Here is a 144,179-nt window from a genome sequence, read left to right as displayed (position 1 = left end):
ATTTTCTCAAAATAGTTCACCCCACTCCATAATTTATAAAAATCCCCCCCACCCCCCCTCCCCTTCTCTATCTATTAAAATTACTCCTTTCCCCTTTATATCTTCCCTTTAGAAACTCCCTTAAAATTTTTCCTTCATAATCTCCCTCACACAACACTCCACCCTCCATGGTCTTATTACTCCGTTTAATTAATTTCATTACACCCCCCCTTCCCCCCCCTTTTTTATAAAGTTGATGTACCCCACCACACTCACCTCAAGATGGTTCACCCAACTCCATAAACTTTAAACCCATCTTTTTTCAATTATGATTCTACATCGAGCTTCTATTTTATTGTGACCCGATTACAAGGGAGGGTGTTTATGACACCTGTCTTTCCAATCAAAGTTAAGCTGGTTCTCACCATGTTTTCTTGTTGGATGGTGGCAGGTAGGCAGATTCCCCTCTTCAATAAAAATGATGCTACCAACAACTTATCAAAGCTCAACTTCTCACATTTCCATTTTTGGGGATGAGCGTTTTTCGAACGAAATCTTCCGAGCGTTTGAGTGAAGGAAAAAAAAAGCTTCCAACTATGTAAAAATATGGCAAAAATAGATGGGAACAAAACATAGTTTCACTTAAAAATATGCACAGTATTATAGCAATGCCCAATTTATACACAAATCTTTACAGTAGGAATATTTGGTAATGGTGAGTAACATAATGGGATGGCTTTTGAAGAAACCCACATGCAGAGTAGACTTCTCTATGAAAATTCTCGTATGATCCTTCTTACAACTTTTACTTAATAGGGGGTGACATTGAAAACCCTCTCTCAACCTAGCCTCATGAAAGGGTTTATCCAAAGAAACCTCATTGAAGTAAGCCATCAAGGTAGTTTCGCCAGCGAAACCCCTTTGAAGTAGTTCTTCTGAGGTAGTTTTGCTAGCGAAACTACCATGGACAACACTTTTAAAAGTCGCATAGCTTTCACATCCAATGTCCAAATATCATTCAGCCACTCAAATTGATTGGAAAACCCCATTTAAGCACATCTATGGCATTATATTTTGAAAAATCTTGCATATATAGTATTAAATATTACATATGTTTTATGAGAGTGATATATAAGCCCAAGTTAATACTTATTTATAGTAATTTAAACTTCTTTAGAAACATATCCATAAATATCTTGTTATTTATTCTATTAAAACACTAGAAAGCTCTTGTCATATTGATATAAATGTATTTAAGAAGTAATTCTATATGTATAATATCATTACATTGAGAGTGATTATGAGGGATGTTTCTTAAAGGAATTATTTTTCAACAGTTTTGTTAGGTAATAACAGGGGTATAAAGGATGTCTATAAAGAAGAAAATTTATGTTATGTAAAGAAAAACACGCTCGAATAAACCTTCTCATAGGTTTTTGCTTGTAAAATTGATGCATCCTCCGTTTTTGGGGAAAAAATGTTCACCCTCTAGTGATGCTACTTCATTCATAGTGGATTTTCCATTTATTTTAAAGTTTGTCATTAAAACATATTCCTACTTTAAATTGTCTTCTCTTCACTATGGAAAGGGGTGTTGTAATGTCTTCTACACACACATGCTTTCCCCTACAACTTTGGATGGTTGCACATAGGACTTTTAAGTCATCAAGGCATTTCTTTGGCTTTTTGACTCTATGATCTAACTTGGTTCTCCTTTTCTCCCTTTTTCCTTTCAGAAACATTCTTGGGATGTCTCACTCAAATCAAAGACCCTCAACAACCCACTTCCTACTCCCTCTTTGGCCTCTCAAGTGGTACTCTCAGGTTTTTCGATTGTGCAGATTGCTCCTTCTAGTTCACATGAGGTACGCACGACTGCTCTTCTCAATAATGGTTTACTTTAAAAGCCTCTCCCATCTCTTCTGGAAAGAATTCCTTTTTCTTTTTCCCCTCCTTAAAATCCAAAAGTCTCCTTTAGAAGACAAAACTCTTCTTGATGAAGTTAACTGGCTTCTTGGCCATGTGTTCATCCTCACTGGTTTAGGTAAGGACTCCCAAACTCCCATCATCCTTTATAAATTTTAGTACATACCTTGACCCTTGACATATTAAACTCCCGTGGATTCCTACCCTCATCCAACCCCCCTTCTACTACTCTTTTGTCCCTTTCTAATACCCTTGACTCTCTTAATCTTCCTTTTAACTTCAATTCTCTCCCCTATCTCATGTGTACCTATAAGGCACACAAGCATAGCTTTTGTTGGCTTACCAATGCTCACAATTGCATCTTCTCCTCACTGATCTCTTAGCTTTAGGGCTCAAAGAGTTAAAAAACATCATCTCCCTAGAGGGAGAAAAATGACATTCACTTATAAAAATTTCCTCAATGTATCCACAAACATGCTTTGGGGTATCGATTCTAACTTGTAGTTCCTCATCAATTTACCCCATGAGATTCACTCCTTATATTATGCTGACATAGCAAATGGCTATGAAGCTATTCCCCACTTTGTCCCATTCAACCTTATGGAATCTCTCACTTACTTTTGCGAACTTGCTTCTAAAGTAGGTTACAAAGGCTTCTGCCTCAAATTTGGTAGTTTCCACCTCACTGAAAGGGATAATGTAAAATCCCTTTACCGCTTTGATACTTTTCTTAGTTACTTCTACTTGATTCATGTGTTATTCAAGCTAGTTCTCATTGCTGGATCCAATCAAAAGGTATCCATGGGCTTCTCTTGTTCACCTCTTTGGTGCCACCTTTACCTGACTTCCTTAGAATTCAAGTTCTTAAAGAAACTAGCATGTCTTGGCCATTCCTACTTTCTCCCTCTCTTTCTTCTTACCTTTAGGTATGTCGATGACATCCTCTTCATCAACAATCCCATCATTACTTAATTTCTTGACCCCTCTAGACCTCTCAATGATGATGAACCACTTACCATCTACCCACTTCACACCATCTCCCTTAAATGTAGCCTAACCTCCTCTTTTATCAGCAACCAAAATCTCATAGAACCCTCTTGCACCTTTCTTAACACTCACATCTCTCTTCCCCCCCTTTTCTTGGAGATTTTTTTTCTACATTTGTTTGAAAGAAAAATCCTCAACTTTCTCACCGTCTCCCTTATCTACTGCCATAGCAACCAACCTTTTTCCTCCTCTTATAAAGTCTGCCTAACTTTGATTCTCCTTATCCTTTACTCATGTTTAGATGAATTTGAAGCCTTTTTTCATATCTCATTACTTATTTACATTTGTAAAGACAACGGCTTCCTCCCCCATAGAATTAAGAAAATTATTCACGACTACATTGCCTCGAACTCCTTTTCGCATCTTAAATTAAACTTACACACACTTGTTTCCCTTTTCGAGTAGACAGTAGGTCATCACACTTGGTGATGACCTACTATCTCACCTTGTGTGATGTACTCTACTAGGGCAAAGGTGGATACACACAAACACACACACTCCCTAATTTTTTATTGTTTTGCTTAAATGTCACTCATTCTTCCTTTTCTCTTTTCTCATCCCCCCAATTTTCTTTTTAATTAAATTTATTTTTTCATTATTCTCCTAAAAAGACTTTTTATCTACCTCAAATTTTCCTTTATTTTCATTTAATTCTTCCTTTATCCTTTCCTTTATTTTTTCTTCTCTCTCTCCTATATCCTTTATGATTGCCTTTTTTCCTTTTTTAAAAGAGAATATTTTTTCTAGTTTTTTCTCTCTTAAAACTCCTTTTAACTTTCTTGTAATTTTTCTAAACCTCTATTTTTTCTAAATTTTTATCTCCTAATTTTTTCCTTCACTAATTTTTTCTTTTTAACGTTTTCTTTTTTCTCCAAAATTTCCTTTTATTTTCCCGATTTTTAAACCTATTATTCAACTTACTTACACTTTCCCACCTTCCTTTGATTTTTCTACTTTTTTAATTCAAAACTTTTATGCTAATCAACCCACCCCCCTCATTCTCACATCCCGACTCTCCCACTACGTCTTCCCCTCCATTTCCCGACCTTTCCACTTTGCCCTGACTTCTCACCTACATAAATACAACCCCTATCACTTCTTCCTATCCATCTATGCATGGACACCCCCCCTTGTCTAACTACTCCTTCGCCTCCCTATTTTGGGACGACTGGCTTCCTACATAGCCTCTGCACTATACAACGTGTAGATCCGATGGTGTGCTATAAAGGCCTCATCCTCCACTGATAGTCCCATTACCCCCTCTGCCTCTGTGCAACTCCCATTCGTGCGGATTGCTGAAGGTTGCGCCCAACCTCTCGCCACGTCCACTCTAGCTCTATGGTGTACTATGGACTCACAGAGTCAAGCCCTCAGACTTTCCCTCGTAGCCCATGAACCCTTGGGATCTCCTCGAAATTAGTTTGCTCGATTGTCCCTTCCTTCAATGCTCTTCTAAAAGCCATTCCTTCCTCTCGGCTTTCGAGCCTTGTCCCATCTTCATCATCTCGAACCATGGACTCACATGTTTTTTATTATTTATTTTTTGCATTTTGTTTTTCTTACCCCCCTCATGCCCCCTTCACTTAATTTCTATCTCCTCCTTCATTTCATTCTCTACACATTAACACCCCCCCAAACCCGACCACTATTTCTATTTCTTCTTAAACAACCCCCACCACTCTTTTCCCTTCCAATTCACACCTTCTAAATTCCCCCTTCCTTCTCTATTTAGTTATATTTGCTATCTTTTCCCTTCCTCTAAATTTTAATCCCCCCTTCTCTACTTATTTATTCTCTTTTCCCTTGGTTTCCTGTCCCCTCCCCCATCTCTCTCTAATTCATAATCCCCCCCCCTTTTTTTCTCTCTCTATCTAGTTAGTCACCCTTACTTCTCCCCTTAGGTTTTTCCTTCATTTCTTTCTCTTTTAAAAAATTCCCTTAAAATTTTCAATTAAATCTCCCACATATAACACTCCTCTTGCTATATTCTTATTATTCATATTCTTATTATACCTCTCCTTCCCTGCTATTCTTACCACATATTGGTTAAACCCACCATTTTCTCAAAATAGTTCACCCTACTCCATAATCTATGAAGATCCCCTCCTTTATCTATTAAAAAGACTCCTTTCCCCTTTATATCTTCCCTTTAAAAACTTCCTTAAAAATTTTCCTTCATAATCTCCCTCACACAACACTCCACCCTCCATGGCCTTATTATTCCATTTAATTAATTTTATTACACCCCTTCTTCCCCCCCCCTTTAATTTTATTACCTCAAGATGGTTCACCCAACTCCATAAACTTTAAACACATCTTCTTTCAATTATAATTCTACATTGAGCTGTTTAAGTTTGTGGTTAACCTTCTATTTTATTGTGACCCGAGAATAAGGGAGGGGTGTTTATGACACTTGTCTTCCCAAAATCAAAGTTAAGGTGGTTCTCACCATGTTTTCTTGTTGGATGGTGGCAGGTAGACAGATTCCCCTCTTCAATAAAAATGATGCTGCCAACCACTTATCAAAGCTCAACTTCTCACATTTCTGTTTTTCATAAAAAAATGTTCACCCTCTAGTGATGCTACTTCATTCATAGTGGATTTTATATTTATTTTAAAGTTTGTCATTAAAACATTTCTCATTCCTACTTTAAATTGCCTTCTCTTCACTATAGAAAGTGGTGTTGTAATGTCTTCTACACACACACACACACACACACACACACATGCGCACGTACATGCGCATGTGCATGCGAACACACACCCACCCACATGCACATATACATCTACACCTACCCAACCACACACCTAGCCACACACACACACACACACACACAAAGTTATGGATAAAATTGACCAAGGTAAAAGGCATAAATATGTGTGTGTGCTTGTATGTGTGGCAATAGTATAATAAAATATGGTGTGCATAGGGCCCAGGGTTGAGGTGGCAGGGCATGTCTATGTGCCATCCTTCCACGCAAGAGGACCCATAGGTGTGTTGTACATAATCCATGGTAGTAATATTATAAAATGTTGAGGTGGCACGATTCCTTCATGTGCCACCTCTCCACCTAGGCGGCCCCATGCCTGCATTTAGTGAAACATGGCCCTAAGACCATGGGAAAGAAATATAAAATAGGTGGAGATGGATATTATATTGGATTATTCCCTCCATGTAAGATAGACCCATGTGGGGGGGGTGTAGATAGTCCAAGAATGCAAGTTAAATAATGGGGAAAGTAGGATGAGGTGGCAAGATTCCTTGTGCCAACCCTCCACTTGTCCTCCTAGAAGTTTGTGTATATAAAATATAGGAAGAAGCCATGGGAGTTTGATACACTATAGGATATGGGGTTGAATTAAGGGGAAAAGGCTTGTAGTGCACTACCCACCAAGCTCACATGGAAGGAACCTCCTCCCACACCATGCATGTGGGGGGGTGGCATTTATTAGGAGAGACCTCCTCTTTTGGCTATAAAAGGAGGGGGCAATTCCTTGATGTGACATGCTCATTCTTGTATAGTCACCATGCTAGTATTTTGATTTTCCCCATCCTTCCTTTCAAATAAAGCATGACTCTTCCTTTGATGTCTCCATCTCTACATCCTTCCTTTTAAATAAAGCATGACTCTCTTCCCTTGACATCTCCATCTCTACATTCCACCATCCTTCCTTTCAAATAAAGCATGACTCTCTTCCCTTGATGTCTCCATCTCTACATTCCACTTCCCACCATGCTAGTATTTTGATTTCCCCCATCCTTCCTTTCAAATAAAGCATGACTCTCTTCCCTTGATGTCTCCATCTCTACATTCCACCTCCCACTATGTATATGCTCCTCTTCCCCCCCCTCTCCCTTCCCCCTTTTGCCATAGTGTCCCTCTTCATTCCCACCCCTCATAATCCCTTTTCCCCTCCCATGTTAATGCTTCTTCCCTCATATTCCCTTTCCCCCATGGCTCTCGAGCGTCACTATGTCTAGCTTCTAGCCTCATGCCTTTATCTCATTTCTAGTTAATAACACACACACACGCGCGCGCCTATGCACGCACACAAAAGCTAGGGTCTTCCTTCTTGTAGAGTTATCATTTGATATTTGCTCATTTCATCTTGGCATAAGAAAAATGGGGGCCTAAGAGATTTAGCACCACCATGAAAGAATAGTTTTAGCAATTCTTGAGTATGTTATATAACAACAAATGGTGATTGTATTATCCTTGACCTCCTCACTCAACTCTTGTAGCTTATTAGGACTTGATGTTGAGAAGACTTGACCAAACTTTAAATTATTATAGGTCATCTTAAGTATTATTTAGATCCAATTTGGCATACCTTTGTATTACATATCCTCTTGCCACATACTTTTGGCCTCTCGCAGATGAGCATTAGACATTAATTTATACTTCAAAGAATTTGGGAGGAGGGATTTAGGGACCCCCCTTGCATACCTTAAATAGTTTTGGTTAATCAATCACTAACTTGCATGACTCTATCTTAACATGGAAAATCTTTATTCCATCATAATGCTTGTGGAGTGGTATCCAAAAAAGTAATATTCTATTGAATTTAGGGGGAATGTACAAATGTTGGTGTAAGATAAACATTAATTGCACTGATGTTTGTTGCATCCCATAGTGAATCCAAAAATGTTAAAATGTTAAAGAATGAAAATCTATCTCAAATTTTCAATTGAAGGTGTAAGGAAAACGCTCAATTGAGCTTATTTTCATTTATTCTAAGTCTAATCAAACATTTTGAAAGAGGAAATATCCATGAGGATGGCTCAATACAATGAGAATGAAATTAGATCAATTGACCAATGGAAAATTGCTCAACTAGACATTCACTCGCATGGCATACCTATTGAGATTCATACATCCAATCAATTGGAGTGTGTTAGTCTATATCAAAGTGATTGGAGGATGTGGATCTGGCATATGGTTTGGATGTAGATGATGGAGATTTGCTAGCCTGCAAAATAGGTGGTACCTTTTGATTTGTGTCGATCACATTATAGCCTTTTATTTACAAGGCTAATAGCTAATCCCATTTTGGTTGTTGATTAAATCTTCTTCTTATGGTTCACTATCTTCTTTGTCCTTCCCTTGTGAGCATCTATCTTAGGCTCATCTCCCTTGAGCGATCTCATCTTGTTTTGTAACATGCCATCTCCTATGCATCTACTTAATGTGGCTAACCACCCATGAAAAGAGGGAGATAAGGCTCTCCTAAGGCATAACTTATCTTGTATAGACCCTTAGAATAACCAATTCTCTTACTTGATCTTCTTGGAGGGCCTACACCCAAGAGGGGAGAGAAGTCAATTAATGAACATAAATCAATCCTGTAGTGCACTGTGATGTGTTTTGTGTTGCCCTATAGGCAAGGTATCATTGAAAAGTTTTGAAGCCAAATGTAATCAACCCATCATTGATTAAGGTGGTTGGTTCAACTTTCATTTGGGGTGGTTGGGTTTCAAGGTAAGCTTGAAGCCAATTTTTTATAACCCATCATTAATTGAGCTAGTTGGTGTCATTCCATCTTATGAAACTCCCACCTCCCATTACCATCACTCTCCATAAATTCCATTACACCCTCTATCTCTTCCCTTTAGGCCAAAAATTCATTCAAGAGACTTCCAACCAGCTCTCTAGAATGGTCATTCCACAATGCCATAAATCTAAGACCCAACAAACCAACCAAAGGCAATTGCTTCTCTATAAAAATTTTCAAATTTATCTCACTTAATGTGAAATGCTACTTATGGAATCTCCAATTGGTTTTTGGTTAAATACATTTGTTGAACATTGATGTGTTCCTGTGATATAGGTTATGTAACTACATATGATGTGTACATCACTAGTATTATTAGACTTGAGATGAAGATAGGACTAAATAGTACTCAATATGCATGCACCACTAATCAAGTTTGATCATTAAATTTGATTAGCCTAGTCAACTAGAATTATACTTGATGCTCACATCATAGGGTAAATTCGTGATATTTGGACATCATAATTATGGACTTTGTTTTTGCATGAGATAGGGTTAACAATGATATGGTTACATGTCCCCTACCTTGTAAAGAGGAAAGTAAGCTTGATGAGGGACCTCCATAGGTAGGCACAAGGAAACATAATCAAATGGTAGGGTTGAGGACCAAAAATGATAATCTAAGCTTGTGTTAACTAGTTGAACCTTGTGGCATGGCCAATTCTTGGGCACTCACTTGCAACATATGTATGATAGCATGAATGAGCATAAAAGACTTGCATGTCATATACATGCATGAGAGGATTATGTAAATACTAAGGCAATGTGATTATTTCAAGTGAATGCACATAATACAGATTTGAAATAAAAAACCAAGAGAGGATCTCTTCCTACCGCTTGTCATTCAGCAATTGAGCTTCATGTGGGGGCAATGCTGAGTCCTTGCTCAATGCCCCTACTGCCTCTATCCCCCTCCCCCTCCCCCCCCCCCTCTTCTCCCCTCTAGTAGCATGTTCTTTGCTGGGGTGGATTTTGCAATTTAGATTTCTTAGTTCGAGATGGTCATTGACTCCAGCCCCAACAAATGTCCTGGCTCCTACAATGGATTGATTAAATCCCAATATCTTGGTTTTGAAGCATGTGCCTTTTTATTGTTATAGACGAGATTCATTCCAACACATGAGCCATAGTGAGTCCTCTCTCCTCTCTCCTCTCTAGCTTGCTACAATGTTCATATCTTGCTCTAGCCTCTCGGGTGGATTCAATGTTCATATCTTAATATTCTCTATTTCTCTAGCCTTGCTCTCATGTGTCCAATGTTGCTCTCTTCCTCTTGCTAATGGCCGTGGGCTACAACAATGAAGGGCATTGCCACTCCCGTCACCATAGTGTCTTAAGGTTTTATAGGGAGCCTTCAATCATCTTACAACTATGTAGGCCAAGGACATCGCCTTCCCCCTTCTTCCTACCCCAATGTGCTTCCTTGAAGATTGAGAATTGGATGAAAAGGGCATTTTCTACATAGGAACCAAGAATGTGTAATGGGGCAGAAGTAGATTATACTGTTTCAATAGGTAACACACACACACACACACACACCTGACCACATGCTAGGTAGGACACTAGGCCCTAGTCTCCAAGGAAGAAAAACCTAAATATTCCACATGATCAACTGGTCATGATAAGAAGAGTTTGTCATGATTGGCATAGTGAAAAGGGTGGGTTCATACCACCTGCCCAGCTAGGAAGAAAGAAAGATTATTGGATGACATTTGGGTGGTGTGGAGTTCACACCACCTAGAGGAAAAGATCTAAAAATAAATTACCCATGCAAACTTGTGATTGGCTGAGTGGAAAGAGGGGCCATTTGCACGGGTTCAATCTTCATTGAAATCACTTCACGGTCTGTGGGTAGCTACTACTCACTCGATGGGTGCCCTTAAGCTATTGCGCAGACTTTTGGCAAACCTAGTCCGAGCTCTTAGTTTTATTCACCCACCTGGGAGGATGACCCTTTGTGCTTGACTTTGAGCATGTGGTGTGGACCGCCCTTAAGATTTGAAATACTACTTCAAAGTAAAAATAGGGCCCCCTAGTTGGTGAAAACTCTTATCAATTAATTAGTTGGTGTGGGGGGAGTAGTATATGATGGCAAAATATATAGGGATAAAGGAGGGAGGGCTTGAATTAAACAAAGGAGGGAGGGGGGAGAGCTTGAATTAAAAAAATGGGGGAGCGGGAGGGGAATTAAAGACGGAGGGACTTGTGAGATTGGGGAGGGGGGACCACTTATGAAGGGCATTAAAGCAGAAACGACTTGTGAGATTGGAGAGGGGGAACCACTTATGAAGGGCATTGAAGAGAAAGGACATCCTAAAGGGCAAGGGGGATGAGAGAGGATATACAATACTATTATAAGAAAAGGGGCACATAATATTAGTATATAGCTTAGAGCCTATGCACATGCGACCAGCAATCCACAGTTGGCTGTGTTGCACTTTTGTTCATGCGGTTTTGGAAGACTATCATTGGTTTGCCCCCAAGTCCTCATTTTGGCACCTTTGTTTTGTGAGGTGTGCCAAACTTCGCATTTGTGTGCCACCCGTTGTTGCTGATTGGAAACAGATGGTCTAGCTAGACATTTTCACCTCCACATGGAGTTTTTTATAGCTATAGGGTGTGCAGACGGGGCTGGAGGAGCAGCCGGTAGTCATCTCCTGTCCCCATACAAAATTGTGTGAATAAAAATTTGAAGAAATCAGCTCCTTGATTAACATTCCATTGCGCAACTGGTGCATAGACTAGCCACGCATCAGTGTGCTAGTGTGCATTGGCCCTTAGTGAGTGATACGGCTCATGTGTAAGAAAAGGAAGATTTTTAGTTTGAATCTTTTCTTGAACGTTTGGGGAAGTCCCTTTGGATATAGTCTATGCATAATATAAATTAAGCCATGGAGAAACATAAATCAAAGCATGAATAAGTTAAGACATAGCTAAACATAGTTTACTTAAGCATAAATAAATCAAGCCATAGATAAACATAGGTTAATTAATCCTCCATGCACCAATACTAATCAATTAATGGGTAAGAATAGGAGAGGTAAAAGGGGTCAACATGACTTTGTGCAACTTGTGCGTGTTTTGGTGGCGCAATGGAGCAATTTTCCAAGGTCCTCGATCAAGAAACTTATGCTCATGTGATTTTGAACAGGGATGACACGAGTGATCGGATGCTATTGTATAGCCCTGCTTTTGCACACTCTGCAGTTGGAGAAGCCTCCATGTGGGGTAGAAATGCTTATTGTTGCTAGTCACCAAGGAATCTTGCATGGGTGCTTGAATCCATATCTTGCCTCTAGTCGTGTAGACTAGGAGCATGTGCACTAGCCCTTAGTGTTAAGTATTGTGTTATCCTTATCCCTAACCTATTATAAGTTGTTATTGGGCATCAAATGGTGTCTTTCTTTAGTACTACCTCAACCACTCTTCCTTTCATTAAAGGAGGGCCATTGGCCACTTTAGAAAGTAGTTGCTTGTCTTTAGTACTACCTCAAGTACTCTTCCTTTCATTAAAAGAGGGCCATAATGGTTTTACAACCTTGTTTCCTAAAGCCCATGGAGAGGGAACAACAAGGAAATAGCTATCTCCCTTTATGCTGTGCAAATGCATCGAGGGAAATTGAGGGGGTTGTCGAGAATAGCACCCCATGATGTAGACCTCATGGTGCTATTTCCGTACCCATGAGAATCATTGATGTGACACTTCTGTACTATTCAAGTGACATTCTTTATAACCCCCTCTCATTTTCTTATGTCATGCACCAAGGGAAAAACATTCAAAATATGCTCTTCGAAGGGAAAAACTTCCAAACAACCATCCGCTTTTTGCTCTCTATAACTTAAGCCGCTAAGGGAAATACCTATTGACCTTGTGTTTCCCAAGATCCTAATAAGTTAGCTCTTTGATTTGACTGGGACAAAACAACAAAGTACCAATCCCTTACGATTCTTGCCCACAATGCATGGTTATTTTGATGGGTAAGGCTTGTGCACGTGGATCTAACATAGATTTCTTAACTATGTTGGTGGTTGTCTAGATCATGACAATGTTGAAGAGATAGGCAAACCTTCGATAGGAAAGGCACTCTAGATATATATAGAGCATTTGCGGGTGAATGGTAGAGAGAGAAAAGAGGGAGATTGACTTCCATGTGAGTAGGTACACCGTATTGCCATGCGATGAGTAGCCCCTCAGGGCCAAGTGATGACAAAGTCATCAATGATGATTGACGGTGAAGGAAGGCATGGGAGAGTCAATCATCATATCTTGGGTGTTTTTTAGTCATATCATACAATGAAAAGGAGAAAACCTCAACAAAACAATGAATGGGTTAGAGCTTCGATGTGTGATGCAGGAGGTGCTATGAGTAATAAATAGACCAAACCATCTAAAGTTTAAACCCCATCCTTAATTTTTTTGCCATCACATACCCACCCCACACTCACCCACTCATGGTCCTATTGAGGGGCATGACTTGGTTAACTCATGCACAACATGCAAACACACACACACACACACACACACTCGACCACATGCTAGGACACTAGGCCCCAGCTTCCAAGGGGAAAAAAAAAAGTACCATCATGATCAACGGCCTAGATTGGGTGACATCCGCGGGGCTTTGATCATGATAAGATGACTTTCTCATGATTGGGACAACGAATAAGGGCGGGTTCATAAGACTTGCATGCCTAGGAAGAAGAAAGATTATTTGATGACGTTCAGGCGGGTGTGGTGTTCACACCACTTGGAGGAAAACATTTAACATGTATGACATCAATGAGTGATTGGTTGAGTGGAAAGAGGTGCCACTTGCACGGGTTCAATCTGCATTGAAATCGTGGGTTCAATCTCCAGTGAAATCATTTTGCGGGCTAGGGGCTGTAGCCAACTACTCACTTGACGAGTGACCTCAAGCTACCAGGCAAGCTTTTTGGCAAACCCAATCAGGGCCCTTAGTGTGATTCATCCACTTGGGAGGGTGCACCTTCATGCGTGCCTGACGTGGAGTGTGTGGGGGGAAAATATTTGAAATACTACTTGAAGAGCTAGAATAAAGGAGTAATAAGAGAGAGTCTCAGTGTTGGTTAAGACAAGTGTGGGAAACGTGGGATAGTTTTTGGCCCTGGAAAGGGACCCATGGAGCTATAGTGAGGTGAGTTTGATTGTTTCATTTTGTGTATAAAAAGTCTCGTTGACCATTTTTTTAAAGTTGTTTAATTAGTGTAAATATGTTTATCTAAGTGTGGTTAGTGTTAATGAATTCTAATGACATTAATATGCCCTAACCTAAAATTTTGGTTTCTTTGTCAGCCAAGGTCCTAAATGACCTTGGCCTCTTCTCTGCTGTCTTCTATCAGCCCCGCCTCTGCTTCGCTTTACAAACATTCTTAGTTGTAAGTGGACAGCCTTTTGATCGTTATATATGAGACTTATCTAGAATTCTCAGTCACTTTTTTGCATTATTTTGTATCTTTTGCTGTTATGAACTGAAATAGTGACCTTCTTCATGACACATACTCTATGTTGAGTTATTTTGTATCTTTTGATGTTATGAACTGAAATAGTGACCTTCTTCATGACACATACTCTATGTTGAGTTATTTAACCGATTTATTGCCTGTCATATTATAGTTCATAAAGTTGTAATACTCCATCTCATAATTGTGCTGTATATTATGGAGCTGTGCTAAGGTTTCTAGGATCCTTCTTTATTTGTTATACATGGAAACAATTTAAGGTTTAGTCAATGTTATGCCAGCCATAATCCCGATAGAGTTTGGTGAGGTTATGGTGTAGTGGGAAACCAGAGGGCTTAATAGTGTTTGCATTAATATGGAGTGCAAGGTTAAGGCCTAAAGGGTAGTAAGGTACTAAGGTCCTATATGGACATCTGGCACTCAAGTGGGCAAGCACTGGGTTCAGGGGAGATTCTAGAGAGAGGCTCCACAAAAGGAAAAAAGGGAGGGAACTCAAAAGTTCATGCACAGATGCAAAGGGGAGTACCATGGAATCATGGGGCTGGATGGAAGAATCATGGATGAGCCCTTTTTGGTGGTGATGTAACAATGGTATCAGAGCAGATCGTTGGATTGGTATCATTGATGAGGAAGGGGTCACATGCTCTGAGAGCTAACAAGGTGGAAAATTGGGAGTTCTACTGCGGGGTAGCCCGGGTGACTGGCATCATAAATTAATGCGAGTCTGAGCGTGTGGGTGTTATCTATATTCTACTGCAATGGTGCAGTAGCAGCTTGAGACGATAGAGAGAGCACAAACATTTGGAGTCTAAAGTTCAAACTCAAGCAAGTTCTATTAGTTGGTCACTCCATGCAATGCTCAAGACTTCTTGAATGGTCATTAGTGAGCCCAGCCTCGTAATGCGAGCTCATACTCATAGCCATTCAAGAGACTAGCTACAGTTTTGCTACGCATGGCACATAAAGCCCCGCAAATCTCTCAAATCTCTCAAAGCTTGCTATTTTCTCAAATTTGTAGGCCGCATAGAGTTCAGGAACCAGAATTGCCAAATCAAAACGTTGCTTTGGTTGAGGCTTGGCAGATACGGAGTTATGGACTGTCACGGATAGTTTTTGCAGTTCGCACGCTTGAGTATATCAGGATACTTCTGCACAGTGAAGCATGAGGTTGTGTGATGATTTGGAGATGGATCATGAAAGCGTCTTTGAATTGAGTCATAACGTAGAGCAACATAGAAACAAAGAGGCCGCCACCACATCATACAAAGGTTAAAAAACCTTTATATATAAAAAAAAAAGCCACGTGATTCAAGGTCATAGACCTTTGCATACCATAGCCTTTTTAACCCCTCTCATCCTCTATATCTCTAAAAAATCCCAAGGCCCATATCATTTTCTTCTACCGAATTCAAAGCAGAAGATTGAAACGAGGAATTTGAGATAGAAGAAAGCGGAAGACGCCAGAATTAAAAGAAGATTTTGGGGATTGAGTTCAAGGAAAGCAATGGTGAGATCAACAATCAAAGAAAAGCGCATCGACTTCAAAGATATATCCAACGCCTCGAACAAATACCAAGGAAGTAGGCATTGCATTTTTCTCTCTGATATAAAGCGTTTTGCTTTATTATTTCTGGAAAGTATGCATTTTAAAAAAATGACAACTCCAGAAAGAGACAAAATGATTAGAGAGGCCGAGGAAAGGGCTAGAAAGGGAAAAGCAATAATTGGAGAGGAAACACATGAGGAGGTACAAATTGAAACTCAAGAGGATAACATGGAAATGGAGGACATAGACTATAGTGATTATGGAATTCCATATACAGAATTCACTAAACTTGAAACTTGAATGCAAAATATAGAAACATAGCTAGGAGTTATCAGTGATACATTGAAAACCCTAGTTGAAGCTATAACCAAGTTAGCTAATTCTCAACCGGTAACTATTACTAAAAAATCACTGATTCCTCCTAATCAATTCCCTTGGAAATAAAGCCTATAAATGGTGGATGAGCCTCAGGGAAATTGATAGAATTCCTAGGTATTTAAACAAGCCTTCCTAAAAGAGTTTTTACTAGAAAATGAATTAAAAAGGGCATGGGAGGCTTGGGATAATTGTATTATGGGTAAAAATACTCTAGTCCAGTACATAGCGAACTATAGGGAGGCAGTCCTTAAGCTAAAGGGAATTGATGAATTCCAAAAAATAAGGGGTTTCATGAGAGGTCTCAAAGACACTTATAAGGTTGAGGTGAAAAGAAATTCTCCTAAAACCTTTGAGGAAGCCATTAAGTATGCCCAAATATATGATGATACAACATGGAAATTTAGAGTTGGAACTTCGGAGCCAAAAGGTTTTGTTCCAAAGTTCAATAAATTTCCCAATTTGAAAAGGAAGGGGCACTTTAAGGAGATTCCCCAAGCACCACCTAAGGAACCTCAAACACAAAATTATCCTCTCTTGAAGAAAGAGGATTATGAAAGGGCAAGGCGCGAAGATCTTTGCTTCAAATGTTTGGGCAAAGACCATGCAATATGGAAAGCAACTAGAAATAGGGATCCAACTAATTGAGAGGCTTTCACTAAGGAGTCGCATGGAAATGCCGACACACCACAAGTTGGTGATAAAGGGGAAAAAATATACTATTGAAGATGGCTACTTGCTCTACAAGGGTAGAGTATGTGTCCTAGATAATTATGACATTAGGTGCCAAATTCTTTTTGAATGTCATGATAGTCTAAGTGCTGGACACCTGGGAATTCAGAAGACATATGTACTTTTGAAAAGACAATTCTTTTGGCCTGGAATAGGTAAGGACATCCAAGATTATGTATTGAAGTGCCAAAAATGCAAGGTCAATAAGGCTAAATGTCTTAAGGTAGGAGGTCTCCTACACCCATTGGAGATTCCATTTGGCAAATGGGAAAGCATCTCCATGGATTTCATTGTGGGATTACCTAGGACACAAAGGGGGCACAACTCAGTGTGGATGTTAAAACTCCAGAATTAGCTAGGCTATTTGTGGAGCATATCTATAGACTGTATGGGCCACCAGCCGGTATTGTTAGTGACTGAGATAGCAAATTTAACAGCCATTTTTGGAGGGCTGTGTTTAAGAGGTTAGAAACTTCATTGAATATGAGCACCACGGGTCATCCACAGAGTGATTGTCAAACTGAAAGGGTCAATCAAATCAGTGAGGATATGCTTCGAGCATATGTAAGTAAACGGTAAACTAATTGGGAACAATATCTACCCATATTAGAATTTGCATATAATAGTGCCAAACATTCAACTACAGGTTTTAGTCCATTCATGATGATGTATGGATTTCAACCAAGATCCCCAATGACAATGGGACTTGAAAAAGAGAAGGTTCAAGCAGCCAAAGATTTTCTTGAAGATATGAATCAAATGCTTAAGTTAGATAAAGATAGCATAAGAAGAGGTTAGGATAGAGCACAAAGTTATGCAAACCCCCACCGTAGAAAGTTGGAGTTTGAAGTGAATGAGAAAGTCTACCTTAAGGTACCTGAATCTTCAGAATCTCTAAAAGATAGGTAAATGTCCGAAGTTGTCTCCTAGGTATTGTGGACCATTCACAATACTGAAGAGGATTGGAGAACTTGCTTACAAATTAGCCTTACCTAAGGGATGTAGAGTACATCAAGTTTTTTATGTCAGTAGGCTAAAAAGAAAATTAGGAGATGATGATAATCTCATTGGAAATGAAGTCCTAGTTGAACTCATTGAACCTGCATCTTTACCACACGAACCAGAAAGAATTTTAGATAAACAAGAAAAAAGAACACGACATACTATATGGCAAGAATGTCTAGTTAAGTGGAAAGATAGATTTGAAGAGAGTTTAACATGGGAAAGGGTAAGGAGTCTCTAGAGGAGGTTTCCCAATTTTGTTTTTGAGGACGTAAACCACTCTTAAGGGGAAGAAAATGTTACGTCAGCCATAATCCCGGTATAGTCTGGTGAGGTTATGGTGAAGTGGGAAACCAGAGGGTTCGACAGTTTTTGCATTAATATGGAGTGCAAAGTTAAGGCCTGAAGGGCAATAAGGTACTAAGGTCCTATATGGACATGTGGCACTCAGGTGGGCTCCAAGTGGCAAGCACTGTGTTCAGGAGAGATTCTAGAGCGAGGCTCCACAAAAGGAAAAAAAGGAGGGAACTCAAGGGGAGTTCACACATGGATGCAAAGGGGAGTAATCTGGAATCGTGGCTGGGTGGAAGAATCATGGATGAGCCCTTTTTGGTGGTGATGTAACAGTCAAACTGTTTTGTAAAGACATTTTCAAGTCGCAAAAAGTAGAATTCCTAAGAAGTTGTTGGTCTTGATTGTGTGATAGGTTGAACCTCAATCAAGAATGGCAGATTAGCACATGGAAAAAGTGAAACCATGGTGATCTAACTATATGGGCTGATGTGATTATTTTTATATTAGTTCTCAATGAATCAAAGATTGTCATGCCCAAAATTAAACAATTTACTTCTTTGTAGATGCAATGCAATGGAGATTTGTATCGGGAGTTTGTTAGATATTTCAAATGACTTCCATTTTATCCTCTTAATTTTGTCCATGTACAAATATGGGGATTTGTATTGAGATTTTGACACATATTTTAAAGAACTGTACTTTCATCCTTAGTTGGACAACTTATAACTGTTTATCCAAAAGATGGTATAGCAAAGCATTGTAATTTGATGCAAAATTGGACAGCTTATAACCGTTCATCCAAACATTGGTATACCTGCCAATCAACATTATGTCACAAGTAAAGGTTGAGAGAAACTCACCTTTATAACTTTTCATTGAATGATCATCATTTTTTTTTGTTCACTAGTTTCTCTACAACTAGTCACTTTACGAATTCTATTTCTTTTTCCTATCTGTTTGTACATTGGAAAGAGTGTAATCTGCTAATTTGATAGAGAAATATGTGGAAAGTGTAATTCAGTTCACATTTGGTCTTTTCTCTGGTGCTGTGATTCATTTCTAAACTTATTTGCTGCTGCTATTTTAGTATATCGTGCATGGCATTCCAAATGCTAATTTAAAATTATCATATTTGTAGGAGTATGTCATCTCTAACTTGCTTCAAGTAATACCAATTTTGAAATCCATATGAATTATTTGATGTGGTGATCCATGGAGAATCTACACTCAGAAAGTAAAGAAGAATTATTATGATTTTTATTAAAGATTACATATTTATGTAATCCTACAAATTTTTGTGTGATTTGTGTTCGTGAATAACACTTTCACAAAATCATGCATGTATGATGAAAAAATCTTGCTACTCCAAAAAAATGGAAAACCGACTAAATACTATTGCTAAAACAAGTATTATCGGTAAAAGTACAAAATGCCACTGGCAACAAGCAAAAAAATCACTGCAAAAAATCATGTTATTGATAGTAATATTAATAATATTGGCCCAAATTTTTGGCACAAATTTTCCCTCTAGTAATATGCCTATGACCAATCGTACTAAAGATATTATCATTGGTATATGTGTTGGGAATCACTCCCTTGTAAAATATTTTGCTTTTTGGAGGGCATTAGCAAGAAACTCTTGTTTGAAAGTTCACGTAAACTTATCTTGCCTCTAGAGTGGTAGCTGTTTACCGAATACCACTAGCTATAATCTAGTTTTTTGGTTCTTGTTGATGTTGTAGTAGGAACAACATTACCCTCTCAAAAGGCCAATTATAAGTTTTTAATGGAATGGTCTTGATGGTTCAAGAGAGACTAGAGTCAGGGAAACCTTAATTCTCTGAATTCAAGAAGGGGCCTTAGACTTAAAAGTTGTTTTTAAATGCATTGGGTCCTATACCTTCTATTTAGGTGGTAATGGAAAACAATATAGGACCTTTACATCCACACATATTAGGATGCCAGAAGACACTATCTTTTAGCAACACGGAAGGGATGCACAAGATGCAAGATGTAAAACAAGAGGTGAGGGATTGAGGTTATATGGAGCTTGTATACAAGGCTCAAGTTGGAGGTGAAAGCATAAAGCTATTAATATCACCATGAGACTTATATAGGATTTACAAAGGTGTTCCACACCATGAGACTTATATCTTTACAAAGGTGTTCCACACTTCATTTCTTAGATAAACTCATGTACATAATTTCCTATATCGATCCTATACTTTTCAAATCTATCTCACTATCGCACATGTCCAATCATTATTTTACACCTCAGTACACTCAAAATACCAAGTCATGAGCTAAAGATAGATTGTATATGTCCAATATAAAGAGGATGAATGATGGCAACACCTAGATGATGGGAAAGACAAAAAGCATAAGAAAGAGGATAAACAAAGCTACAAAGAAATTTGCAAGTTTTGTTAGTCCTTCGAAGTTCAAAAAAGTATCTAGTGCCGGTGGTGGGCTCGCTTTTGCTGGTTGGAATCCACTCGCACTTAGATACTAATTGGAAAATTAGCATTTACATACTATTAGGTGAAGAGTAAGTTAGTTGCATATGACATTGTAGTTAGCTTTGGAGAAATAGATGATTTTCATTCTTGGCATGAAGTATATAAGTTGTAACTTGTTTAGATTCTAGACTTTTTGGAAAGACTTGTCACTTCAGAATAGGTAAAGGGTTTTGTAGTTGCATGGCTTGGGATTTTAGTTTAGTTACATAACTTAAGATTTCAATCTAGATGCATGAAATATAGTAGATATTAACACATGAAATGATTTACTTTTGGAATAGTTTATGTTTGTGTGTATGATTTTCTTACTTTTAGCATATGTATTTATTTATAAGCATGTAATTATAGCTTGTAACTATACCTTTAAAAAAAGTCAATGATCTGGTTAGAGGTTTGCTTAAAGCCGACCTGGAACAACTCGTTCATTGATGAATAATGTTATACCATGTGTCAGATGGAGGTTTGCTTAGGCCGACCTCAAACATCTCGTATGTGGTTAAAATTCATACTATATATTACTAAACTCTACAAACTAGTATTTAAGAATGATGAGAAAATATTTGACTTTGAGCCAGTTCAATGAACAATCTCCAAGAGAAGCCTCGAACCAAAAATGTTGCACTATAAGTAAGGACGCACACACACACACACACACACACACACACACACACACACACATACACACACACACACACATGCACGCACCCATGTACCCACGCACCCCCCACACACACACACACACATGCACGCACGCATGCATGCACGCACCCATGCACCCACGCACACATGCACCCCCCCCCACACACACACACACAAAGTTTACACACAAACTTCCATCGTAAGCATTTTGCAAAACATGCGATAATGCTCATCACGAGTACTTGTACTGGCTTGTATACATTACACTCTTTTACTTTGAAACTTCCCAATGTCCTTCCGCTTATGGCTAGCATACTAAAGCTTGGGGTAGCTTTAAGATTTCTCTTTGGAGGTTTCCTCCTTCCTCATAAGAAGAGATTGACAGGTGGTCTAGTTGGGAGAAAAGCCTCACATCCTCTATGGGTTGCTCATGGAAGGCTTTAAAAAATCTTTTGAATCATAGATTGGAATGGTTAGTCACCTCAAAGAAGCAAAAGGGGATGTAAGTAGAGTGATGCAACCTTACCCTTGGACTGGGTCCTTATAGATGAGAGAAAGAACAAGAGTGTTTGATGCATGGGGACTGTTATAAGGATAAACGTCTTGCTTCTTTGATGTGGTACAGATTGGGATGCCTTGGTATTTGATGTACACTCTTGGGGTAGGTTATCTAGGTCCATGGATGAGGATATTTTCATGGATGCCTATTTTCAATCAATCAGGATTATGGGACACATGGAATAGCCTTTTTAGGCTTGTAGCTCACATTTAGACCCTCATCAAGAGGACATATGCCTATTCTCATTGAATATTCTCCCCAACTTATGGAGGTGTTGCCATCAAGTACTTGTAATGGGATCCTAGGTTACTACCCTCATCCAAGATCTGTGGTATGGGGGACAAGGTCCATATATAATATGCATGGATGTCCTACAAAAGTTTCAAATATAGGTTTTAGAAGGGATCATTCCAATTAGATCACATCTTTACCCTGAGAGCCCTTATAGAGGAGACCAAAATTTTGAAAACATAATGTACTATGACCCTAACCCTATAGATTTTCAAATGGCCTTTGATTCTGTATCATGATCTCAACTCATTTCATGACTTTGGAGGTTTGGATATGGAACATGATATTATAAAGGCAATCATGGCCTTTATGAGAGGATTATAAATAGATTGCATACCGCACAAGGGATTTTAGGACATGCATTCCACCATTGGGGTCGACATGTGCTAGGAGTGGGTAGATACCTACAAAACATCATCTACCTATAGAAGGATGGGTATGACAATCTATGCTATTTTTGATCCTCAACATTGATTTTTTGTAGAAGGTATCCTTATCTAATTGTATAAAATATTAGAAAGAAAATTTCGAGCTAGTTTTTTAGTTTCACAATATTCACAAAACCTAGAATGGTTGTATATATTTTCTTTCAACTTTCATAATAGAATATGTAAATATTGGCAAAACTTTAAAGTTTTTAGCATTAAGTTTCAAATCACCTTTTAAAGGATATGTAAATATTGTGACCAACATGGGACAAAGTACTTTGCTTGAACTAAGTCAGAGTGATTTCTTTAGAAATCCATATCTTTATCTTGATCTTAGGTACCTTGTCACGTTAATGGAGATTTGTATTTGTGCCTCTTTTTGTTGGATATTCTAGATAGCCTCTAGATCCCATTCCACTTGTGGGATCTTCTCCTTGAGGTAGTCAATTTTGTCTTCTTTGAAAGTGCCCATGACTTGGCAACCATCTCTTAATCCCCCGACATGTAGGATCAACTTGTTAACTTCTCTTGCTTCCTATTCTTTCACTTCTTTGTAGAGGTCAACTTTGTTGCTAACAAATGAAGCCATCTCTTGTTTGATTAAACTTACCTGAGTAGTGATAAATTCTTTTATTGTAGCTACTAATAGTTGAGGTGCTGGGAGATGAAGCACATTTGTGCAACACTTCTTGAATCAACCCCTACTCTCCTTTCCTTTCCATATTATTGTTTTTCCTTTCTAGATCTACAATTCTAAGCTCAAGCTCATAAATTTCTACTATAAATAATAAATATGATGATGCGAGTCTATCATGCTCACCATTTTCTTGCGCTATAAATGTGTCTTTGCATATAGGGAGGGCATTTTTGAGAAGATATATAGAGGAGGGTATGAGGCTGTAATGTCCGGGTACATGGGCTTTCTTGGAGAGATCATCGCAAATGTCTTTGTCTTAGGGAACTCTATTAGTGGCTTGTGCAAACAACACGGATCATCAAGCCCTATTGTATCTTGTGAATTGACCATGTACCACCGATCGAATCACTCGATGGCTTCTACTACAAAGGAGAAGAGCAAGAAGGAATAGAAGATGACTAGCTAGATGTTTCTTTGTTTCAAATTGATTGTGTACCCAAATGGTAAGCAAACATAATTGGGGACCACCACCTGAATTGAGACAAGTGGAGGCAAGGAAATTAATTCTAAAAGCTGCCCCCTACCAACTAGTTGCAAGTCATCTATACAAGATGGGCAATGATCAAATTCTCTGAAGATGTGTCATACCACATGAAATTGTCATTCTAATCATAAGAGAAGTTTATGAAGGCATAGTAGGAGGACACTTTGTAGGGGAAGCAATCACAAAAATAATCCTCTTAGTCGGATATTGGTGTCCAACCCTTTAGGAAAATGCTTACGACTATCTCAAATGATGTGATATACGCCAAGAATAATCAAACCCCAGCACAAGGATTTCAACCCCCTAACAATAGTTGAAGGAAGGCATGATTTTACAGAAACCTTAAAGATAAGGAGATTAAGGAAGGTGATCGAGTTTTGATACATGATGCCAAAGTCCATAAGGAAAATTAAATATCTAGGGCAAGGACCTTATAGAGTCAAAAAAATGAATCCCATTGGAGCTGTGCTGCTAGAAACATTGGACAGAGTCCAATTCACCACAACAATCAACGGGAGCTAACTGACAATAATGAAGATTTGGGAGACCCAAGTCTTTCATAACTAACAATAGATTGTATCACAAGTACTCACTGCATATGTACATCTTTGCACATATAGGTAGCTTCAACCAATTTCAACCAAGGCTCAAAGGTGATGACTTAGTCCTAGCTGCCCTATGAATTCCCTAGTAAATTAAGCATATAGGAGGAATTCTTCCCTCACTAGTCATGCATAGAGCACCCACACATTTCGAGCATCATGAATAAATTGCACAAATAAAATCCCTAAGAGATACTTGCTTTGATCTACACATATGACACCTCATCACAAAAAGAGTAAAATGCGCCAGCCACTCACAAAAGAAACATGCATTGTTGGCACATGGCACTCTTACCACATGACACTATTAGCACTGTCAAACTGGGACCTAATTCATGTATAAAATGTTAGAGTAAAGATAGCTCACTAAGCTTGGGAAAGGGCCTACAACACCATCGACAAGTGACATCAAGCCAAAACTCCCAAACCTCAACCTCAATAGCCTTCCCAAATCACCGACCTAAAGAAGGATAGGATCCAAGATCACCAACATAGAGAGTGGCCCCATCTCCTTGGGATGAATGTGTAGTTTACCTTCTAGCTTGGGTGAGATGAAGTTGACATGAGCTCTTGGTTCAAAGAAAATCAAGCGAGTCTAGTATTGAACCTTTGACACAGCTTCGACTTCTCATCATTTTGTTCCTCACCGATAACATCAGGCATCAATCCTACACTAGGTTTAGGCCTCTTCCCTTTTCGCTCACTCTTTTGTTGTTCCTCATCATCATTGGGCTCCTTGTGTTTCTTGTTTGGACAATTAGTGTGGCCTTCCTCTCTGTAGTAAAAGCACTTGTTTTGTTTCATTAGTTCTCCCTTCTCCTCAAAAGTTAATCTCTTGTACTTAGTCTTACTGAACTTGCATTGCTGACCTACAACCTTGGAACACTTGATAGGCTCTCCACCATTCATCATACCATATTTTAGGGCTCAAGATATCTGCAAATGAACAAGAAATGTTACCAACACTCTGAAGGAGAAGCATTAAACTAAGTATTAACATTTTTTCCTTCATCTCCCATCTCCAAATAATCAATGATTGATGTTGCTTGAATACACTAGTATGATTTTTTACATCACCATTCGGAATTTCCACTTCATTGGTCATTGATTTTGGAGATCAAATTTGGAGATTCATTTGTACCACCTCTTTACAAGCTCATCTATCATCTCTTGTAGCCATTTGGACTGAATTTTATTGATATTTCAATAGTTACATGGCTGTAATTTTTCTATTAACATCTTGGTACAAATTTGCCTAATTTTTGGTACATTAGCCCTTTTGAAATTCGGGACTTTTTAAAAATTAGGGTAAATTTATCTCTTACATACACAAGAGATTAGGGGTTTTCCAATTTGGGGAAAAGTGGCCATAATTGAAGCCTTCAAAAAAAAAGAAGAAGCTAATTCGGGTTTTTTACCTAGGTTGATTTTTCAACCTGGCATTAAAGAATTCAAATTTGTAGTTTTAAGAGCTATGGACTAGCGATCACCCTTCACAATTGGTACCAATGGGCTTCATTGACATTAGTTATTGGGGCATCCTTTTGGATAACTACATTCATCAACAACATCATTGAGAGTAGCAATGCACGCACTTGTGTGTAATAGCTATGTAGAGACCAACTCCCTACTTGGGAGACTTATTTATCTAAATATTTATATATTTGTGAGTGAGTCCTCTCACGTGGGTCCCACTAAAATTATTGTATAAAAGGATTCTAAGATATTTTGTGCCCAAATAGGAGTGAATGTGGTGTGATTGAATGATGGTTTCCAATCACTAATTGCAAGATAATTAAGGGGATTTGGCCTCCTTTAAGTGGGAGGTTGGGGTTAAAGGCCACTGTGCCTTTACCATGATTATGTACAATACTCAAACACATTTATATATATGGATGATATAGAAGATTAGGGTGTTCTGCACCCACCAAAACTTGTGTGGCTCTGTTCTGGCTCTCCCTCTCTCTCACCCTCTTCCATTCCACTTCTTTGAGAGCACTCTCACATATAACCTAGAGATGGTGGTAAAACAAGGAAGCCATTGCCAAAAATGCAAAAGGGGGGAATAATATGCCAAAATATTGCCACAAGGACACAAGACATAATATGGACAGAGATGGGATACAATGCAAAGACATATCATGAAAGAAAGATAGTAGAAGCTCAACTTATCCAAGTTGACTCTCTTAGGCTGTTCTAATGGTTGGACAAGGAAGGATTTTCTACTTTTAACCCACAAATTCTTGGCTCTAGAGCATTCAAAGGTGTAGGATTATAGTATGAGGACTGCTCTTTGTAGGATCACTATATGTATAATTTGTGAAGCAATTTAATTTGTAGCTTGTTTGCATTGCCATGTCTCTTTTATTTGCATTTTTAAATGTGCTATGCCTCCATATATGAAATAATTACAAGAACATGGCATGGTAGCAATATCATGATTGAGGTATTACAATATCATGATTGATTGGTAGCAATATCATGATTTGAGGTATTACAATGAATTAAGGGTGACACATGGCACCTTGTCTAGGCTAAGAAGTTCATTATGGAAACATAGATGGAATAATTTCCTCAATCACTATCCAATGCCCATCAATACATGACAATACTCAAGCCACTGATTAGGTAGACTCATCGACATATCTATAGGGTTATCATCTGTATGAACCTTGATAAGCTTTATGCACTTGTCCTCAAGTACTTCCTTGATGAAATGGTACCTGACCTCCATGTGTTTGGTCTTTGCATGAAAGACCGGATTCTATGCTAACTGAATAGCACTCATGGAATCATTATGCAATGTCGGTACACCTTTATGAATCCCCGAATCTCCCACTAGCTGATCAAGCCACGTAGCTTGCTTGTAACCCTCTGTGGCTGCAACATTCTTAGCCTTTGTGGGGTAGACAAAGCAACACACTTCTGTGCACGAGATGACATTGTACCACCTGCAAAGGTGAACACATAACCAGAAGTGGATCTCCTGCTATCCACATGCCATGCATAGTCTAAATCTGTGTACCCAAGTACACACATCTCTCCTTTGCCAAAGTAGATACACATCTCCTTGGTACCCTTCATGTACCTCATGATGCACTTAACTGTCTCCCAATGCCTCTTTCTTGGATTAGCAATATATTGGCTAAAAAACCCAGAGCAAATACAATGTCCGATCTAGTAGCTATCATAGCATACATAAGACTCCTAACCCCGCTGATGTATAAGGAACTTTGGCCATCATGGCTCTCTCCTCATCTGATTTGGGACTATCTGCCTGACTCAGTTTCACATATATAGGCAATGGAATAGTTACTACTATCCTCCTCTAAAGCATCTGAAATGAACTCTTTCTTGGGAACAATAGTACCTTTCTTGACCAGAGAGAGAGAGAGCGAGCAATGTTACAAAACACATTTTTCCCAATTGATTTGAAAGAAATTAATCAAGATCCAATTTGAAAGAAATTAAAGTCCACCTTGAGACCTGAGGTAGGCCACCTGTCATACACCGTAGGTGAGTCATGCTACTCATTATAATAAAGTATAATAATATATTAATATAATAAATAATATTATATATACATATATAAAGTAAATTATCATTTTATTAAGCAAATGCTTCGTCTACGAGATCTTCTCTTCATGGTTCCCTGTTATGACAAGGTCGTCCACATAAAGGACCATGATCATACACCTGCCTCCTTCTCTAAAGATATACAAATTTGCATCAAATGGGCTCCTCCTAAACCTATTTTGTAAAAAGTAGGCATCAATTCGCTGGTACCATGCTCGTGGGGCCTATTTGAGCCCGTAAAGTGCCTTCTTCAGTTTGCAGACTTTACCTACTGAACCGGGGATCTCAAAACCTGATGGTTGTTCCACGTATACCTCCTCCTTGAGATCTCCATTCAGAAAGGCGAATTTCACATCCATCTGAAACACGAGCCAACTTCCCTGGGCAGCTAAAGCCAAAACACTACGAATTGTGGTTAGTCGAGATGTGGGAGCAAAAGTATCTTGATAATCAAAACCATGTACCTATGCAAATATTTTGCCATGAGCTGAGCCTTCTACTTATCCAACATGCCGTCAGAGTATACTTGGTCTTGTACACCCACTTGGTTCCGATTACCTTGCGTTTTGGTGGTCGATCCATAAGGTCCCAAGTGTTGTTCTTCATTATGGAGCCATACTCTGACTGCATAGCCTCCATCCACCTATCATCGCCTTCTACCTCTTCAAGACACTTGGGTTCATCAGCATGGATCACTTCTGTCATCAAAGCATAGTTGACCAAGTGTTCCTACGCCCTTCTTTGCTCCTCTAATCTCTTGGACCAGCGGTGTTCAGATGGTTCCTGCTCAATGGCTGGAGGTTCTCTGCCGTCCAAAAGTTGCTTTACCCACTTCGGGAATGGCCGTTGCCGTTGTGGTTCTGCAGGCTCTTCTTCATCTTCTTTGTCTTGAATCCTCCCAAGCATCATTGGGGGAGTTTGGTCTACTATTGGTGGCGATACTGGATGGATATCCTGGTCCTAGTTGTCTGGGAAGGAAGCATCCTCCTCCGATTGATGCGGCTGTTTTGAGAAGACCACATCATGACTTACAATTACCTTCTTGGTAATAGGGTTATAGAGACGATAACCCTTCGCCTCTTCACTGTAGCTGAAGAAAATACACTTCCAGCTCTTCGGTTCCCATTTGGCCCTGGTAGCATTAGGGACATGCACAAAACAGTCACATCCAAAAACTCTGAAATATGCAGCTAAAGGTTTCTTACCAGAAAAGGCTTGCAGTGGAGTCATCCCATTCACAGCCTTCGTGTAGCTACGATTGAGGATGTAAACTGTAGTATTACATGCTTTAGCCCAAAAAGTCTTTGGCAAATCTTTCCCTTTCATCATACTCCAGCCCATTTCGCAGATGACGCGCATCTTGTGTTCTGCTACTCCATTTTGCTGTGATGTATGTGGTGGGGGTTTCTGCCTCTTGATCACGTGACTTTTGTAGTAACTTTCGAATTCAGTCGATGTGAACTCTCCACCTCTGTCTGATCTCAGCTTCTTCACCTTCCTCCCTGATTCTTTCTCGACCATTACATGCCATTCCTTGAACCTACTAAAAGCCTCGTCTTTCGTCTTCAGGAAGTATATCCATATCCTTCTACTGTAGTCATCGATCAGCGTCATGAAGTAGTAGGAACCACCCAAAGCTTCCGACTCCATCTTTTCGCAAAGGTCCATGTGAACGAGCTCTAGAGGAGCCTTTGCTCTGTTGGCCTCTTTACGAAAGGGCTGCCGATGCTACTTGCCCATCATGCAAGCTTCACATACATAGGGCAGATCTGAAATTTCTGGTAGGTCTGCAATCATTCCACTTTTATGCATCTCCTTCAAAGAACTAAGGTTTAGATGACCAAACCTCTCATGCCACAGCTTAGTGTTCTTCACATCCACTTGAGCACTGAAAGCTAAGAGTTCGTAAATGTTATTGCACCGTGTACCTTTACCAATGACCTTTCCTTGAAGATCCAAGATCTGTGCACCATTCTTATCGAATTGAACTTTGAGGTCCCAATCCGTGATTGTAGAAATGGACAAGTTCCTCTTGATATCTGGCACATAAAGAACATCGGACAACTATTTTACAACTCCATCTAACTTGAGAGCAATTGTACCTTTTCCTTTTGCTGGACATTTTGCATCATTGCCGACTACTACTAGGATGTCATTCCCTACTGGCTGTAGAGAGGTATACCAATCCTTCCGACTGGTCATGTGGCACGATGCACCACTGTCAATGATCCAAGGTTCATCTGCAAGTACATGAACTGCCTCTATGCAAATCTCCTCAATTGCTACGAATAGCTCTATAGGTGTTGCCTGTGTGTTGTTGCTGGACTCTTTCTTTACTCTGTTCTTCACACTGAAATCCTCAAAGTTGAGGGGCAGATTTCAGTTCTGTGTATTCAGTGCCGTAACAAGACGATCGTACTTTGGTGGGAGAATCCGTATGCACCTTCATGCTAGATTCTTGCTGGTGATGGTGATGCCAATCGCAATCATCTGATCGTGCAGATTCTTCTCCCTAGTGGTGAACTTCTCTGTCACTTCAGACTCAGACAACTTCTCGTTCGCGAGTTGAGTCTCTAGATTCTGAATCCGTGTCTGATTCATGGTCTCGTACTGATTTTTCAAGACCATCCATGCCTCCTCTGCTATGGTGACATGTTGAATTAATGCCATTATGGAATCACTAACACTGCAGACAATAGAACACAGCGCATCTGCATTTCTTCTTGTCCACATGAGAATCTCATCCGAAGTTGGTACTATCTGTTGTCCTGCATTGGCTAGATCCGATCTCGCAACCGGCCTCACGTCCACCCCAGTAGCAGTGTCCCAAAGGTCGTATGCCCTTAGGATGGCCTTCATCTTGAACTTCCAGAGTGGATAGTTAGAGTCATCCAACTTTTCGCTTTCACTGAACGGTGGGGTTCACAGTCTTGTGGGCTGGGCCATCTCTCACAATCTACTCGCAAAAACACACTACCAAATCTTCTTGCTAGAGTCCAGGCTCTGATACCATGTAAGAAAATAATACAACATCTGTGCTCAACAGATAATAGGATCTCGTACGCAAGAGAGAAAACAAGATAGTATGGAGAATAAAAAATTTGATTACTGTAGAACTGATACAATAGATGGCGCTGCCTCCCAACCGTGCGCTCTTGTGAAAGAAGCTTCGATGGCATGCTGGAAACAGTAGAAGACGGAGACTGAATGCTAAGGAATTAGGGTTGCTGTAGCTAGTGATGAAATGGACTTCACAGGCTTGCTCTTATATAGCCACCAGTCATAGTCGGTTAGGCCCAATTGGGTGGCCGACCTAGTCCACCCAAAACGGTCGACTGGGGGTCGGTCCCGAAATAGGCCACTGACCATACGATAGAACCGGTGCACAAAACAGAGCAACTAACCTATGGTCCAGAGCCATCCGGAATCATCTGAGGCTCTAAATGGGCCCCGCAACCTGAGAGTGGGTTGCCTCAGGAAATGCTCCGTCTATCCTTAGTGTGGTCAGTCAAGGGATGCCTTCCCGCACTTGCATGTAGCGCATGTAGCCTAGTTGGCGGTGTGCCAACTCTATCTGAAGCCGTCCAGCCATTAGGCCACACATGGCCCCCATCTGGTATCCAAACCAGGACCTACTGGATAACCGAGCTACTCAAATGCCTTCTCCTCATATGGGGGGCTTACAAGTAGAGTTAGCTGGTTCCCGTGTAGTTACACAAGAGTGGAGCATTGATATCTTATAGGATCAGGCGGAGATTTTGCCTAATTTTCTTGAAGGTGTAGCCTTGAGTTGGCATGAGGCCTTGCTAGACTCTACCAAGGAGGATTGGCACCAAGTGGTAGCAGCAATGAAGCAGAGATTTGGGGTAGTGGAGTCGCTAAATGCTTTGATGTTGCAGTTGGACCGATTCTATCAAGGAGAGGGTGAGATGGTCTCTGCGTTGGCAATCCGATATGAAACTTTATGGACAAAGCATGAAAGGGCAGCTTTGCAAACTATGGCATCTGCATCATCGGTCCCTCAAAGTCTCTCAAGGATGGAGCACTTAAAGATGAGCAAATTTATTATGGCTTTGGAGGCTCGTCTTCGCTCAAAAGTAATGAGTAAAGATCCAACAACATACATGGAGGCACTTCGCATTGCGACCAAGAAAGAAGCTTCTCTAAAGATCGAATCCTCTTTTGTGTCTTCAACAGCTTCAACTTCTGAGGTGGAGGTAATGGGCACTCTCAGGTACCAAAGTCCTATGAGTTAGATCATAATATTTCCCAATTGATGGTAGAGTTTGCTTATTTGAAATTGCATTTGGTTAATGCACGACAACCTAGAGCACCAAAGAGTGAAAATAGGCCTCGAGATAAGAGTGGGCTCACTTGCTATGAATGTAATGAAAAAGGTCACTATTGCCCGAGTGTCCTAGATTGAGAAAGAAAGAAGAAAAACAAGTATCCTTGTCAGAAGCTTCTTCAGGGGATGAGGAAAGAGAGGTAATGATGGCTAAACGAGGGCGTGGTAAAGCAAAAGAAGAAGAAGAAAGCAAGGAAGAAGTAGATGAGGAACATTAGGAAGAGGAACACCGTAGTAAGAAAAAGAAGGCATCTAGAAGGAGAATTAGCCAGTCAGACTTTCCTTTAGGACAAGGAATTGGAAGCTATGACTTGTTATCCGACCTTAAAGAAAAGGAAGCTCATATCACCTTTGGTCAATTACTTGCTTTGTCTCCAAAACTACGAAAGAAATGGGGAAAGCTAGCAAGCACAAGAGTGTCAAAGAAGAAAAAGAAGAAAAGTGCCATTCCTGTTGTTCAAAAGGTAGATATAGATGTTGGTGATGATATACCTGTGGTTGATGTGATCATTGATGGTCAAGTGATTTCTAATGTGTACATTGATGGAGGTGCATTGATTAATGTCATGAGTGAGAAGACCATGATAGATGCTGATTTAAAATACTCTAGTACTACCTCTCCTTATCACATCAAATTGGCTGACAACACTTGGGTTAAGACCTTGGGAGTTGTGAAGAATCTAGAAGTGGATGTATATGGAATTTTTGTGCCGACTACATTTCAGGTGATCCCTACCAAGCCAGATGCACGTGCCTATCCATTGATTTTGGGAAGGCCTTGGCTACGCAAGGTGAAGGTTGTTCAAAAGTGATACTAGAGAATTGATTTTATAGGGAAATGATAAGAAGTTGCACTACAACATTAGAAGCCGCAAAAAGAAAGTTGTTAAGGAGGAATCTTCAACATCAGAGAGTTCAATCGATGAAGAAGAAGAGATAGGGTGTAGCTCGGAGGAGTCCAACTCAGAGGGTGAGGTGGAAGGAGTGGCCTTTGGTCTTTGTCTTGGTGCTGATCGGGATGAGTCAGGAAGGAACAAGGTGGTGGTGCAAGAAGATCCTATAGAGACACTTCATGTGGAGGATGTGGAGCACACTAAACGATGCCAATGCAATGAAGAGCTTCTTGGTGATTCTCTTTCAGGTAGTAAGAAGCTCCAGTACTTGGATATGTTAGATGATTTTCCATGTCTCTTTGCAACAAGCTATTCACAGGTTCGACCAGTCTCTCTTGTGGAGCACAAGATTGAGTTGAAGCCAGAAAGTAAGCCAGTTGTGCAATGCTTAAGGCGATTGGGGGTGATCCAAGCTGAGGCACTAAAGAAAGAGGTAACACAACTACTTGAGGTAGGATTCACATTTTTCCTATTGATGATTCAGAATGGATATCTCCTATAGTTGTCACACCAAAGAAAGGAAATAAGTGGCGAGTTTGTGTGGACTTTCGTCCTTTGAATGCATGCCCTAAGAGGGATCATTTTCCTTTGCCATTCCAAGATGAAATACTAGACCAAGTAGCAGGGCATGAGATGTATTCTGTATGTGATGGGTATTCTGGGTACTTTCAAATTCATATTCGGGAGGAAGATCAAAAGAAAACATCATTTGTCACACCTTGGGGAGTTTTTTCTTACAGAGTGATGCCTTTTGGGTTGACCAATGCACCAGCTATATTTCAAAGTTTCATGAGTGATGAAACAAAAGGGTGCCTAAATCCTAGCAAGTGTGATTTGGCTCAAATAAAAGTAGTCTTGTTGGGGCATATTGTGTCTGAAGAAGGCCTACAAATGGATCATAACAAGGTCCAAGCAATCATGGCATTGCCAACAAGTCCTGAGAGTGTCACTGGTGTTCGCAGAATTTTAGGAAAGAGCAAGTATTATCAATGCTTTTGTGATGATTTCATAGAGATAGTGCATCCCATGAACTTGTTGACAAGAAAAGGAGTTTCTTTCCAATGGGGTGTGGAGCAACAAGAGTCTTTCCAGCAACTTAAGGAGGCCATGAGTAAGGGCCCAATATTGAAGCCCCTGATTGGTCTCAAGAATTTTATGTAAATCCAAGTGTATCTTTGCATTCAATTGGTGCTGTATTGCGACAAAAAGGAGAGGTAGGTAGAATGCAACCCATCTATTATGCCAGCCGATAGCTTACAGAGGTGGAAACAAGGTATGAAGAAATGGAGCAGCAAGCTCTCTCTTTGGTATTTTCAGTCAGAAAGTTTCGCTCCTATTTATTACCTCAACCATTTTTCTTCCTTACCTCTCAGTCTGTATTAGCATATCTAGTTCGCAAGCCTAATCCTGGGGGGAGATTTGTAAAATGGTTGTTAGAGAGAGTTCTCTTTCTCTTTTGTCACTGCAAATACCACTAGGTCCACTATGCCAGATTTGCTCACAAGATGGGAGGATCTAGGAGAAGAAAAGAAATGTAAGGAGAACATTAAAGATGAAAGGGATACACCAGCAATAGCTCTTGTTTTGTATTTTGATGGGGCTTTTAGTCCTTCATGCCAACAAGGAGCCGGGGGGATAGTCTTGATGAATTCTGAAGGTCAAGAGGTGTGGGCAAAAGGATAAGAGCTTCTAGGTATCACAACTAACAATGCAACTGAGTATAATGCTTTGATTCTTGGTTTGGAGGGTTGTCTTCAAAGTCAAGTTAAAGAATTGGAAGTAAGAGGAGATTCTCAGCTCATTATGAAGCAAATGCAAGGGCATTACAAGACAAGAAGTCCTCATTTAAAGGAGCTTAATCAAAAGGTTGTGGCACTATGTAGTCAATTTGATTTTTGCAAGTTTGTTCATATAAACAGAAAAGAAAATCAAAGGGCAAATGAGTTGGCTACTCAAGCCATTGTAGTACAAGACTGGGGGGTGGTTTCTTGGGTAGACACTGGATGGCCAAAACTACAAGATGTTTAGCAATATGTGGAAGAAGGCATGTTTCCTCGAGGGTAACTCCATAACAGAAGCATAGATTGGTTACTTTTGGCCACGTTTCCATAAGGATGCATATGAATGTCACCAATGGAACCTATCAGCTTGAGGATATTGACGGCATGGTGATACCTCGATGCACCAATGAGTATTGCCTTAAATTTTTCCATGATCGACCACCTTGAGGGCTAGCAGACCCTCTCTATTACTAAATAGGATCTAATGGGGGGGAAAGATGTAATGCCAAAATTTGATATTTTTAATTTGGCATTGGTATTGCTTTTCTCTATGTTTGATAAGAGTTTGAGTATTAAGTGATAGCCTAGCGGCTCTCACTTATTTTTATTTTCTAAGATATTGTATGGGATTGAGAGGATGAGTGGAATGGATCATTGCAAATACCATAGGTATGAATTATAAATACCTTGGTATGGGGTGAGAGTTATTCGCGTATGGGATATTATGGGGTTTTTAGAAAATAGGAAGAGTGAGTCATATAAAGAGGTGGGATCATGTCCATGTGTTCCAATAATATAAGAGAGGCCACATGCCAAGCATATGGAAGGCATGTGGAGGAGTGTGAAGTCAAGAGGAATCCTTCTAGAATTCCTATGTAGAATAAGGAGGATGTGGACATGTGGAAAAGAGAGGGTCCCTATGGGCTCCATGTGGGGAGACTCTTGACTTTCTCAATATTTGAAGAGTCTTGAGCATCTTGTGATGGGACACATGGCAAGAGTAGCCAAAAAGGACATGGATGGTGACATACGGGCTTATGTGATTGATGGGGACAAGAATCTACAGGCAGCAATTGTAAATGGATGGAGGGTGATAAAATCTCTATAAAAGGAGCCCTCCTCTCCCTTGTTCATCAATCTCTTCCACCATTAGGCCTCATGTTGCTGTAGCTCTAGTCTCCTCAAGCCTCTTCCATGAGCCTTCTCTCCCTCTTGTAGATATTCTCTTATGTAGACTCTTGAGTCCATCTCTCTCTAGTTTATTCTCTCTCTATGAGTAGTCTTGGAACTTTCGCTCCCTCTTGTATGTATGAAACCTCTTCTTCTCCCTTGTGTTTGTAGTGTTTTGAGTTGCATTGGAGTGGATTCTCACTCTATTGGTAATGAGGGTCACTTCAGGTTCTCTCTCTTGAGTGTCTCTTCCCTTTTCTTTCTTTCAAAGCCTTAAAAGTTCTTTCTATTCGGCTGCTCACTGTGCACAGATGGTCCATCTGTTTCCCAAGTAGCCATGCAAACTTCTTTTGCTCTTTTAGGCAAAATATATGAGGGGTGGATCGTTGATGAAGGTGGAGTCTTGAGGGAGCATCCTGTTTAGGCAAAATTAGCATGGGTGGAGGGTAATTTCCATGACAGTTTGACCCCCTATTAGTGTTTTTCTCATAACTTTCTACTCGATAGTCCGATTTTAATGAAATTTATATCAGTGCAAAGCTATCTTTAAGGGCATGTTCATATGTGATCAGATCTTGAATTAGTGAGAGTGCTCTCAACGAAAGCAAGAACGGAAGAAGGAGAGAGAGAGACAAAAAGCCACACGTTTTGGTGGGTGCAGAACCACCCTAATCTTCTTTTTCATTCATTTATATATGTGTTTAAATATTATACATAACCGGGGTAAAGGCACAGTGACCTTTAACCCACACAACCTCCCACTTAAAGGACAATGTGCCTTTAAGGGAGAACAACCAGTGAGCATACTATCCAATGCCCATCAATACACGACAATACTCAAACCGTTGACTAGGTAGACTCTTCGTCAGCATATCTGCAGGGTTATCATCTGTATGAACCTTGACAAGCTCTATGCGCTTGTCCTCAAGTACCTCCCTGATGAAATGGTACCTGACCTCAATGTGTTTGGTCTTTGCATGAAAGACCGGATTCCGTGCTAGCTGAATAGCACTCATGGAATCACTATGCAATGTTGGTACACCTGTATGAATCCCCAAATCTCCCAGTAGCCGATCAAGCCATATAGCCTCCTTGCAACCCTCTGTGGCTGCAAAACATACTCAGCCTCTGTGGTAGACAAAGCAACGCACTTCTGTGCGTGAGACATCCACGACACTGCACCACCTGCAAAGATGAACACATAACCAGAAGTGGATCTCCTACTATCCACATGCCTTGCATAGTCTGAATCTGTGTACCCAAGTACACGCATGTCTCCTTTACCGAAGCAGATGCACATCTCCTTGGTACCCTTCATGTACCTCATGATGCACTTAACTGCCTCCCAATGCCTCTTTCCTAGATTAGCCATATACCGGCTAACAACTCCCACTGCAAATGCAATGTTTGGTCTAGTAGCTATCATAGCATACATAAGACTCCCAACCGCTGATGCATAAGGAACCTTGGCCATCATGGCCCTTTCCTCATCTGATTTGGGACTATCTGTGTGACTCATTTCACATATGGAGGCAATGCTCTCAACGGAAGCAAGAACGGAATAGGGAAAAGCTCAAAAAAATGACTTTTTCTTTGAAAACACTTAACAGGCTCACAAAACCACTTCGCAAAGCTAAAGTGACTTTTCCAAAGGTTCCTCCAAGGTCTCTGCACACTTGGATGCAAGTAAAGTCACCCACAAAGCTTCCCACAGAGCTTCTCCTTCTTCCCATAGAGCTGCTGAGCTTCAAGCATTCATGCATGCTCAGCTAGATCACCTGGGCTCTGATACCAATTGAGAGTGCTCTCAACGGAAGCAAGAACGGAAGAAGGAGAGAGAGAGACAAAAAGCCACACGTTTTGGTGGGTGCAGAACCACCCTAATCTTCTTTTTCATTCATTTATATATGTGTTTGAGTATTGTACGTAACCGGGGTAAAGGCACAGTGACCTTTAACCCCCACAATTAGTTACTGCTGCAAAAAGTTATGAGTCTCTGTGTCTGACAGTTTGTTTTCATGATAGTTTTTACCCCCGTCTAGTAAACTGTCCATAACTTTTGGTTGCTTCTCTGTTTCTTACGAAACATATATCAATGCAAATCTCTCTTTAAGGTGCATGTTTCTATGTGCCTAGATCTTGAATCAAATATTGCTACAAAATGTTATGAGTCTCTGTGTCTGACAGTCTATTTTCATGATAGTTTTTACTCCCTTCCAGTAAATTGTCCATATCTCTTCAAGTGTCTATCGTTTTTCAATGAAACTTATATCAGTGTGAAGCTCATCTCAAGGCACATCTCTTTGTGTGTTTGAATCTTTGGTATCATGTCTCTACTAAAAGTTATAGGCCTCTATGTCTAATGACAATTTGTAGAGTGTTTTGAGCTAAGTGTAAAGGTGTCTATGAAGGAGGTGCAATGTTTCCTCGAAATCTACCCATCCAACCTAATCAGCCCCTTCAAACTCCTTGATATATATTAGTTCATGTCATGTTGAGCCGCAAGATCTTCTTTCAACAACATATCGCTCTTCTCTTTGGCACAGACCGCGGCTCCTTGAGATTATGGCCTCTGCTATCCTTTCCGTCTCCCTAGGCTTGAGTACAACATCACTTGGGATGTTACCATCTTCATTCTCATGTGAGGGAGGAAAGTATGGTGTGGTATCTTGGCATAAAAGCTTCTTTTTAATGTCCCATTCTCAATGTAAATATCTTTGTCAGTCAGTTCGAAAGTAGCAGAAAGTAGCAGGAAGTGAAGAGGTGCGTGAAGTTTATTACCCCCAACTTCATGTCATAGTAGCCATCTCTTTTTATCAGATCCTTCAACATTGACATTTTCAAATCTCCTTCATTTTAGAGCAACATGGTTGTCTTCCCTCATTTCATTTGGATAGACATGAAATGTCTTCTTTAGCTTCAGACTGCAATGCTTGCATGTGCCATGAATGCATTCAATGCGGTGCCACTTAGGTCTCCTTGTGGACAAACTGTTGGCTCCCATAGAGACCTTAGGCTACAAAACCTGCTCTCCCTTATAATACATGATGAGGATCTAGGTGGCTTACAAACTATGCATTCATTGGGGAGACATGGGCATCGATCCCCATGGAGCAATGTCCAACACAACCAGATCTCAAGTCATTCATAGCTCACCAGGCTAGGTCAAATTCTATGTGTGTTTTGCAACAACAAACATTCTTGTCTTTGAGTTTCTTGACGTACCAAGGCTTACAATGCTCAAAGCTCCTCTGCCCAAGTGAAATGTCAGGAATCTAATCCATAAACTTGAGACACAACTCCATTTGTCTGGCTGATCCAACATGCAGGAACAACAGAACAGTGAGCCCTCTTTTAAATGGAACAATAGTACAGTGAGCCCCTTTTTCGCACTACTAAAACAAGACAAAACAAAGTATGCACAAAACACGGTCTAATTAAAGTATATAATGAATCTAAATTGAACTAACCATCTAATAATTGAATTAATCAAGCTACTAGAAGCAAAAAAAATTCAACCACCATGCTAGTTTAGGACAATCACAATTTCAACTATTGAGTTGGTTTTTAGGACAGTCACAATTTCAATCATCGGGGCTGATTTAGGACACGTTTAGGATAATCAACCACCAAGCTGTTTAGGACACATTTAGGACAATCACAATTTCAACTACTGGGCTGGTTTAGAACAATCACAAGTTCAACCATTGGGCTAGTTTAGCCTGACGGTACATATTAGAGAATAACAAGTATATTGCTTTTCATTTCTAAATTTCACAATTTCAATCACTAAATAACTGATGATCAAGGAAATGAAATTTAAGCAATTTAAGTACTAAGAAACATAGTAATTTCAACCACTGAGACCATCAACAACTAATGTCTGTTCAACCACGCTAGTTCAAGACAATCACATAATTGGTGATTGAGATGATGCAGCTATGGTTGCATGATGTTCCAACTACCAAGTTGGTTTAGAAAAATAATAATATATTGCTTTTTTGTTGCGAAATATATTGTTGTTAATTTCTAATAAAGCACGCCACCGGGCTGGTCAACAACTAATGTATGTTCAACCATGTTGGTTTAGGACAGAGCACTCATCTTCACCATGCCTACTAGTGACCCCCCCTCGATGTATTGTGATCCCAATATTATCTGCCTTATCATATAAGGTGATTGTGTTGCACTTACCTGGAGTAGAAATGTTGGCACTAGTGGAGACCCTTTGTTCCCACAATCGAATGGAATCTGAGGCCTCCATATTTTCACAACAGATTACTCTCGACTTATTGGGGGGGCCGTAATCTAAGTCCTAGCAATGTGCATGGTCTCCATCGTCACCTCCTTTAGCTCCCTAAAACATTTTAATGCAACAAGCTAGACTAGTGGAAATATTGAGTTGTACAAATTTCCTCTTGCTTAGACGAGGCTCATAACCACTCAGCAATGGCTGGATGTAATCCTTTGGCCTCTAAGGCTCTCAATGATCTTTTGGCTCACTGGAAGGCACTCAGCAATTATTGAGTTTTTATTATATTTATGTACTCTCTTTTTGTTCAATTTGAAGTTCTCAGTATGCACTGTTGTTAACTTCTATATTTGAATGGTAATTATCACTAGCTATAATCTTTTGGACTTTAAGGCTCTCGACAATTACCTAGTTTTTATAAATGTAAGATCCTCTATTCAATTTTTGCTCGGTATAAGTTAATTTTTATATAACCTGTTATTGGATGTAGATGTACATTGTAGTCTCTTTTGCTCAATTTTCACTCGATAAATTGCACTTTTCCCATCATTTACATTTATGCAACAAGTAGTAAAATACCAGTAAAGTAAGACTACAATTTCCATGGTTTATGACCAAAATAGTGCTAAGATAGCTCCAACGACCCACCATTGTGGTTGTTAGATATCAATTCTCCACTCTCTTGTAACTACGTGGGAACCAGCTAACACACACATACACACACACACACATGTGACTCCCCTAGATGCACACATGCACCATAGAGCAAGCCCTTGATCACACTTATCCCAACCTATAGCCTACCATTGTAGAGATCACATGCGACATACTTGGAGGTGTTTCTATGATGAGGGGTTGATTACTGAGGATGAGTATATCCGGGCTACTGGAGTGCCCTTGTAGGTATTTAAAAGTACTTTAAAAATATTAATGTTGTAAATAAAGATTTGATTTTTCATACATTGATACATGTTGTCCCTCATTTACAAGCTCCTGGGGATATTGAGAAGGAAGAAGGTGATGAAGAAGTCTCTAAGGGTGACTGGAGTGATGATGGGAGCGAGGATGAGGATGCCTCCGATTAGTCATAGAAGTAGTGCTACCTAGCTAGTATTCTTTTTTTGTACTTGAAGCCATAGGTGGCTTGGCTTCATGCTATATGTATATACAAGAACTTTTTGGGCTATGAATTAATATACGCTCCTCTAATTTCTTTGGCATTTAATTTCCTTGTGCAGTGTTTTATCAATGAATGCTTTGTAATGTAAATATTTTGGTGTTGTAATGTTTTATTCGGAATTGTAATCGTCGGCTTGTATATGATCGTATAATAATATATGCACTTCAAATGCTAGTACTTTGTCCCTTGACTCATTTAATAATATATAACAAATTACCAATAGCTATAGACGTGCATGGAATCATGCAAATTAAAATGCTTTTGGTTGTAAGAATTGCATTGCACAATGTAGAAATGGGATTCCTATAGCCACATAGCATTCTTGATTGTTTTTTTAAATTACAGTGCATCTTGCTTTTTCTTTTAATTTTTGCAGAGCATCTAATAGCACGTCTATATGCGTGTCTCTGTTATATAGGCACGCCTTTAGATGTGGGTCTATCGATGTGCTAATAGATGCACCCGTCACTTTTTATTATTATACAAGAAAGAGGATTTTCAAACCATGCAAAGATATTTGATGCATATGATACTTTGCACAAGCCTTGGATTTACTTAGTTTATGACTTGTACAAAGTATGATACCCATTATAGATACACACATGGGCTAGAAGTACAAAGTTGTAACTTTTCATCACATATACATGATGCATCGTGAAAAACAAGGAAATAAGATTTCCAAACCATGCGAAAGATAACCGATGGGTATGGTACTTTGCATAGGCCTTGAAATTAATTATTTTAAGGCATGTGAAAATTATCATATCCATCAGAGATACTTACATAGGCTAGAAGCAGAACGATGCATATTTTTATTAGTCATGCATGATGCATGGTGAAAAACACGAAAATAGGCTTTCCAAGCCATGCAAATGATATTCGATGGGTATGATACTTTGCACAATAGATTAAATTACTTAAATTAAGGTGTGTGCAAAGTATCATACCCATCAGATATACACTCAGCTAGCTAGAAGTACCATACCCCCATCAGACATACACTCACATGCTAGAAGGATGCCAATGCATATTTTTCATCAGTCATGCATGATGTATGGTGAAAAAAGAAGGAAATATGATTTTCAAACCATGAAAATTATATCTGATATGGATGATACTTTGTAATATTAAAATGAATTTACGATGGACATTAACTTGAAGTTATGAAATCATATATATAACCTTATATATATGTATATATGTATACATACATATATATATATATATATATATATACATACATACATACACACATACATATATATATATGTATGTATGTATGTATGTATGTATGTATGTATGTATGTGTGTGTGTGTGTGTGTGTGTGTGTGTGTGTGTGTGTGTGTGTGTGTGTGTGTGTGTGTGTGTGTGTGTGTGTGTGTGTGTGTGTGTGTGTGTGTGTGTGTGTGTGTGTGTGTGTGTGTGTGTGTGTGTGTGTGTGTGTGTGTGTGTGTGTGTGTGTGTGTACACATGTATATATATGTACACACACACACACACACACACACACACACACACACACACATATACACACACACATATATATAAGCATGTATAAACAACCATATATGAAAATACATATAAAACTATTTATACAAGCATACATACAGACATATATACAACCATATATATAACCATTTAGAAGTCAATGTTGAAATCTAAAAGAGTTTATTTGAATTTTCATGATAATTATGATCTGATTAAGTTTAATCCAAGTTACAATGTGATAAACATAAACTAAGGAATTATTTTTTTCAAAGAAAACTAATTAATGATTCTAGTTGTTCGAGGAAGATAGGACCCAGTTTATACATTGAACAATCATCTAGCTATACATTTCTAGCAAGGGAAATTGCCCTACATTGAACATAAAAAGGAAAGAATTGGCAATCATAAAGTTGTCATGATGGCATTTCACCAAGGCCATTATATTAGGTCCTTGCACTCTACATAATGCAAACAAAATTTCCCAAAGAATACATAAATGACTATTAATTCTTGTGGGTAACAAACATTAAAATAAAGTTCAAACATTGCTTTCCAAAATAAATGCTTCTTGTTTGATGTAAAGCTGCCAAATTTAGAGAATATACCATGATATTTCAATTGAAGAATGAAAATTTTATTTACATGAATTATGAAAGTTGAGAGAAAGGAGGGAGGGAGGGGGAACATTCCAGTTTTACCAAAGTTTGATTAAAAATAGGATTGCCTCTCAAATGGATACCCTCAACGGCCATTTTTGCTCCCACTTATCGACCCTACCGCACTTTCCTAGCCCGATTTTGTCTAAACTTTTGTACTGTTATGGATAAAATTGTCTAAGGAAAAATGCATTAATATGTATGTGTGTTTGTATATGTGGCAATAGTATAATAAAATATGGTGTACATAGGGCCCAAGGTTGAGGTGGCAAGGCATGACCATGTGACACCCTTCCATGTAAGAGGACCCATAAGGTGTGTTGTACATAATCCATGATAGTAATATTATAAAATGCAAGGTGGCATGGCTTCTCCATGTGCCACCCCTCCACCTAGAGGCTAGGATGCATTAAGTGAGATATGGCTCAAAGTCCATGGGAGAAGCAATATAAAATGGGTGGAGATGGCTATTATATTGAGTTATTCCCTCCATATGAGATAGGCTCATGTGGGGGAGGTATAGAAGGACAAAGAGAGCTAGTTAAATAATGGGGAAAGTAGGATGAGGTGGCAAGATTCCTTGTGCCAACCCTCCACTTGTCCTCCTAGAGGTTTGAACCTATTATAAAATTGGAAAGAGACCAAGGGAGTATCATAGACTTGAGATATGGGGCTTGATTTATGTGGAAAATTGAGGCAAAGGGTTGTCGCACACAATTGAGAGTGCGTACCCACCTAGCCCACATGGGAGACTTTTCCACACACACCATGCATGTGGGAGGATACATTAATGTGGAGAGACCCCCTCTTTTGGCTATAAAAGGAAGGGGCTATTCCTTGATGAGACACGCTCATTCTTGTAAAGCCACCTAGCTAGTATTTTGATATTTCCCTCTCATCCCTTCTTTCCAATAAAGTATGGATCACTTCCCTTGATGTCTACATCTCAACATTCCTTCTCCTATCATGTTCATGCTTCTCTTCCCCCTCTCCCTTTCCCCTTGTGTCATAGTCTCCCTTTTCCTTCCCTCCCCTTCGAATTCCTTTTTCACCCCTATGTCATCCCTTCGCCCTCATGCTCTCCTCTTCTCTATGGCCTTTGAGCGTCGCTATACTTAGTCTATAGCCTCTGGTCTTGATTACATTCCCGACTAAAAGTTCTGGTGTGGCTGCTGGGATACGAATCTCCACGGCTGGTGGCGAATCTTCTATTTGTACGGGTTACATCAACAAAACGAGGTAGTCGATAGAGCGAGCGAGAAAAAGCGAGCGGGCCCAAAAAAGCGAGCGATCTTTTCCACAATCCCTTATAGAGGTAGCCAACATAGCTCTGTGAAATCCACTATTTGGGAAGAATCTCCAAAATGAAACTTAACCTACTTTCCATATTTGGGAGGGTAAAGCAAGTTGATAATATATTATAATTATCTTGATAATGTAACTTGGACTTGGTAGCATAGGAGAGACTAAAGCAACTAACACTTTTCCAACAACTCAATTCTCATATCCTTTAGTGAGTCTATTGACGATGACTTGCACAATTTATTGATATTTCATAGTCCCTCATATGGCTGCAAGTTGTATATTCATGCCTATGAGTCTCACTATATACGCATGTCAAAAGCTTTTATTGATTTGCTTTCTCTTCATCAAGATCCTAGGTATTCATTTGCCTCATATAAAGTTGCAAACATATCTCACGCCTTTTTTAATGTTTTCATTGTATTTAACTATCCAAGCACAACATCTTGTACATTTTGCTTTCTCAAATGGTAATTGTATTTGTCCTTCCTATCCCATTTAAATTGTGCATGTGAAATACATTGTGTCTATGAAATACATGTTTCTTGTAGTTGACATGATTTGGGTGTCAAATGACTTGTATACAAACCCGAGGTCAAAAAGTGATGTTTTGGACTAACAGCACAAGAAAAGATACAAAATTGATTAGAATTATCTCAATAATGTAACTTCCAATATGTGTCATTAGTAATCAAAATAAAGTGAAGTGTCACTTCAAATTGTGGGATTGCATCACATACACAACAATTCTTCTGCATTCAAAATGGGTTTTATTTTCCTACAATCAAAACATCCACATTGCTTGAAATTATACTTATTAATAACATTAATACCACTTCACCCATATGTGGGAGAACCCAAGTATCATTTGAAAGCATAGGATTGCATAATACATAGAGAAATATTACCACATTACTGTCAGCTCACCCATATGTCAAGAAACCCAAGTGTCATTTGAAAGCATAGGATTTCATAATACATAGAGCAATATTACCATATTCAAAATGGGACTTCTTCTCACAAGTATCACCAAGCTCTCATCAAAATGGTTTTTTAAATCATATTCTACTCCTCTTGGCACTCATCATCAACAAAGTAAATGCGAGCTCGTGACCTATCTGAATGCCTCTCATCGTATCTTCTTTTAGTTGACATGAATCTTGCCATTTCTTCTGCATAGCATGGTAACAAACTACAATCAAACATACATTCAATGAAACCATAGTAAGTCAAAACGTTAAAGACACAATAACAACAATCCAAAAATATCCAAATGTCATCAAAGAAAGATCTAAGTTCAGTACCATACTAATCATCATATGGATTTGTGATGGGGTCCACTCTATCTTCATCCCCATCACCATCATGCTCTGACCTCACCCGTTTCCCGGAATGGTCTGCTACAAGTGGCTCAACAATGGTAGCCATAATACTGCTATCTGAATCAAAAGAAAAACAAGGTCTACCAGTAGCCTGACAAGCACGCATGAGAGGAGCTGTGCCACAACCCATCTCTAAAACCAATCCTCCTGGAACACATAAGAGAGACAAAAGGCACCCAACAAAGTAGCAACATCGCTCAAGTCCACCTCGAGCCATCTGAGAAGACATAGGCACTATTGTCCTCTCACTGAGAGGCACATAGTGAGTCCATAAATCAGATAGCGGATCAATGGAAAGGTTTTGAAATAGTGGAACACTCTCTTCCAAATAAATTGATGGAGTCTTCTTAGCTCTACATACTAGAGCCAACATAGATGACTGCATCTGTGAATCATGCATAGAGAACCACATACCAAAGAATGACCTTAGCCAACAAGTATCATAGCATGAAAGACTACATGTGACCACACATATGGAACAAAAATGAAATATATGATTTTACCATCAAAACCTAGCATGCATACTACATGTAACATGGCATCTATCAATCCCACATAAAGAAACACATTAAAAAGTTCATGAATGTAGCATTACAACACACCATGCATGGAATTGTAGCATACCTTAAGAGTTATACCATGGTATTTACAATATCCATGTGGAAGCTTGTCATGAATGACTACACGTCTGACAACTTCCAAGCCTTGAACAAATGCAAAGCGCTCCATCCACGAAATACAATGTCCTACAATCAAATGACACTATCTCATACAAGAAAAATGGGAATAGAGGACATATAACAACAATAGTGCTAGATATTGAACCTTACCTGCCATAGGACATATAACTGCCAGCCAACCACTATCTGATAATGAAGCTGCTGCAACGGCAAGCCCATAACGCACATGGTCCTCCAATAAGAGGTTCCAAACTGGGATGGGTTCTCTCTCATCAAGTGGAAATCCAGTGGGAAAGTCAACCAATATAAAATCCGCAGCCCACTTAATCTTCTTACCCAACCGCATGTAGTCTCGATCAGGGCTAACTACATTCATGAAAAACTCATGCAAAATAGTATACTTTTCATTTTTCTTGGACTGTGAAAAGTCCATGCCCATGGTTATGTAATCACCCACCATACAAGCATATAATGGAGTGATACCACGAGTCGATAGACTATCTGGTGACTGTGCCTTATGAAATACATAATGTTGTACCAACTTTGTGATAGATTGTGAACCTACATGGAAAATTTTTATCAAACACAACCAAAGGAAATTTTGAAACACCGATAGTAAGAACAAAAATAAACTAGAACCTTACTTGCATGCTCCATTTGATCCTTATCTTGCCTTGGTGGACTAGATGGCTCCTCATCTAAATGGATAGGAAAGAATAACATTAGTATACTATTCCAAACCCTCATCATAAACAACATTAGAAACTCAACATGTATGTATATTTCTTACCTTTCTTTTGAGCTTGTTCTTGTTTTTGTTCTTGTGCTTTTGTTTTTCTAGAGCTTCCCCCCATTTTATCCTTACTTTCTTCAATGTCCTTAGATGAGGCATATTTCTTGTGAAAGTCTCTCTCACGCACCAAGACTTGTCCCTTGGGGAAGTCTATCCACCAAGGACAATTTGCAAGTTCCCATTGAGAGTGATTGTGCATGCCAGGAGGATACATACAAGCAGCATGACCAATTTCCACCCAACTCTTGCACAAATTTGGAATCTCTAAGATCTTTCTCTCTCTTGCCAAATGAGCAAGATACCTACAAATCAACAATCACTAATTATTTGGACCTCCTATATAAAGAAAGGTTCACAAAAAATTTGAGACAAATAAAAATGATTGTCAAGTTCAATGTTGTTATAAGCTTCACAAAACATATAGAAAAGCACCATCATTAAAACTAAAAGGGACCAACCTGTAGACGACCCTGTGAGCAGCCATGTCCAACTCAGAGAGACCGTCTGCTTTCTTTCCTCCCTTACTCTCAATCTTTGAATCCTTTGATCGTAGAGCTAAGAACAAATGCTTTCTTCCTTCTAATTTTATGTCCTCCATGTACTGTTGCATTGTGTAATCTTTTGGTGTCTCTAAAGGAATGCCCATGGTTGTTACAATCCTCAAGTCATCAAGAAATTTCAAAGCCTGGGTCTCTACTTTCTCAAGAAATATCTCTCTATTAATCCATCTACACAAGTGAAAAACATAGTATTCACACAACTAAGACTTATGGCACTTTTATAATATATACAAACACTACAAAATAAGTTTATTTATGAAAGGAACAACTCACCCTCTATACTCCACATCCCCCACAGGCATGAAATACATATCCCTCATTGGTTTAGTAGCCTCCAACAAGGAAAGAAAAATGATTTTTTTCTCCAATCTCAAATCAGACTTTGCTATGAGTTGCAGCTTCTCCAAAGTTACACAAGAGTCCAGACCATCAAATCGCAAGGCAAATAACTTTTCCAACCAGGCCTCACCCAAGCCTGGATCTATGCAATTCAAAACCTATCCAAGCATTGCATGTTAGATGCATAAAATGATTAAAAAATGTAACAACAAGAAGAATTAAACCCTCACCTTTCCCATCCTGTCAGCAATTCTCTTTTGAATTAGGACGCGTTGCTCTCCTTCAGCTTCTGTTCTTTGGTCTATAGGCATCTTTGTGGATATCTTATCAATTGCTTTTTTAAGCTCTGTATTGTACTCAACCTACAAAAAAGATTTCCTTTTATAGAAAGAAAAGGAATGAAAGAGAATAAGCACCAAGAGAAGTGTAGCATTAAACCTGAAAGACCAATCTTGCAAGATAACCTCTTGTCAATGGAAACCAGGGCCTTTTTCCTTTACTCTCATGAGCCCTCCAGTTCTCTATGGATTTCACTTCATTAGGAGACAATGATTTCATAAATATCGTAGGATCACACTCACAAATGTTGTGTGCATTTATAAGTGTGTCTCGGAGGCTAGGTTTGACGATGGCATGCTCATTCATACTACAAGATACATCAAAAGATTAGTTCGTTTGTACAAAATAAAAATAATGAAGGTAAAGAATTATACAAGACAAAATAATGGAAGAAAAAAAGGTATCAAAGTACTTACGAATTCATGCGCTGTAGCCCAGCCAATAGAGCAATCTCACTTATTTTTCTAGGATCAATTATTGTGCAAACCACTCTTATGTGTCGTTTTTTGTTTGTAGGAAAGATATCCTTTATAACACTCATCCAAGCAGTAGTCCTATGATTTCCCTCCCAAACAAAAAACATCCTTCTTGACATAAATTTAAATTCATGACTTGATAGCAAGTCATTCTCAAACTCTTCATCAACATCTCTCCAAGTGGGAGACCACCTCTCCATCATATCATCTGTCAGTACTACCTCCTCTCCATCACTTTTGCAAACGGACACTATGAAAGATCCTTTCTCTGGAAGGTAGCCCTCCACTTGGAATGCGCTTTTTAGTGAAGACACATCATCACGCAGTCCTCGTACTCGTGCATAGGGGATCAACCTACATAATGGAATGCGAGGACAATGATCTGAATCAAGCATCCTGCATTTTCCAATCACATCACCTCCTCCTTCCACTTGCACTTCAGTGTCATCCAATTCAACCTCCTCCAATCTTGGTCCTTCATCTCTTGGAGCAGAGGATGTATCAGGCTCAGAACCTGTTGCACTCCCTGGTTCTTCTGTCCCACCTACTGATGATTGGGCAGGGGGATCTATTTTCTTTCCTCTTGTTGACTTTGGAGGCAGAGCCTCTTGAGGCTTTTTACCTTTCCTTCCAGTCATCCTGAAATGAAATACAAAAAATAACACCTTTTCATACACTGGTGACATATGAAATGAGATTGCAAGACAATGAAAATCTAATCCAAGAGCAAATATAGCATAGCAAACTATAGAAAAAATCTATTGTTCACGGCATATGCTATTCTTCTCCAAAACATTCTATGAAGATCAAGAGTTCAATGTGAGCACAACTGTTAAATTTTTTAAACACTAACCAGAGTCATGTTTAAACTATCATTTTGAACACATGCATTTAGGGTCTTTCATAGAGGACTTTCCTCAATCAAGGAGTTCCTCCTTTAACTTGAGGCATGATTCAAGAATGCAGATTAAAAGCAAAAGCATACAATGTGTTGGCAAAATCAACCTTGTGGTCAAAATAACTTGCAGAATTGAAAGCTACATAGATGACATTTATGTCGACCTTATATCTACTTCACTCTTCCTCTTTGAGATCTTATATCCAAAGAGCATTCATATCTAATAAAAATCTTAAAATGTATAGGTTGAATGCAACTGTGAAAGCACACATTAGTAGTGTGCATTTTAGTGCTATTTCTACCAAAATGGACAGCGCGTCAACACGCTGTCCATTTCGGTGAAAAGGGCATATAAAATGCTACCCTAATACAAGGCCACTATTGAGCAAGACTTGACACAGTAACTCTCGGATTTGGAAGCTAACTTTATTTTCAAGTCAACATGCAGGTCAAGTGTGGTAGCATTCTTGATCCCAACAACCAATCTTATTGTAGTAAGACTGTTGCAAGTGTGGGAGCATGTCAATGTCCTAAACTGTGAAGCTCTTTCTACCAAAATTGACAGCGCGTTGACACCTAAATGCCACCACACTGAAATTCTATTATGAAGCCTAAAAGAGGCCAATTTTGATGCTTGGGATACTGAAATGGACAGCGCGTTGACACGCTGTCCATTTTGGTGTCACAAGCATCAAAATTTCCTTCTTTACTCAAATATGAAGGTGGTACATGAAAGATACAATGGAGGATTTTAGATGTCTTTTTCCATTGAAATGGACTGCGCGTCAAGAGGATTTTAGATGCCTTTTTCCATTGAAATGGACAGCGCGTTGACGCGCTGTCCATTTCAATGGAAAGGGTATCCAAAATGCTCCTACAAAAGCTTAACCCCATGGCTCTTCCAAATGCTTAAGGACTCACTAGAGAAGTCTTGAAAGATTGAAAAATTGGAGGATGAGGATGTGAGGAGAAGAAAGATTCACAAATTCGAAATCAATTTGAGGTGCATGGACAAAAATTGATGAAAGTTTTTCAAGTTTTTGGTATACCCCCAATGCTTTTTAGTATACCTCACTTGACATGATTTTGATCTACTTTCAATGAGAAAGGGCAGCGCGTCAACGCGCTGCCCTTTCTCATGGAAAGTACATCAAAATGGACCCAATGATTTTGATCTACTTTCCATGAGAAAGGGCAGCGCGTTGACGCACTGCCCTTTCTCGTGGAAAGTAGATCAAAAAAAGGATGTGTGTAGCTTGGCTAATTCCCAAAAACAAAAGCGTGGGCGAGGGAGCGTGTACCTTGGCAGACGAGATAGAGAAGATGGGAGTGCACGAGACCTTTCGTGAGGGAGGTGAGTGGAGCGTGGAAGGTGGAGGCCTTCAACGAAAATCTCTGCCAAGGAAACGAGAATGGAAGGTGAGTGGAGCGTGGAAGGTGGAGGCCTTCTGCGAAAATCTCTGCGACCTTCAACGAAAATCTCTGCCAAGGAAACGAGAGAGCCAAGGAGAAGGGAGGAAACGAGAAAGCCAAGGAAACGAGAGAGCCAAGGAGGAAACGAGAGAGCCAAGGAGGAAACAAGAGAAGGCGAAGGAGGTGCTGGAGCTACGTCTGGCGATGGAAGCACGTGGAGGAGTACTGCCGAGCCCTGAAGCACGCTTTGGAGGGGCGCAATCACCGAGAGATGGGCGCCGAGCTGTCATGGGAAGGAGACGAAGGGGCCGGGGTCGAGGAATGTGCGGAGGTAGCGTGCAACCCACCAAGGAGGTAGCGGTGACAGAGGTGAGGAGGAAAGGTGGCGGTGTTGCAGCAAGTGCAGGAGGGAGGAGGAAAGGTGGCGAAGGTGAGTGCAACTGAGTGCGGTGCCGCGAAGCTATGCAGGGAGGAAAGGTGGCGGTGTTGCAGCAAGTGCAGGAGGAGGAAAGGTGGTGAGGGAGGAGGAAAGGTGGCGGTTGACTATGACTGGTGGCTATATAAGAGCAAGCCCGTGAAGCCCATTTCATCACTGGCTATGGTAACCCTGAGTCCTTAGCATCCAGCCTCCGTCCTCTACTATTTCTGGCACGCCATCAAAGCTTCTCTCATAGGAGCGCACGGCTGGGAGGCAGCGCCATCTATTGTATCTATTCTATAGTAATCAAATTTTTGATTCTCCATACTATCTGTTTTCTCTCTTGCATACGAGATCCTGTTATCTGTTGAGCACAGATGTTGTATTATTTTCTTATATACATCTCTATCATCAAGCCATAGAGAGAAAGTTGAGACTAAATATTTACTAAATGGGTTGAGACTCTAGGTCCCATACTAGTCTTGGAATATCTTTGACTTTTGTGATATGATCCAACACTACTTCTCTATCATTAAGCCATAGAGAGAAAGTTGAGACTAAATATTTACTAAATGGGTTGAGACTCCAGGTCCCATACTAGTCTTGGAGGATCAGCAAGTGCAGGAGGGAGGAGGAGGGAAAGGTGGCGAGGGAGAGGGAAAGGTGGCGAGGGAGGAGTGTGAGGGAAGTCGAAGGAGGAGAAGTCGAAGGAGGAGAAGAGATGGCAAAGGAGGGAAGAGAAGGCGAAGGAGGGAAGAGATGGCGAAGGAGGAGAGATGGCGAAGGAGGGAAGAGAAGGCGAAGGAGAAGATGGCGAAGGAAGAGAAGTCGAAGGAGGGAAGAGAAGATGGTGAAGGAGGGAAGAGAAGTCGAAGGAGGAGAATGGCGAGAGATGGCGAAGGAAGAGAAGGCGAGAGACAGCGAAGGAGGAGAATGGCGAAGGAAGAGAAGGCGAAGGAAGAGAGAGAGCGCGCAGTGAATTTGAGACGGCGAGAGACAGCGAGAGACAGCGAGAGAGACAGCAAGAGACGGCGAGAGACAGCGAGAGACAGCGCGAGAGACAGCGAGAGACAGCGCTTCCTCTGGCCTCGCTCAAAGTTACTTATCGCCTCAAAGACATCCTCAACGACAGAAACTTCGCCGATTCTGGGCGTGGCATCGAACTTTTCACGCAATCTTGGATGCCTCATCGTTATCCATGGATCCATGGATATGGCAACAAAGGATCCTCTTCGCCCAAATGGGTTGCGCCGCCTTTGCCTTGGATCTCGAAGGCCATGGTTGTTCCGGTGGCCTCAAGGGCACTCAAGAAGTCACTCAAGAAGCGAGAAGAATTCAAGCACCTTCCCTGTTTTCTGTATGGAGAGTCCATGGATGACGAGGAGGTCGGCAGAGGAGGGGGAAAGAAGAGCAGGGAGGTGGAGGTCAACAAGGAAGTCACGTTCCTCGTGGGCGTAGAGGTCACCGAGGAGAGTATGCGAGGGCGTGTTGCCCAGGGGAGAGTATGCGGGAGGTGTAGCTACCGGCATCGACGCGAAGCAGCTGGGCGACGGAGGGAGTGGCAATGCTCACTTCCACCTCCACGCACAATGCCACGACGCTGAGGAGGCCGCCGATGCACTGTGCAAACGCATCCTGTACAAGTGCCTCTGTCTGAATGAATGAGAAAGTCCCGCCAGATTCCTCCGAGATAGTGTGCATGGTTCCGGCATCGTGGTCAGCTTTGAGTCCGAAGGCATGCACCGGAATGTGGCCATAATGAGTGGCGCCCCGGACAGAGGTGGAGGACGGAGGCGGCCGCATGGTGTACGTATCCTGGCCGTCGGAGAGGAGCATGATGGTGGCGACGGGGTTGTGGTGGCGGCGCTGCTGGAGCACGGCGGCGCCCTTGCAGAGGCCCTCGGCGATGTTGGTGCTGCCCATGCAGGTGAGGGAGTCGAGGAGGAGCGGCGACCGGCGGAGGAGGCGAAGGCGACGACGCTGAGGCGGTCAGAGGAGCCGAGGCTACGGACGACGAGGGCGAGCGCATGTTTGAGGAGGGGCAGTTTGGAGGCCATGCTACCACTCAAGTCCAGGACCGTCACCAAGTCAACAGCGGCGCGCCGTCGGCCACCCAAAATCTCCTCTCCATCGCTGCCTCCTTCCGCCGCCTTCACGTTAATCAGCAACAGGCTATCAGCCTGTTGCTTCATTTCACCGAAGGAGGAGAAGTCGAAGGAGAAGGCGAAGGAGAGAAGGCGAAGGAGGAAGAGATGGCGAAGGAGGAAGAGAAGGCAAAGTCGAGGGTGATGGCCCCGCTTCCATATTTAGCTATTGAGTCAAGGAAGGATTTATTACTAAATCTTGACTATACTTGATTCTGTTCATATTGACAGAAGGTAACGGTTCATATTGATTCTATTCTTAAATATATTCTCTCGTTCAGTTCCTTTCTCATTGATCCAACTAAGCTTTCAGAAGACAATCATATCTCTTACAACAAATTCAACACTTCAGAGCGTCGGAGCAATTCACCTACATCATTCTTACATGACTAGCATTTCATGCATAAATGTATGCATTAATTAACATTCTACCATTAAAGTTACAACGTTCTAGTTTTGTAGGCAAGGACATTAAATTTTTCCTCTTGCCAGATTCGTGTTTGCAAGTTATGGAGCCTTTATTCAAATTACCATCTCTTGAAATGATTACCATTTTCATGGAAAAGAAACGGGATATTATGAACCATGTCATGGAGCCTTTATGAAGATAATTGTGACGGCGTCATCTAACTCGCCACCTTTCAAAGACATAATTTTTTCACGTCTTCTCTTCTTTTGTCATCTCTTCCTTCTATCAACATCTTCTCTTCCGCTTCCATGTCCTCTTCTATCAACCTCTTTTCTTCTATTTCCATCTCTTGTGCTTCCATTTGCTCTTCTGATGCCAGCTCTTCTCTGGCAATGTCATTTTTAATCACACTCTTCTACTGGCTACATCTTCTTTTGTAAATGAAGAGCCGCTACCTATTCTAGAGATCCGTCTTCTTTTGCGCTTGCAAATTGATGAAATTGTTCTCGTAGTGGGTGGCGCCAATCCTTTGGTGTTCATTTGTGCATCTAAAACATGCCTGCATCTGTGTTCATTCGCTTTGGAGAATCAAAAACATTGTCCATTCGTTACGACACTCCTTTATTGGAGGTCTCCCTAGAAGATCTCAAGGAACACTTTCACCTTGCGGATGAGGAGATTAGTCTACATCAAGAAATCGGAGTGGATGACATTGCCATAGTGCTTCCCTTGGTGGACTTGGAGGACGGTCAAAAAGGGTACAAGATCAATGGAAAACAACATTTAACCTTCAGAGTTGAGGTGATAAGAAGGAAAGATTCTCATAGTGACTTTCAAAATGCTGAAGTGAATAGTGTTATTTCACTTATAGAGAAGATGCCTTTGAATAGTTCTTTGCATGTTGCATTAACTTCTGCAGTTAGAGTTGAGAAGGTTGTTGAATTGCCTAAAACTTATGATGGGTATGTTGTCTTTGAACTCCCCCCTTTGCCTGATGGATCTCCAATGTCTGGAATGGAACAAAATGCCGATGGTCATGTATGGGCAAAATATTCAACATGTTCACAAGACTTTTTCAATGGAATTGTAAGGATGAGTAGATGTTCTGGATACTTGAGATGCTGTAACGTTCATTGTCCTTACCTTGAACGAATGGGAGTTCTAAATGATACACAATGGAAGGGAAAGCTTAGGAAGCCACCTATGCCTGGTCCAATTGATCCAACCTTGGGATCAATTGTCTGCAAGCATTGTTTAGAAATCCCAGAGTGTGTTTATCAATGCAGTGCTATCATATATTATTGCTTGCCTCATGAAAGAGCGAAGACGACAAGATGTGCTGTGCATGTTGGGTTCCATGACCATCCTGTTGAGAAAGGAAAAAGTCGTGTGAAGGAATTGCAAGTGGATGATCTTGTTTCAATGCGTGCTAGGCTAAATGCAAATTCATCTTGCAAAAATATTGAGGTCTCAGTTACACAAGACCTTATGATGGATATGTTGCTTGCAAAGGAGGGGGTTGCTATGGAACCTCTAGATTACCAACAATTTGAAGAGGTTTTGGATACAATCACACCAATGACACAAAGGAGAAGGCTTCAGAGAATAGTGCAGAGTGCAAGATGTGATGCTAGAGGAGGAGATGGTGAAATGGATTCAATACTGGGTTTGAAAAAGAGATGCAGATATCCATATGTGCAAAGTATCTTGTTTCCTGGGCAGTTGCAAGATGAACAACAACCACATATTTTCAAAATGTCGACCATTGGTCCAGGATCAGGGGTTGATTTGGTGAATCGAATGCGGCCAGGAGGTAGCCTTGGATCACAATGGGTGCATTTTGACCACGTCCATCGAGTAAAAGGATGGTCAACTATGGGTGCTCATGTGTATGACCCTTACATAAGGGAACTCTTAACAATAGCTATATGTGAATTCAAGGTGGAAGATACCCATGCACAAGTGCAATTCTGGAAGCTTTTGAATAGTCAGATGGAGAAGAATGGTTTTGAACCACCTGAATTCCAAGGATTCATGGCAGATGGAGCAGGAGCAAATTGGCTTGCTATCCGCACAGTTTACAATGGTGGGCCTGAAAATGTAATGGAGGGTAAAGAAAGGACTTGTGGTTTTCACTGGGAGATGAGCATGGTTGAGCATACCAAAAGATGCATTAAGCCACAATTTCAGGAGGAGCATAAGGTTCTATGTAGGAAATGGAGGGAGGCAACAACAACTGCTTCTGCAGACCAATGCAAGAGAACATTGACCTTGTATTGGTCTCCATTGCATGTGAAAGAGGGTGAGTTGCCAGCACTCCACACATGGTTGGCTTGGTGGGATGTTAGAGTCAACCAATGGGGGGGAATGTTTTTGCAGCAAGAGAAAAATTCTGGGTTTGTTCCTACAGTAAATCTTTCAGAGACAAAACACTCTAGCATGAGAGCAGCACATGGGTATGCAAGACACATAACATTGTATGAAGCTTGTGCTGCAAATCTTGCAATGAGTGTCCTTCAGAGTGCTCACTATAATGCCTTTTTGAATGGAAAACACTTGGGTACAGGTCCGAATTTGGATGTTCTACGACAAAGAATACTTGATGGTGGTGGATCTAGTAAAGGAGATAGAAATAGGCTTGTTGATTTGTCACACATTGTGATTGAAGAGGCTGGGTTACACTCTCCAGAGATGGATAGACCGATGACAGAAGCGATAAGTATGAGAAGAAAGAGGAGTTCTACATGTTCAACTGAGGTCCATGCACTTGATAGTCATCGCCCTGAATACATCACTGTCACTACAAAGAGAGTGATTGGAAAAAGACGACAACTTGATTTTTTAAATCCTACAAACCAAGTAGTTTGTAGAGAGGCAAACATTCATGATGCCAATTGGGCAATTAGGAGAACTGAAGCACATAGTGTTGTCACATGCTTTGGTTACTTGACAGAAAGTCGGAGACGGTGTGGGGCAATGATCAATGCGCTTGGTAGAAGTGCAAGCAATGGTGTGCCAGCGCCTTGCTTTAAGGGAAGAAGGCAACATTCCAATGGATTGACAGAACAATTTGTTTGGTTTTGCAATAGTACTGTGACCCATACATGGAAGGTGGATAATTCCATTCAAGGTGTTCCTGGAAACTCTCCAGGTGTGTGGAAGGTTGCATGTGGGACATCAATTACTATGGATGAGAGGGAGACCCTGGTAAGGGCAGGATTTGTATTTGAGACTGATGATACTATTGGTGTCATGAGCTTCCCATCTCGTATGCAAAAAATCAGTACGCCAAGCCATGTGCGCCCATCTTGTCGTGATGGAAAGCTTGTGTCATGGAGAACTAGGTTGAATAAAGAATTCAAAGAAAGGATAAGCAAGGCAGTTGCAGAGAATGGGGAGGTTGTAAGAGAGAGCACTATTATTCCAAATGAGGTGCATCTTTTCCACATTCGTACATCAGGTTCAATTTCCAAGGGGCTAACATACTGTGTCTCAATTTCAGAATTCCCACGTTGTACATGTCTTGATTTCACTCAAAGGGAGATAAGTAAAACTCCTTATATGCCTTGCAAGCACATATACTTTGTGTTCATTGTAGTGCTGGGATTGAGTGATACAGTGCATCAGTTTATGCATCAAGCAGCGTTGACTAAGATTGAGTTGTTTCAAGCACTGGCTAGAAAAAGAAATCCATCTTCCATAGACTAGATGATGTGAAAGACATTCTGTTGTTCTTTGCTGAACATGCGGATTATAGAGGTAGGGATCCTTCTATGTTTTTGTAATCGAAGTAAGGATATACTTCTGCAAGCATTAGAGGCAAGATATGTCAGGCTTTAATGTGAATAGTAGAAGATGCAATAGATGTAATGTGCTTTTTTGCTCTGCATGCCTTCCATTTTTTGGATCAGATGTTTGGAAGATGTACTTCTGCAAACATGGAAGGCATGATATGTACATGTAGAGTATGAGCAGGTTTTGGCTATATTCTACCTGCTCCTATGTTGTTGTCTCTCCATAAGGATTTCATATAATGCATGTGTAGCCTGATATTTGTCTTCATGATGCATGTATGGAATATGTAATCATATAAGCATGGCAGGCATGATATGTAATGTAAAACTTGTGTGCAATGTTAGTTCTTTTTCAAATCTCGTATTCAGTACCACTATGTGTTTGTTTGCCAAATTTATTGTAATGTAAATATATGAGAAGGAAGGAGATGTGCAATTTGAACAATGTGCCCTCTAAGTAGTCTAATGAATCATATATTTTATATACTATTGAATCTCTCTCCATAATGAGTCTAATGTGATAGCATGAGAAGGAAGGAGGGAAGCAATATCATTTTGGGGCATGACTCCTCTCTCCAATGAAATTTGATTAATCATATAGTGGTTCAGGGGCTGCTCGCTTGCATGTTGTTTAATCACGCTCGCTTAATTGGGCTCGCTCGCTTTTCCTTGCTCGCTCTTTGGTAATCCTCCAACAAAACTATACCATCTGTGCTCTTTCTAAGCTACTGCGCGTGCATTTGATTCGTGCGTCTCCTACGCGACAGTTCTCTGGACTGTTGCGGACAGTTTTCTGCGCTTCCGTTCTCTGGACTGCCGCGACTTCTGGTTGCGGACAGTTTTCTGTGCGACAGTTCTCTGGACTGGTCTGGCCGCGGACTATTTTCTGCGCGACAGTTCTCTGGTCGCGGACTGTTTTTTGGACTGCTCTGGTCGCGGACTGTTTTCTGGACTGCTCTAGTCGCGGACTGTTTTCTGGACTGCTCTGGTCGCGGACTGTTTCCTGAGCCCCTGCAAAAGAGTAACAGCAGATCCCGTGCCCCCCCCTTATCTCTTCTTCTCCTTCTCCTTCTCCTTTTCTCCTTCTCCTCTCCTCTCCTCTCTTTTTATTAAAGAGTAGGATTGGAACCCAAGACCTCCCCCTTCACAAAAGAAAGTCTTACCATTGGGCCAACAAGTTGGAAGTGGTAAAAATGTAATGATTTTTGTTCATATATTGAAATCGCGAGAGCTGTAACTCTCTAACCATAAGGAGTTTGCCCTTGTTGTAAAAAGCAAAAATATTTCATTTTATGTTCTCTGTCCACTTCTCTTGCTAGATTGCCAATTTAAAACTTCTCTAAGCCCACTTCACGGATGCACGCCTCACGAGAAGGGTGGACATTTATGTCACTTCTCGACGCGTTTAAGGAATTGGTGCCTGTTCCTTCGCACCTTACGGCTACCAATGCACGAGATGTCTTCCTCGATCTTCATGTCGACCTTCAACGGCTGATTGTCCAGTGCATTATTGATGGTGATGATGGGTGGAATGACACACCGTGGATAATTCAAGGTGACGAACTACTGATACGCTGGGAGGATTTTGACTTTACTTCTACTCATTGTGCGGTGATCGAACTACTTGCTGCTTCAGAGGTAATCAAAACGGTTTCCTTCTTCGAAGGGTGGGATGCTCCCCAAGCTTGGGGAGAGATTTGGCGCATCTGCCTGTTGATTCCTGTGGAAAAGCTCATCCTGAATGGTTTATTTACAATCTCATTACAAAGGTTTCTAGGCCTCGGCTATGGTTGGTAATGTTTTGGCCAAGGAATCCATTTGTACCTAATCAGCCTTTTGTGCCTCATTTCGAGCTTCAAATTGTAATTCTTTTTGGGCTTAAGATAAACTATCAACAAAGAATTGCAAGTTTATTTGGTGCTGAACGTTTGGCTCAAGTGTTGAATTCTCCCCACCCTCTCCTCCTACCTATCTTGGACTACCGAGAAACTTGGGATGTCCGAATTCTAGTCTTGGTGTGATGACATCTTGGATTCTTCAATTTGATGGAGCTTACAAACCTTCGACCAAGGCGGCTGGCGTGGGTGTGAAGCTTACTTCACCAGGTGGTGAGGAGTTTTGTTACAGCAAGTCTTCGCCCGCAAGTACTTGCAATCAAGCTGAGTACTCGGCGCTCATTTTTGGGCTACAAAAGGCACAAGAACATCAGGCCAAGCAATTGGAGGTGCAAGGAGATTCTCAACTAGTGTGTGAACAAGTTAGTGGAAGGTGGAAGGTGCGGAGCGAAGGCTTGGTTCCACGACATCAACAGGCCTTGGAACTTTGCAACCAGTTTGAAGAGGTAAAAATTCAGCATATCCCTCGAGCTCGAAATCTTGTTGCTGATTTCTTGGCACGTGAAGCTTGTATTTCCATCACGCATGACGCGAGTGGAAGCGCCACCCCAACAAAGCCGCAAGCCACGAAGGAGGGTGATCGTTTGTAAGGAATGCAAAGGTTGTGGTCATCATGAAACTAAGTGTTGGGCATACTTGATACGAGTTCACCGACTTCGGCAGACCATCAAGAGGGTTCTCAAGGACATTGCTCAAAAGAAGGATGCCAGACCGCACACCCCTTGAAGAAATAGAATGGCGACTACAAGAACTGGAAGAAGCTGAAGGTGATGTGCAAGCTCTCCAACTGTTGACATTTGTCATGGCATTCTTGTTTGCCTTGATGAACAACCTCATGCGACGCCGCACCTCTAACCCTCACGTGTAATGATCAAAGTGATATCATGAGGATTGGTCCTTTTAAGATTGTCTATGTACTATTCTATGTTGAAGATTCTTCTCGTGTAATATTTCACACTACACCAGTCACACCCTACCCTGCCTATGTGTGCTTTTTGGATGTATCTTCGCCCGATTTTCAGTTCAAGCTTCCTCTTACTATTGTTCGTCCATAGATAAGCCCCTCTTTTCCATCTTCCAAGCATGGCTGACATTCCCGTGTTTTGTGGACAGGTAGAAGAAAATCCAAATGAGTATCTTGTGGCTTTCAAGCGCCGTTGTGTTTCTCTCAACTTTCTTACTGAAGACAGATGGCTATTGGTTCTTCCCACATTTCTAGAAGGTTTGGCTCAAGTGTGGTATGAGAAGCAAGCCGAAGATGTTCGCCAAAGCTGGCCAAGGTTGACAGCAGCAATGATTGAGTATTTCAGCAAAGAAGAGGAGCCGGAGAATGTGTACCTGCAGGTGGCAAATTTGAAGCAGTCAAAAGGTGAGATGGCGTGTCGATATGTGGATCGAGCGGCCGTGCTCCTGGACCGTTTGATTGCCACACAGGATGACAATGCCGGGTTTCGAGCTGGAATGACTCAGCATGTGCTGGGCTACCTTGTAGCAGGAGCGAGTGATGAATTCCGCCTCAAGCTTAAATGGGAGAATCCAGAAACTATGGTGCTAGCACATGAGATTGCTCAGAAATTTGATAAAGTTCAGTCTGACCCCGCTTCAAAGAAGACGATTGTCCCTCCGCATCCCCCTCCATTCCTGCAACAACAACCTGGGGGGTCTAACTCAGGGGCATACCCCCACCCCTCATCAGCCACTGCCTCCACCTCAAATGTATGGTCCTCCCTTAGATGCTTACCCTCAACAAGGTGGATATCCTCATCCTCCGCCTCGAAGATTTCCCCAGCCTCGCCCACGAGCTCCCCTCCTCTCCACTCCCGTGACCCCTCCAACTAAAGAGGCCCCCCCTGCAACAGAACCTGGAGTCAATGACCTAGCCAAGGCCCTGAATGATCTTCGGCTTGAGATGGTGGGCATCAGAAATCAAGCCAACCGCCCTCCAAGAGATCGTGCTAATGTTGTATGCTACGAGTGCCACCAGAAGGGTCATTATTGCACAGAATGCCCCAATATTCCAAGGGTGAATCTTCTAAGTGAGTCGGGCACTGAGGATTCCGATGTGGAGATACTTGATCTCGGGAAAAGAACTCGTGCTACCTCGGACCCCTCTCCAAACCGTGGGCCGGGCTACCCTAGGAAGAAGGTGTCCTTCTCAGAGCCCTCAGATGCTGAGATGGCAGACCCACCAACAGAGAAGACTAAAAGATCTCGCAGGAGTAAGTGGTCACCCTCGGATTTTCCCATGAAAATTGAGGCAAAGGGTTGTCGCACACAATTGAGAGTGCGTACCCACCTAGCCCACATGGGAGACTTTTCCACACACACCATGCATTTGGGAGGATACATTAATGTGGAGAGACCCCCTCTTTTGGCTATAAAAGGAAGGGGCTATTCCTTGATGAGACACACTCATTCTTGTAAAGCCACCTAGCTAGTATTTTGATATTTCCCTCTCATCCCTTCTTTCCAATAAAGTATGGATCACTTCCCTTGATGTCTACATCTCAACATTCCTCCTCCTATCATGTTCATGCTTCTCTTCCCCCTCTCCCTTTCCCCTTGTGTCATAGTCTCCCTTTTCCTTCCCTCCCCTTCTAATTCCTTTTTCACCCCTATGTCATCCCTTCGCCCTCATGCTCTCCTCTTCTCTATGGCCTTTGAGCGTCGCTATACTTAGTCTATAGCCTCTGGTCTTGATTACATTCCCGGCTAAAAGTACCCTTCAATCTTGCTCAATCACATTGTGAACTATGTCATATTGTCATCATGGACTATGTAGGGTTCTCAAGCCATGAAGATAAGATGTCGCTCTAGAGTCCACTGCTATAATACTTGAATATACTGGCTTTCTTAATCTTTGATGTTGATAAAGAATGAATGCTATCATCAGCATGAAGATTATTCTCATCATGGGCTGTTTCAATTGACATCACAAGGCTCAAGTCAGACCTAAGGGCCCTGACTCCTATTGCACTCTTCCAAGTACTAGTTGATCCCCACATGCCCTAGTGATTTTCATACTCTTGAAAAACCTTTTGAGAAAACTCTCTTATTTTGTTTTGAAAAAGCCCAATGATTTTTGTATGGAATTCAAGAGAGATTTTTTTTCCCACATTTATTTCTTGAGCTTGTTTGAAAAATCCATAATGGTTTTAATCACTCCTCCATTCTATAGCTTGTTTCCACGTTTCAATTTTGCATTTTCTAATCTTCTATGGATATGTTTGTCTTCTCTTCGTGGAAATTTAAAGCACTTAGGAATTTTGGTGATTGAAGGCCTTACTTCAAATCCACACAGAACTTCTTCTTAGCATACATTTAACATAGTCGATTTACATTTTCCTATTTGCAAGCAAGACGAAGACTTTATTACTAGAATATTTTCATATCACTTTTACAAATAAAACACCATGTTAATCCCTAGTTGACCATCGTGATCTTTTTGTAGCTTGCCTAGCACCTATCATGAGGTACAAGGAGATTCCATGAAAATGTAGAGAGAGAAGAAATTCATGCTTCCATCTAGCTTATGAAGGTGCATGGCATGCACACATAAATATCACCTAGGAAGTACTACTTAGGCATGAGGGAAATGCATGTGAGCAAGCTAGGGGGAATGCCATCCATGAGCTTGTTACTCGCCAAAGTGAGAATCTAATGGTGAGCAAGCATCCCGCCTTCAATTGGAATAGATTCTAAGAGCTTAGTGCTAGACAAATCCAAAGATGAGATATACAACCTATAAATTTCAAGATTGATCGGTCCTTCTTACACTTTTGTAAAGCTTTGGGTAGAACCATTTTTTATGTTTTTCTTATGACAATAATCTCTACCACATTAGATGAAAAAATGAAAGTCTTGTAGAGAACAAAAGGAGGAGACACTGGGGGCCAAAAGAAATGGAAGTCTTGTAAAGAACTGGAAGGAGTAGTTTTGTTAAGGCTTAAGAAATGATGCCTATGGAAGATGAAGGCATATATCGCTGATATATGGGGTCAATCTTTTCTTGGGTGTAGCCATTTTTGGAGAGTTTTAGGGCATTTTTTGTATATAGGTATGTTGCCGAGCCCATAACTTATGCATTGCTCAATGGAATTTGACAAACTTTGTCTTTAAGTTGTAGTACACATGTCAATCATGGATAGGAGACCAAACAAATATGGAATAAATATTTATAATGAGACTATTAAAGATTTACAATTTCTATCTTACATGTGAAGCATGTATCTTGAAAAGTATAAGATATAATATTTATTCAAAAATATCAAAATTGTGTTCTGCACATACATGCATGGCAAGTAATCATTCAAAAGTACACTAAGTGAGCTTCTCCTCAACCCAAGGATACACCTAATCTAGAACCTTAGATATGGTTTAAGGGGCCTCCAATGTTGTGCTAAACTTATGTAGACCCACTCGAGGGCACACTCTATAACTTTTCCTTGATTTGTTGAAATCCAAACTGGAGTAAAAATTTGGAATTTAAACTAGTGGGACTACTATATCCAGTGATCTTAAACCATCGATAGTTAGTGATAGTGGTATCTAGATTCACCCTACAATGGAAGAATTTGAAAATGTGCAATTTTTGCACGTGCAAAGATCTTATAATAAATCCAACCCTATATACAATTTTGTAATTATGATTCTATTTCCATGTACTTGCTTGCTATATGTCTCATAAGCATGCTAAAGGTCCTTGCATTCCACAATATACAACATCAAATTCAATAGTGTTCCCTTTGGCCTATTTGTATTTTAAATAAATTTGGGCCACATTACACCTGCTTGAGAGTAACAGGTACATGCAATTCTTCTAACGTGTATCATCAGACGAGGAAAATTAGGGTAGCTGAAAATTTTGCTATCCCCATGCACTTTAAAATTATTTCACCTCCAACCCTACAAACGTTTGAATATTAAAGTACATCCTCCACCTACTGCCCTACAAAGTACATTCTCCTCTGATTGCCCTACAACCTAGAGTCAAGTCAATGTGACCCCATTGTTTTGATTTGGCATTATCTTCTTACTCGGGTAAGTTGTCTTCTATGCTTTGCTTACCTCACAAACTATCTGGTCTTTGTTTTGGTGGTGGTTCACTGATCGTCTCCATGGCTTCAATGGAAAGATACAGCTCGTCATGGCTTTCAATCTAGAATGAGATAGAGGCTGTGAGATAGAATGCTGAAAAGCTTGGTCAAGGCATAAGGAACAAGTTGTGAGGCAAGGAAAGAAATGGCACATTATTGAAATGGCGATGGAAGACACTTTTGCAACATTTGCATAGGGATAAACAAAGAGAAGAAAGAAGACTCCTTATAGTGCAGCGTCAAAAAGCAGTTGTAGATGCATGCATTCAATCAATGCCATTAGAGCGAAGAACATGAGCTATGGTCTCACATTTGATGGAAGCATTTGAGGCAAAAACATCAAGCCATTCAAGTGAATACCAATCTTGAGTCATCACAAGCTTTAATATATACCCTAAATTTTGTAGAGTGACAACCCTACCAACACCTCAGGAGATGCACGCCCAAGAGAAATGCTCTCTAACTGCCTACAAAATTGAAAGGGGTGCATAGCTTAGATCGAATAGCTGCAAAGAGGGCAGCATTAGCTATGTTAGTATCCTCTAAAACAAAGGAGAAATGGCTTGGGTGCACAATTTCAAAGTTTTTGTCTATCAGAAGGACCATAGCGTAAGATATAGAGTGGGAGCAATGCAAGGCCATTTGATCTAATAAGGCTTTAGGCTTCAACAAAACACAAGAAAAGGAGAGACAGCCTAAGTGTAAAAGTTATTGATCGAGTGACAATGTTCTAGCACAAGAATATGAGAGTTTCTCCAAATAAGAAGGACATTTGTAAAAAGTGGACAGGATGCAAGTATCACTTGGGATGATCCCGGCACAAACACATCATACACATAATTGATACAACGTAGGTCAGTGGTTGCCTAAACCAGCCCATTGGTTTTTTGTAAATGATTTTTTAAATAGTTTAATTATTTAACTTAATTTCTAAACTGGGATGGCTTGGACATAATGTGATTATCCTGAACCAACCCTGTGGCTGGAACATCATATATCGCTTGAGATTAGTAAGAAAGACCTTTAGTAGTGAATAATTGAGCTTGCCCAAGTACTGTTTCAAAAAGGGTTAAACTTTGTCCATTACAAATAACAAAAGAACTACCAATGATATTTACAAGGGAGATTAGGTTTGATGGACCTTGTGTCAAGTCTCGTCTCGAAAAAATTTCTACCTCCTTTTAAAATTTGCTAACTTATAAAATCGAGATGTATATTATAAACTAGCATTATGTGCACCATAAAAAATACAACTATAGAGCATTCAATTCAACTAATTAAAGGATGCAACAAGCAAGAGCTCTCATGCAATATGAGTTTCTCATTACATGCTCCATAATAGAAAAAAGATATAAAAGATTATATTTAGAACGGCATTATTTGATATCATTGAGGAGTAAAACTCAAGTTTTAAAAGAGGGTTTTACAGCTTGTAAGTTGGTCATATCATAGCAACAAGTGATAACTTGAGCCAAATGTAAGCATAATGTATGTAGGGCTAGTCATATACTACTAGTTTTCTACTGCATCATTGTTTTACCTAGTTGGGAGCCAAAATCCTCGAGTTTAGTTGTGGAGGTGAATGTAGATTTTCCATGTTGCTATATCCTAATATTATATTGTTTTAGAGTATGGGGGGCTCAATTCTATTCAATATTGTATCATGTTGGATTGGGCCCTTCCCCTTTTGTGTTTGAGGATTTTGCCCAAAGTCCACCGAATGCGGAATTTATATGTTTCATAGTCTATAAGGTAGACTGTACCTAAACATTCACTAGATTGATCTCACCCTAGATGTTTTGTGACTCTACCTAGAGTTATTGGAACATCTTCTACATATGGATCTTGCCAGATACTACCTGTGGCTACTTCTTATTTTGTTCCACAGTTTCAGACTCCTTATCAGAAGATATCATTGTATTCCGTCAAGATATAGGTTTATGTCTAAGATCTGTATTACTATTGTAATTGAAGTCTTACATCATTGTAGTAAATTAGAAATATAAACTAAGCATTAGACATGATAAGGGGTGTACCTCATTCACAGTCAACTATTTTCTCTCTAAACCCTACCACCAGTGTGAATATTGAATGATATGTGTGTAAATGCTAATTTCTATGTAATGGCTATTTGAAATTCTAAGTTTAGTAAGCTAATCACACAAAATAGTTCGATGATAGTATAGAATTTCTAGGTTCATTATGCTTGCATAAATGTTTCCACTTGCATCGTGGACATAAGCACTGTTCTGAGCTAAGTATGTCACAAGAAACTTTAGACAACTCTCTATATAGGAAATTGATACAAAACTATAAATTCAAGCATATTTCCTAGATAGAAGGAGGGAATTTATCCTCTTTATCTAGGGAAATTTATTTTCTATTAGCCCACATCATGCTATCTAGAAAATGTGAATTGGATTATAGGCCTTCCATATGGGAAATGAGGTCTATATTTAGGAAACTAGCAAGAATGTATATTTTCCTATGTTGTCATTGTAATTTCTACATAGAAAATGAGTAGTTTGTCTAGGAAACAAACAAGAATATATTGTTCTCCATTAGGAAAACTTTCTAAATATATTGTTCTCCATGTAGGAAACTTTCTAAACTTGCAAAAATGAGCATTAGAAATCGTGTGTGTGTGTGTGTGTGGAAGATTTTACAACACCGCTTTGCATAGTGAAAGACAAAAGAGTGAAGCTAGACAATGAAATATGACTAATTACATTAACAGAAAAGTTTGTACAAGTCAGTGAATCCCTGTTTATAAAGGAAACTAGTAGTAGGCATTTTTGTAGAAATGACTTTGTGGAAACTGTATGAAAGTTGAGCTTGGATAAGTCCTGGCAAGCATCATTTTTATTGAAGAGGGGAGTCTGCTTACCTGCCACCATCCAACAAGAAAACATGGTAAGAACCAGCTTAACTTTAATTAGGAAGACAGGTGTCATCGACAACCCTCCCTTGTTATTGGGATCACAATAAATTAGAAGCTTAGCCATATACTTAGCCAGCACAAAGTAAAATATTACGTGTAAATTATGGGTTTTTCCAAGTGTGGATTGGGTTGAGTGGTCAGGAAAAAAATTGAGTAAAAAAATTCTTTTAATTATATATACAAAAACAAGAGGAATAGGGAGAGAAGAAAGGGGAATTTAAAAATCAAGAAAAGAGAGGATTTTGTAAGGATGAAGTTTGATAAAGTCAATTAAAAAGTAAAGAAGTGAGGGGTGCCAAAAAAAATAACCTAACTGAGAGTTTTTAAAAATAAGTGATAAGGGCTAACTAAATAAAGGGGAGAAGGTCTTTTTAGCTAAAGTAACTATAAGGAGTGATAGAGAATTATTCTAGGGAGAGAGGAGGATGAGAGAGAATTTGGGGGAGGATAAGAAAGAAGGGATAATTGGAAAGAGAGAGAGAGAGAGAGAGAGAGGCAAAAATATGGATAAGAGGGAGGTTTGTGAGTATCCTATAGTATTAAATAAATAAGATAAGGATGGGGGGGAGAAGATAAAAAGGGTTAGAGTCTTAATAAATATATAGTAGAGGGTTAGAATATATAGTAGAGAGTTTAGGATATATAGTAGAGAGGGGGGGGGGCTAGGAGAGTTGGGAAAAGAAAAAAGGGGGGGGAAAGGGAGGAAGGCAGGGAGGGAAAAATATATATATAATTAGAGGGGGGTTTATCAAAGAAGCTGAAAGCTTAGAGAGGGGTGTGGGGATGAAGAATGAATACATCCAAAGAGGAGGGGGGGGGGGGGGGGGGAGGTTTGTGGTTCAAGGAATGTATGTATTAAGGAGAAATAACCTTAGAGAGAGGGAGAGGATAGCCGAAAGCTTAAAAAAGCATTATAAAGTGACACAAGTAAATATGTGAAGAACCTTTGTCCACAGTCGTAGTGCGGAGTAGAAGTTAAGGAGCTTGCTATCGTAGCCGTACATGCGTAGTAGCAATAAGGTCACAAAACATGCAAACTTGTGAAGCAGGGCACTGGGAAGCAATGATAAGAGCAGGGTTGTTATTACAACCGACAGCACAGACTGGCACAAAGAACTGGACTCACAGACTAGAGCAGAGAACCAGAGCTTGGGTTAGACTGCAAAGAGGACAACTCCCTTACTTTCACACATAGGAGGTCATCAGTACAGGGGGACGAGAGCTAACTAGAAGGGAGAGTGGGCGTACTATTTATGGAGGCTGTCAATGCATAAGGGATAGGGAAGCTAGTATTAGACTAGAGGAGGAATGCTTAAATAGGCTAGGGAGTCCTAGTCGGGAAAGGGGGACGAAAGACATAGTCAAGGTTTTTTTGGGGATGGTTAGGGATTATAGCATAACATAAGTTTAGTTAGGGACTTTTTAATTAGAGGGTGTTAGTCAGCTTAGGACTTTTGAATTACTAGGGAGAAAGGTAAGAAAAAGCGAAAAGCAATTTTAAGAGCAATAAGGTATGGATAGAGATAATAGTGATTGAGAGAAAAAGAATCATCTCTTAACTAAATTTCATAGTGGCTAATTAAGAGAGAAAAAAAGAATAAAAAATTAAGTATAGCTAATAAAGATAAGGAACATAGGACATTAGAACATAAGAAAAAGTACACACACGCACACACACACACACACATATATATATATAAACGTATATATACATGATGAAAAAATTACACAAGAAAAACTTAGGAGATAATTAGGGAAGACAATAAGAAATAATTAGATAAATATTTTTAAAGAAAAATTGGTAGCAGTTTTGAGAGTGGAGAGGTACTAATGAAGGGGGTAGGGGGAGAGAGAGAGAGAGAGAGAGAGAGAGAGAGAGAGAGAGAGAGATGGTAGAGAGAGAGTTTTGAGAGCTGAGAGAGAGAAGAAGGGGGTGGGGGGGGAGAGAGAGAGAGAGAGAGACAGAGAGAGAGAGAGATTAGAAGAAACAAGGGAGATTGAGAAAAATACGGAGAAAATTAGAGAGAAATTAAGGGGAGAATAAGGGAGTTTGAGGGAAAAGAAATTAGGGAAATTAAGGGGGGTTGTCGAGGGGCGATCTAATGAGCAAGTGACCAAACCAATGGAGGAATGGTAAGTGTGTGTGTGTGTGTGTATGTGTGTGTGTGTGTGTGTGTGTGTGTGTGTGTGTGTGTGTGTGTGTGTGTGTGTGTGTGTGTGTGTGTGTGTGTGTGTGTGTGTGTGTGTGTGTGTGTGTGTGTGTGTGTGTGTGTGAGAGAGAGAGATACACAACAAGGTTGTAATTTATATTATAGGGTAATTATCTTGATTCTATCTATAAAGCACTATTTTATTTATTCTATACATACAAAAAATATTTAAAATAAAATTAATCAATGTCTAAGGACAACATACTCAAATTGTCAAATGTCTAATGAGAATAACAATACAATGTACAATGTCAAGTTGAGATTCAACAAAACATGCTAAATTAAAGTACAATGCCCAATATCAAATTTTAGTCAATTTAAAAGTTGCAATTATCTCATGTTTTTAAGGTAAAAGTGTAACTTAAGGAATAATAATAATAATAAAAGATTAAAATTTTCACAAGCTAAGAAATGCCGCAGGCTACACTGAAGATGTAAGATTCAATTACCTCAATCTTTCCATGTAAAATTATAACTCTCACTAATGTAAGGTAAAAACTAATTTTTATAATTTAATAATAAATAAGTAGTTATAATCTCATAATTTCTAAGATAAGCAATTGACTAAGGATCATCTAGTCATATGATTCAAATGTAATACTCAGGAATGTCCTATTTTCAAAGATGAGTGTAACTAAAATAAGTATTAATCAAGTTCAGATAATGAGCTTAAGAACATTGACCATGGAATGGGTGCTCTTTTTGCATGCATGCATGGAAGTTCAAGACTTGAAAAGATGTGGGGGGAGTAGCCATTCAATGAATACTAATTGGCATACTATATAGCATCTTATCTAAATCAATGACAACATTATAGCTGAAAAATATATCCTAAATTTGGTATTGACTCTCTTGCTCTTTGATCTAGGGCATTTGGATGTCATTCACCCATGTGGTATTGATGGATGGCCATGAAGTTTATAAGTATGTATATTGTACAGGACACAGAGACTAAAAAGCAAGTTAATAGGGGCAAATAAGAGATAGGCTATTTAACAGAAGGAATACTTCATTGTAAGTATAAAATCAAGGAAATAGGGGCATAAAATAGGAGGGGCAAGGAGGAGAGGATTTATGAAGGAGTTAAAGGGCTAAATTTCTCCTTCTTACAATGAGAAAGGGAGAAACCCGAGGGGGGTCACTCTGTAAAAACCACATGCAGTCAAGGGGTATTTTAAAAAACCCCTTCCTATGGATTGTTATACCCTATATACGCCCCTTCTGTAAATTTTGAGATGATTAAAGCATCCCTTATGTATGCAAATTTCCACTTTTTGGATTTAAAATCCCCTTATGTATGTATATTTTTTGTAATTGCATAAAAATTAAAACCCCTTCCATTGATTGCATGTGCTATCTTATATATTTCTTAGTGGCCCCCCGAGGGGAGAAAGGAGCAATGTAAGAAAAGGGTCACTCCATACAATGGAGGATAGACAAAAAAGAAATGTGAGAAAGGAAGAAAGTAGTAATGTCAAAAATGGTAGTAATTTGTTTCTCCATACAATTTAGTTAAGGCCTATGCAAAGTTATGTCAAACCCATCTTAGATGAGTCTAAGATACGTATGTAGGCTATAGCCCTTTCAAAACATGCAAATGATATCTGATGGGTATAATACTTTGCACACACTTTGAAAAGAATTATTTTAAGGTATATGCAAAGCATCATACCCATCCATCAAAGATACACAGATAGGCTAGAAGCACACCGATGCATATTTTTCATTGATTATGCATGAGGATGCATGGTGAAAAATAAGAAAATAGGCTTTTCAAACAATGCAAATGATATCCTATGGGTATATTTAAATGGTAACCTTTGTATCTAAAAAATGTGATTTAAAAAAATTTAAAACCCGTCCTATTGAACCCATGTGCAATTCTTACAAATTATGAGCAACCCACCCAATCAACATAGTCTAGAAGTACACAATGCATATCTTAGATCAATCATGCATGATGCGTGGTGAAAAAGGAAATAGGATTTTCAAACCATGCAAAGACATTTGATGCATATGATACTTTGCACAAGCCTTGGAGTTACTTACTTTATGACTTGTACAAAGTATGATACCCATCATAGATACACACATGGGCTAGAAGCACACGGTTGCAACTTTTCATCACGTATGCATGATGCATAGTGAAAAACAAGGAACTAAGTCTTCCAAACCATGTGAAAGATAACTAATGGGTATGGTACTTTGCATAGGCCTTGAAATTAATTATTTATCAGAGATACTTACATAGGCTAGAAGCACAACGATGCATATTTTTATCAATCATGCATGATGCATGGTGAAAAACACACAAATAGGATTTCCAAGCCATGCAAATGATATTGGATGGGTATGATACTTTGCACAATAGTTTAAATTACTTAAATTAAGGTGTATGCAAAGCATCATACCCATTAGAGATACATGCACATGCTAAAAGGATGCCAATGCATATTTTTCATCAGTCATCCATGATGTATATTAAAAAAACAAGGAAATATGATTTCCAAAAAATCAGAATGATATCTGATAAGGATGATACTTTGTAATATTAAAATGAATTTATGATACACATTAAAATGAAGTTATGAAATCATATATATAACCTCTTATATATGTATATATCTGTGTGTGTGTGTGTGTGTGTGTGTGTGTACATATATATACATACATACATACATATATATACACACACACACACACACACACACACACACACACACACACACACACACACACACACACACACATATATATACATATATATGTGTATATATATGTGTGTGTATATATATATATATGTATATGTATATATATGTACACACACACACACACACACACACACACACATATAAGCCTGTATAAACAACCATATATGAAAATACATATAAAACTATTTATACAAGCATACATACAGACATGTATACAACCATATATATAACCATTTAGAAGTGTATCGAAATCTAAAAGAGTTTATTTGAATTTTCATGATATTTACAATCTGATTAAGTTTAATCCAAATTACAATGTGATAAACATAAACTAAGGAAATTATTTTTTTCCAAAGAAAACTAATTAATTATTCTGGTTGTTCGAGGAAGATAGGACCTCATTTATACATTGAACAATCATCTAGCTATACATTTCTAGCAACGGCAATTGCCCTACATTGAACCTAAAGATGAAAGAATTGGCAATCATCAAGTTGTCATGATGGCATTTCACCAAAGGCATTAGATTACGTCCTTGCACTCTACATCATGCAAACAAAATTTCCCAAATAATACATAAATGACTATTAATTTTTGTGGGTCACAAACATTAAAACATTGCTTTCTAAAATATTCTTATTTGATGTAAAGCTGCCAAATTGAGAGATAATAGACCATGATATTTCAATTGACGAATCAAAATTGTATTTACATGAGTTATGAAATTTGAGAGAAAGGAGGGAGGGAGGGGGGACATTCAATTTTTACCTAAGTTTGATTAAGAAGAGGATTGCCTCCTAGATGGATACCTTGAATGGCCATTTTTGCTCGCATTTTCCCACCCTACCGCTCTTTCCTAGCCCTATTTTTCCTAAACTTTTGTACCCTTTAATTTTGCTCAATCACACTATGAACTATGTCATATTGTCATCATGAACTATGTAGGGTTCTCAATGCCGTGAAGATAAGTTGTCGCTCTAGAGTCCACTACTGTAATACCTGAATATACATGCTTCCTTGATCTTTGATGTTGATAAAGAACGAATGCTATCATCATCATGAAGATTATTCTCATCGTGGGCTATTTAAATTGACATGTGTAAGACTACAAGGCTCAAGTCACACTTAAGGGTCCTAACTCCCAATGCACTCTTCCAAGTACCAGTTGATCCACTTACGTCCCAGTGATTTTCATACTCTTAAAAAACCTTTTGAGAAAACTCTCTTATTTTGTTTTGAGAAAGCCCAATGATTTTTGTATGTAATCAAGAGAGAGATTTTTTTTTTAGTACACAAATTTATTTCTTGAGCTTGTTCAAGAAATCCATTATGCTTTTTATGGTTTTTTATCACTCCTTCATTCTATAGCTTGTTTCTATGTTTCAATTTTGCTTTTTCTAATCTTCTGTGGATATGTTTGTCTTCTCTACGTGGAAATTTTAAAGCACTTAGGAATTTTGGTGATTGAAGGCCTTGCTTCAAATCCACACACGACTTCTTCTTAGCATACATTTAACATAGTCGATTTACATTTTCCTATTTGCAAGCAAGACTATCACTTTATTACTAGAATATTTTCATATCGCTTTTACAAATAAAACACCATGTTAATCCCTAGTCGACCATCGTGATCCTTTTGTAGCTTGCCTAGCACCTGTCATCAGGTACAAGGGGATTCCATGTGAAAATGTAGAGAGAGAAGAAATTCATGCTTCCATCTAGCTTATGAAGGTAGATGGTGTGTACACATAAATATCACCTAGGAAGTACTACTTATGCAAGATCAAGAAGAGTGAGGGAAATGCAATTGAACAAGCTAGGGGGAATGCCATCCATGAGCTTGTTACTCGCCAAAGTGAGAATCTGAGGGTGAGGAAGCACTCCGCGTTCAATTGGAATAGATCCTAAGAGCTTATTGCTAGACAAATCCAAAGACAAGAGATACAACCTACCAATTTCCAGATTGATCGGTCCTTCTGACCCTTTAAGAGAAGAAATAAGACTCCTTATAGTGCAGCATCAAGAAGCAGTTGCAGATGTATGTATTTAATCATTGCCATTGGAGCAAAGAACACCAGCTATGGTCTCACATTTGGTAGAAGCATTTGAGGCAAAAACATCAAGCCATTCAATTGAATACCAGTCTTGAGTCTTCATAAGCTTTAAGCTAACTCTAAATTTTGTAGGGTGACAACCCTACCAACACCTCAGGAGATGCATGCCCAAGAGATAATGCTCTCTAACCGCCTACAAAAATTGAAAGGGGTGCACAGCTTAGATCAACTAGCTACAAAGAGGGCAGCATTAGCTATGTTGGTATCCTCTGAAACAACACAGAAACGGCTTGGGCACAAAATGTAGAAGATGTTGTCCATAAGAAGGACCGTAGCGTAAGATATATGATGTTTAATGCCCCACTTTACTTGGATTGTGCCGACAAGGAAAAAGCAATGAGATGAGTTAAAGGTGAATATTGACTAAAGATTACTACTACAAGAGATAAGTTTGCATTTGAAGAGTGAACTTGGCTAGAGAGGTATCACACTTACTTTTAAAAAATTGCAATAAAAATAAAACAATTATTAGAGATCTTTGAAGCTACATTGCTTGTCCCATGTTATTTTGCTACACCACCACATGGCAAGGCTATCCGCAATACACCTCAACGACATGTCCCATTCTTATGTGTTTGAAGCTGCTATACGAAGAAAGTATGAGGCATGTAATTGTTTTTTGCGCATAATGTTATAGTGTCTTGGAAATACTCTTCTAAATAAGAAATTATAGCTATTTAAGATGGCACAAAATTATTTACATGGGGTTTGGGCTCCTATGGACCATGCTTTCAATCTTTTGTTATATGCACATTTAAGACATGGCCCATTCAACTAACGCGGTCCATTCAACCATAGTTCTAATATTGAGTTGATTAATAAAAGCCTTATGCGAAGTCTTGAAAGTATGTCCACACAAATATTGAAGAGTTTTATGTACATTCACATTTTAAAATTTGGTGAGAGCACTCATAGACTAAAACCAAACTTTGAAAACTCTCAAAAGAAAAACTCCATTTCAAAAAAGTAAGAGCTACTATTGACATTCATTGCGTTCAACTAAAAAAACAGTCAGGCAATCTAAGCTTCCACTTGGGCTCCAAAAATACTTGACCACCAAGAACTCAATTTCTTGCAACAATTGCACAAAGTCCTAGATTAAGTTGCCAAAGAGAAATATGCCATGACCATAAGAGAGAGTTAAGCCAAATATATCATCCATCCTATTCTTGTTCTTCCAGCCAAAACATCTTATACAACATTTCCACGCTCATGTATATCTGGGATGGCCACATCTAATCTCATCATTGGTTTATATACATCTGGAATTGCTGCGCCAGCCTGCACACACAGTTCAACCACAGCAGGCGTCTGCCCATAATATCTTTTCAGCTCTTTCACTAGAAGGGGAGCTTGTAGGTCCCTTACATGCCAGACATACTTGGGTGGAATCACATCCTCCATTGTAGGTTCTTGCCAGCCGTGCTGTCCTTGCCGCCATTGATGTTTGAATGCTCCACACAGTTTCACCTTATGGCCTCGGGGGCCAACATGTATTTCAGGGCAGTAACCACAAACCCTCACTGGATACTTGGTCCTCAGCTTTTTTGTTCCATCCCACATAATTTGCCATGCTTTTAAAGCCAATTCTGCCATATTTACTATCTCCTGAGAACTCAAAGAAGAAGCTTCCTTTTCCGAGTCTGCCAGTGTCCAATCAACAGGGGTTTTTCTCTCTTCTTTTATTATTGCATCATCATCGTTATCACAGGCATCAAAGCTGGTCTCCTCTTGCGTTGTTGATGTCTCACTATACTCATTTTGAGGTTTTAGACTGCCATTCTCTTTCCCAGAGAATCCATCCAACCCATCTAGTTCAACATCGTCCAGATCAAACATAGAATCATGTTCAATAATTCTCTTACCAATTACTCGAGCTGGTTTGGTTCGTCGCAGTGTGGGGTATTCAGGCAAAGTCACCCCTGCCTGGATACACAGTTCAACAATTGCAGGTATTCTCTCCACAGAAAATCTCTCATCATGTTTAATAGTTTTCAACCTATCGTAAAGATGATATGTGTCAAGGTCAGCGATGACATCATCAATATTTGCATTAGTCCAGACATGCTGGGAGCGTCTGAAGGCAGAATTTGGCCCATCGCAGGTTGCAATCTGATGACCTACTGGACCAACATGTGTCTGAGAGCAGAACCTGCAAAAGTAATCATTTACATCAATAATATCTCTGTTGAAATATCTTGAGTCTCAGTTTAGATAATGTATGCAAAGCAGTCTCAAGGGTGTATTATTACTGCAGAGCAAAGGGCCCACACACAAAATTAACTAGCTGCTTATTCTTGGGCACTGATGACGACATAAGATTTCCTTTTGTTTCTCTCTCTCTCTCTCTCTCTCTCTCTCTCTCTTTTTTGGGGTTGTTAGATCATTTTGCTTCTCTTTCGTTTTCTCTTTTATTTTCATTGTAGAATTTTAGACTTTAGAACAACAAAATCAACATTGATTTCCCAATTTACCGGGGGGTGGTTTAGAGATTAAGATCCAATGTAGCCCATTCGTAGGATATATACCTCGGTTTTTCACTCCTAACTGGTGGAGATACTTTTATGATCTGATTAGAGAGACATATCCAGAAACAGTACTCTAAGTGATATATATATATATATATATAAAGACTAGAATATATCCAAACATACAAATTTAGAATATTAGTTGTTCTAAAGTCAAAAAAACTACACAGAAAATAAAAGAGCAAACGACAAAGAAAAAAGAGGTAACAAAAACTTTTTAAAAAACAAAAGGAAGACATACTTACCAAGCAAAGCAACACTTGCCATCATCAGTGCTCAAGCATAAGCAGCTACATGTGCGTGTGCGTGTGTGTGTGTGTGTGTGTGTGTGTGTAGAGAGAGAGAATATATATATATATATATATATAGAGAGAGAGAGAGAGAGAGAAAGAGAGAGTTAGATAGATCGATATATATATATATATATATATATATATATATATCATCGTGAGAAGATCATGTCCCTTTCGAAGAGAGTCCCCCCAATCAAGATAAGGTATGGCGGTCATGTCGCTTTTGAAGAGAGTTCCCCTAATCAAGATAAGGTATGGCATTCTCCTCCTTTGAACTGATCCTCTCCCCTGCCATCCCGCTAAGCTCTGAGCTCTCTTCCTTCCCTTGTGCAGCTTTCCTCCTACCTTCCTTCCCCTCAGGCAGCTCAGCCCATGAGCGTCTGCGTGCCCCATTCTAAGCCCATCCTCCTCCCCCATCTGCTTCCTTCTGTGGTCATTTTCGCACCACTTCCCCACCAGTCATGGAGCTTACAGCCTGCGCACAGGATCTGCATCGCCGTACAGCCCGACAACAAGCGCCGTACCCATTTTCATACTGCTTTACGTACCTTCGTCGTACATTTCGTACAGCCGTACCTGCACTCCGTACAAGCACAGTACATGTTCAGTACATGCTTCCATACAAGCATCGTACCTATTTTTGTACTATACTTCTGTACATTCACCGTACAGTGCTCCATACAATGTACCAGATCCGTACAGCGTAACAGATCCGTACAGCTTGTACATGCACCAAGTAATCCGTACAGTTTCACACGAGTGAAACAGTTGTCAGAATCCGTACTAGCTAACATTGGCTGTGAATCCAGACATTGGCAGTTCTTGGGGCTTCCGATTCTTTTCACCTTCTTTGGTTGCAATTTCTTGCAAGAACATTGGGGCTTTGGAGTTTGGTATGCAATCTCTTGTTTGTTTGCAGTACATTGGGTCAGATTGCAGGACATTGAGTCACTTTTGCAGGACTTTGAGTCAGATTTGCATACATTGGGTTACATTTGCAAAAATTTCAGCAAAATTTGGGGCTTTTCTGCATTTGCCCTCTTTTTCACCTATTTGCCCTCAATAAATTTGGGGCTTTTGCCAGATTTGCTGTTTTTGCAGTGAACATTGCCTGCCACAGTCACATTTGGGTCAAATCTGCATTTGCCCTTTGATTTGAGTCAGAAATTTGCAGATATTTGCTGTCATTTTTGGACAGCCAGCTTTTTGCAGTGATAGCCTTTAGGCTTTTGGGTTTTCAGGTCTCTTTCAAGGTATCACATTTGCTATGGCTGGGAATAATCAAGATCTATTCGGCATTCTTCGTGAAGATGATAAGTTGGATGGCACCAACTATCCGATGTGGCATATTCTTGTTGCAAAGCATTTGTGGAATATTGTTTCTGGGGTTGATCTGAGGCCAGCCAATGCTACAGTGGTTGCCTCTACTACTGGTCCCTCTGCAGGGGTTACCCCTCCTAATGCCTCATCTTCTAGCACTCCTGCTACTACTCTTCCAACTCAGGAACAGACAAGATGGGATGCAAGAGATGCAAATGCACATTCATGTATTGCTTTATCATGCAAGAGAATCATTATTCCACACATCCGGTCTTGCAGGACAGCAAAGGATGCTTGGGATAAATTGGCTTCTCTCTATCAGATTCACAATGAAGCTCGTGTTGCATATTTGAGAAGGCAATTACAGGAAGTCAGTATGAATGAAGGTGACTCTATGGATGCATACCTGACAAAGGTCAAGGACCTCATGGAACAACTTGCCAACATTGATGAGGTGGTGCCAACTGCCAAGAAATTCAAGGTATGCTTTTGCATTGCACTTGCCTTCTCTCATCATCTACCCATTGCACATTGTTTCAATCTTAACTTGGAGCTTTGTTAATGGAGTTTTCGGAGTGGAATGAGTGAAGAAGTGTGAGTTTTGGAAGGAAAATGAAGAAGCTATCATTTTTTGGCCATGGGTAATCCAGACCACTATTCTTTTGATCAGCTAGTTACTTTGCTTTTGCAGGAAGAGCAAAGTAGAGCTAATAGACAAGCCATTATTCCTGATCATGCATTTGCTTCATAACAGACAGGAAGAGGCAAGGCTTCCAAGCCTATGGGCAAGCCAAAATCTGCACATAGCAGCTGCAATTCCTCCCATGCATCTAAAAATACAGCAGATAAGTCAAAGAAGAAAAGATGCAACTATTGTCGCAAGCCTGGACATGACATTTCAGAATGCAGGAAGCGCATTGCTTCAGAGAAAAAGAAAGCAGAATTGACAGTTAATGCCCCTCGTGCTATTGAATCCCATGAGCCAGAAGATGCTTCACATGCACATGCTCTTCAGGATGATTGGGCATGGGCTGTCCATTGCTCATTTGATCCCTCCAAAGCTGATGCATTCTTTACTACTAATGATGCTCAGTCCTAGTACTTTGATAGTGGTGCTTCCAAACATGTCACATCTTGCAGACAGTTGTTTCATTCTTTAGCTGATGCACCTCAAGGGGGGACCCGGGACTGTCACATGTGCTAATAATGCTTCATATGCTGTAAAAGGAATTGGAGATGTGCAGCTCACATCCATTTCAAGCCATCCTGTTACTTTGACAAATGTTCTTTTTGTGCCTGGAATTGAAGTCAACTTGATTTTAATTTCAACAATTGCCACTTCAGGTTTCAGAGTTATTTTTGATGGCTACACATGCCTAGTTTATGATCTTCGTGATGACAATGCCATAGTTCTCACTGGCAATCTGCAAAAGGGGCTTTATCACCTTGATCATCACTCAGCTGCACTTTCTATTTAAGCATTTGCAATTTCAGATTCACAGCTTGCTGAAACTCATCTTTGGCATGAGAGAATGGGTCATCTCAATTATAGAGCTATTGCAAAGCTACATTCACAGCAGATGGCAAACGATGTACCTCAAACTCACACAGTTTCCAAACATGTGTGTGAGGGTTGTCTTTTGGGTAATATGCATCAGTTTCCTTTTCAAAAGAATTGTCCAAAACTCTCACAAAGGAAATTGCAGCTAGTGCACACTGATGTCTGTGGCCCAATGAGGACAAATGCCATTGGAGGGTACAAATATTTCATGACTCTCATTGATGATTTCACAAGATATTGCTGGGTATATCCTTTAAAAGCCAAATCTGAAGTTTTCTTATGCTCTCAGAGGTGGCTGAATATGGTTGAGAATGAATCAAGATGCAAGCTTGTCACCCTCAACACAGATAGGGGGGAGGAGTATATGTCTAAGGAGTTTGATGTGTTTCTGTCTTCACGGGGCATTATTCACTCATGCACTACTCCTTACACTCCTCAGCACAATCCTATTTCTGAAAGGAAAAACAGGTCCACAATGGGGATGGCCAGAGGCATGCTTAAGTAAATTTTGGCTTGATGCAGTGATGTGTGCCAACTATGTGCTGAATAGATCACCTACACAGGCATTGAAGACTGTTACACCTTATGAAGCATGGAAAGGCAGGAAGCCTTCACTTTCACACATGAGAGTTTTTGGGTCTCTTGCATATGTTCATGTACCATCTCAGCTGAGACATAAGCTTGATGACAAGGCAATCAAATGCATATTTATTGGTTACAGCCAGGAGAGCAGAGCGTATCGGTTATATCAACCAAATACTGGGAAGATTATTGTCAGTAGAGATGTAATCTTTGCTGAACATTCAGCTTCTCCTCTTGTGGACTGCAAAGCTAAGCCAGATGTTGACATGTTTGATGCTTTTGAATCTTGGTTACCTCTGCCATCCTCAAAAGAGGATTTTGACCAGCAACATGAGCCTCCTGTAGGCCCTCCACTAAGCAATAATCAGCCACTACCTCATGCTGATTTGCAGGTTTCTCTTCCAGCACAAAATGATCCCACTATTCGTGATGCAGTCATTGAAGAAAGAGCTGACAATAGACAGCAAAGGCAAGATCCCAGATGGCTTCTTGATACATTGAGGGACAGCAAACAAGATCAGCCTTTTGCTGCCCGGACAAGATCAGGGAATAGACAGCATGGTAACTTTCTTGAGTTTGCACTCCTTGAGTTGAGTTACATTCCATTGCTAAAAATGACACATGGGAATTAGTAGATCTCCCTCCCGGCAAGCATGCCATTGGAACCCGGTGGGTCTACAAATTAAAAAGGAAATCTGATGGCAGCATAGATTGATACAAAGCCCGTCTTGTTGCAAAAGGGTATGCCCAACAACAAGGCATTGACTTTGAGGAGACATTTGCTCCCACATCCAGGATTACTACCATTAGATGTGTCATTTCCATTGCAGCCCATCATCATTGGCAAGTGCACCAACTTGACATCAAAACTGCTTTTCTTCATGGGGATCTACAAGAAGAAGTATATGTCACACAACCTCTTGGCTTTGAGGTTGTTATTTCTGAAAATAAGGTATGCCGGCTTAGAAAAGCCCTTTATGGTTTGAAGCAGGCACCCAAGGCATGGTATGCCAAAATTCATGCACACTTACTATCCCTTGGTTTTCAGAATAGTCCCACAGAACCCACTCTTTATGTCCGTGGGAGTGGATCTGATTTTTTAGTGCTGATTTTATATGTGGATGATATGCTCATCACGGGCCCAGATACTCAGCAAATTGCAGCTTTCAAGGCTGATTTGCAGCAGGTTTTTGAAATGTCAGATATGGGACAGCTCCACTATTATTTGGGCATTCAGTTTGCTCATGTTGAGGGGGGTATCATGATGTCTCAGTCCAAGTATATTGGACAGCTCCTTAATCGTTTTCAGTTTGAGGATTGCAAGCCAATTTCTGCTCCAGTGGACCCTGGCTTCAAATTCTCAGCTCATGATGGGAGCCCACCATGTGATATCACTCTTTATCAGCAGGCTGTTGGATGCCTTATTTATTTATGTCACACCAGACCTGACTTACAGTATGCAGTATCTCAGCTCAGCAGATTCATGCACATGCCCAGTTCACAGCATTGGCAGGCAATGAGTCTTCAGATATCTCAGAGGCACTCAGGATTTAGCCCTCTTCTATGGTGATCAGGGTTCACTTACCATGCATGCTTACACGGATAGTGACTGGGCAGGATGTTCCAACACTAGAGTGTCACATACTGGCAATTGTTTTCTACTTGGCAATTCATGTATCTCTTGGCTCAGCAAGAAGCAACCAATAGTTGCCACATCTAGCTGTGAGATTGAGTACAAGGCAGCTTTCACCGCTACAGTAGAGTGTGTTTGGCTTAGACAATTACTTACAGATCTTGGTATTCGCCAGACATCCTCCACTATTGTCTACACTGACAGCCAGAGTGCTTTGGCCATTGCGCGTAACCCAGTTTCCATGCGCGTACCAAGCAGATTGAAGTTCATTATCATTATGTTCGGGAGCGGTTGTCAACAGGAGACATAGAGTTGTCCTATCTTCCCACAGAGGACAACATAGCAGATATGTTTACAAAGGCACTTCCTCGTCCCAAGTTCGAAGTCTTTCGACAGGCTTTACACTTGGTTCCCTTTGTTACATGATCTGACATCCCTTGTACATTCATAGGTGGCTACATCCTTTTCGATGAACATGACCAGAAAATACCAAGTATTCTGAGACGTTTCCAAAGTACTTCAGCCCATCCCATGGAGGGGGGTTTTGTAGGCCATCTCCTAGTGGTTCTAGTGATGTCCTATAGGCCATGGTATGTGCCTTGTAGACATAAATAAAGGCACTTGTAGTGTTAGTGCCTTTTAGGCCACATAGGACACTTAGTCCTATGTGACGCCTAGGACACTTAGTCCTAGGTCTAGGTACTTATACCTTGTACTTCTCTTTTTCCTATTATCCTAGTTTTGACGTGACGGCTAATCTATCGACTCTTTTGCAACTTGCATTCTCTCTTTCATTCGATCCTACATTTTCAAGTATCACACATAGGGCTTGATTGATAGACCTCCAAAACGAGATGTAATTGGCACCACGTGGATTCAAACATAAGTTTGATTGCACTTTGAATAAGTAGTCACCAATTGCTCAAGCAGAAGGTCTTGACTATTACAAGACTTGTACCTTGACAATTAGGATTATCATAGTCTTAACTGCACATCCCAAGTGGCCCATCTACCAGATGAATGTGACATCAACATATTTAGCTTCAAAGCAAGAGCCTTGATGGAGGTTGGAGCAAAGTTAAGCAATGAGGATGCATGTCAGTGTTGGAAAGGTCACCTCCCCATATGTAAGCCCCCATATGAGGAGAGCATGGGGGAGGGAGACCTAGGGCTGTGCCCAACAGGAAAAGAGAGAAAGGGGCTGCCACATAGACAGCATCATGGCTGGTATGTGGGCAGCACATCTAGGACTGTTAAGGGCAGGACACAGGGCCAGGAAAGTACGGAGCAGAAGCAAGACAGTCTGGGACAGATTGCGCAGGATCTAGGACATGGAGGCGCACTGTTTGCAGAGGCGCAGACATGGCAGGGAATGCAGGCTCAGATCTGCAGCAAGGAATGTGACTGGCAGTGGGGAGGTGGCAGGCCTTTTATAGGCTGCATATTTGCCTTGAATGGAGGGCCAAAAGCCCTGGAAGTTTGGGCCATAAAAGGCCTGAATTGTGAGCCCTTTAAGGGCAGTTTTTCCCAAGCAGACTGGGTCAGTTTTTTGTACAGACTCAGTCGGTTTTTGTACAGACTGAGTCGGTTGGCTGGCCAGGCCCTTGAGGCCTATAAAAGGAGAGGCCTCAGGCCTCATTTCAGCATCATCTGGAGCAGCAATTCCATCAGCAGAAAGAGCAGCAGCAGGGCTTTCTTTGGGCCTACAGTCAGGAGGAGAAAGAAGTGCCTTGTGCTGCAGACTTAGCTTGCAGGAAGCTGCCCACCTAGACTGGTTTCCAGACAGCAAGGTGGAGAAGATTTGTCTATTGATGAGTCTGCACACCTATTGTATGCACATAAGTAAAGAAGTCTGTGATTCCACACCCACACTGCACACTGTGTGAGCTCCTGGGCATTACTATAAGTCTTCCGCTACGTGTACCCTGTTGGAATATGGAAGCAAGAACTAGAACTAGAAACTGGAAATGAAATAACAAGACTGAAAGACTAGAAATACCTTGAGAAGAGTGTAGACAAGACACAAGCTAGACTGATAGATTAGAATGATGTGACCCATTGAATATATGGGCCAAAGTACAAGACATAAAGCAAGAGTGCTTATGGGATAATTGTAGAAGTGCCACATGGCACACACTCAAGACATAAAGACTAGACTTAGACTTACACAAATGTAGACTAGGAAATAGTACACTTAGTGTGCACTTATCTCCAACACCCTCCTTAAGTGGACACTAGGAGTAAGATTGAAAGACAAGACTAGAAGACAGACTGATAGACTGATAGACAAGATAGAAAACATGACAGACAAATGATCCTGAGACACCCCTCCTCAAGTGATATCCTCATATGGGTCCACAAGGGTAAGGACAAGATGGATCTAAAACACAGTCAGATTGATAGACAAATAGACAGACCAAGACACTAGAACCCCTTGACCTACATCATCGGTGGTCAAGGTGGTAGACAAAACATAGAAGTAATCAGAAAGCCCACTTCTCATCATGTGAGGAAGGAACAGCAGGATCAGCTGATGGAGATGTTGCAGCAACATGGGCTGAGGTAGATACAGGAGCTGATGTAGAGGTTTTGGAGTAGCAGTCCCTCTCCCGGTGATTATCACGGCCACAAATGGTGCATGGATGAGCCTTGAAACAGTCCTTCTCCACATGATTAGTTTTGCCACAATGGGTGCAAGGCTTTCTTACCTTAGAACTTCCTTTCTTTGCTAAAAATGCAGTGTCAGTTACCTTTCGTTGTTGAGTTCTTTCTTCCTCTTGGAGAGCATTGATGATACCCTCAAGAGAAGGATTATTATGATACTTGAAGGTAGTGACAAGAGTAGCATAGGAGTCAGGTAAGCTTTTGAGAAGCACAGCAATAGCAATATCTTCGGAGATGGGAGACTTGACTGACGCAAGCTGAACCATAAGACTGCGAAGATAATTGACATGAGAGGCTATAGTAGCTCCTTCCTGCATATGTAGATCAAAGAATGAGATCATAAGTGCAATCTTAGAGTTTTTAGATCGGGCTCCAAAAAGAGTGTCCAAAGTAATCCATGCTTGAGGAGCGGACTGTATGTCGGAGATGTGATGTATGTAATCATCTCCAAGGCCGAGCAATATGATAGCATAGGCTTTGTCGTTCTTGGCAGCAACAACTTGCTCAGATGGACCTTCGGGAGCATCACGGTGAACAATGTCCCAAAGGCCTTCTTTCATAAGATGGCACTTGATTTTGATCTGCCGAGTATGAAAGTTGGACCCATTGAATTTGTCGATAGATATGAGAGAATGAGAGGAAGATGCCATGTGGGAAGGTCTTACCTCTTGCTAGGATGCAAGGGCAGTGTCTATTCCCTTACAATATTGCAGAAAATAAATGAGAGGAAGAGATCCCAGAAGCCGGTTCTCTCACCACTTTGTCAGGGCCATAGCATATGACAGCCCATCGAAGTAGGAGGAACCAGCAGTTTGCAGATATGAGGATTAAAAAGGACTGCTCAGCAAACTGAAAGAGACAATGTACAGTACCTTAGCAAGAACTGAATGCAGAACTGAATGCAGGTTGGGCAGAGATAAAAAAAAGCTTCAGCTCCTCCTTTATTTCGAACAGAAAAGGTACGGGCAGCAGCTTCAGAAAGTCGTGGGCAGCTCCTTCAGCTCACGAAATCAGGACAGAAATGGCAGGCAGATCTGCAGCAGTAGAGGCCACCTGAACTGGTAAAACGGGTGAAGGTACAGCACTGGTACAACGGGTGCAGGTACGTACGGACGACGTCGAAGTACAGATGGCGTACGGTCACAGCGGAGTACGGACGCCTGTACGGACGGCGCTGATCTGTCAGGAGCGACAGCAGGAGCGGGTGCAGATGTGACAGCAGGTTTGCACAGATCTGGAGCTCAGATCTGGCAGAAATGATGCGCAGATCTGGCGCAGATCTGGAGCAGAAACACACAGATCTGTCGCGTAGATCTGGAGCGCAATGGCGGGGCAGAAAGAGGGAAAAATGTGAAGAGGGAGCGCAGATCTGCAGCGGGAGAGAGATCTGAGAAAAGGCAGACTGAGGGGAGAGAAGAGGAAGAAGAGGGATCAACCTAGCTCTGATACCATGTTGGAATATGGAAGCAAGAACTAGAACTAGAAACTGGAAATGAAATAACAAGACTGAAAGACTAGAAATACCTTGAGAAGAGTGTAGACAAGACACAAGCTAGACTGATAGATTAGAATGATGTGACCCATTGAATATATGGGCCAAAGTACAAGACATAAAGCAAGAGTGCTTATGGGATAATTGTAGAAGTGCCACATGGCACACACTCAAGACATAAAGACTAGACTTAGACTTAGACAAATGTAGACTAGGAAATAGTACACTTAGTGTGCACTTATCTCCAACATACCCTCTGTTGGTTATTTTCTAACATGGTATCAGAGCCCAAGTAGGAGGCTCACAGGTGTGGGAGCCTGAAGGCAGGGACCTTGCTGAAGGACGACCCTGATTCAGAAGCTCTAGGGAATCGACTTCCACGACTGGAGGATTGTGCCCTTGCGAGAAGGAGGGTGACTCAGGTTCAGTCAGGTGCGTTCAGAGTTTTGGGTTACTGCATTTGAGTTTGGTTGATTTTGCTGTGTGGTATATACAGCACAGATGTCGACAGCCTCTTCAGCCCCTGCTATCCCTTCCTCCTCCTCCAGTTTTCTCTCTTTCACTATCCCTAACTTTGGAGAGTCCGGGAACCTAGACGAGACTAATTACCCGATCTGGAAAGTGAAGATCCAGAGTCATTTAGTGGCTCGGAAGTTGTGGAAGCTGACCACGGGAGAGGAGTCGAAGCCGGTAGACATGGTGGACAGTAAAGGGAAGGTACTCACGGCAGTAGACAGAGAGGAGCTTGAAGCTTGGGAAGAAAGAGATGCCCATGCCCTGGCAATAATCATAGGGACTACGGCGGACTCTGTTCTTCCGCATATCCAGCTGGCCGAGACGTCAGTAGAGGCGTGGGCCACCCTGAAGGATCTGTACGAGACAGATAATACCTCCCGGATCGTGCTTCTTCAGCATCAACTCTACAATCTTGATATGGAAGAAGGCGATACGGTGCATGATCATCTGACGAAGGTCAAGGTGGTCCGGGATCAGTTAGCAGCGATTGGTCAGAAGACGGACTCATGCCATCTGGCCTTGATGGTACTGAGGAGATTGCCTCGGAGTTTCAAGAGCTTTGTTACGGCTGTGACAGCAGGACAGAGGACCAAACCTCTGACATTTGAGGAGTTGTGTCCTTTACTGCTACAGGAGGAAGCTCGGGAGAAGCTCTACAACGGGGACAAAGATGACAAGGCGATGCTGGTGAAGGATTCCGCAGGTAAGGGAAAGGGCAAGCCTAACAATGGCAAGTCCAATAAAGATGACTCTGATGACGAGGGGACTTCGAAGAGGAAGCACAAGAAGAAGTGTTTCTATTGTGATACGCCCGGACATTTTGCAAAGGACTGCAGAAAGAAAAAGGCGGATCTGAAAAACAAACAGGAGTCTGACCCAGATTCAAAGGGAAAGGCCAAAGCTAATGTGGTAATCGAAGAATTGTTCCTGGTGACATCACCGAGTGTTACCGAGGTCAGGTATGTTGATCCCGAAATCACAGTAAGGATGTCTGACATAGAGAGTTGGGTCGACGAGGAGTCAGATGCCTTTGTGAAGGAGAAGGACAGTATGGAGTGCTTGGAACCTTCCAGGTGTGTCGCTGTTGACACTGACACGAGGGTGGATTCCATGGAAAGCCTTGGGGTCTCACGGTCAGATGGATGCTGGACTTCAGAAGGGGACAGTACAGGATTACACAGGATCTTGGCGGGTGCCTCATTGAGGTACAGGGTTTGCTTTCAGAGCGAACATTCAGGCAGTACAACAGTCTGGTATGTATTTGATATTCTGCATTTGAGCCTTTATAGCATGCTGTGGAGAGATTTTGCTCTTCATTTGTCGCAGGTGATAAGAGATTGGAAGGAATTGGCCTTCTTCGAAGGCAGAAGGGAAAGTTTTGGTGCTTCTTCAAATCTCGGACGCAGATTGCTAGAAGGTGGTGGACAAAGAGTACTGAAGCCAGAAGAGTACCTGCTTGAGAACTCAGCGAGAGTTCATGGTCCAGGTTATCTGGATAAATTCATTGGTTGCAGACCTTGCCAAAGGAAGGACGGGTTGAAACAGACCCTCAGAGCATGGTGCCTGGAAGACTCCAAGTTGTTCACTCATTATGAGGGGGACGACTGGAAGATCGAGACGGCTGGGTTGCTCAAGTTCAGAGGCGGGAATGCGACTGAAGGAGGTGGTACCAGGAGGTGCTACCAGAGATGGACCTGTGTACCAGGATGGTGTGCGGAAGCAGAACCGGACCTGGTGGAGCAGGAGCCACTGGATGAAAAGCCAGGAAAAGATTTCGACACCGAAAGGTTCCAGAGGACTACGACCAGGGAGTTACTGGAGCATCTTCATCGACGTGTTGGCATTGGGCTGAGATGTGTCGGTGAGAGGGGGTGTTGGAAAGGTCACCTCCCCATCTGTAAGCCCCCATATGAGGAGAGCATGGGGGAGGGAGACCTAGGGCTGTGCCCAATAGGAAAAGAGAGAAAGGGGCTGCCACATAGACAGCATCATGGCTGGTATGTGGGCAGCACATCTAGGACTGTTAAGGGCAGGACACAGGGCCAGGAAAGTACGGAGCAGAAGCAAGACAGTCTGGGACAGATTGCGCAGGATCTAGGACATGGAGGCGCACTGTTTGCAGAGGCGCAGACATGGCAGGGAATGCAGGCTCAGATCTGCAGCAAGGAATGTGACTGGCAGTGGGGAGGTGGCAGGCCTTTTATAGGCTGCATATTTGCCTTGAATGGAGGGCCAAAAGCCCTGGAAGTTTGGGCCATAAAAGGCCTGAATTGTGAGCCCTTTAAGGGCAGTTTTTCCCAAGCAGACTGGGTCGGTTTTTTGTACAGACTCAGTCAGTTTTTGTACAGACTGAGTCGGTTGGCTGGCCAGGCCCTTGAGGCCTACAAAAGGAGAGGCCTCAGGCCTCATTTCAGCATCATCTGGAGCAGCAATTCCTATCAGCAGAAAGAGCAGCAGCAGGGCTTTCTTTGGGCCTACAGTCAGGAGGAGAAAGAAGTGTTTTGTGCTGCAGACTTAGCTTGCAGGAAGCTGCCCACCTAGACTGGTTTCTAGACAGCAAGGTGGAGAAGATCATTCTAGACGGAAAGTCTACTCACGCTCGAGGTGGAGCACGCGGACTCTAGTCTAGAGATAGCCAGAGCAGCAATTCCTATCAGCAGAAAGAGCAGCAGCAGGGCTTTCTATGGGCCTACAGTCAGGAGGAGAAAGAAGTGTTTTGTGCTGCAGACTTAGCTTGCAGGAAGCTGCCCACCTAGACTGGTTTCTAGACAGCAAGGTGGAGAAGATCATTCTAGACGGAAAGTCTACTCACGCTCGAGGTGGAGCACGCGGACTCTAGTCTAGAGATAGCCAGCAGATAGGAGAAGGACTTTTGTGGTAAGATCAGAGGACCACACCATTGGTGGGACTCTGGATCTATCTCTTTTGTATTGTGTCCATAGTTGTGGACGGAAATATATTATTTGGTGGTTTCTCTATCTGATTGGTTCATTGTCTATTGATGAGTCTGCACACCTATTGTATGCACGTAAGTAAAGAAGTCTGTGATTCCACACCCACACTGCACACTGTGTGAGCTCCTGGGCATTACTATAAGTCTTCCGCTACGTGTACCCTCTGTTGGGTATTTTCTAACAGTCAGTTAGTGGATATTACCAAGTATTCGCAATTGAGAGGGTTTGATCTACTTGCCCCAACTATAGTCTTCCAGTGGAAATACTATGTAATTCTGTCATATGAACCCCTGCACTTGGGTGCAAGGTGACAACTGGCTTCATTGACAAAGTGCAAATAGTTCCTATAATCTATTATAGGATATTTTGTATGCCGTGACCCCATTGTGAGACCTTGTCCACGAAATCAGGCACGAGCCACGTAGGTCAGTCTCTCAGCCTTAGGCCAAATCAAAAGTCAAGTCCTTGTTCACTAGTACCCACTGGAGAATAGTAGGTTAGCATTTCCATCTTAGGGTTTTAGCTAGGTCTAGGTCTCAGCCTAGGGTAGGAGCCCAGAGGCCCCCAAGGGCTGGACCAAGTTATGGGGACAGGAGCAGCCAAGGAAGGAGCCCAGAAGGGCCCTGAGGCAGCTCCATGAACAGGAAATGGGCTAGGGGGAAGGCTGACTTGTGCCCCTCCCTAGGCAGCTAAGGGCTGGGGAAATGAGCCCAACCAGCCGACTGGCTGGTCGGCTATTTTGGGCTGGTTGGCTCAGCCCTACCAGGCCCCCACAGCCCCCTATGTTGGGGTAAAGGCTCTATGGCCACCCAAGTACAGTTAGTACACTTAGTACTTTATTTGTTAAGTACACTAAGTACACCGTACTTAGTGTTGTAACCTTATTCTTTCATATAAAAGCTTCACTGTGTGCTAGGGGAGGTACACACATACGTTTTATCCCCACACTTCTTGTGTCTTATCCTGCTTGTGTGTGTCGGTGTGCTCTCACTCTCTCCCTTCCACAACTGGTATCAGAGCCACTCTCCCTATCCTCGCCTATCCAGCAGTTGCCTATTAGTGTGTTTGCCCAAACGTGGGTCTTACCAGCAGCCAAGGCACCACCAACAGCCATCACCATGCAGCGCCACAACCATCGCTAGGTAGCGGCAACAGCCTGCAAGAAATCGCCGTCAGCGCACCTTTTAGCTGCTAGCGCTACGCTAGCAGCCTTTGAGGCTGTTCAACGCGGCGCCAGCCAGGGCCAAGGCCACCAGCGACGCCATCGGCGCCACCAGCAGCAAGCCAGGCGGCGCCAGCCAGGGCCTAGGCCACCAGCACCGCCTTCAGCGCCACATGCGCCCACAGCTCTGCCATCTCCGTCTCCTACCTGATCTTGCGAAGCAAACGGACATTTCCCGCCTACCGCCAAGGGTCTTCGCCCTGATTTCAAGACAGGTCTTATCACTTGGCCAGTGATTGTACACAGTGTTGGCACTATGTATGCATTGGTCAGATCTGTGTAGACACATGCAGCATATGCTACTGGATGCAAGTCAATGGACGTGCAGTCACATGCCTTATGAGCAATAGCGGATTGGTGCCATTTACTGTGTTAATGCACGGAATGTGCTGTCAATTCAAGGGGCTTTTGATGCTATTGTGCGTGGGACAAATGCTGTAATTGGTTGCTGAAATTACATTCACATTTGTTACAGATTTGGTCAATTTTTGACCAAGTTTGACTTTAGTCAAATTTGGGGCTTTTGACATTGTTATGCATATCAGTGTTGGGGGAAACACCTAGATGCTTTATGTGATCAGTGGAGCTTTGGGAAAGCGGTGTATGCACTAAAATCTTCAAAATTGGCTTCTAGTCAAGGGGCTTTTGCCTCATTCAAGTTCTAAACTGTGTCACACAGTTATAGAGGCAAGAGAAAGTCTAATTCTGACAGTTCTGGACAGTTATACAGTCAATTTCTGTTGCTGTACTAGAAAGTACAGTCGGGTACTGTCCGGAGTCAATTTTTGGACTGTAAACAGTCACTTTACTGAAGTCTAAAGTGCATAAAACAGTGCTGTTTTCACTGTTACAGCAGGGACATACATTGTGTCAAATCAAGGTACTGCTGTACTGTACTACAGAGCCTCAATTAATGCATTAAGTATTGCTTTTCTGGATCTGCAGCCGGCAGGAAACAGACAGTATTTACTGTTAAGTGGGAGAAAATTGCAGGAATTAACTTTCGAGCACAACTACAAGTGCATCTGTGCACTTAGTTTGCAGGGAGTCAGGCACCCAAGTGTGGGTTATATTTCTTGCTGATTGTAATGGCTTCATCCTCGGAATCTTCTCTTCTCAATATTAAAAAGTTGCAGGGTGCTGCTAACTACCCAATGTGGAAAAAGATGGTCCTGAATGTGCTAATTCTCAGGCAGTTTCATGCTCCTATTATACACAAAGGTGTGAAGCCCACTGGTACATCTGATGATGCTTGGGCACTAGCTGATCTGTCAGCAAAGTCCATAATTGAATTGTCACTCCATGAAAGTGTTGTTTGGAATGTGGATGGTGAAAAAACAGCCTGGGGTGTGTGGAAAAAGCTACAGGACACATATGAGCAGCAGAGTGTAGCCACAAAGATATATTGGCTGCGCAAGTTCTTCAATCTGAAGATGAAGGAAGGGACCTCCATGGATGCACATCTCAATGAGTTCAATTGTCACTCAACTTGCAAATCAAAAATATGTGGTGGATGAGGAAACCAAGGGTATGGCACTCTTGATTTCTCTTCCTGAAAGTTGGGAAACATTCACCACAGCTGTAACAAATGCAAACACTTTCATAAGTTTTTCAGATATCACAGGGCTGATTTTGCAAGAAGAGCAGAAGCTGAAAGCTCAAGATGCAGTAAAGCCTAACAATGCCTTAAATGCAAGGGGAAGAAGTCAGCAAAGAGGCAAATCTCAGGAAAGGGGAAAAGGGAGGAGCAAGTCCCGCTCCAACAAAGATGTTGAGTGCTACTACTATGGCAAAAAGGGACATACTAAAACGCAGTGCTTTAAACTGAAAAATGATAAGAGAGACAAAGCCAAAAACACTGATGCGTCAGATGCAAAAGCAATTGTACCAGTAAGCAATGGCAAGAGCAGTGTGAAGATTGAAGAGCTTCATTCTACACACGGTTATGACAGTGAGGGAGAGGTTCTATTTCTCTCTACTTTGGATGCTCATTCTCTCCATGCAGGAGATTTTGCAGACATGCACTCTTGGATCATTGACTCAGGTGCCTCATTCCATGTTACACCTTACAAAGAATTGGAGTCGTTTTTCTAGGGGATAATCATGCATGCAGTATTGTTGGTATTGGAGATGTCAGGCTTGTATTTGCTGATGGTACTCAGCTTATGCTTCACAATGTTAGGCATGTACCCGAAGTCAAGAAAAATCTGATTTCTACTGGCATGATGGATGACGAAGGTTTTGTGACCAGCTTTGGTCATGGTTTCTGGAAGGTCACCAAAGGTGCCCTGGTTGTTGCCAGAGGCTCTAAGGTTGACACAATGTATACTCTTCATGCTAAAGTATGTAATCATGCTGATATTCATGCCACCGAGCTGCCGAATATTTCTATGTGGCATAGCCGGATGGGACATATGAGCATAAGTGGAATGGAGCAATTGGCTCGCCTTGGCTACTTACCGTCTCTTAAATTTTCTGATTTAAAGTTTTGTGAGCACTGCATATATGGTAGACAGTTACAGTGTCCTCATAAAAGGAGATTAGGACATAAAGATGCTCAACTTGAGCTTGTGCATACAGATGTGTGTGAGATGCCTAGTCCTTCACTTGGAGGTGCACGGTACTTTGTCACATTTATAGATGATTCCACAAGGAAGGTGTGGTTGTATCCTCTTCGATTCCAGTGTTCCAGAAATGGCTTGCTATGGTTGAGAACCAAACAGGCAGAACACTAAAGGCTTTGCGGTTAGATAACGGTGGGGAGTATATGTCTAATGCATTCAATGCATTTTGTGATGCTAGAGGTATTAAAAGAGAACTCACTGCTCCTTACAGTCCAGCGCAAAATGGCACTGCAGAGCGTATGAATAGAACCATACAGGAAAAGTCTCGCTCTATGATGTCACATGCTGCTTTACCTCAGGATTTTGGGCTGAAGCTGTAAAAACAGCAGTACACCTCATCAATAGGTCACCAAATAAAAGACTAGATGGCAGAGTGCCAGAGGAGCTTTGGACAGGAAAACCTCCTTCCTATAAGCAGTGAGCACTTGAGGGTCTTTGGCTGCACTGCGTACGTGCATATACGCAGAGAAAATCGCAGCAAGCTTGATCCTAAGTCTCTTAAATGCATTTTTCTTGGATATGGTGACAGTGGTGAGATGGGTTACCGCCTATGGGATCCTGTGAATAAGAAGCTAATACGCAGCAATGATGTCTTATTCGATGAGTCATGTATGTTTAAGGCAGCAGATAAGCCTTCTGATGCTTCAGAGGTTGACATTGATGACTCGGGACATCCTCTGTACAATTCAGGCAGGCTGCAAATCAGCCACAACAGCAGCGTAATCAGCCAATGCATGATGCTGCAACAGGTCCAAATGGACAGCCCGCAGTGGCGGAAGATGTACTACGGGACATGCCACCTTTGGAAGACCTCCCAGGCATAATTCTGCAGCCTGATCTACTAGAACAGCAAACTGTTTTAGGTGAGCAGCAAGTCAGACAGCAAGACCAATGGGTCCGAAGGTCCACTAGACAAATGAAACCGCCAGACAGATTTGTTCCAGGAGCAGATTTTATTATGCTTACAGATTGTGGAGAACCTTCCTGTTACAAGGAAGCCGTGCAAATGCATGATAAAAGGCTATGGGAACTAGCCATGAAGTCTGAAATGGACAGTCTCCATAAAAATGGTACTTGGGAATTGGTGCAGTTGCCTAAGGGCATGAAAGTACTGCCATGCAAGTGGGTGTATAGATTGAAAGTCACACTTGGAGCTAAGCCAAGGTATAAAGCCAGGTTGGTTGCCAAGGGCTTTAAGCACGAGTATGGTGTTGATTTTGATGAGATCTTTTCTCCGGTGGTTAAGATGACCACACTCAGGATTGTACTTGCTTTGGTTGCATGTGAGAATTTGGAATTATGCCAAATGGATGTGAAGACAGCCTTTCTTCACGGTGATCTTCATGAGGAGATCTACATGCAGCAGCCAGAAGGATTTGCAGTCAAGGGCAAGGAGTCACTTGTATGCAAGCTTAAAAAGAGCCTTTACGGGATGAAACAGGCTTATATACCAAAAGGGCTGCCAATGGCAGCTTAATCATTCTCATTTTATATTTGGATGACATGCTTATTGCTGGTAGAGCTCGTAAGGAGCTTGATGACCTTAAGAAAAGATTGCATGAGGCCTTTGATATGAAGGACCTTGGTGATGCAAATCACATACTGGGAATGCGGATACGGAGAGACAGGGGACAGCGTTTGTTGTATTTGTCTCAGACCGAATATATTGGCAAAGTATTGCACAGGTTTCATATGGAGGGGGGGAAAACCCTTAGTTCTCCATTGCCTCCGTATGTGAAACTCAGTGCAATGGACAGCCCACACTCAGATGCTGATAGGGCTGAAATGGCCAAGATTCCGTATGCTTCAGCTTGTGGCAGTCTCATGTATGCCATGGTTGCTACCAGACCTGATATTGCGTTTGCAGTGGGAGTGGTTAGCAGGTATATGGCAAATCCAGGCAAGAAGCATTGGAATGCAGTGAAAGGTATCATGAGATACCTGAAGGGCACACAGGAGTTGTGCATATGCTTTGGCAAGCGAGATGCAAAGGTGCATGGTTATGTGGATTCAGATTTTGCTGGTCATCCCGATAACCGGAAGTCTACTACCGGTTATGTTTATACATTCACTGGAGGTGCAGTGTCATGGATGTCAAGGATGCAGCAGTGCATAGCCTTGTCTACTACGGAAGCTGAATATATTGCAGCCACAGAGGCATGCAAAGAGGCCTTATGGTTATCTCGGCTAGTGGGACATTTGGGCATGGCATTACAGGTGATATTCCATTGTTGCATTGTGACAGTCAGAGTGCTATTCAGTTGGCACACAATCCTGTCTTTCATGCAAAGACAAAGCACATTGATGTGAAGTATCACTTCATCAGGGAGGTGATAGATGATAAGCTGATTCAGCTTGTCAAGATCCACACAGATGATAATCCAGCAGATCTGTTGACAAAAGGCTTGCCTGCAGAGCGGTTTGCACATTGCCGACAGTTGATGGGTATAGGTTGAGCCTCATTTATTTTTACTTGAGGGCACATTGCCTTTAAGTGGGAGGTTGTTGGGGTAAAGGCTCTATGGCCACCCAAGTACAGTTAGTACACTTAGTACACCGTACTTAGTGTTGTAACCTTATCCTTTCATATAAAAGCTTCACTGTGTGCTAGGGGAGGTACACACATACGTTTTATCCCCACACTTCTTGTGTCTTATCCTGCTTGTGTGTGTCGGTGTGCTCTCACTCTCTCCCTTCCACACCCTATATAAGGGGGGTCGAGCTCCTCTCAGTTCAGCTTCATTCCTCCAGCCTGGTGCAGCTCCTAGCCCTTCCCTGCAAGATAAACATCAGTTCAGCAGTCCCTGAGGGTGATTCAGGGAGTATCCACGCAGCACCATAGCTCAGCTTGGAGTAGAGATTTGGGGTTCCTGTTTCAGCAGCTTTCTTTTACAGTTTTCAGCCCTTTCTCAAACTCTATCTTCAGCTCTGTTTAGCTCCATCTCTCTCAGCTTCCATATAGATCTCTCGAAGTCCATAATCTCAGATTTCTGTCTTCCCATGATCTCTCTCACTCACGCAGCTCCGCTGCATGCACGGGGACAGCACAAGCCCCTTCAATAGCCTTGCACAGTGGTCCACATCTATAGTGTGGGCAGCGTCAGTCGTGGTTAAGATTGGGTTGCTGCTCAGGCATTGTGGGTCAGCTCTCAGTGTCGAAGGGTCATCCTCAAGTTGCATCCCGTGCTCTCTGAAGGAGTGTTACTTGTATATTTTGCAGTTCTCCAAGTATGAAGCAAATTCTTCCCTATTTGGGGAAGGGGGGCCTCACTGGGTATAGGTTCCCTATTTGGGGAAGGGGGGGCTCAGTGGGTATAGGGACCCAATCTGGTGTCGTCTACATTCTCTCTTTAATCCCTATCTCTCTCTTCCTCTTTATGGAGCATACGCATACGCCTCGCACAAAGGTTTAAAGAAGGTCTAGCTACAATTACACGATCATTAACCGTTGCATGTTACATTGGTATAAGAGCTTTGGCCTGTAGTCCAACTTGACTACCATGAGTGCATGGTCTTGTTAAGATCCGGAAAGGACACACAGACCAGCATCATGGAGCAGCAAAGGAGAGGAGAAGAGAAAAATTTCGACTGCAAGGAAGACAAAGAAAGTACGCTTCTACCCAACGTTCAAGCAATGTTAGAGAAGCTCATGGAACAGAATCGACCCGTCCTGGCTCAGCTTGAAGAGACTTCATGGCACTTGGGTGAAAAAGACAAGCAACTGGAGGAGACACAAAAACAGCTCAAAGAAAAAAAACTACAAAGGAGGAAAAACCTGAAGAACGCAAGAGACTCTCAGAATTTAAAAAACTGCTCTTGCTGATGCGCGAGGAGTGCAAACAGGAGGTGGCACTTTGGTGTAACTAGATGGCCCAGGCCGAGAAGCCTCACCGACTTGACTGGGAAGCCATGTTGCTCCAACACAAACAGATGCTTAGCCACTATGCAGGCTAGCATGAGCACTGCTTCCTCCTCAGGTTCGACAACACCGAAGGTTATTCCACTCACCTGGTCCACTCCGAACTTCACGAAATACGACGGTAAGTGTGACCACTCAACCATTTTGCAGTTTATTCATCAATTTGTCAACAAGACAAAGTCCACCTAGCTGCCCCTCATCTGACCAGTGAGGCGGTGACCTAGTGGCAGCATTGGTCTAGTAATTATACTAATCTAACCACACGTCACAAGCTTCAATTGGGATACATCTGTGGCTGACCTCAAAGCTCGGTTTCTTCTGCCTCAGCACTTGCTGAATCTAGAAGACAAATTGTCTCATCTCGCCCAGAATGGTCTGTCGGTGTTAACCTACAGTAATAAGGTTATTACCCTTGCCCAACAGTTAGGCATGTCCGAGACTAATAAGCTCAAGCAGTAGATTAGCAAAATAGACTCCAACTTTTGCTTCCTTGTCCGAAACTTTGACCCACTCACTTACGAGCGTGCGCTTATCCTGGCTCATAATCAAGAAATGATGCTGAACGGAGGAAAGCCTATGCAAGTCTAGCTAGGAGCCAAAGCCCCACAGCACAACCTCAACGGGTAGAGGGCCTCAACAGAAGGACAATAGCTTCCAGAAGAAAGACAACCAACAGTCAGCTGGTCAGAAAAAGGAGTCTAAGCCTGAGATGACTCCAAATGAAAAAGCTAAAGCAGGCATTATGGGAGGATACTTACAACCCAACGAACAAAAGCGCTTCGAACGGCGTACCATTAATGCTCCTTGAAGGTAAGGAGGGTATGCTTGACGAGCAAAAGAAAGCCCTCATCAGAGCCTCTGGCAAATTTTCTTTCACAGTTCAAGAGGCCTCTTTTCAACAAGACTTCATCCTCACACCACTATTAGGATGCGACATGATACTCGAGCTCCAGTGGTTTTGAGAATATTAACCTGTGTTGGATTGGCAGCAGGATTTCTTCACAGTTGTCAAAGAACTACCTGAGCCAGAAATCACAGAGACAGGAGCATTCCTAGCATTCCTCTGATCTCCCACATCCAAGCAGCTCGTGTTGTTCACAAAGGCACAGTATGCGCATTAGTGTATGTCCGCTATCAATCAAATTCAGTGCAGCCAGCTCCTCCTTTGGGGCAGGCCATGGCCGATCTAATCCGGGAGTTCCAAGAAATTACGCTCAGGGCTGATCTACCACCACAGCTTCCGCCTCACAGAGCCAAGGACCACCGGATTGATTTAGTCCCAGACTCGACACCTCCCAATAAGTTTCCTTCTCTTATCTAAGTCTATGGAGGCAGAGTTAGAACAACAATTCACCAGTTACTATGCACTGGGTTTATCCGGCGATCCTCATCACCTTTACTATGTGTCGCCTACAGGGCACTCAACAAAATCACGATCAGCAATAAATTTCCAATCCCGCATAGACTACATCTTAGAGCGCTTGAATGGTGCCAAGTAATTTTATAAGATAGACCTTAAGAGCGGTTATCATCAAGTCCCCATATTCGACACTGACATCCCAAAAACAGCGTCCGAACAAAGCGAGCTCACTACAAGTTCGTAGTCATGTCAAAAATGCACCACCAACATTCAATAAGATGATGTCACAGGTGTTTACTGAGCATATAGGAGTGTGCATGTTCCTTTTAATAGATGATAAGTTAATTTTATCAGCCACAGGAGAGCAGCATGTGCGGAAAGCTCTTCAGCTTTTGCGCAATAATCAATTAAACCTCAATGCCAAGAAAAATGAGTTAGGCGTGATGGAAATCCAATATTTGGGTTATATCATCAGTGCCAATCGCATTCGCTTGGACCTTGAAAAAATGCAAGCTGGCAATCCCCACGACGACCCCAGAGATCCTATCTTTTGTAGGTCTTTGCCATGCCTACAATTCGCATATGCCCGGATTCTCCACCACCTCAACACCCTTAACCAACCTATTAAAAGGAGTGAACACTGAAGACTCGCCGGAAAAAGATTTCCATGACCAGCACAGCTTTGCAGGCCTTCCACGACCTAGCTCCAGTTAGGAAAATCACATCTTGGGATGATCCATTCTTGGTCATTACCGACGCAAGCAATATAGTCCATCGGGGCAGTTTTACAGCAACAAGAAAGACCCGTGGCATACTACAATAGAAAGCTTAACCCTGCGGAAAAGAATTACTCGGGGGGGCTCAGTGGGTTCAGGGCCCCAATTTGGTGTTGTCTACTTTCTCTCTCTAACCCTAATCTCTCTCTTCCTCTTTATGGTGCATATGCATAAGGTCTCTCTACGATTACACGATCATTAACCGTTGCATGTTACATTCTCATCCAATCCAATTGCCAAGGGTGAGTAATTAGAATTCCAACATGATGGTACTTCGGTTTTTCAAAGTTATTATGGGTATGGGATCACAATAGAACACAAGATCCACCTTGAGTGGTGGGATTCCAAATGATATACAATAGGATACTATTTCTATAGGTGCAATCTTGTGGCTTAGGGAGAAGCAACCACAAGTGGTTCTGCAACATTTGCCTAAATATAAAGTGGCATGCACAATACCATGCACTACAATTGCCAAGGACTTGGTATTTCATGCTTGTGCGAAGCATAAAATACCAAGGAGCTTGATCAAGGTTAAGTGATATTTCATCAGGGAGAGGAGAGCCAGTTTAGTGCTGCATTGTAGAGTGCACATCCAATATGCTTCTTTCCAAAGAGTAGAGGAAGAACATTGTAAGACTAATGGGCGTGGGCTCACAACCTAGCTATAAAGACAAAAGACAAAGCTGTCGGTAGTTCAACAAGTCCACTACTTTTCCTCTTTGGACCGTCTCCTTCAGTTCACAGACGTGAGGCACGAGGTAGTACAGAATCAGGCAGCAAAGTGGAGGAGATAATTCACGAAGTAACTTGATTGATCTCTGGCACCAGGAGAGATGCTTGGGATGATGGGACCTTCGGGTAATGGAAAAACTATCTTCCAAATATGAAGAGAGGACGACTCACCGGGTAACTGAAGAGCGAGGGAGAGGGATAATCAACATTAATCATATATAAATTGAAAAAGGGCAACAGTTTCTCTGCTCACACAAATGGATTTAAAAGCGACCAAAGTATACTCACTTGCAAGCTTTCACGGGAACTACTTCCATAAGCTTGGTCACCAGCTTTATAAGGGCGATTCTGGCTTCGAAGACCTCGTATGCGACGGGAATCAGCGCTGGCACTAGCAATCCGTTTGCAGGAGGTCGCAAATTGCGTTCTTTAGGCCCTCTCTTCACTTGAAAGCCACCCCTTCTGGGTAGTGATACGAAAGGTTTCTTCTTGTGCTTTGGCAGAAGTGGGGGGAGATCTCGATTTTGACTCTGCCCACCCACTGAAGTGGAGCTCACTGCGCTCGCACAGAACTGCGGCCGGTTTCCCTTGCGCTGCTGGAGAGCTCGCGCTCGCGCTCGCCATTGCCGACGGGCAGTGCAATCTGTTCTCTGCGAAGCAGGGAGCAACCCAAGTCAATACGTAGGCCCTTCTTTCAACTACTCATCATTGTCGTGCAGGACTGGCAAGCAGCAACTAGTAGCACATCTGAAAAGCTACCTGGGCGAAGCTTGATGGAGAGGAAAGGAAAACACCTGTTCTAGAACAAGGGTCGAGGAGGCGGGGCTGCAGCAAATCCTGGAAGCAAGCAAAGAAATGCGATGAGAAAACCCAAAATGGTGAAAAGATAAGGATTGGAAGGATGATCTTGAATGTGCAGATCCATGATTTGTGCATGATTTGAGAAACCCAAAATGGTGAAAAGCTAAAAATTGGGAAGAAGGCAGGGAAAGGATACCTTGAAGGATGATCTCAAGGAACTGAGGAGAGTGGATTGAATGCGCAGATCCATGATTTGTTCATGGACTAGATACCACTCCAACTCTCAACACTTTTTCAACAAAATATCAAGACCTTGAGGATCAAAGCTCTTGGTTTCTCTTATTATGGGAAGTGTGGAACGCCTTTCAAAAATTGCTATCATCCAAGGGTAACTTGAGAGGGGCTTTCAGGGCTGGTTCTCATAATGTAAGGGTGAGGTGTGACAAAAGGGTCATCACATCTCATGGCCTTTGGCAGGCCCATTGAAATTTCCACCTTGTTTCAATGTATTCAAAAATTGTTGGTAACCGGAATAACCATCTTGGATTGGCATTGAAGCATGTCTTTCCCAAACATATATAGGAAGAAATGGATGGTGCCTTCTTGTATATTTGTTCGAATAGTGGTAATTGGGTTGGTCCACTTCCAACTATATCATTAGGATCCTGCAGACACGACCTTGCCACCTTGTGAATGATTCAAGGACTACTCAGCGGACTTCAGGGGATATTTTATTTGAAGAGAGAGAGAGGGGAGAGGTAGTTTCAAAAGTTTAACCCAAGGGGCAAAAGGGGAAGGAATGTAAGTTGCATGGAAAAAACGAAGAAAGGATTGTGTGTGTGTGTGTGTGCATGCATGCATGCTCGTGTGTGTGTGTGTGTGGTAGACAAGACAACAACCCCTTTTGCATAGTTAAAAGACAAAGGAGTTAGAGAAGGGAAAAAACATAACATTATAGAGTGAAAGGTAAGTGCTTGAGTGAGTAGGTAGAACACCTACGAGAATGTATAAAAAAGTATGGAATAGTCTTATTGACAAAGAATGCCAATAATGTTCCAGCAAAAAATATTTGCGAACAAAAGTGTAGCTCATGAAGTCCTGTGACAAGCATCTCTTTTATTGAAGAGGAGAATCTACATACCTACCACCATCCACCAAGGAAACAAGATAAGAACTTGTTTAACCTTAGTTGGGAAGACAGGTGTCATAAACCCTCCTCCCTTGTTATCGGGGTCACAATAAAATAGAAGCTTAAGCAGAACTTAAGTAGTTCCAAGTAAAATTATGAAAGTAAACTGATGCTTTTTGAGAGAGTGAAATCTAGGTAAATTAGGAGATCCAAGTAGAAAAAATTAAATAGTAAATAGTAAAAAAGGTTTTAGAGGGAATTTTGAAAAAAGAGGGAGAGTAATTTAAAAATATTTAAACAGGGAGAAAACTAAGAAAGGAAAATAAAAATTGAAAAATAAAAAACGATCATTATTGTAAAGGAAAAAGAGGTTAAGGGAAAAATGTATTTTTTAAGAAAGAAAGGTAAAGGGGGTTTAAAGGGTAGATAAAAAGAACAATAAATTGAAGAAGGAAATAGGGGAAAATTAGAGGAAAAAAAGAGGAAGGTGAAATCAAGGGAGATTTAAATGTGTGTCGAGGCAAAGAGCCATACTGACTTAAATGTACTATGTGCAACCGTCCAGAGTTGCAAGGGAAACAAGACTGTGTGTGTGAAGACTCGACAAAACCCCGTTTCATAGTGAAGTGAAAACAATTTTGGTAATGGAAACAAAAGAGAAAAGTGCTATGAAACATTACAAAAAACTGAGAGGAGTGTAGATTGCAAAAGGTTTGTAGAATGCATGACTATACAAACAAGTTTTGCCTTGATAAGTCGTCACAAGCATCAATTTATTGAAGAGGGGAGTCTACATACCTGCCATCATCCAACAAGAAAAATGATAAGAACCATATTTTAACTTAGTTGGGAAGACAGGTGTCATAAACACCCCTCCTTTGTTATCAGGCTCACAATAAAAATAGTTGCTCATGCTATAGAGGTATAAAGCTAAATTCTGATACTATGTTTTAAGAATTAATTAGGGTGATTTGAAGGAAAAGTGAATAAATGGCTATGTAAGGAAAATTAATGTATTAGGTATGAGAACATAAAAGGGAGAAGGAGGAGGGGAGAACTTAAATTTTAGAGCAATAAATTTAATATTGAGACTTAGAGCATAAGGGAAGGAGAATTTATAAGAAAGACGAGCTTAAAATAATACTTTATTTCATTAAGTGTAAATTTCAATAACAAAAACTTAACTTTAAAAAGTAAAATATTAAATAAAATAGAAAGACTTACCAAACATTAGGGATTAATTACAAAAATATAGAACATTTTAGGAAAATCTTAGAAGAAATTGGAAAATAAGAAAGTATTAGGAGAAATTTTTTTGGAAAAAGGGTTTAGATTAGGGGGGAAATGGGGGGGTAAGTTGAGAAAGGGTGTGAGGGAAATTAGGAGAAACAGAGGGGAAAGAGTAGAGAGTGTGGGGGGAAATTTTATTTGAAGAGAGAGAGAGAGAGGGGGGATAGGTAGTTTAAAAAGTTTTACCAAAGGGGTAAAAAGGGAAGGAATGTAAGTTGCATGGAAAAAAGGAAAAAAGGATTGTGTGTGTATGTGTGTGTGTGTGTGTGTGTGTGTCTTTGTGCACGTGCGCATGTAGTGTTGTGTCTATTGTGCAATTGCTACGATGTTTCTTACTATGTTTGATATAGGATTTTGCATGATGTTTGCTTGCTAGGCATGTTTCTTTTAATGTTTGGGTTAGTTTTAATTTTTAGAAGGATTGAACAATTGAAGTTTTTCATTATCTAACAAGATAAGGTGAGCTTCTATCTAACTTTGGAAAAAATCTTGAGTTTTTCCAAGCCTCGCTTGACCCGCAAAGTCCTTTTCATAGAAAATACCATATTGAAGTCCAAAAGTTCCATGCAACAATAGAGGGACTGGATTGATCAACCGATATCACTTTTGATAAGTATGACAAAAGAATTATGCTTTTTTTTTATGAAATTAGTTTTGATAACTTAATGCTCTCACGTTAGGTTCATCATTGTTATGTTCATTTGAATTATCACCCAATCATTTTCTCTTAATGTGGTTTAAGCTTGAACTAACTTGCTACATATGGTATATATTTGACTAAAGATTTAAGTGTCATGTTCTTAGCTCCGTAGTACTAAGGTTCCTTTCAATTTAAGGTCATATGGATTTGGCATACTTGAACTTTGTTAGGATTCTTTGTGTGCTAACCACAATCTAAAACAAATCCTATGCATTGTCAGGAAGCCTCACAGACAATGCAAAATTTGCCCCAGGACTCTGTTTGTACATTGAAGGCATTTGCCACACGCATCTACTCCAACCATGGGCCAATGGGTAGGCCTCCATGGGCAACCATCCAAAGGAAGTAAGAGATCTTCTAGGGCCTCAGGGTGGTCCATATATGTGACCAAAAGTGTAAAATCACCTTGAAGCAAATCTATTGCTCCAACCAATGGCACTCTCACGAGGGGGACCAAGCTGATGCCTCCAATTGTCGTTGCTAGCCAATCGAAGTGGTGTAAGAGAAAAAGGGCACCTTCTCAACTTGTGTGAGTACCCTATGTGAACAAGCCAAAACCACTCCCCTCGATCCCACTAAATCTGTCTAAGGGGCCGGCCTTCCCATAGCCTAAGGCATCACCTCGCCCCCTCTGTGTTGCCAAAAGTGAATCAATGGTCTAGTTCTTGCATGAATGGCCTACCGCTCAGACAATCTGTCACTCAAGCAAATCGAAAACCCCATCTACCTCTAGGTCTCTTGCAATCTTTGGCTAGAGAAGGCCCCCAGGCCCTACTCCATAAAGTCTACACTGGAAGAAGCCAAGGGACTGCCGCACAAACTGAATCTTGAGATAGTACTAGCGGTGGGTGCTTGAGAGGCTATGCAATACCTCCCACCATGCCTCAGGGATCATGGCCTCAATCTTTATCATCCATGCACTTGACTCCTCAAATCAGAAAGCGCCTGCTCTCATGCCTCTATTACCATGAGAAGGAATCTCCATCTCTCAAAGGACCATTGTCCCACTGTTCCCAGCCAACGTGTGTCTACTACCCAATCATACGTCCCTCTTGATCCCTCACCTTCGGGTGCCACTCTGTCTCTCAACCCCCTCCAGGCACGAAGGGCTAGCCAAGATGAATTCGCTAGACAAATAGTGCCAAAACCTATGAAAGCCCTTCCATATGATGGTAAAATCCATTTGCAAGACTATTATGACTAACCTCTTGTGCAGGGGGTGTTCCTAAGGATCCCTCGCTGGAGTAAGAGATTCCAAGGCTTAGAGCCTAGGGTGAAACCTTGTACCACTAGTTTGCGTAGAAGGACTATGCTCTACACCTCTCGATTGATGATGCCAACTCCTCCCTATGACTGTGCTAGGATCACAGTTTGTTAAGAAAATTTTGTCCTAGTGTTACTCATACCATCCCACAAGAAATCGCACAGTAGGTATCTAAGCTTTCCCATGCACCCCCTATGCAAACACCATCATGAGGCTATGTACCACACCATCTTCGAGAAGATCTAATTGACCACAAGGCCTCTACTTTGCTATAGAAAGTTTGGCTACGCTCGAATACAAAAGATTATGCCACACACTCTCCAAGACTAGGCAATGTATGGGGGGACATATTCGTCCAACTTTATTATATTCCTATTTGTTTTCGACCATAGAGGTTAATTAACCTATGTTTGTCCATGGATTAATTGATTTATTTGGGTTAATTAATTTATTTTAAGCTACGTCTAAGAAGAGTGCACATTCTTTAAGAGGGTACGATTGGAACCCACAATGTTGTTATTCCCACATGTGAGCCCTACCACTAAGCTATAGAGTGGAAGAGTATATCTAATGCTAACTAAAATATTATAAATGGTCCCTCTTCCCCCTCCCCCTTTAGTAGTGTCTTCTTCGTTAAAGTCCCCTTCAAATGGTCCCCATTCCCTCTCCCCCTTTAGCACGTGCCTTCTTCTTTAATGTCCCCTTCTTAAGTGGTCCCTCTTAATTGAAGCTCCTCCCTTTATCCCTTAGTTTAATCATGCCCTTTCCCTCTTCCTTTTCACCCCTCTTTTTAATGGGAATTTTCCATTTTCCAATATATGGGGGGACATACTAGGCAATCTACTACTTTGTTGAAATGTCAATGCCAACGTAGTAGCCTAGATATCTCACTATGTGTCCCCTCAAAATTTAATAGAATCCAAGTGCTATGCCCAATCTTGAATCTCCTACACCTCCTCATTCATTGTGCGGAAACCAATCGATCTTGGCCCCTGAGGCCAAGCAGTATGTCACTATGGCACCCCATACCCCTCTAAGCTCTCATTGGTGCCTTCTAGAAAGAGTATTGTGTCATCCATGAACTCTGAATCCAAAAACTCATCGTCTAGTTGAATTAGGAGCCATATCTTGGTGAGGCTTGATGTTGGGAACACAGAAAGTAGCCCGAATCCTTTCTTACAAAGCGGAGGAGGAAGAGGGCATCCATGCTAAATTGAGTGAGAAAGAGTGATTGCCTCTCCTTTGTGGCCACCAATGGGCATCTGGCTGGTGCTCCTTGCTTACATAATCGAAACCCCTTGAATCCACTTCTCTCCAAGAAGCTCATCCTTTGCATAGTTCCCTCCGAAAAGGACCATTCTACCTTGTCATAAGCCTAATTGAATCTAGCAGAAGGATCGTGATCGGCTGAGACTCCTCCAGGCCAATCCATTGCCTTGTGAAGGTATTGTCTAGGAGGATGTTGCATTCTTGAACAAAACCTATATGATGTTGTGGATAATATCAGAAAGGTGAGGCCTCAACCACAAGCTCAAGACCTTGCTAAGATTGTAAGTAGTGTCTACCAAGTGATTGGTCTCCACTCATAGATGTCAAATCTATCCCCCCCCCCTTTGGGATCAAACAAATCTAGCCTCAACTCAATGTTGAGGAAGAGAGGCCGAGTCAAATATTTCCTTAAAAACCATCCAAAGGAGGATATGTTCTTAGAAGCAGCTAAAAAAGGATGGATCAAACCATCCTCCTCAGGATACTTTTGAGTTGGGAGGGCCTTGCCTTGAGGGCCTCCCAAAGCTCCTCATCAGTAAATGGTACCTCTAACTGCTTACTCATACTCGTAAGGACCACTGAAAAAATCGAATTCCACATTGGCTCTCAGGTTCGAATGAGCTAGGGAGACTCCTCCTTGGACTGAAAAACTGTTGACATAAGTCTATGGTCATCTCAAAGATCTCCTATGGATCCATGTGTTTGGCCACTCACATCCCTCAACTATTGAAGTTAAGTCCCAATTGATAGTGGTTCAATGGTCTAGAAGAGTTGTTTAGACATCTTGTCTCCCTGTCATACCCATTTGGCTTAGGAAGAGCGATAAGAGAACTCAACTCGTTGGACCTCCGTGGCCTAAAGGAGGCCCAAAGGTCAACCTTTGCACTCTTGTACCCATCTATGAGCAACTATGAGATTGGATCCTGCTCGTTGAGGCATCTTGGGATGCCAAATCCCATCTCGATGCTCTATGCCACTCCTACAGAACATGCCTCTGATGAAGGGCCTAGGAATAGAGGTCCTCACTACTCCTATGGATCATGTTTACCACCCAAATATCCCACTCACCCTCGAGAGGACACTATGGCCACTCCTAAATCTCAGACAGTCCACAACAGGGCTGCTCTAAGTGAAGTACAATCAAGGATTGATTTGACATCATTGTGCCTACCACAATGCCTATAGAAACCCCTTTATGCATCAATCAATCAACCCTATAAAGCCTATAAAGGCACTCTAGTAGAACTTCTATACCTCCACCGGTAAAAAGAAAAGAGAAGGCTTCTAAAAGGCTTGGCAAACTCTACCTCTCTCCAAAAATCACAAGCTTTGATCGTGAAGATGACCTACTCCAACGTACTCTCTCTACTGTGGGAATCTCTAAGAAAGAATATCCTCCTTGCTTGTCCTCCTCAAACTCTAGGTTGCTGAAGTCAACAATCCAAGACTCAACGTTTGGGAGACACTTCATCAACTACCTCCAAAAGAAGTCGCCTAATTAAAAAGACTCTCTCCATAAACTAAGGTAATATGAAATGCATTTATAAGGTGATATGCATGTATCAATGTTATGGGGACATACTCCATAAACTAAGGTAATAAAAAGTAATACATTTATAAGGTGATATGCATTTATAAATGTTATGGGGACATAATTGCTCAATTCATAAGGTAATACGTAATGCATTTATAAAGGTGGTATACATTTATCAATGTTACGGGGACATACTCGCTCAATTCATAAGGTAATATGTAATGTGGTGATATACATTTATCACTGTTATGGGGACATACTCGCTCAATTCAACTTTATTCCTATTTGTTTTGGTCCATGGAGGCTAATTAACCTATGTTTGTCCATGGTTTAATATGTTTTATGCATAGGTTAATCTTTTAAGCTTATGTCTAAGAGGGGTGCACATTATATCAAGAGGGGATTCGAACCCATAATCCTATATTTCACACACTTGAGCTCTACCACTAAGCTATAGAGTAGTATAGCATCCCTAAAGGTAAACATAATATTATAAATGGTCCCTCCTTCCCCTCCATGTCCCTCCCCCCCTCCCGAATATCACCTCAAGTGGCTCCTTCTTTAATGCCCCCTAACTCCATTATTCTTTAATTTCCTTCCCTCCCAATGTTATGGGGACATACTTGGGGCTCCTTGGTCTTGATCCTAGGAAATCCCCAATCTCTCTACACTCTTAACCTATGAAGAAAAAGCCTATAACAAAGTTGCTATTGAGGCCCATGTCAAGCAATGGGTCTCATGAGTTTATATAAAAAGGGGGTGACTTGATATTGAAGAGTGCGACACACTGTGGTCAAGATAGTCATTCACCCAACTCATCTCTAGTTATCCATGAGTAAGTAAGGAAATTGGCACTCCCTTAAATGTTGCAGCATTTGAGGATCTCCCTCATAAATATTCCTCAGTCTCCACCTCCTACATACCACAAAGGACATATATGCACATGTGTCTATGATGGCTCTTTGATCTCTACCTCCTACCTATGAAGAGTGTGCATAAGCTAAGCATAGGCATAAGCTGCTGACTAGGCATAGGCTACTAACTAGGCTTAGGTCTCTACAATGTTGCTTGGTTGACACCTTTCCTCTTGCCTTTTATGTGAAATCTATGAGATGGCTTTTTGAGCTAAACCATGGTTGTCCATACTATATGGGAGAGGTGGACTTGGACGTACCTTGGTGCTTGAATAAAAACACCCTTAATCAAGTGGGATAAATCCTCCCTATATTAGGTCATATTTGTCACGTGTGGCTATATTGGCTATTGCACATATGATTGATGTGGGCTTGGACAAACCTTGGTGCTTGAATAAAAACGCCCTTAATTGAGTGGAATAAATCCCCCCTATATTAGGTCATCTTTGTCACACGTGGCTATATTGGCTATTGCATGTATGAATGATGTGTATTTGGCATTAGTCATGTCTAATGACATGGTAAACCTCTTGCAGTGTCTAAAACCCTATAGTGACATTGGTTGTCCCCCTTACTTATAAGCTACAAAGATAATGGGAGAGACTCCTTGGTAACCTCTATATGCCAAGATCTATTAAGACATACCATCTAGTGTGATCAAGCTATGTGATGATTTGAAATGAGGCATCAAAATGTTAAAGTCTCAATGTGAATTGAGGGGGAGAGAGAGAGAGAGAGAGAGAGAGAGAGAGAGAGAGAGAGAGAGAGAGAGAGAGAGTTTGCTCATATGCATGTGCATGCATGCACGTGTGGCAATGCTTATGAGAACTATAATTCATTAATGTTTTTCCTATGGATTTGAGCCTCATTTACTCATCAAATATTAACCTCTATATGCCATGATCTATTAAGACATACCATCTAGTGTGATCAACCTATGTGATGATTTGAAATGAGGCATCAGAATGTTAAAGTCTCAATGTGAATTTAGAGAGAGAGAGAGAGAGAGAGAGAGACTTTGCTCATATGCATCTGCATGTTATTCTTATGAGAACTATAATTCATTAATGTTTTTCCTATGGATTTGAGCCTCATTTACTCATCAAACACCTTGTTTAAGAATGATGCAGCATCATGTGAAATTGAAGTGCAATATACCAGTGAAGTAAGATTCCATAAAATAACATTCTAATGATGAGAGCAAAGATAGATTCAAAGGTAAAGGAGATGAATAGAGGTAGGACCAAAAAAGGTCGTTGAATAGGAGTTTATCTGTGAAGCAATTTCCACAAAATATAAAAAGCTCACAAAAGAGGCCACCATTAGGCAACCAATTGAAAGATTTCTAAACTATTCAAAAAGGAGAGCAAAGCTGAAGGAGTCAACATGTAGAGAAATCAATATAGTAAGCACCACTTTTGGCTAGCGCAAAGCCAAAAAGCAACACATAAAGGTGACTTGGGCTACAACCATAGGTAAAGCTCATGGACAACGTATGCCCTACAATAAACAAGCAATCAATTTAGGGTCTAGCTTGTGTAGCCCATATGTGTTTTAAAAGTAAGTAAAATTCATTGTATGAGACTAAACAAATCCTAAAGATGGCATGGATAGCTAGTGAGCAATTGCCATAAACTAGAGAGATTACGGTGTTTAAGGGTCGTCATCCTAGGGTTATGCCTTTTGAGGCAAGACTTAGCATGTGGGGTGTGTGTGTGTCTGAGTTAGAACTAAGAATCAAAATATACTTTCCTCTACAACGAAAGCACGAGCCACATGGGGGATGACACTCAATGGCAATGTTATGTGGAGGATAGAGAGAATTTACCATGGTTATTCCCCATTTTAGTCTAAGTGGTATTTGCATTCATAAGACTCCAACATGTTTGTGCTATAACACACATTTGGAAGGCAGCTTTGTGTGCGGATCACCTTTGTGAGTGAAGACACACACTGATGACATGCGAGGGCACCAAAATGATGCTACTGGATGACACACACTGATGTCATGTGAGGGCACCAAAATGATGCTACTAGAGGTGGGTCCCCTGGTGTTAATTTGGGAGGAGGTTTGCCGGAGATTCCAGAGAAATGTTTCATTAATTTGGGAAGGTTAGTTAATGTCGTTTTCGTTGGGCGTGGGTGTGCTTATTTATATAGAAAGGAAAGGTCAAATGGGTGATGGTTTTTGGTCTTCCCCCTCAATTCAAGTGCAAAAAAAATAACACAAAGGCAAAAAGCTTGGGAGCTGCTTGGCTATGGCGTCCAATCCCGCTTGCTTCTACAGCTGCTTCAATTGCCGTAGCCCCATCGCTCACCACCACGACCTCATCTCCAAGGGATTTCAGGTTGCCAATCCCTCTCGTATCCCACAATCTTTCCCTTGTTTAATCTTGATCAGTTCCTCCAAAATCTGCTGCTTTGATCGTCTTGTTTGTTTGTCATCGCGGCATACATCGTGTGCTTCGTTCTCTGATTTCCTCCTTATTTGTAGAGAATGGACCTTCCTGAATCGAGTTACCTGAGCTGATTTCGGCCTTGTTGTGTAGGAAAAATTCTGTGTCTTGTGAAATTGGGACGATTACCGAATTCTGTGTTTTGTGCAATTGGGACGATCACCAAATTCTGTGTTTTGTGCAATTGGGGCGATTATCAACTTGTCTACCCTCTAAATTTGCATCAGCCATCAAAATTCAGCCTTGAGTAAAGTCTGGTTTTGGCATATCCTTGCATGCAATTTTTTGTAGCATGGCAGAGATGGAGAGCGGGTCGCGGATGCAAAAACGTGAAGACGTTGTTTCATCGGAATAGAATGATATACTTTTGGGTTTTGGGTACAGACTGAAATGCCATCGATCGCATACACAAGCTGAAATGAATCCAAGGCTTCTAGTATCCTCGAGTTTACTGTGATCGCCGCCCGGTCTGTTGCTTACGTCACGGCACAAATACCCTTTTCGTTGAGATTCTACGGCTACGTACTCCATCTGTTGCCATGTCAAATTGTACTGTGCGCCGGATTGCTGTTAGGGGTTTACTCGATTCGTAGGTCAAATCCGGTGTGGGAACCGTCCGATTCTCTGGTGTTAGTTTAGTTAGAGCGATTGTAAAAAGCGAGCTTCCCAAAAAGTTTAGTTAGACTTGGGGTATGCATACGACAGATTGCATATTCCTTGCGTGATTACATTTTTCTAACTCTGGAGCCTGTGGGGAAGTCACCGCAACTCATCAGAGCGATCCACAGCAAGAATGCGATCACTACGGTAGGATTGATTGTTTCAGACCAAGTACAGAGGGAAGAGTCAAGACGTTGGTTGAAGAGATCTCTCACAATTGCCGTGAAATTGTTGTGTGTCTATTTTTTGTGTCTTCTCAGAGGAGGCTGCAATTTGAAACTGAACCCAACAGGGCGTTTAGGCAGGGATGGTGTTTTCTGTGTTTGCTGTAAGCTAAGTGGGGGAAAGAAACTAATTTGAGGAGCGATATTCTGACAGGGAAGAAGTGGACGTGCGTTTCTGTTTGCCAGGGTTGTGAACATAAGAGTGGGAAGGAAGCAAGACAGGAATCTAAATACAGGGTTGCACACTGTGGCTGATATAAGTTGCTGCCTATGCAAACAAGTTCTGGGTTGGAAGTATGAAAGGGCCTATCAGGATTCCCAGAAGTACAAGGAGGGCAAATTCATACTTGAAAAGGCTCGGGTTTTGAGGGAGGATTGACTAGCACTTCAAAGTTACCTACTTGCTAGCTCCTCCTCTCTTGCTTGCTAATTTGCACAACACTATGCTCATTGTTGGCTGATTCTGAGTGTGGATTGGATGCTACTTCCTTAGCTTCTTGATTCCAAGCTCCCGCCCCCTCGCCCCCCCCTGAGTCATCTCTCGTGCCTATCCTCTCAAAGGCCCATGTTCCATGAATGACACCACCATCTTTGTTATACACAACTCAATGGGGATTTGTGTCCTTCCTCACCCCTTGTACATATGATAGAAATAACATTGATCTTGGTCTTCCTATCCTTTTGTCAGATTGTAGGCTTTCCATGTGGCCACCAACGGTTCATGTTCATTTTTTCGAGGGATATGTATGCATAAAATAGAAATTTTCATCATGGAATATTATTATTTGGCAACATAATCTAGGATTCTTGGTGGGTAGGTATAGTTTGAGCCTAAAGTTGGATCTTAGTACACAAATTAAGGTTTAAGACTTAAGACTACTCTGTACACAAAGTACACATTATGGAGAGAGTTGTGGTTGGTGGACACACATATTATGGTTTAACACCTAAGACTATATGTACAAAAATTATAGATTAAGACCTAAGACTACTATGTACACAAAGTATACATATTATGGAGAGAGTTGTGGTTGTTGGATACACATAGTATGGTTTAGCACCTAAGACTACTATGTGCACAAAGTACACATTATGGAGAGAGTTGTGGTTGGTGGATACACATATTATGGTTTAAGACTAAGACTACTATGTACACAAAGTACATATGCTGGCAAGCCGTGAACCTCCCTTTGTCATTCCATTGGACAAGATTTGCACATATGCATTGTGGATTTTCATATATGCAATTTGTAAGGATTACCGGAAGGAGTTGTTGCATAACTTTCAATATGGAAGACAACCCTATGTAATGGATTGCTTATGCACTTTCCAATCTAATGTCTTTGTTGATCTTTTCATTTGTTGCCCATAAAAACCATTTTTATAAGTCTTCTTATTCCTGTCTGTAGTGCTCGCTCTGACACTACATCATTGTCATTGTCAAATATTTGTTGTGATGCATCCACATCATGGACCTCCAACGTGTATGCATCCACTTTCTCCCAACTCACGTTAGTTCCATTGTCAACTTGCAATAATTATAGAGGCAATTTTTTGTACTGTAAAAGAGCATCATTAAAACAATGAAGATGCATCTATTTTATAGCGTATATTGCCACAAATAATTACTTAATTACGTCAAGAGGTAAGAAACTTACATGCATCATACATCCAGATGATAACTCTCGCCCGCGCTCGTTTATTGTCTCTCCATCGCGTTCGGCTTTACGTAGAGCCAGTTGTAGCCAATCAAGTGACATGTGAGTGGGGAGAAGAGCCAGATCCCATGGATATGGTTGCGATCACCTGTATATTACTTTGAATCTTGTCCTTGCATTTATTCTTTCTGCTTTGGCCACTTCATATCTCTCAATCCACTTCTGCATCTCAGGGCTATTGAGGATACAAAACTTATTGAATTTCTCCATTTGCTCTTCGCTCATCTTTCTTTTAATCCCTTTTCTTTGGGGAACCTCGCCAACAATGCGATCATCATCCTTGCTTGTGGCATATCGGGATCCGTGGATGCAAGAAACTCCGTGATATATACTAATGACTCTTGCACAAGCCATCCCTCTGCCATGCTTGCTTTTGGTCTTGCTCTTTGTCTTACAAATCCCTTCAAAGTTTTCATAAACCGCTCAAGAAAAAACATCCATCGACTATGAATGGTACCTGCAATAGCCACCTCATCAACTATGTGCACAAGCAAGTGGACTTGAGTTGTCATAATGCTCGAGGGAAAGTGCTTCTCAAGTAAGCATACAACTTTGATGGATTCCACCCTAGCCTTCTCGATGCTCGATATGGAGATCTCTTTTTGAGATATCCACCTATTTCACATGTCCATGTAAGATATTTTCAGGATCGGTCTATAGATTAATTAGCCTAAATTGAAGAAAATGCAAACAATGCAATTTGATAGTAAGCATACCTCACAATACCACTGATCTTGAATATAGCATTTCTAGCATCTTCTTGTAAGCACCCTTTTATTGTAATTGGGAGGATGAACTATCAAAGCAACAAAGAAGTCATGTCAACAATATAACATAATCATAATTACGCTAATGCATCACGATTATCGGTACACTAATTCTACAGCTTATAATACTTGTAAGACCTTGTGCCAATCATGGGACTTGAGCCCACTAAGCTTATTGTTCTTTGAAAATGCTCCTTTCAAGCAATGCATGTACCCTGCCAGTGTTTGAAAAGAGACAATGTCTGCCTTAACTGCTACCTCCTCCCTCGTAGAGAGGATCCACGTTGCTTTCGGGAGGACAACTTTTCCCGAAGCATGCACTTGGGGCCACAAATGAGACATCCTATTCATAGCACGCAAGTTCTTCTCGCACTCCTCTCGAGTCTTTGGAACCAACCAAGTGTGCCCAAATAGTAGCCCCCACATTCTTGAAGATATGCATGGGATCCAAGAGATGATTGGTTTGTAACTAACCCTAATAAGGAAGCTCGTGAAAGATCGATAGCCTCTTCATACCAGGAGGTTCCTCTCCATTTGCCCTCCAAGCCTGAATCCAGTCACTTGCCTTTAAATATGATGGTGGTGGATCAAGCTGACCTCCACGTGCGAGATGGTCAAGCGGAAGGTATCGAGCATGACCTTCATAAACATTTTTCCTCATATGTTTAGAGTATCGTGCAAGCGATTTCAAACCCGGTCCACAAACAGGACAAGCATGGTACCCACTTGTAACAAGTCCTGCACGCGTGCATGAATGTGTTAGTATAAGACATGCATGCAAAAGAGAGTCATAAAAGCATAATCCTATATTATACATGTAGAGACACAACCACGTACCTGCGCACTCTCCATATCCTGGGTAGTCATGCATGGTCCACATCAAGATACCCCTGACCAAAATATCATTGGTATGTCTAGGAGCTCTTGAAATATCAAAGACCCGCACTCCTCTCCATAATATCTGTAACTCCTCTATCAAAGGTGCCATGTACACGTCCATATTTTTTGCCTTGTACTTCCCTGGCACAAGTAGTGCAAGCATCAGGTGTCCCTTTTTTATTGTTAGCCATGGTGGGATATTGTAATTCACCACAACTATGGGCCATGTCGACCAAGATGTCGAGTGTAATCCGAAAGGATTCACGTCGTCCATGGCGAGCCCAAGATGTAAGTTGCGTGGCTCCCTCGCAAAGTCCGGCCACTGATTGTCTATGTGCTTCCAAGCTGCACAATCTACGGGAATCCTCAATGTGTCATCAGTGGACCGATGAGATGCATGCCATGTCATCAACTCCGCTATGGATTTGCATCGAAACATGTGCTGTATTCTTGCAATGATGGAAAAGTGTCTCAAGACCTTTACTAGTATCTGCTCACCTTGCAAGTCATCTCTATATCGTTGTTCCCCACACTTCGGACAACTAGCCAAATCTCCATGCTCATGATGAAAGAGAATACAATCATTACGGCAAGCATGGATGGTATCATAATCCATACCCACCATTGTTAGCATCTTTTTCGCTTCATCTCTTAATGTGGGCATGGTATTTGGTGCAGGCAACATCTTCTGGAGCAACCTATCACAATTCAAACATACATAGGCTTCGAACAATGATGATTTGATACACTAATCCATACATGATGATTCTCAAAATAAACAATATCCAAATAATGAGTCAAATTAATGCAAGAGCTAACCTCATTAAGGCCGAGACACTTGTATCCGACCACCCATACTTTACTTGCAGATTCAAGATTGAGAGACAAGCATGTAGTTTAGACATCCTAGCACCCTCGTACAATTGTGTTGATTGCAACTCTCACATTTTGACCTCAGACTCTGACATCACGTGTACATGGGATGTAGTGCCCCTAAAAATAGAATCCATCATGTCGTCCATACCCTGGTCATCATCCGAGAGACTATAGTCTTGCTCAAAGTGTGAAGGTATATGCATACCCTCGTCAGCCTCCTCATCCTGTTTTAAGATTTTGTGTAAATATAAGATCTTGTCTCAAGGTTTCATACCATAATGGTATCTAATATTAACGGCGAACTTAAATAGCTTTGACTTATTGATAATCCATCAACATGTGCAACACCAATGATGGATACTAGTTCGGGCTCCTCCCCCATACATCTGTAAGTGGCGCATGATAATACGACGTTGATGTCGTACTTCTCACTTGCAATGAGCGCAATGATAATATAACCTCTCCGTAAGCCACTTTGTGCTCTCGGGCATTGGCGCATCATCGGACGAGCTTCCACTCGTCCCTTCCATCTACACTTATAAAATCACAATATAAGTTGCAAGGAAATATATTAACAGTTATAAAATAGCATCTATGAGCTTCTTTTTTAACTTTAAACATAAAGTGTCCTGAAGCGTCGCTATATAGTGACGTTTTGACCTGTTCTGTCGCTATATAGCGACGATTTGCTCTGTTCCGTCGCTATATAGCGACATTGTGGGTTAAAACTCGAAACTCGACGCGATGCGTGGTGTTTTCTTTGGCAATCTCTAATCTCTATTGTAAGCAAAACAATCTTTCCTCCCACCTATTTTCGATGACCTCCCACTCTATTCTCCACTCCTCACTACTCCTTACCCCTCTCCTAACACTTGTGCTCCCTCTCCACCCTTCTCCCTCTTTGGTTTCTTAAAAGGAAGTTTTTCAAGAAGGTGAGTCTCTTTGAACAATGTAGGTTCATTTTTAGTGAGATTTCGTTTTGTGAGTGTTGAAGCATGTTTCTCCTTGTATTGCTAAACCTGTGTACTAGTTTTCATGCTTGATTTCAAAGGATTGAAGATAAAAAACGAGATTTCAAGAAAGAAAGAAGACTCACCTTTTCTAGTCTTTTTTGTATTTCTCTTCCTTCTATTTCTCCTTGTCTCCTCAATCCAATCTCTTTGAGAAGTTGCTTCTGTAATCTCCTCCTTTCTCTAACATCTTATTTGAAAAATGGTATGTTTCCTCTCTTTTGTAGGGCCAGTCCACAAAACACCGAGCAAGACATACTATTCCAGGTAAGTGCTTCCTCTTTTTTTTATTTGTTATTTTTGTTATTTGCATTGACCTGCAGCTAGCGCAGCTACAGTGATGGGCGTAGGAACCCTCTCTTCCCTCTTCTTTCTCTCTTCTCTCCTCTTTCGTCTCTTCTTTTTCCCCTCTTTTAATCTCTTTTTCCCTCTTCTTTTTCCCGCTCTTTCAATCTCTTTTTCCCTCCTTCTTTTCTCTTCTTTTTTTTATCTTTCGATCTCTTTTCCCCCCTCTTTCCCCTCGCTTATGTCTCCTTCTCTTATGCTTATGCTTATGCATGAGCATAAGAGAAAGAGACATATGCTCATGCTAATGCTTATGCTTATGCATGAGCATATGTCTCTTTTTCTCTCTTTCCTTTCCCTCTTCTTCTCTCTTCTCCTCTTTTCCCCTTTCTTTTCCCTCTTTCATGCTCATGCTCTTATGCTCATGCATAAGCATAAGCATGAGGATATGTCTCCTTCTCTTATGCTTATGCTTATGCATAAAAGGAGACATATGCTCATGCATAAGCATAAGCATAAGAGAATGAGACATATGCTCATGCTTATGCTTATGCATGAGCATAAGAGAAGGAGACATATGCTCATGCATTTTTCCTTTCCCTTTTCTTCTCTCTTCTCCTCTTTTCCCCCCTCTTTTCCCTTTTTCATGCTCATGCTCTTATGCTCATGCATAAGCATAAGCATGAGCATATGTCTCTTTTTTCCTCTTTCCTTTCCCTCTTCTTCTCTGTTCTCCTCTTTTCCCCCCTCTTTTCCCTCTTTCATGCTCATGCTCTTATGCTCATGCATAAGCATAAGCATAAGCATAAGAGGAGTCTTATGCATAAGCATAGGCATTAGCATAAGAGTAGAAGACATATGCTCATGCTTTCCTTTCCCTCTTTCTTTTCTCTCTTCTTCTCTCTTTCTTTCCCTCTTTCCCCTTTTCCAATCTCTCTTTCCTTTCCCTCTTCTTCTCTCTTCCCCTCCTTTTCTCCCTCTTTTCCCTCTTTCATACTCATGCTCTTATGCTCATGCATAAGCATAAGCATGAGCATATGTCTCCTTCTCTTATGCTTATGCTTATGCATGAGCATATGACTCCTCATATGCTCATGCTCATGCATAAGCATAAGCATAAGAGAAGGAGACATATGCTCATGCTTATGCTTATGCATGAGCATAAGAGAAGAAGACATATGCTCATGCATAAGCATGAGCATATGTCTCTTTCTCCCTCTTTCCTTTCCCTCTTCTTCTCTCTTCCTCTCTTTTCCCTCTTTCATGCTCATGTTCTTATGCTCATGCATAAGCATAAGCATGAGCATATTTCTCATTCTCTTATGCTTATGCTTATGCATGAGCATAAGCATAAGAGAAGGAGACATATGCTCATGCTTATGCTTATACATGAGCATAAGAGAAGAAGACATATGCTCATGCATAAGCATGAGCATATGTCTCTTTCTCCCTCTTTCCTTTCCCTCTTCTTCTCTCTTCTCCTCTTTTCCCCCCTCTTTTCCCTCTTTCATGCTCATGCTCTTATGCCCATGAATAAGCATAAGCATGAGCACATGTCTCATGCTCTTATGCTCATGCATAAGCATAAGCATGAGCATATGTCTCTTTTTCTCTCTTTCCTTTCCCTCTTCTTCTCTCTTCTCCTCTTTTCCCCCCTCTTTTCCCCCTTTCATGCTCATGCTCTTATGCTCATGCATAAGCATAAGCATGAGCATATGTCTCTTTTTCCCTCTTTCCTTTCCCTCTTCTTTTCTTTTCTCCTCTTTTCCCCCCTCTTTTCCCTCTTTCATGCTCATGCTCTTATGCTCATGCATAAGCATAAGCATGAGCATAAGCATAAGAGGAGTCTTATGCATAAGCATAGCCATTAGCATAAGAGAAGGAGACATATGCTCATGCTTATGCTTATGCATGAGCATAAGAGAAGGAGACATATGCTCATGCATAAGCATGAGCATATGTCTCTTTTTCCCTCTTTCCTTTCTCTCTTCTTCTCTCTTTCTTTCCCTCTTTCCCATTTTCCAATCTCTCTTTCCTTTCCCTCTTCTTCTCTCTTCCCCTCTTTTTCCCCCTCTTTTCCCTCTTTCATGCTCATGCTCTTATGCTCATGCATAAGCATAAGCATGAGCATATGTCTCCTTCTCTTATGCTTATGCTTATGCATGAGCATAAGAGAAGGAGACATATGCTCATGCATAAGCATGAGCATATGTCTCTTTTTCCCACTTTCCTTTCCCTCTTCTTCTCTCTTCCTCTCTTTTCCCTCTTTCATGCTCATGCTCTTATGCTCATGCATAAGCATTAGCATGAGCATATGTCTCCTTCTCTTATGCTTATGCTTATGCATAAGAGGAGTCATGCATAAGCATAAGTATAAGAGAAGGAGACATATGCTCATGCTTATGCTTATGCATGAGCATAAGAGAAGAAGACATATGCTCATGCATAAGCATGAGCATATGTCTCTTTCTCCCTCTTTCCTTTCCCTCTTCTTCTCTCTTCTCCTCTTTTCCCCTCTCTTTTCCCTCTTTTATGCTCATGCTCTTATGCCCATGCATAAGCATAAGCATAAGCATGAGCATATGTCTCCTTCTCTTATGCTTATGCTTATGCATAAGTGGAGTCTCTCTTCCAATCTCTCTTTCTCTCCCTCTTTTCTTTCCCTCTTTCCGCCCTCTTTCCCCTCTTTCCTTTCTTGAGCATATGTCTCCCTCTTTCCCCCTCTTTCATGCTCATGCTCTTATGCTCATGCATAAGCATAAGCATATGTCTCTTTCTCTTAAGCATAAGCATAAGCATAAGCATAAGAGAAGGACACATATGCTCATGCATGAGCATATGTCTCTGTTTCCCTCTTTCCTTTCCCTCTTCTTCTCTCTTTCTTTCCCTCTTTCCCCTTTTTCAATCTCTCTTTCCTTTCCCTCTTTTGCTCTCTTCTCCTCTTTTCCCTCTTTCATGCTCATGCTCTTATGCTCATACATAAGCATAAGGATAAGCATAAGCATATGTCTCTTTCTCTTATGCTCATACATAAGCATAAGCATGAGCATATGTCTCCCTCTTTCAATCTCTTTTTCACTTTCCCCCCCTCTTTTCCCTCTTTTCCCTCTCTCATGAGCATGTCTCATTTTTCTCTTTTGATCATAAGCATCTGTATTTGCCTATGTCTATGCCTATGCCTATGTTTTGTTTTTTGTTTTTTGTTTTCGTGTTTGTGTCTATGTTAGACATGCCAGACGAGGACCTCTCCTATCAATTTACGATTGCCGGAGAGATAATAGAAGATAGAAAGGGTAAAGCAGTGATGGCCACCATGAGGCGGTTGATGAGCCATCACTTCAAGAGCGGCATTGCTACCGATTGGCAGTATCAAGATGACCAAAAGAAGCAGGCGGTCATCGATGAATTAAAACAAAAATACCCTGACTTGCCAAATTGGGAGTTTAATGAGAATTATATGCGAGAGCGCGTGGGTTTGGTCTTGAAGCATCGTAGATCAACCTTGCGTACCTCCATCACAAAGGGGATAACTAAACCCAGCTAGGCAGACAAAACTGATTGGAAGTTCTTCAAGAAATAAAATAGGGACCATCCCGAAATGTTCAAGGGTAAGAGGAGGGCTGCGAGGAGACGGCTGGACACTGTAGGTACTTCGCACTTTGGTGCAGGCGGACGGTTGGCGTTCGAGGCAACCATGGTAAGTCTACTTCTTCTCATTTAATGTATTGTTATATTTTGTTTTACTACATATTACATGCACTTTATCTAACTCTAACTCTTGTAAATTGGATCCATAGTAAGCTGCGATGGGTCGTCTTCCTACAGATGCAGAGATGTGACACACGTTTCACATAGGAACAAAGCCGTGGTTTATAGAGCAAGAGGCAATGGGAGTGACGGTCGATTGGGCTGAGGTGGCTGCTTGCATAGTATAAGTCTACTCCTATTTGTAATCTCACTTTTTAAATTATTTTATTCTATAAGTTTCAATCTAGTTTTCAATTTATATGGTTCACTCTTAGGTTCAAAGCTCGAGCGTCCCATCACCGGAGGCGAGCAATCACCAGGGCCAGGGATTAGATGCACGTGACGAGGGTCAGGGAGAAGACATAGCTCACGAGGACCAAGGAACACGCCAACAAGACGAGGATGACGAGGACGATTCAAATGAGTAGTAGTAGTAGTAGCAGTTTGTATATACTTCGCCATATATGTCATTTTGTATATCCGCTCGTTTGAGCGATTTTATATCACCCTTTTAGAAAGGGTAATTTTGTAACAAACAATGTTGTATATGTTCGACATGTATATGCTTTTGTTGCTCGATCATTTCATTTGAGCGATTTTGTATCACCCTTTCCGCAAGGGAAATTTTGTAATAAAAGACTTTTTTTTGTAATTAAAAAAAAACATTAGTGGGGCAAAACAGGGCTTGCTATGGCCCTGTTTTGCCCCATTAATGCTTTTTTTTTAAATTCTGTTAATCGTTGCTATATAGCAACGTTTACCAGTGTTGCTATATAGCGACGATTATTAGTGTTGCTATATAGCGACATTTATAACCGTCACTATATAGCGACGGTTTATAGCAGCCATTCTTTTTGGACGCTTTTAACTACTTTAATAGTGACGTTTGTGCCCGTAAAAAGAGAAATTTTAATGTAAAAAGCATCGATATTTTCATTGGAAAAGGGCCTATGCCTTGTAGTGGGACTGGTTTAGGATTGTCAGAATTTCAATCACCGGCTAGTGTATGCTGACCTGAACCTACTTTAATATGTGCCAAAACTAGGCCTACAATTGATCCCTACTCATCTTTTTCATATGTCCTTTGTAGCACATCTAAATGCCTTTTCCAAAGTTTTAAATCCTTCTTCTTGCGACCTCCCTTCTTGTAAAAGAAACCTACAATGTTGCCATTCTTGGGTCTATCCAATGTTTATAGGGCATTTTTCCTTCCATTTTTTATTAGTGGACCCCTAAAGTCCTTTTTCTTGTTCTTGAACTATATTCTTCAATAATATGGCCTAAACAATTATATATGCTGCAATATCATCTCAACCTACATTCATTTGTTGCTATCAAACTTTGCCTTTTTTTGGAGCTCCTCTTATTTCCCTATCCTTGAGAAGCTTTCTCATCTTCTCCCTTTTGACCTCTATTGAGGCCTTTTTGGCCACTAGCTATTGTTCTTATTCTTTGTCTTTGCTATCCACAATGAAGACTACCTTTGGGCTCACTAATGAGCCCCTTCTCAATCACAATTACCTTGTGTAGCAATTTGTCATACATCCTTTTTTAGATTTGTGTTTCTCAACCCTACACCATAAACGAGGTGTTATCTCAACTTTGGTGGTATCTAATTGATTCTTGAGTACCCTCATTTGGGCTAGAAAGTAATACACATTTTCTCCATATTTTTTCTTAATTCTATTGAGCTTCAACATCATATCTTGCATGCTAAACCTATGTTGAACCTTTTCAAGAAGGCTTCCCTTAGAGTAAATTGCACTATTCTAGAGAGAACTATAAGGGCATCAGGGGACAATCCCTAACCCCAAGGGGTTAAAACGTATATATCCTTCCTCATGTTCTTAATACATTGAGTGTATAGTTAAATACCATGTGTAGTCCTCTCTCAACTACTTCCTCAACATTTTTCTTTTTATAACATCTCAATCTAAATCTCCATGCTCAAGCTATCTTTTATCAAAGCGTTTAAGTTGTTATGTTCCTAGATTTCCATTATTTGACAATCTAGTTGAATCGTTGAGATAGCTTCTTTTTTAGTATTTGCAAGGTTAGGGTTAGGGTTAGGGTTTGCCCCTATGTCCTATTTGGATAGTGTAATTTACACTATCTTTAACACCTAGCTATCACTACTCAATGTAGCTACACAGTAGACCTACTATCATAACAACATAGCAAACACAATAGGCATTGATGTGCATTGTGGGACTAGAAGAAAGCAAAGGACCATAACAAAGAGATGCCAAATAGAATAGCCACTATAACACAAAGGCAGATAGCATACAGTTGTAGCTCCTCCATGTAGTTCACATCAACTGCCTCCACATGATTACTAGCTAGCCTCTTTGAATGTCTCTCTATTGCTGCTACCTTGAGACCTACTCTAAGTTCTACTATCTATACCACTCTATACCACAAGCAACAAATCTCACCCTAGCTCCTATAGCTAGCCCTAACCTACTATCTAGTGCAACACCAATATAGACTCACCTAGATGCTCTACCAACACCTAACTAGTGCTTCCTCCACAAACACCTACAACCCCATGCTACCCTACCTATAGTATGCCTATCAATTTTTTTACTACTACCAAACTCTACTCCTAGCATTATCACTACCTACGACCTGCTATTTTATAAGGTCCTCTTGCTTAGTGCCTAGCTCCTATAGCCCAATGCTTACTAGCCTACACTTAGCATTCCTACTAAACATAGATAGACATGGACTAGACCTATGACCTATAACAAGGCACACATAGATAAACTTGATAGAAAGCACATACCATATAGACCATACAAACAAAGACACTCAATAGTCCACATGGCACTCTACCATGTGACACATCAACCAATGTTCATAAATTGACATGGCAATTTTTAACTCTTGCACAACATAGTCACCATAGTGACACATAGCACATCTAGCACCTTTGTAAGCATAGTCACAGCATAGTATATCATAGTAACATGCGGCATTCACATCTCCACCTCAACTGCACCCCGCCACATCATCATTAAAGTTAGTCCAATCTTCCAATTGCCATGACTTGTGATCCCAAAAGCAATTCACAAGTAATAAAAAGGAAAAGTGTTCAATATTCTATGCTATATGCATTGTTTCAATCACATGTAAGTTTTGACCTACCCGTTCAAACCTCATCATGAGAACCACTATTGATTCTGTTACATCTGCAAACTTAGCACATAAAAGAAACAAAAAAAATAAACATTTTGCTACATTTTCTTGGATCAACATGTAGTCTATTCATAGATTAGAACATCTTAGAGGAGATTGAACTCCAATAAGCTAGTTCAACCCTTGCCTAGATAACCTGATTAGTACCTAATGGAGTCAATCCACCTGGCTCTATCATCAGTACTAAGATTCACACATATGATTCCATATTAATACCTTGATAGTGGGTAGTATCATATATTTTTAAATTACTTGGAAATTTGATAATTGATTTAAGATAGTTGCACTCACATGCTGCCCTAATTAGGTCACTAGCTTATAATTTTTGCACCACTTTTTACATTAAACTTATAAAGACTTTTTGTTATCTCTTCCATGTTGTTGCAAATATATATAAACGTTTTATCTTATGCACACACTTGGTTCATCATGGCAAAATCACATGAGGATATTATCTTTCTAGATCAAAACAACAAGCTTACAATAATTTTGGTAGGTAGAAATTCAGGTCCCTCAGAGGGATGTATATCATCACACTATATCAAAAGACAGGTGACCTCGTGCAAAAGAGAAAGAGAATGAGATTCCCAATCAAATCGGACATCATGGGTTTTAAACCATTCAATGCCCAACAACAAGTCTATATGATCCAAGTATATAAAATAGCACTCCAAAATATCCTCATAGGCTTGAATCCTCGATCCACCTTGCGATCCCAAAGCTGCTTCCCAGCTGGAAGTTGCCCCTCATAGGTGTGATCACTAAGTGTCACAAGTTTGTGATTAACAAAGTTGTGAGAACTACCGGGGTCAAAAGGAATGTGAACCCATTAACGAAAGAGAAGAAAAATGAGGTAACAATTTTTTTTGAAAAACTAAAGGTAGACATACTTAGCAAGCGAAGCAATACATGATAGGCTGCCATGTTGCATGTCTTCTTCAAGGCTCCAAGAGCAATTCAACATTCACGAGACTTTTCACCCCTCATAAACTTACTCTAATACCAAAGCAAAGGCTCCACCAAAGGTCAAGATTCCAACATTCCCCCCATGAGAAGAGGAGGGGAACCAGAAAACAACAAAGAAAACAAACTACAGTAGAAATGCCCGATCATAGAAGTAAAGAACATCTGCAGAACACCACATGAAACCTGTCCACACAAGACTAAACTGAAAAGAAAAGTCTGACCATGCACAACGCATGCTAGAGAACGAAGGTCACCCAAATAGGGCAAGACCCACAAAAAGCAGTCTGTTGATTTCATAGGGCACAATCTTGTCAAACAATCGGACTTTCATCTGCCAATTCTACAAAAAAAATTATCAGAGAAAGATTTCCTTCATCATCAATAATATACTGTTCAGCTAGAGCAGTGTAAAACTGTAACGCTAGCCTCTCAAAAATTTAGAATTGCAAAGCACGCAAGTGTCAACGATGGTAGCATCCCATATTCAAAGCTACCCAAAACCTTTGCTAGCATAATCAGAGAAGAAAATTCACGCTGACCTTCATAATTTGCTGCTCTTCCCATCATTCTGTTTTTTTGCTACAGCTGACAAAAGTTGCAAACCCCACGTTTCAGAAGAATGAAGCCTATAGGGCCGCTGAGCTACTATCAGAGCTACCTCAAAACACCAAGACCTTCATAGAAATGAAAAAACTGAGCTTAACGGGGGTAATTGGGTATCAAGCTTTTCCAGGTAGTTTCACAAAGAAGGATCTTGTAGCACGGCTTGATTGGATTCACAGAACTGAACAAAGAGCTCCAGGTGGGCAATCTTACTTGAATCCATGATAGGCACAGTGCAAAGGATCCCACATAATATGCTGCTTCCCACAAACACACTAAAAGGTGCTTCAGACTCTCCACAATGTTGTAGATTCTCAAGATTCGCAGACCTATACCACGGTCTTAGCAGAACAAACTGTGTTCTCACAAACTCTCAAGGACTACACTCTGACAACAATTAATCACAGGTCCTCACGATTGACTTGCTCTATATTGTCACATGTGACATACCCACTGAACCGAATTGCTCTCATACCAATTGTTGGGTTTGTAATTTATTGCTATCTGATTAACAAACTGAAGACAGTGCTTATTTCTTTTCAAAAGAGCTATGACATGGAATTCGAATTGAAGAAGTGATGGTATGAGACCCCTTTGGCAGCTCATGAAGATGTTCAAACGAGTACAAACGGTTTCAAATATGAGAATTCACTCGACTCTACCGAAGGGCTTACTTGAAAATACTTGTCAAGGCCATTCGATGCAATTAACAGGCTTTGGATAAGGTATTGCTTAACCCAAAGTAAGGTTGCAAGGCTCTTCTCAGAGCCAACAAGGAACATCAACATGGACCAAATAAAAATCATAATTTGTGGCATTTCCATCATAACGTTTCCAAATCTTGTCAAAACGCTATGAAAAATCCCTGACTTTGCTATCAAGATCATGGAAGCATTGACCTGAGACAGAATGGCTGAGAGACAACAAATAGCCTGAAATAGCATCAGCTTGATGAAAAGTTGGTATTCTGAACAGCATCCAAAGAGCTTCAGAAACAAGTTGACTAAATTCATGTCACTCTTGCCTGTGAGGAGGCCTGACTGAGGATCAAATCTGGGCAGCCTATGTCTTGGGCATGGCACGATCTTTAGCAGCTGAGGGTAGCAGCCCATCATAGGGTTTAGAAGGACCATGATTTCTGCCAAAACTAGCAACGGGCACATTTGCATTTTCAAAAAATGTAACATTTTGACTAGTGGTAGCCAATAGAGATGCACTTTTTTTACATTGTCATCATTTACCATGAAACTCTTGAGGCATATGTGCATATGCTACATAACCAAATGTATGAAAATAGCTCACATCGGGCTTACAACCAAATCATGCTTGATAAGGTGTCATTACCTTAAGTGCCTATGTGGGACACTTGTCCAAAATACGATTTGAGCATATGATGGCTTTCATTCCAAAATGTGTGTGACAACCCTTTTGCCTTTAGCATGCATCTCTGAAAGTGATTATTTTTTCTTTTCAGCCGTCCCATTCTATTGAGGAGTATATCTCACTCTAAACTAATGTGTAAAGCCCTTCTCAAGAAAAAATTGTTGTAATGCCTTGGATAGATATTCCCCCCTCGATCTAAATGGATGAGCTTGCAATGAGCATTTAGATTCATTTTCAACCAAGGCGACAAAGTGTTTGATCACGTTCTAAACTTCAGACATTTGCGTAAGAGAAAAGACTCATGTAAAACATGTGAAGTCATTTAGGAATGCAACATAAAAAATATGACCTCCAAGAGATCAATGCACATGGGTCCACAAACATCAATATGGACAAGCTGTTATTTACATCTGGCCCGGATCGCACCATTCTTACAAAAGGAAAAATGATGTATTTTACCCAAAATACAACCCTCACATGTTTTGTTTGGAGTAGTCTCCAAATGAGGCAAAGCATCAACCATATTAAGCTTCTCCAATAGCATAAGGCTACTACATTGTACATTCCCAAACCTAGCATGCCATAAAAAAGAAAGATTTATGTGAGGTGACATGTTGAGAAGCACCACTATCAAAGTACCATGTCTCAGTTGTTTCATTCGCATTAAAAATAACTTTTAGAAACATCATAGCTGCAAGTAAATAAGACCCAATCATGCTCAACAAATGAACATGAGTATCATCAAAACCTGCATGATGAGTTGAGCCTTAAACTGCCATACTCAATTGTTTCTTCTTCTCTTTTACAAGGCTCTTAGGGCATGGACTTATGTGATGATCATGCTTTTTACAATAATGGTAATGCCTTTCTTGAAAGTCTTTGAGGCATCATTTTTATCTTTTCGAAAGGATTTGAGGCATCATTTTTATCTTTTCCACCTTCGTGTGCATGTCCAAAACCACCACTACTAGAGGCATGACTTGGCTAAACTGTCTTTTTGCCCTTATCCTTTGCCAAAAAACATGCTCCTTACAATGAGAATGCAAAGCCATATTCTTTTGCGTCTGCTCTTCCTACAACAAGAGTGCTAACAACTCTTGAAAAGTGAGGCAGTTTTGATTCCCTCACATCAAAAGGTTAAGAGATGTATGAAAAGAAAGATAAGACTCCAACAACGAGTTCAAAGTAACTGTGACAAGCTATGAGTCTGGAATGAGTTCAAAGGTTGCTCTTGCAAATCTTGAATCTTGGTGACATGTTCTTGCATAGAGTCACCTTCATCTACATGCACAGACTCCTGCCTCATTACGAGCTTGATACATATTTTCCAATTTCCCAAGCAGCTTTAGCAGCTCAACAGAATTTGATATGAGGGACAATAAACCTCTCGATATTTAGGGGAATCAAATACAAGGCTTGAGCATTATCTGTATCCTACCTCCTTTGCTCATGAGTAATACCTATAGGTGCTTTCCCAGCTAGGGTAGCTTGTTGTCCCTGTTTCCCACTACCTGCACCCTGCACCACCACCTCGACTCCCCCTTGCTATGGAGGAGTACCTGGTGCTATAGGACCTCATGAGTAATACCTGTAGGTGCTTTCCCAGCTGTTGTAGCTTGTTGTCCTTGTTTCCCACTACTTGCACCCCTCCTGCACCACCACCTCGACTCTCCATTGCTATGGAGGAGTACCTGGTGCTATAGGATCAGGATAGGACTCATCACCTATAACATAATCCCAAATTCCCTTGGCAAGCAACAAATTGTAGATACAAAAACTCCAAAGAGGATAGCTAGTGCCATCCGATCCTAGGCAAGTAGCTGAAATACATCATCCGGATTTTGTTTTGCCATTTGAGCAAAAAAAAAAGAGGTAAACAAATATCAACAAAGTTCCCATGCTATAAGCACCATGCTCAAGTAATAGATTTCATTGTCAAGGCCTATACTAGGCTAGAGGATGCCCTCAAATGTACTAGAAAGATCTCCTAGTAGATATGTGTTGCAACCTTAGAATTTCACCTCAAAGACCAACCAAAGCTTGTCTCAACAACTAAATGCTTGATTGTACCTTAAAGGCAAACCCCAACGATACGAGGGCTAGCAAACACACATAATGGAGAGGGAAATGAACTTTCGATGCAAGCTGTAATAGAACTAGAAGTTTACCAAACTAAAACTCATGGACGATAAATAAACTGAAAATGATCTCCCAAGAACTAGATGTGCTTTTCTTCGAGTGTGCTTGCTTTAGCAAGCAATAAATGATTTATTTTTATATCTATTTGGTGCTATGTGGAACCTCATGGCCTTTGTATCCATCTAAGAAGTATCACTGTTTTATTGTGGAGGCTCTATATAATATTGTAATCACCAATTCAGATCTTTCCAAGGACTCACTTGAATGCAAATTTCAATACCTTTGGAAGACTTCATCATTGACATGTTAGAGATGTGAAGCCTCATTGGTACTGAACGATGGGATGTTTTTGCAAATCCAAGCATATAAAAGGTGATTCATGGTGTAGATTGGAATATTTTGTCCCTACAATGCAACTTTCCTGGCTATGTCAGTAGGGTCCTATAGTATTTTGGAGTCCTTTATCTACAGCAACAAGGCTGGTAGGGATGCGGAGATGACTTTGATAAAATATTTGTTTGTTCCTAATGTGTGGACTCTTCTCATCTAAATATAAATTTTGGTGAATCTAAAGTTTCTTCATCGTCTAGGTCCTCAGTTGGTGGAAGAACTATCTCCATCGTTCAATTAAAGGGAAGAAACCTTATTGATCAAGGTAGTTTCGCCAGCGAAACCCCTTTGAAGTAGGTCTTCCAAGGTAGTTTCGAAACTACCATGACAACACTTTTAAAAGTGGCATAACTTTCACATCCAATGTCAAAATATAGTCATTCAACCACTCAAATTGATTGAAAACCCCCATTTGAGCACATCTATGCAGTAATATTTTGAAAAATCTTGCATATATAGTATTAAATATTACATGTATTTAATGAGAGTGATATATAAGACCATGTTAATACATATCCATAAATATCTTATTATTTATGCTATTAAAATACTAGAAAGCTCATGTCATATTGATATAAGTGTGTTTAATAAGTAATTATATATGTATCATATTATTACATTGAGAGTGATTATGAGGGATATTTCTTAAAGGAATTGTTTTTCAACACTTTTTAAAGGTAATAATAGGGGTGCAAAGGATGTCTATGAATAAGGAAATTTATGTTATGTAAAAATGAATGAGTGACTATTCTGTATATTTTTATGATAAGGGATCTAGTTCTAGTGAAAATAAAAGTGTAAAAACCATGTTTCCTAAAGAAATACAAAATTTTAAATCTCTCGAAAAACACACTCAGATAAATGTGCTCATAGGTTTTTGCTTGTAAAATTAACGTAGCATCCATCTGGCATCTAATCTTCATGAGTGAACCATTCTCCATGATAGTTCATATGATTGGTGGCACCTAAGTCAATAAACTAATCATCACTTTGTGAAGGGCATGACATGCTTCCCATAGCATGTTCCATGCTAAACAAATGAGATCCATGCCTTTGCTCATAATCATACTCCCTTTGCCCAACATAATTGTTATATTGATGTAGTCTAACATGGCCTCCATGGTGAGGATTTTCCTTGGCATAGCAAACTCTCTTATAATGAGCAAAATTTTCACAATATATATAATGCAACTTTCCAGCTTCTTGCACGTGACTGGCCCTTCCTCTACCATGGTTTGGGGCTCTTCCCCTTCCTCTTGGCATGTGACCAATCTTGGCACATATTCATTTATGTCCATAGTGTGTTCATAAGGATATGAGGGTCCCACTTTGCCCTCTCAAATCACTTCTACCTTCCCTATGGTAGATAAATTGTCTCTTCCACTACTACTTGATCCTTTGAGCCCAAGCTTCACTCTTCTATCATGCATAAAGAAACCAGCTCTTCAAAATTAGGCAGAGTGCCTCTAATAGAGATGGAAGTGTCCAAAGACTTGTATTGAGGCCCCAATCCATTCAAAGTAATGGATAGTAAGACATCATCTTCTCTCATAATCAAGCCCCATAATCCTTTGCTCATGGGAAAATTTTCCATGCAATAAGACCAAACACCTTCCATGCCTTCTCAGTCCAAGTTCTAAAATGCCAATTTATCCTCATCCAATGAGTCCTCCCATGGCAATTTGTGGGATTCATCTTCTCTCATAATCAAGCCCCATAATCCCTTGATCATAAGGACATTTTCCATGCAATAAGACTAAACACTATAATTGTCTTTGGAAAATTTCTTACCTATAATTTTGGTGAGTTGAGATATTTTAGTCATGCTTGATTCCCAAGCTTTATGCACACAATTATCCCCAAATGTAATTCAACAAGACCCAAAGTGAGGAATCTTTTTTAGATTTTCTCCACAGTAATTCCCACTCACTTCGTCTGAGAAAGAGAGCCACACAAGTTTTTGGTGGGTGCAGAACACCCTAATCTTCTATGTCATCCATATATATATAGATATGTGTGTGTGTGTGTGTGTGCACGTGCGTGCGTGTGTGTGTGTGTGTGTGTGTGAGAGAGAGAGAGAGTATTGTACATAACCGAGGTTAAGGCACAATGGCTTTCAACCCCCACAACCTCGCACTTAAAGGCCAATGTGCTTTTAAGGGAGAACAGCCAGTGAGCACACTATCTAGTGCCCATCAATACATGACGATACTCAAATCGTTGACTAGGTAGACTCTTCATTCAGCATATCTGTGGGGTTATCATCTGGATGAACCTTGACAAGCTCTATGTGCTTGTCCTCAAGTACCTCCCTAATGAAATGGTACCTGACCTCAATCTGTTTGGTCTTGCATGAAAGACTAGATTTCGTGCTAGCTGAATAGCACTCATGGAATCACTATGCAATGTCGGTACACCTGTATGATCCACCAGTCCACTTTTGGGGATTAATTCAAGCATATACTAATGCATTCATGCTATTTTCCACTTGTTTTGAATGCGTGTACTTGGCATCAAACAATCCTTGAATGCTTTCCAAGCTTGCACTTGCAATGATTTGCCAAACTCAAATTTATCCTTCTCTTTTGGGCATCAAATACATCCAAATTTGGGCATTCACACTATCCTATGCATGCTCCAACTCAAATTTACGGTAGAACCTTATTTCAAGCGCTCTAAATGCATCAATACTTCACCAACCGTGCATTCACGCATCCGATATCATGAATTTCCTTACTTAGAAGCACAATTCTCTGATTTTAAAAGCAAATTCTACCCCCAATGATAAATTCTTCCACCGTGCTACTCACAAAAGCTATGCCAACCATTGTGCAATAGAGCATGAAATAAGTTGACAAATGGGGCAAAAAACTCTTATTTGGTCTCCAAAGGGAGTGGACTTCAATTTTCAAGAACATATAAAAAATGGCTTGGCCTTCTCCTTCAACAAGTAGCCCTAATTTCTATGTGTATTGTTATGGATAAATTTGACCAAAGTATAAGGCATAAATATGTGTGCACTTGTATGTGTGGCAATAGTATAATAAAATATGGTGTGCATAAGGCCCAGGGTTGAGGTGGTAGGGCATGACTATGTGCCACCCTTCCATGTAAGAGGACCCATAAGGTGTGTTGTACATAATCCATGGTAGTAATAATATAAAATGATAAGGTGGCATGGATCCTCCATGCACCACCCCTCCACCTAGGTGGTCCCACTCCTGCATTTAGTGAGATATGGCCCAAGGACCATGGTAGAAGTAGTATAAAATCGGTGGAGATGGATATTATATTGGATTATTCCCTCCATGTAGGATAGGCCCATGTGGGGGGGGGTGTAGAACATTCTCGTGTTCTGTGGAGAAAATCCAAATGAGTATCTTGTGGCCTTCAAGCACCGTTGTGTTTCTCTCAACTTTCTTACTGAAGATAGATGGCTATTGGTTCTTTCCACATTTCTAGAGGGTTTGGCTCAAGTGTGGTATGAGAAGCAGGCCGACGACGTTCGCCGAAGCTAGCCAAGGTTAACAGTAGTGATGATTGAGTATTTCGACAAAGAAGAGGAGCTGGAGAATGTGTACTTGCAAGTGGCAAACTTGAAGCAGTCAGAAGGTGAGATGGCGCATCGATATGTGGATCGAGTGGCTATGCTCCTAGACCATTAATTGCCACGTAGGAGGACAATCTTGGATTTTGAGCTGGAATGACTCAGCATGTGCTGGGCTACCTTGTAGCAGGAGCAAGTGATGAATTCCACCTCAAGCTTAAATGGGAGAATTCAGAAACTATGGTGCTAGCACATGAGATTGCTCAAAAGTTTGATAAAGTTCAGTCTCTGACCCTGCTTCAAAGAAGATGATTATCCCTCCACAACCCCCTCAATTCTTCCAACAACAACTTGGGGGGTCTAACTCAGGGGCATACCCCCACCCCTCATCAGGGATGTACGCCTCCACCTCAAATGTATGGTCCTCCCTTAGATGCTTACCCTCAACAAGGAGTATATCATCAACCTCCGCTTGGAAGATTTCCCGAGCCTAGCCGACGATCCCCCCTCCTTCCTACTCCCCTGGCCCCTCGTGCTGAAGAACCTGGAGTCAATGACCTAGCCAAGGCCCTGAATGTCGGCTTGAGATGGTGGGCATCAGAAATCAAGCCAATCGCCCTCCAAGAGAACGTGCCAATGTTGTGTGCTACGAGTGCCACTAGAAGGGTCATTATCACACGGAATGCCCCAATATTCCAAGGGTTAATTTTCTAAGTGAATCAGGCACTGAGGATTCTGATGTAGAGATCCTTGACCTCGGGAAAAGAAGTCGTACCACCTCGGACCCCTCTCCAAACCGTGGACCAGGCCGCCCCAGGAAGAAGATGTCCTTCTTAGAGCCCTCAAATGCTGAGATGGCAGACCCACCAACAGAGAAGACTAAAAGATCTCACAGGAGCAAATGGTCTCACCCTTGGATTTTCCTATCAGCTCAGGGCAAGAGGACTATTCGGTCGTTTAGGACCTTGCTCATAGTCTTTGAGCATCACGCTCCCTCAACTAATAACATTAAGCCCTAAGGTGAGATGTGAGCTGTAGCAAGGGCTCTCAATGAGGAGGAGCAAGAAAAAGGGAAAGGTACTATCTCTGAAGAAATTGATTAGCACCCACATACAGTAGATGTCATCATAGATAATTGCCATGTCAAAAGTGTGTGTATCAATGGGGGAGCTGCATGTAATATCATGGTGCCCCATATCATGAAGAAATTGAATTTGAAATGCACAAGGTGTTCCTCCTCTTGAATCAAGGTAGTAGATGGTCGACGACTCGCCACCCTGGGAGTCATTGAGGATTTGTCCATCATTGTCAATGGGTTGACCACCACCGTCAATTTCTGTGGTGGACATCGAAGATACAGGCAGGAGTTACCCAGCCATACTCGGAAAACCATGGTTGAGAAAGAGTGATGCAGTCAGCTATTGGAAGACAGGACACATGTCTTTTGGTGCTTCTAAGAAGAAGATCCCAGTGCAACCAGGTGCCACTGAACCAGAAGAAGAAGAGGAGCAAGATAGTGATACTCTCTCATCCTCGGTGTTTGAATCATTGAAAGAATCAGTCGGGGGGGAGGAGCTCTCAGAGGAGGAAGTTTACATGATGGGGGTGTCTCCAACCCCACCACCTGCAGAAAAGGTAACAGCTAGTCCTCAACAGCTTGAATCTATGCTTTCCCCAGACCTCACACCAAGTGAGAAAGACGAGTTCCTAGAAATGTTCAAAGATTTCCCTGACCTCTTTGCAACTAGCTACTGCCACCTTCGCCATGCGGCTGCCATAGAGCACAAGATAGAGCTGAAGCTTGATGCGAAGCTTGTGGCTCAGAAGTATCAGAGATTAGGGCCCCTATAGACTGATGCTTTGTGCTCAGAGTTGCAGAAACTTGTAGAAGCTGGGTTTATTGTTCCGGTTCACAATACTGAATGGGTTTCACCATTTTGGCCTCTTTCTTTAAGGGAATATTGTGTGCTCCCACTCTTGGTGGCATTCCCTTCATGAAATTATAAGATGAAGTGAAACAATCTATGTACTTCGTGAGAAGCTCTCCGAGTAAATTGATCTTGTCTCCTCAAGCAAGTTTTTAGTGTTGGTAAGTTGATGAAATTATTCAAGCTTAAATAGTGTCTCTCCTCTCTCAAATCAGCTCTTCTTAATGAAGAAAAGGTGAACTGACAAACTGCCACAATGAGAAGGTTCTATTATCATTGGTTTGTCAACTTTGCACCAAGTATCCATATCTTGACATCTCAACAATTCCCTAGGCCTCTCAATACCTTGTCCAAGACCTAGACTACCCTAGATCCTCGACTTGGTCATTGATTCACTAGACCAAAAGTGCTCTAATACCTCTGTTGGTGAATCACTGAAATAATTCCACCTTAAACAACATCTATCCCTCTCTTAAATCACCACAAAATAGAATTGCATGCAAGAACTAAAAGATGTCTCAACCGAACCAGGCTTGACTACTATTACAAAAGATCAAGACTAAGGACTTGACCACTACAACTAACTGGAACAACTGTTAATAGAAGGAGCTAAAAACCTAAAGACTAAGTATGAAACTGAAGTGAGTTGTCCCCCTTCAATCTCAGCTCCTGCGAGCTTCCCCTCCCCCCCCGCCGCTAGCTCTACCTCCCCCCCCCCTACTCCTCCCCTCGCCGCGACCACCCCCGCCCCCCGCCCCTCCGCCCTCGCCCCCCGCCCCCCTCCCCCTCACCCGCCGCCCACCTCGTTGCGCCCTCGACTCCGTTCTCGCCCCCCCCTCGCTGCTCTCTCGCCTATCTGCTCCCCTCCACCTCACCCCTCCGCTCCCCTCCACCTCGCCTCTCCATCGCCGCCCCTCGCCTCCACTCCCCCCCCTTCCCTCGTCTCAGCCGCCCCTCACCTCTCCGCTCTCTTCCACCCCGCCCCCTTCTGCCTCACCTCGCTTCACCCAACCCCCCCCTCGCTTCACCTCACCCCCCCCCTCTCGCCGCTCCGCCTCACCCGCTGACCCCCCTCGCTTCACCCGCCCCCCCTGCCTTCATTCCACTCTCCCCGCCCCCCGCTTCACCTCTTCGCCCCTGCCACACCAACCCCACCCCCCCCGCCCTTCTGCGCCCCCCGTCTTCCCCGCACCCCGCACCCTTCACCCCGCCCCCTGTCCCGACCCCCCCGCCCCCTCACTTCGCCTCGCCCGCCCTTCCGCTCCACTCCTCCACCCCGCCTCCACCTTCCGCCTCCGCAACCGTCCTCTCCACACCCAGGCTCTACCCTCCCGCTTCGCCCCCCCTTTTTGGGTGGCAGCCTGTTCCTCATCGGAAGCTTGCAGTTAGTCTTAGCGGTATGGCGGCCCCCTGCCCGGATCCGGAGGCCCAGTCGGACCCTCCCTCTCCAGATGCCTACCGCGTTATCCTGACAGAGCAACAATCATTTCGTGTTCAGGAGGTTGCCATTGACTTTGCCCGTACCTCTGTTTACGGTAGAGTCATTGGACACTCTCCCTCCAGATCAGCCATCAGGGACTGGCTCCAGTCCACTCTCCTGCTAGAGGATGGCCATATTGAGGAGGTGGCCCTTATGGGAAGGGGCATCTTCTGGCTCAAACTCTCCAATGAGAAAGCTGCGAGCAACCTGATTGCCGGTTCCCCCACATCCGTGGATGGAAAGATTATCATGATAGTCCCGTGGTACCGTGGATTCAGCGCAGCGGATTTTGATGTTCGGTTCCGTATACCTCGCCACCCAGTGACACTAGTTTTTCCAGGTCTTGCTGCTGAGCTGCGGCCGATTGTCAGGGGCTTGGGCTCCCACTTTGGCTGGGTTATGCACGACACTTTCGCCGACGCGGTGACCACGGCAGGAGCCCCCCGAGTCCGTGTGGCTGTGGCAGATCCTGCGACTCTCCCTGCAGTGATCGAGATTGTGACAGATGCCGGCAGCATCACCCAGAGCATGATAGTCACCGGACAGCCAGGTCAGTGCCTGAGGTGCCACGGCTTTGGGCACTTGGCGGCTGCTTGTCCACGCTTCGCCAGCTCGTCTCGACCTCCCCCGCCCCCGCCCCCCCCCCCGGACAGCCACGTCAGGAGGAGCCGTGGCAGCTGGAGTCCAGTCCAGAGTTAGTGGGCGGTTGGACCGAGGTTAGAAGGAAAAGAATAAAGAACAAGAAGATTTTGGATAAAGGCAAGGAGGCAGAGGTTACCCTTCCTACAGCAGCACCCCAGAGACCTAACAGGCAGCCGCCCCAGGGACCTGGGAGAGCTTCTTCTTCGACAGCAGCCCGCCCTTCACAGCCTCAAATTCCCCTCTCTCCCGCTCACCCGCCCCTTTCCACTCAGTCCCAGCCCCTTCCCCAGTTTCCCCCCCCTTCGCCCGACCCACAGCTTTAGCCCCCGCCTCCTCTTCCTCAGTCTCCTCCCCATCCCCCCCCCCGTCCCCCTCGACTCTCCTACAGTGTTAGCTGCACCGTCGGCTTCCCAGCCGAGAGCAGCCCCCGCTCCTCCTCCTTCACCTTCTCCGCCAGTCGCCTCCGTGGAGTCCGAGTCGCCTACCCCCCAGCCTCCTCCCCCTCCCCCCCCGCTGGCAGGACACCCGGAGTCTACACCACCACTGGAGCAGGCTTCCCTGGCCGCTAGCCCCTCAGTGGCGGACTCTGATGGGTCTCAGCTTCAGGAGAGAGAGCTTCCTCGAGACTTTTACAGATCTGGCCCCTGGGACTACTTGGATGTGGCCGACCTTGGGACCTTCCCGGCTTGTCTCGACATCAGTATCTTCCTACTCCGCAAAGGGCCGGATGGGAAGATTGCCACCTTGGCCCCTAGGGATGGCCCTAGCTTCGCTTTCACGTTCCTCAGCGATGGCACCGAGACCTAGACAGACGACTCGGTTTGGGAGGCTCTCAGAGAGCAGACACACGCCCAGGTTTGCTCCTGGTGTGGATAGGCCCGTCCGGTGGGCAGATTCTCGAGACTCAGTGGTCCGAGGGCGATGTGCACCTGCGGTGGTGTTGCGCCGCCAAACGCTTCCGACTGATTGTGATCCTTAGACCTCCCCTGTCATGGCCTCTCCCCCAGGATGTCAGAGCTTGGTCCCATCAGAAACTCCGAACCTTCTATGGGATGACCACTTCCGAGATCTCGAGCTGGCTCGAGAAAGCATTTGCTCATGGCACCAAAGGCCTCTCGCCTTTGCTGAAGGTGTTGAAGAACGGGCAGGACGACCCCGTCTCCCCCTCCAAACCTTCTCATAAGCGGCAGCGCCTCCATTCCGATATGTCTGATTCTTCATCGACTTCGACCGCGAGCAGACAGTTGTTCACAGCCCCCCATCCCTCTCCATGAGCCTACACCTCGTATCCTGGAATGTGAACGGGTTTCAATCTTCTGGCACCCGTGGTCCCAGGAAGTTCATTTTGCGACAGGAACTTCAGCCTGCAGTGATTGGTCGTTTGGATGTACTTTTGCTCCAGGAGCACAAGCTTTCTGCGGCTCATTCCCGTAGCTGCGGGAAGGTTCTCCCTGGACGTTCCTACACTTATTGGGAGCCCTCGATCGGCGCACAGGGGAGGAGTGGGGGTGTCTGTACCTCCGTGTGCGAGCAGTTAGCCCAGGGAGTTTTCGGTCACGGCACGTTGATCCCAGGCCGAGCCCTTTGGGTAGGCCTGGATTTGGAGGGATCCAAAATAGGAATCCTCAACATTTATGCTCCCACAGACCTCCGATGCAGAGCCACCTTCTGGAGGACACTTACAGGGATTCTTCCAGACATGGATTCCTGGATTGTTGGAGGTGACTTCAACAATCTGGAGACCTTGGAAGACCAGCAGGGCAGAGGTCCGGAGTTCACAGGTATGGCTCAGGCAGAGCAGTCAGCTTGGGACTCTTTCATCTTCGCGACAGGAGGGAGGGACAGTTGGAGAGACCCGTCCTTCCGGCGTTGGCACGGGAGTTTGGACTTCTCTTGGGGCTTCCGCAGGGAAGGAGGCAGACTCCTGGAGAGGCTTGATAGCTCGGTCATGCAGGATTCCCGACTCCATTTTCTCGAGGGTGGACGTGCGCAGCAGTATTTGCAGTCTTTGGGACAGAGACTGGGGGGAGTGCGTGGATCTGGTAGACTCGGTTGCGCAGGCTCTGCAGGAGTCCAGCCAGATCTGCCAGCTCGCAGCCCTACAGGTTCGACAGGATTGGTGGGGCAGAGAGAGAACTCTTCGGAGGGACCTCGCCTCCATTCAGCGACTCCAGTAGGCTTCCCCGAGCTCGGAGGAGCTTCGGATCCAGGCCCTTCGAGCCAGAGCCCTCCTGGAGGAGACACTCCAGCGTCGCTCAGAGTTTTCCTATCACGCCTCTCTCTCCTTTTGGGCCCGGAAGGGTGACCGGATGTGCAGGGAGTTCTTCAGGACGCATGGCCAGAGAGCTGCAGGTGATCAGCTTCGGAGTCTTAGGACAGCGGATGGTCACATCGTTACGGATCCGGGGGAGGTCCTGGGGTTGGCCACTGACTTCTACAGGACCCTCTTCCAGGAGCCGCTTGCCCCTCGTGCTAGTCGTGCCCGTGAGGAGGTGTGGAGGCACATTCCATCCCTAGTCCAGCCTAGCATGCAGGCGACGTTGTTGGCACCGTTCACCTCGGATGAGATGTTGGAGGCCTTGATGGCTATCGACGGACAGAAATGCCCAGGTGAGGATGGGCTATCCCGAGCATTCTTCACCTCCTTCTGGGACCAGATCCATCAGCCCCTCCTTGCAGCTCTGCAGGGGATTTTCAACAGCGGTCAGATGCCAGAGAGCCTTTCCTCGGGACTGATTTGCCTCATCCCGAAGGGAGGAGATAGATAGGAGATCCGCCAGTGGCGTCCGATCACTCTCCTTACCACTGCCTACAAAATCCTCGCCAAGATGATCAGTGCCAGAGTTCGGCCTCTACTCCCAGATCTCATCCATGACACTCAGACAGGCTTTGTCCAGGATCGCAGTATCCTGGATAATGTCTTCACCTTTTCAGAGGCGGCGGAATGGGCTCAGCACAGCGGATCACACCTTGCCATTCTACTTCTCGACTTCGAGAAGGCCTACGATTGCGTGGACTGGTCCTTTTTGGAGGGGACTCTGGAGCGGCTAGGTTTCCCGGCAGGTTGGATTCAAGGTATCTCAGCTTTGTACAGGACAGCGTCTAGCAGAGTCATTATTGGAGGCAGGATGGGTGAGCGCTTTAGCTTGGAGAGATCAGTGCGTCAGGGCTGCCCCCTTGCTCCTTACCTGTTTCTCTTCTTCGCCGAGGCCATGACTTACTACCTTCGGGCGAGGTCCACAGGGATCAGGGGTGTTCGCCTTCCACGAAATGCAAACTGTAGTCTAAACCACCATGACAAAGAGCAAGCACCACAAGGTGAAAAATAGTAGGACTTTATGCATTCTTGATTGTAACACCTACTTTTGGGGAAATAAACTCAACTGTGCTTTTATGACATTCCCCATGTGAGGTTGGCAGGTGTTTGCTATGTGAATAGAATATTTGTGTAAGCACACAACAAGCCCCTATCTCGAGAATGTGCACAATATTCAAATATTTGTACAAAGAGAAACACTATCCATATAGATGATATTCCATACAAGGGGTCCCTCATGCTTGTTTTTGAATCCATTCGTAGGTGCAACCCTAGATGATGAGTTCATGACAAGTCTTTTAACCTATCTATTGAAATTGAAACAATTTCATGACGTTAGGGCGGTCATCAAATTAACAAGATATGGGCAACAACCTATGATACCAAATCATCCATTTTATAAATACTTTGAACATGTCATGATTATGCAACTAGATAGCTTGGGACACTCAAATACATAGAACAGTCCACACACTTCAAGACAATACCAAAAATAGCTATAACAGGGAGCATGTCGTAGATCCTAAGAGCCAATAGTAACGTACACAATAAGTCAAACAAAGAGCACTATACTACCCATAGCAAAGCAACAAAGGAATCAGAAGCATGGATGATTTTTTCATGTTAGTTTCGTTAAGAAGCTAGATGTAGAATAAAGCTTGAGCTAGGCCCAGCTCCTTTGTATGTTTGTGAATGGGAGTTGTTAAATAGAATAAGGTGGTCGAATTCTCTGAGTTATGTGTAAGCTTGTTTGTATACCCAAACGTTGGATTACCTCTATCCATATATCGCTGGAAAGTTGACAAAATCATACATAAACCTAAACGCAAAATAAATCCTAGATAATGGTAATTGCTCATTATTGCTTATTCATGATGTCTCTTTTATTTAATCCCTTACATTCTGTTTTATGTCTAATTTTTTTAATAACTCTTTGTCCTTAGTTTTGTGGGAAGGGTTTGAGAATTGGCTGCAATAATTGAAGTATAAACTAATTTTAGAATCTAAGCCAATGGTGAAAATAGAAAATGTGGATACCAATTGATTTTGTATTTGAGCCCTATTTGAGCTCAAAGGTGTTTAGCTTGAATAAGAGATCTATTACAATTTTAAGTGCAAGATATGGATTTTTTAAAATAAAAATATAGAATCAAACAAAGACTTCTTAGTGTGCAACAATAAAATGTATGGTTATGACATGTGGATTATTCTTTGCTCTTATTTTACAAAGATTGAGGACTTATAGCCTCCTTGATGTTTCAAAAATTACATTAAGAGAGGATGTGCTGGGAGATGAGTTGTATGGAAATGTAGCTGGATATAAATTAGTTATAAGAATGTGATGAATGTTATGTATGTCTATGTCCCATATTTGGATTGATGATAAAGGGGACTTTTTTGGATATGTATTTGGGGTGTATTGTTATAAAACCCTTTAGAGATATTCATGCAAGAGAGGACTTGTTTTGTGT

At 41.6% G+C, this 144,179-nt stretch overlaps 5 protein-coding genes across 7 annotated transcripts; 1 reads left to right on the top strand and 4 right to left on the bottom strand.

Moving 5' to 3' along the window:
* Positions 1-45,533: 45,533 nt before the first annotated feature.
* LOC147892662 (uncharacterized) lies at positions 45,534-46,583 on the bottom strand. The gene is made up of 4 exons (XM_087386761.1): positions 46,391-46,583; positions 46,111-46,240; positions 45,916-45,993; positions 45,534-45,579 (listed from the first exon to the last, which is right to left on the bottom strand). Exons 1-4 carry the CDS (start codon positions 46,581-46,583, stop codon positions 45,534-45,536), a joined length of 447 nt encoding a protein of 148 aa, XP_087242887.1.
* Positions 46,584-53,412: 6,829 nt separating this feature from the next.
* On the bottom strand, positions 53,413-54,291 carry LOC147892661 (E3 ubiquitin-protein ligase WAV3-like). The gene is given in 3 exon segments (XM_087386760.1): positions 53,413-53,571; positions 53,573-54,042; positions 54,045-54,291. Coding segments are annotated over 3 exon segments (876 nt in total).
* Positions 54,292-76,484: 22,193 nt separating this feature from the next.
* On the bottom strand, positions 76,485-102,783 carry LOC147892660 (APO protein 2, chloroplastic-like). 3 transcript variants are annotated; one of them, XM_087387317.1, is made up of 4 exons: positions 102,590-102,783; positions 102,387-102,429; positions 101,881-102,235; positions 76,485-77,565 (listed from the first exon to the last, which is right to left on the bottom strand). In XM_087387317.1, exons 1-4 carry the CDS (start codon positions 102,641-102,643, stop codon positions 76,605-76,607), a joined length of 1,413 nt encoding a protein of 470 aa, XP_087243443.1. In that variant the 5' UTR covers positions 102,644-102,783; the 3' UTR covers positions 76,485-76,604. The 3 variants fall into 3 exon arrangements, with proteins under 3 accessions (XP_087243443.1, XP_087243442.1, XP_087243441.1); XM_087387316.1 differs by having other exon boundaries at positions 101,881-102,242; positions 102,352-102,417; XM_087387315.1 differs by having other exon boundaries at positions 101,881-102,242; positions 102,352-102,429; positions 102,590-102,782.
* Positions 102,784-112,668: 9,885 nt separating this feature from the next.
* LOC147892659 (protein yippee-like At4g27745) lies at positions 112,669-114,495 on the top strand. Its single transcript, XM_087387125.1, has 2 exons — positions 112,669-112,841; positions 113,988-114,495. Exons 1-2 carry the CDS (start codon positions 112,752-112,754, stop codon positions 114,210-114,212), a joined length of 315 nt encoding a protein of 104 aa, XP_087243251.1. The 5' UTR covers positions 112,669-112,751; the 3' UTR covers positions 114,213-114,495.
* Positions 114,496-127,833: 13,338 nt separating this feature from the next.
* Positions 127,834-128,929, bottom strand: LOC147892658 (uncharacterized). The gene is made up of 3 exons (XM_087386739.1): positions 128,557-128,929; positions 128,096-128,139; positions 127,834-127,864 (listed from the first exon to the last, which is right to left on the bottom strand). The coding sequence occupies exons 1-3, from the start codon at positions 128,893-128,895 to the stop codon at positions 127,843-127,845; spliced, it is 405 nt and encodes a 134-aa protein (XP_087242865.1). The 5' UTR covers positions 128,896-128,929; the 3' UTR covers positions 127,834-127,842.
* Between the last annotated feature and the right edge of the window lie 15,250 nt (positions 128,930-144,179).

Source organism: Dipteris shenzhenensis, chromosome 16, assembly GCF_047967505.1.
Source record: "Dipteris shenzhenensis isolate YYH24624 ecotype China chromosome 16, Dip_SZ_1.0, whole genome shotgun sequence".
NCBI classification, from domain to species: Eukaryota; Viridiplantae; Streptophyta; class Polypodiopsida; order Gleicheniales; family Dipteridaceae; genus Dipteris; species Dipteris shenzhenensis.
This window is presented reverse-complemented; position numbering and strand designations above follow the sequence as displayed.

Coding starts and splice junctions, on each gene's coding strand:
- LOC147892662 (XM_087386761.1), bottom strand. CDS start 46,583: ATGCATGATTCACAGATGCAGTCATCTATGTTGGCTCTAGTATGTAGA. Junction 45,994..46,110: donor ACAAATCCATATGATGATTA/GTATGGTACTGA, acceptor GTTTGATTGTAG/TTTGTTACCATGCTATGCAG. Junction 45,580..45,915: donor GATGAGAGGCATTCAGATAG/GTCACGAGCTCG, acceptor TTTTGATTGTAG/GAAAATAAAACCCATTTTGA.
- LOC147892660 (XM_087387315.1), bottom strand. CDS start 102,643: ATGGATCTGCGCATTCAATCCACTCTCCTCAGTTCCTTGAGATCATCC. Junction 102,243..102,351: donor CTCCATCAAGCTTCGCCCAG/GTAGCTTTTCAG, acceptor CCTGCTTCGCAG/AGAACAGATTGCACTGCCCG. Junction 77,566..101,880: donor GTTCCCGTGAAAGCTTGCAA/GTGAGTATACTT, acceptor TTACTTTTGCAG/GTTCTGCTCTCAGACACATG.
- LOC147892659 (XM_087387125.1), top strand. CDS start 112,752: ATGGCGTCCAATCCCGCTTGCTTCTACAGCTGCTTCAATTGCCGTAGC. Junction 112,842..113,987: donor TCATCTCCAAGGGATTTCAG/GTTGCCAATCCC, acceptor ATATTCTGACAG/GGAAGAAGTGGACGTGCGTT.
- LOC147892658 (XM_087386739.1), bottom strand. CDS start 128,895: ATGAATTTAGTCAACTTGTTTCTGAAGCTCTTTGGATGCTGTTCAGAA. Junction 128,140..128,556: donor GCCTTGACAAGTATTTTCAA/GTAAGCCCTTCG, acceptor TGTGGGAAGCAG/CATATTATGTGGGATCCTTT. Junction 127,865..128,095: donor TGTGCCTATCATGGATTCAA/GTAAGATTGCCC, acceptor AACTTTTGTCAG/CTGTAGCAAAAAAACAGAAT.